This window comes from Mytilus californianus, unplaced genomic scaffold (genome assembly GCF_021869535.1).
Source record: "Mytilus californianus isolate M0D057914Y unplaced genomic scaffold, xbMytCali1.0.p SCAF_2, whole genome shotgun sequence".
NCBI classification, from domain to species: domain Eukaryota; kingdom Metazoa; phylum Mollusca; class Bivalvia; order Mytilida; family Mytilidae; genus Mytilus; species Mytilus californianus.
The window spans coordinates 108,672,496-108,816,674 of record NW_026262668.1 but is presented as its reverse complement, the minus strand read 5'-3'; the positions used below and the strand labels follow the sequence as shown (position 1 = coordinate 108,816,674).

The 144,179-nt window shown below is 32.3% G+C and overlaps 4 protein-coding genes across 4 annotated transcripts; 2 read left to right on the top strand and 2 right to left on the bottom strand.

Moving 5' to 3' along the window:
- The first annotated feature begins 3,816 nt into the window (after window positions 1–3,816).
- On the top strand, window positions 3,817–5,648 carry LOC127730727 (acetylcholine receptor subunit alpha-like). The gene has a single exon (XM_052239243.1). It carries the CDS (start codon window positions 3,979–3,981, stop codon window positions 5,023–5,025), a length of 1,047 nt encoding a protein of 348 aa, XP_052095203.1. The 5' UTR covers window positions 3,817–3,978; the 3' UTR covers window positions 5,026–5,648.
- A 48,230-nt stretch (window positions 5,649–53,878) lies between these two features.
- On the bottom strand, window positions 53,879–55,331 carry LOC127730726 (forkhead box protein D3-B-like). The gene has a single exon (XM_052239242.1). It carries the CDS (start codon window positions 55,230–55,232, stop codon window positions 54,102–54,104), a length of 1,131 nt encoding a protein of 376 aa, XP_052095202.1. The 5' UTR covers window positions 55,233–55,331; the 3' UTR covers window positions 53,879–54,101.
- Window positions 55,332–84,964: 29,633 nt separating this feature from the next.
- On the top strand, window positions 84,965–90,984 carry LOC127730723 (heat shock 70 kDa protein 12B-like). Its single transcript, XM_052239240.1, has 5 exons — window positions 84,965–85,007; window positions 86,083–86,460; window positions 86,902–87,135; window positions 89,342–89,498; window positions 89,769–90,984. Exons 2-5 carry the CDS (start codon window positions 86,134–86,136, stop codon window positions 90,839–90,841), a joined length of 1,791 nt encoding a protein of 596 aa, XP_052095200.1. The 5' UTR covers window positions 84,965–85,007; window positions 86,083–86,133; the 3' UTR covers window positions 90,842–90,984.
- A 7,524-nt stretch (window positions 90,985–98,508) lies between these two features.
- LOC127730721 (uncharacterized) lies at window positions 98,509–143,439 on the bottom strand. The gene is made up of 17 exons (XM_052239237.1): window positions 143,323–143,439; window positions 139,881–140,466; window positions 137,796–137,900; window positions 137,189–137,470; window positions 135,920–136,138; window positions 133,876–133,922; window positions 132,430–132,548; window positions 129,906–130,131; window positions 123,517–123,736; window positions 117,375–117,646; window positions 115,532–115,672; window positions 114,437–114,637; window positions 112,578–112,696; window positions 108,686–108,827; window positions 107,352–108,364; window positions 104,896–105,181; window positions 98,509–101,545 (listed from the first exon to the last, which is right to left on the bottom strand). Exons 2-17 carry the CDS (start codon window positions 140,458–140,460, stop codon window positions 101,120–101,122), a joined length of 4,398 nt encoding a protein of 1,465 aa, XP_052095197.1. The 5' UTR covers window positions 140,461–140,466; window positions 143,323–143,439; the 3' UTR covers window positions 98,509–101,119.
- Window positions 143,440–144,179: the final 740 nt, after the last annotated feature.

The window sequence follows — 144,179 nt, the reverse complement described above, 5'->3', positions numbered from 1 at the left end:
TCAATTAAGGGTATGCTAAAATGTAATTTAGTATATACTATAATCATTTTAGGATATTCTAAAATCATTTTAGGATATACTAAAATCGATATTTATGACCCTGATTCCGCGCCATACTCAAGCCATTCAACAGAAGAATTTCATATCAATTATATAAAATATATAAGTGTTCCGAAGAAGGTAATAAATGTTTTGCGACGATGCAAATACTAAACTTTAGAATATAAATAAATATCTTTAACTAATGAATTCATAATATCAATATCTATTCAATTTAACAAATATGTACTGAATAAGCTTCATGTAAATTATTAAATAAAGAAATATGAAATTTATAGTTTTAAACAAGGGAAATAACAATGACATAATAATCCTAACTGCCACAGTATAATCAACTTTTAATTGACAAGTGTTTTTTTTATAGGTAATAGGTTATTTTTGTGTGTGTATGAATTCTGTTTTTAATTAAAATAAATATGAAAGAAATGGAAACAGATATAAGTAAATTATTTTTTTTTCTTTTATAACACAAATTCAAAATCATACATTGTAGCACACACATTAGAAATTCACTGTATGTAAGTCTATTAAAGTTTAATAATCTATTGATTCAACGTGAAGAAGGTGGGAGGCTGCATCACCAAACTGTACTGCTATGACTTCCTGGTTGTGGTATCTAACCTTTAGCACTTCTAATCTGTTGTTGATTTCGACATATTTTCGTTTTTGGGCCACTCTCTTCCCACCGGCTGCATTCTGATCATGGTCAGGGCGTTGAAAGCTTCATGTTTCATTAGATTTGTATATGAGTTTAAAGATGTTTGAATGTGGGTCCTGGACATGTTTCTTCAGCGTGCTGTGCCATCCCTCTAGATGTGTAGTCCTCGGTCCCTGTGCTGTGTAATGGTCCCAAAGGTGACTGTTCTGTTCGACCCAGTATGTTGTTACATAGTCTGTAAAGGACGTGTAGTTGATGTTAGTATCAATCTGATCTGTGTCGGCTAGGGCATTAAACCACACATCTTCGACCTCAGCAGAAGGTACATGTGAAAGAACAGCGGTACGGCGTACTAGTTGATGAATGTTGTTGTCTTTCTTGTATGGAACCTGAACCCCTGTTTCTTGTGCTTTTCTCCAGATGCATTGTGTTTAGTGGAAAAAAAAACTTTTGCGTTGATGCTAGGAAATACAGAATATGCTGCATTTCGGATGGCGACTTCATAGTCCAGGAAGATAATGGTAGGCTGAAGTTGTAGTTGGTGTTAGTGCCATACATCTTTGAGTAAAGTCAGGAACCTTGTGTATACAAGTTCGCTCTTGACTGGAAGTAAACTGTGTACCAGTGGATACATTGCGCCGTCAACTATTGCGTGAAATGTGTAAAGTTGGAAGAATAGACTCGGACAGGAGTAAAATGTACCATCACCATATATGATATTTGCAGCTGCTAAGTGTGTTAGATTATTTTGAGTACTGAAGATTAACATACGCCCAACTGTGTTGTCGTCTGTTAGCAGGAATGGGTCACCTTTGGTAGTACGTGCCCAAATACCATCTATGTTGATTTCGTCAACAGTTTTTGGTAAAAGTATTAGGTTCAAGTGCGTTTGTTCTACATGGAAATCTTGCAAGATGGGAAAGTTTGTTATAAAATTATCTATCATCAATTTATTTGTACGGATGACAATTTTTTAAATTTACAAATTCAATGATTATTTAATCTTACTTCTATTTATCTGACTTATTCTTTATTTTTAAGTATTACAAATAAAAAGTGTATTAAATTATTATTTTTTTATTGTTTTCTTTTAAAAAAATACAGGTAAATCTTAAGTGAACTTTTAATTGACCTTGATTATTATAAAAACAAATTATTTATCAAAACATCTATTGTTATTTGAATGTGGGAATAGAAGGAATAGTGATTTTTAAAAAGTGGGAATAGGAGGAAGACACCATTTAAAGGTCATAAACCAAGGACCTCAAATCAAATGACCCTAAGTCTCCACTTTTTATATGGGAAATGAGTTCTATCCCAATACAGCTAATTTTAAGTATTAGAGGGGAGGAAACTCCCATTAAATGTCAACGCACCCTTTTAATAAGAATAAATATATGTTACGACATGTAACAGTTTAGTAAAAATATTTTGTCGATATCTTATTCGGTTTCTGAAAAGAAGCAATAATAAGCCAAAATCAAAATTTAGAACCTGACCATGACCTATGACCTCGACCTCATTTTCATTTTGGTGGACCAAGGACCTATAACTTATGGTCTCCGGAACGCTTCTGTCAAAATTATTCTTAAGATCCTGAGGATATAACAAGCAATAGTTTTGTCGTAATCTTTTACGGTTGCAAAGGAGATGCGCACACAAGAAAAAAACAGTGTTTGGGGAGATAACTCTTACAATAAAAAATGTTCGGTTGAACAGGGTCAGTTTCAAAAGCGCAATATCTGTTCGATATCATATGCAACAAATCTAAGCGACATCTTACAAAACCACTAAACACCGCAACAAAAAAATGTGGCAGAAGAAGAAGAAATAATAATCAGAACAAAATCAATATTTCCGTTTAAAATCATTACAAAACATGGAACATGATTTAAACTTTTTAAAAGCTATTTTATGTTTCAAATTATGATAAAAATGTATCTTATGCATAAAGATACGTCCTAAATTAGGAAAGGCGTAACAATAATTGAAACCGGAAATGAATATCTCGTGTTAGACCGGTCCGGAAAGCAATATTATCTCATGATTTATATCAACAGGGCGAAGTCATCAGTATTGCACTAGCCGATTTACTCGTATTAGGGATGATTTGTTCATATTATTTAATAACATTACTTAATTACAATAAATGTACTAACTGACCTTATTTAATGGTACAATGGAACATGATAACACCTCAAAACTTGGTAACCAACTTTTTTTCGCATACATTTTTAGCGCTAAGCGCTTGCGCTTTCTGGTCATCTTCGTGGCGATTTTTAAGATCCAAGTTTACATATTCGCTAAGATTTATAATAGTAGTCTATCTATTTTTCACTAATGAATGTCGATTGAATAAATCGCTTGCAAAAATGAGTTGTTAACAGTACAAGCATATGCTATACAATCATTCGAGCAAAACATTCATAGGTTTCAATTTATCTTACAGTTATAATACTGCATAAATGTGTGTTGTATTAAAAGAGTTAACCTATGAATTATATAGGATATTTTTTATTCATATAACAGAAGGAATACTGAATAAGATTGTCCTTAAATTCTCCGTTGATACCTTTTTAAATTTTTCCTAAATTAATGTTCATACTCCGTCGGCAAATTTGACTTCGTAGGATTTGGCTATTCTTTTTGTGTCCTTTTTGTCATAGAACTCCTCCAGTATTCTAATTTTATTGTAATACATCCTTTGTTACAATTTTTTGGATTTGAACGTTCCTGTTGAAGGCAATCCAGTAAAGTGCTTCGGACGCACCAAATTTTTAAAACCCCCTTATTAATCCCTCTACCTCTAATTCTCAAATGAATTTCCTGTAGTAAACTTAATCGTTAATCATAAGTTTATTAAAAATGATTACAAAATATTTGTATAAAGTATTGTATTGATAATTCCATCATTAGTTTAGGTCATTTAATAGGAACGATTAAATTGAGAGTCATAAAAAGTTGTTTTCATAGTCTTATTCATTTTAATAGAATAAACTCGTTATTACAAACATATCGTATAACAAAACAACCAGGATTGTAACATTTCAACTTTGAAGATCTGAATATCTGTATTTTTACCTTTTACAGATATAATGGGCATTGCTTGGCTGTTAGTATTTTCAGTACTACAAGCTCTTCAAATAAATGCATCGACATATTCAGACATCAGCTCTCTTTATCAGACATTGACGACTGGATACAATAAATATTTGCGACCTCAAGCGGACTATTCGAAAGCAGCACACCTCAACATATCAATGGATATACTAAATCTAAATGAAATAAATGCTGTTGATGGAACCGTTACAATATCTGTGTATTTCACTTTACAGTGGGAAGACATCAACATGAAATGGACGCCAAGCAGATACAACAACACAGAGTCTGTTGTGTTACCGGCAGATCAAGTCTGGAAACCATCACTTATTAATGCCAATACCGCTAAGGAATTCAGCTTGTTTGGCATAAAAGACTTATATGTTATAATACACAACAGTGGAACAGTGACGTGGCAGCCAGGACACCAGTTGGAATTTTCATGTAATATAGATACGACATATTTTCCTTTCGACACACAGAAATGTACACTGGAGGTAATATCATGGGGATACAATATGGGTGATATTTCTTTCACATCAACCAATTCATATATAAATACATTACAATATGTTGAGAACAGTGAATGGAAGCTGACATTTACTTCCGTTGCATCAGAGGATGGTCTGCCTCCAAATACAAAATTTCTAATGCATTTTCAGCGTCGTCCTTTATATTTGATCATTAATTTAATATTTCCAGTAATTCTATTAGCACTCCTTAATATAACAGTATTTCTTTTGCCACAAGACTCTGGAGAACGTGTTGGATTTGCAATCACTCTGCTGCTTTCAATTGTTGTATTTTTAACCATTGCACAAGGACTTCTTCCAGCAACTGCGCAACCAAGACTTTCCGGCATTTGCATCGTGTTAATCTTGAATATGGTAATGAGTGGTATGATAACTGTGTCTGTTATTGTAAGCGGATGGATTTATTACAAGTCAGAATATTATGATGTACCAAACTGGATGAAAAAAATTAAACACTTTAAACTCTACCGTCGACGCATTAATAAAAACCAGATACATGTGCAGACAGTTCAAAGTGAAACGACAATAGACAATCCACCAATTGACGGAGAGGAATCAAAAGTTACTTGGCAAATGGTCGCTAAATATTATGACCGGATTTCGCTGATATTTTATGTTATTTGTTTTATATGTGGCCATGTCTTTTACGCTATTGATGTTGTAAAAGGAGGATGATTTTATCTGTCGTTTTAAAACTAGATTTTTTTTTTGTGTAAATAATTTGAGGTATTACTTCAAAATATCAATTTACGAAAACTTTTACCTAAACTTTAGTTAACTTGGGCTGTATACTAAAACATGTTATTTTTTTGTTTGTATATTTTTTCAATCTGTAGTATAAATCATGTATTATATCATAATTAATATTTAAACAGTGAAGTGAGATCGGAAATAATAAAAAAAAAATGTGATCATAACCTTGAATATCATCTTAAAGCCACTGACAATATTTCGGAAAGAAAAGTATTTTGACTTTCACTTCAGGATAATGTATATAGTTGGAATTTCCTTAACTACCAGACACTGTGAATAACAGGTTATTTGAGTATACGTCAATCAAACAACAACACAAAAACACCACCATACTACAAAACATACATTTTTGTACTTTGACAGGTCACACTGATTTTCCATACTTTCTTTTGAAAAATCGTGTCCCCCAAACAAACATACTGTGTTGTAAATAAGAAAAATCCGGGATATTTTGTGTTTATGATTGACAACAAAATTATAACCTTTGGTGAAACATAGAGAACAGACAGCGCTTCGATTCCCATCGACTATTTTTTATTCGGACGAGGCAGACATCCTGCAGGGCTTATGAGAAGAATGAAAAGATGCTAGCATTATCATTAACTTCAAGTAAATAGATTTTCCATAGCCGTATATATTTATTGTTGTTATTTGCTGTTGATGTGAAAAGAAAAAATTCACATTATGAAATTTGAGCATTAGTGTTGTTGCCTAAACAACAGTTTGGAGCCATCAAGACAAAAAAAACTTCATATTGAATCATTTACGACTTCGAAATTAATGTTTACAATTGCTGAGGTAGATGCTTATTTAACTCTTTATGAAAAAGATGATGTAATATTTTTGAAGGAGTTCACTTTCACTTCTATGCATTGCTTTTAACATTTTTGAAAATACTTAATTTCAATATATGTTGATGTCGTTGCACCTTCAGATAGCACAAAAGAAAACTAAGGGCAAATATTTATAAGTATAATTTATTATCGTTCATCTCCTTGTTTAAATTGACCATTCTATATCCAATATTTCTTTCAAAATTTTATTACTGCAAGAATGAAAACATTAATTAACACCAGTAGGTAAAAGAACCGTTTCAAATATTCACGCCATAGGAGTAATTATACCAAACGATTGGTGATTTAATATGTTAAAAACAGTAATGAAAACATTGAAGAAATCATTAAGAAAAAAATTTTAACAGTTGGCCAAAGGGAAGTTATTCAATTGAAATATGTTATACTTTGACTACAAGAGTTATCCATCTTCTATTACTTAAAGCGAAACGTAGAGCTGAATTGACTTTTTTTTTTAATTTACCTTGAATAGAAAAATAGAAAATAAAAGGATATGGAGTGAATGTACATGGGACAAAATCGCACACAATACAAAGAAAACATAGAAAATTATCAATGAACCGGGCTTTTATTCCTGTTCGTTATCTTGACAGTTGATGTAGGGTCTTCAACAATGAACGAATCATTCATACTCTACAACAAGTTCAAGACGGCCCCTAGCGTCGACTTAAGCGGTACTATTGATAAAAATAAACCATAGTTCACCTTCTTGCTCCCCACCCGCCTCGGAGTGCCAACTTGTGCGATGCTTGTGTACGACGGTTCTCCAGTCGAAAGCACCAATGATACAAGAAAAGTGCAGTAATGTTGAAAGACATTGATTGCCGCTAAAATATGCTTTGAAGTTACACATGTGGGGAGCGGTCAATGAATTACACAATTTATAATTACGGGCGAGGTTTTTTAACATATATTTGTCATACATTGCCCAACAAAAGACCAATAATTTCGAAACAACAAATGATAGACAATACATATAAAACTAAACAACAAATGATAGACAGCACGGGGCACATCGAAATATATGTAAGAAAACCTAGCAGTTTAAAAAAGTATGAAAGGGCAATATACAAAACAAATGACCAGAAGATTTTGAAGAAACTAAGAAAATATTAAATAGCCAAACATGAAATTTTGACGGTGTATTAATATCAGAAATGCTCACATGAACAAGCACACCATAACTGTAAATATAATAAGAGCATACACCTCACGCACGGGGAAACGTTCTACATGAAGTTTTTTTTATCTCAGTTGATAATTTTTTTAATCACAATTTAATTGACCGTATGTGTCAAACCAGGACCATGTGTGCATTTGGGATAGGGTATGCGTCTTTCAATGAACACACATTAATTTTCCCAAAATCTGCACAGAAGTGCTCGGTTTTATCTTTTTTTGCAAGACCAAAAATATTGTCGCTGAGTACCTATTAGTGCTGGATGGTAAGACTTCATCTTTATGCATTTTCTCAAGTTCTTTATAAACTATTTCTTTTTGAGCTAACGATAATCTCCTTGATGGTACCTTCCTTAAAGGGCGGTTTTCCGTTTCAATCGAACGCATAGCCATATTTATTTGGCTTAATGGTTAAACTGAACCTCGAAAGATATATTTCTATTCTAGTATGATCTTTTTACTTTATCGCGTTTAGAATCAGTAAAATTATCCTGTGCGCTATTTAGAAGACGTGTCAAGTCCTCTAATACTGTATGAGTATCAATATGTTGAGAAATAGTTAAACCAACATCGGATTCCAAATCTACTTGTCTGCCATCAGTGTGGCTGTCAATTAACAATATTTGTTTTGCAGGAATGGTGGCGTCATCTGAAATTTTGCCCCTAACAAACATATTGATTTACCCTTTTTTTATTTAGACATTCTAATCTTTTATTTATAAAACCATTTTCCCTATTTGAATCTATCTGAACATCATGTTTGCCATATAGTCCATGCTTAGTATACCTATTTGCAACACATATAGCATTGTGTTCAAACGTTTCAGAGCCAAGTTTAACTTGAACTGTTACTTGACCATTTACTACTAACTGAGCGCCATCGGTTGTATACAAAGCTGGAATCGGATTTTTGAAGTTCACTCTAACCTCCGTCCAAAGCAAACGTTATGAATATATAACACAGACAAGTGATCCAGTATCAATTAACAATTGTGTTCTTTTAACTTCAGTCTTGACATAAAGACATGAGTTAAACTACTGATTCAAGTGAACCACAGATGTTGTGTGTGTTTTTTTGGGGGTTTTTTTTTTTTGCCTAATACACGTATATGATGTCATGTTTCTAAAAGTAAATCAGTTTGTTTTGGACGATTTTTGTAGATTGCACCAGCTGAAGTCACGTCCCCGATTTAAGCCCTAACTTTTAAGGGCTCTTTAGGTTTAAGTCACAGATCAAAATAATTTCATTTCATTTCCCTCTTTAAGTAAGGACATCTACTCTTACGAAAATTAAATTTAAACTTTATAAGTGTTATGTGTCCGAAGCGCTTCTCTGGATTTACCTTCATCAGGAACGCTCAAAGCCAAATATTTGAAAGCCAATGATGTAAAAGTACCGAAATACTTGATGAGTTAAACCTCTTTAACGAATAAAATAATATTTCAACACTTAAAGCAATAAAAATATTTTTAAAGTTATAAACTGACAAGCTTGCATCAAAGGTAATATTAGTTGATAAAAATATTTACTTATTTTCTACATTATTATAACAAATATCGGTATTCAATTCAAGGTCACTTTAACTTTTCTGTCTTGGTGGTGGGTAATAGCTCGGAGAAGAATAACCCAAGAGCTCTGTCATGAGCGAATGAACCATTATTTTCGGGTTTGCATTCTCATAATAAATCCAGCCCGTGCGAGAGCATTGTATATTTAAGCTATTGTCCAATACTCAGTCAAATTATCTTAAGGATAAAGTTACTTTTTCCATTCTAAATATTTCAGAAATGATTCTACTCATATTTTCCACAATTATATTTATGAACAATCAACAGGTTTAGGAAAGTTTAATAAATCTTAAAATATTATACATATTGATTATGCGATTATTTGGATGGTATATTCCGTCAAAGCTGTTAGACATATTAAATTACTAAGAACAAACGCAAATAATGGCTAAAGTAAAAAACACGTTTTGATTTAAAATATGAGAATTAATTGTAATTCAGCTCTTTTAGAAGGATTAATATGTTAATTTTCCGATATTTTATAAAATCGACGACAGTTGTGATCGTTATGATGGGTGGTCTCGAATGATATAACGATACATGCTATACGCACAGAAAGAGAGTTCAGATCTTACACATTCAGCCAAGGTCTTTTTACAAGTTTTTCAGTGCAAGATTATATATTGTTTTTATTATAGAATCCAAGTTAGCATTACATTTAATTTTTAAAACTCAGTTGTTGTCTCTTTGACTTATTTCACAATGCCGAGTCCTTTTATAGCTCAAATCACGATCTGGATTGCTATAGACACGTTCAAAGCAAGTTTTTACAATCCACGAATAAATAATTTCATTATCTTCATATAATTTATTACAAAATTCTATAATAATTTTACAATAAGCTATTTATTGTAGTCACCGAAATAGTTAAAAGGACGGATAGATAAGTTGTTGAACACTTACTTTAAGCCGAGATAAAAAAGTTAAACAAAAAATACCGAACTCCAAGACAAATTCAAAAAAGGGAACTGACAAAATCAAACGCTATCAATCAACGGAACATGTGAAACACAACTGCTATATTCCTGACTTGGTATAGGAATTTTCCAAGAAAATGGTGGGTTACACTTAGTTTTATAGCTAGCAAAACCTCCCACTTGTATGACAGTTGTATTCCTTTATATTGACAATATTGGGTGAGGAACCCAAACAGACGTAATAATTAAATGTGATAATAATTTGGATCCGGCAGCCATAACTGTGTAAACATACATCACAGCCATACAACAAAACTGACTAAAAAATTCAAACAAACATACAAATTAATATAACAAAGGCGCCAACAAAAAAGGTGAAGTAGATAGTAAATTTCAAATTCGACAAAGAGGTCAACAAAAAGATTTTGTCGTTGATATTACATACCGTATACTGGTATAGTATATACACATTCTCGATAAGGGAGCTACCATTTGATTTTTATGGGGGGGGGGGGGAGGCTAGGTTGAAATTTGAATAAATAGGCAGGACAGGAGTTTTGAGTAAAAAAAAAGGCAGGATGAGCAACTTGGTAAAAAAAAAGGCAGGATGACAATTTGTGTGTAAAAAAAATCAGGATAAACTAGTAAAAAAAAAAGGCAGGAACGAATAGAGTAAAAAATAAAAAGGCAGGACAGAGATTACAACTAAAAATAAAAGCAGGACAAAATGTTTCATCCTAGCCCCACATAAAAATCAAATGGTAGCTCCCTAAGCAAAAATTAAGTATATAAATACAAGGGTAAACAAAATCGAAACAACACTGTAAAAACCCTTTGTGTCTGAATCGTACGAAAGGAACCACCTGCACCATGCATACCCAAAGTTGAAATGTCAAAACCCGATGGCGGGATGTATATACGATATTTGACGGGTAATTTGTGTGTTATTTAGGTAGTCAATACATATTAGGAACTTTCAAATGTTCAGAGAAGACCTTATGCTGTGATGTGGTAGTAGTGGTATTATTATCTACTATTTGATTCTATTAGGAGCGCACGGCCTTGAATGTAGAAGACGTTATCATTTCTAAGATCATCCGTGTACATATACGTCATATCACCACCACCTTATTGGTTGTTTCATTGCACGGTACGAACAGCAAACGATTTGCGAAAAGTTTATTTCTAATTCTCGAAATGGGCGTATTACTAACCTTATATGAATTCTTAAATGGTCGTTTTTAAATGTGATATGCAAATATTAACATTTTCATACATTCAATCAAATAAAATCGAGTGACTTTTTATCAGATTTCAGCCGTTAAGTTGACACCAATTTTCACAATACAATGATGGAGTATCATAAGTGACCTGAAGACAATTTTTTCAATCCATTTTTTATGGAAGACAGTTTTTTTTTCAGAAAGTATATTGTTACGGCCAGAAATCATCTTTTAATTGTAGACAATAAAAGACAAAAATCAATAATAAATTTAACAAGATTTATTATACAATTTTACAAGAAATATTATATAAAAATGTCAACTTAACTGTTAAAATATCTGAATGTCCGATTCTAGTCTTTTCTTTATTCGGAATTCTTCTCTTAACTGTAACGGAATCCAACGGAATATATATGTCCAATAAGTTCACAAACTAGATTGATGTTGTTGACGTAAATAAAAACTCCAGGGATCTTCGGAGAATACTTATATATTTCTGTATCTTAGTCAAATTCAGCGTCTTTATATATAGTTACCACGGAAACTTCTAGAACACTATAGAATTTTAAATTAGGCATCGTAGATTATGATCATTCTGGAATCATTATGCAAGTCAAATAGAAAGTTCTAATCATTCCATCAGTACCTTCGATTGTTCCAGTGATTTCTAAACTGCACAATAACATTATTTTGCAAACAACTATAAACAGGTCACAACCCAATTATATAAACATCTTATAGGTCACACAAAACAAATTAGGCCAAGATAAATAATCATTATAATTACATTCTCATAACAATATACCCACTCTGTCTTTATCGATGTTGAGGTCTATAGTGATAACATGGACAAAGTGATCTAATCTAAACTTCGATGTTTCACATTATCATGTTAAGCCTACTTGTAAAGTGCATCAGCTTATTTGCCAATATACCCCTGTAATTCTTTTAAAATAATCCATATTTATGTATTTCTACATCCCCTCGTTGTTTATTGTCATACTACCAGACTATTTATTCGCAACTCCAAAATCTTCTCTCAAAGAACTTATAACAGCTGTTTTAAATCTGATACTCTATATCTGAGTGCTCTGACAACTTCCTTTCTATTTTCTTATAACACTTTCATAAAAGATATGGATAGCAGAAAACAGTCCAAAGCCACCAATGGCTCTTCAACGCAGCGAGAAAATCCCGCATCTGGAGGACGGCTTCAGCTGCCTCCTAAACAATAAATGTTTACTAGTTCAGCAAAACGGATGCCACACTAAAATCCGAAACATATAGATGAACCAAAATTTAAAAAAAAAACACACGCAAGACTAACAAAGGCTAGAGGTTCCTGACTAGGGACAGGCGCAAAAATGAGGCGGGGTTAAACATGTTTTGTGAGATCTCAACCCACCGCCTATACATCTAGCCAATATGTAATAAACAAACTCAGCAATACGCACAGTAAAACTCAGTTAAAAAGAAGTCCGAGTCCGATATTAGAATAGTTAACAGAAGAAACTAAGTAAAATGACAATGATCAACATAAATTAACAAAGGACTACTAGCAGTTACTGACATGCCAGCTTCAGACCTCAATTAAACCATAGATGTATACTGATCGAAAGATTATATCTCCATCATATGAAAATCAAGCACAATACCTCCCGTCAGGGATTTGGTATCATGCAATCATTAATTATACGAGACGAACATATGCCAACGACTGGTTTTAGAATAAGTGTGTTTATTTCCGATGCAAATACCCTATGAATGAATCGATATTTATTGTTTTAAAAAAGCCGTCTTTAATGACTTGACAACAATATTGTAACTATATCCCTTCTTGATAAGTCTGTTTAAAGGTTTGGTTAGCTTTTGAGATGAATGTTCTTTGTATAGAATATTACCATAAAAGATGGGATGTGAAATACCTGAACATATATGATGTCTGCACGTTGATTTATATTTACGAATGATGTCCTTGTATCGATGATAAAATTTAGTAAACGTTTTGGCAAGTTTGTGATATCGAATTCCCTGGTGTAATAATTTTCAGTAATGAAGATTTCTTTCGTTAAAATCAAATACATTGTAACATACACGATCGAATCGAACAAGTTTGGATATATTAAACACCATAAGACACCATCTAAAAATGGATAATTAACAATAGGACATGGAGAATTTTTGTGAAAAGAGGCCTTTGATGATAACGTTGTTTTACGTCCATCAATCCAATATAGTTCATTTGAAAAATGAACCCCGAAATACGTGTCCTTGGTGTTTTATGAAGAAAAACCAATGATTGATTTTATTACTGAGAAGTGGACAACTGTTTCCCAGTTATTGTAAATGAAAAAGCCAAACTGTTTCTCCGTTATTGTTAGTGAAGTACCCAATCATTTGGAGTAGAGAGGTACCAAGACTATACTTTACACAAATAACTTACACCAGCTGTCTAACCAAACATTGTATGTTATATACTTCAAGTACTTATACCCAGTGAAAAACCGTTCGTAATTCTATATTAGCCTTAATTTATACAATACAAATCATATTTTAGTTGATTGTCATTCATTGAGCTAAGCTTATTGTTCAATCTAAAGTTGTAAACGGCTGTGATTCAATGATCTTTATTTGATTGTGTTCATGTGGTAATTGAGTCATGTTTTCGAGTGCTTTGGTTTAAGTAATCATTTTGCTCTTCACATCGAACATTGATTTGATTTAGCTAATCCTTTCTATACATTGAGATGAGAAAAGAAAATTGTTTTGCCTACTAGCAGTTTAAAAAAGAAAACTAAATATGCGTTTATCCATTGACAATATCTTAATGTAATAGAAAGGAAAAAATTGAGATGACAAAGTTGTTCGAGTGAGATAGAGAGGGTGAATTTGTGATGCTGATTAGCGAGACTTCTTTAAGTGGCACAGTCATCCAAAAATCAATCTATTAGAAATTTCATAATAACATTTTTTTCATATTCTACTGTTGATTTATTCATGCATTTACAAAATCAGTTAACTTTACCGGCTTTGCAAAACAATGTGCTTGCTTGTTTTCTACTGTCACCGTAATTTTTAAATAAAAACATGAAAAGAAAAAAATGAAAGGGAACAAACTTTCTAGAATATTATTAAAAACAAGAAACTGATTGTAAAAGCTTATTCCCTGTTTTGGGCACAATGATATTCTCAACTCTTCATACATTTGTATCTGGCATGTTCACTCATACTGAAACAAGTATCTAAAACTCACAGAAAATGAGCATTTCACCAGTATATTTTATTCATCAAACAACTCCTACTCCCAGTGGGTATATTTTCAACACTGCATACAAAACATTGAAATTCATCATCATTAACTGCTCGAATGATCAGTCATCTCATTTGAATTTCAAATCTGATTAATACAAAACATTGTACTTCTGTAAGAACATCTTATTGAGAGCTGGTTAAACAATATTCTTTACGGCTAATACTGACTGTTAAAAATGTTATTAATGGAGCCGGGGCCAATTGAGTGACATGATATTTTACGCTGAAATGAACAATTGACAATTTTCTTCTGCCACGCGACAAGAAATACACAAGGGAAATTTGATTTTATTATAGTTTAAATGTTTTGCGCACAGACTTATGAATTTGTAAGCCGTCTGTTTCGAAATGTAATAATCATTGGGTGCAAGATTTATACCACAGGAGAATACTTATATAAAATATAGAGTAAATAAAACCAATTAATGATATCAGTTGTAACATAGATATCAATCATCATCTTACATACAGTATTCTTCTACATATTAATGTTAAAATTTCCATAGTTTAAAATAAGTTTGGCAACGGTGAAACTTGCATATAAACGATAGGATAACTACACAAGGAAATTCCTGTACAAAGTCAGGAATATGACAGTTGTTTTTCATTCGTTTGATGTGTTTGAGCTTTTGATTTTGCCATTTGATAAGGGACTTTCCGTTTTGAATTTTCCTTGGAGTTCGGTATTTTTGTTATTTTATTTATATAACTACAAACTGTAAAACAGACACTAGAAATAAATGGCCATGGTCATACCACTACACATAAATATGGATTGGGTTTTGTGCTCTTTTGAAACCATGGCTACCTCTTCCGATTTATACACAAAAAAATCACAAATATTAAATTGGTTAATTATATACTCGAAAAGAAACAAATTTATTCTCAACACGTTTTAAAACATGACATATGAAAAATTTGAAACATGTTTGTTTTACCTTTTGACAACTCTTTGGAGGGGCGAAATTTAGTATTTGTACCTATCTCGTTTCATTTCCTTTTGAAATATAAACGGTGTGTACATCTGACCCATATATGTTAAACTCAATGCTGTAATTTCAAATGAGGATAATGGCTTTACAGGTAGTGTAAGCACTACATTCAAAATTGGATTAAAAGTATTATATATGCTGTTTATGATTTGAAAGATGACTTTGTGAAAAAAGATGTATAGGCTTAAGGATTTTTACTCTCAAAAAGGAGATTAAGGGGGATTTTGGTTGGAAATATTTAAAACGAATTGAAGAAAATACAAGGAGCTGTTCTCACCCTGTGTTTATACATTTATCTGTCTCGAAAAAACGGGGTTGGATAAAGGTTGCTGTCGGGTTTTCCTCGACACAAATTATAAAAAAAATGTTCTATTTTTTAATTTTATAGTTCATGTAAAATATATATACAGAATTTTTCTGTTCGTTTAAATGAAGGACTGACAGTTGGATACCTGCAAGCTTTTCCCGTATAAAATAGCTTACTTTTGAGTTTCTACATGAAAGTGGAATTCAGTTTATATCTAATCCTACTTGGGAAGTTGAGATAAAAAATAAAGTGTATTATATTTTGAGAAACCAAGCAGAAAACTTTTAGCAAGGATATATGTATTATAAAGATCCTTGTATGAAGTAATATTTTCTTTAACCAAATCATTCAGCTCAATAGATTACTAAAGTGTTGTTCAACAATGCTTTTGTGTACGTCAAGTGTCACTCTTGTAAGAAAAATAATCGCTTTTAATTGATGTTTGTAACAATCTGTAGATTTTGATTTGAATGCTAATGACCGAAAATAAAATAAATGAAAGAAAGTAAACCTTGAATACAAAAGATAAACTTTGATCTGACCAGCAGTCAGTGTTATATCATATTTCATTTTTAGTTTGTTCATTTTGTAAATGTACAATGGTTGATCATGGTTAGTTTGACTTCTTTCAATATCTAAGTTACCGTAAAAAAAAAACTTTACGTCATTAGAATAAGTATTACGGAGTGAGCACGTGAACTATGTAAATGTTTCCAAGAAAACATTTTTTTTTTTCGTTTACTGATGTCAAAAGGACTGAAAATTACAAGAAATAAAAGACGATAGGAATATAGTTGTAGAATTGTAAATATTGTCACAGATGCGGATATGTATCCGAACGTTTGTCGCATTATAATCCAGTATGAACATCGTTAATGCACAATGTGCTTTATGCTGCACAAATTAATAATAGACAATCATTTTATACATCAAAATACACCAAGAACGAGTTAAAATATTTCAAGAGTCAAACGTTATTAGCTTCCGTATTGAATACACGTGTCGTATCCAGGATTGTGGCAGATTAGAAAAACTGTTTCATAGTTCGTGAATTTATAAAATATTCAATATGTTTATTTTTTACTCCCACGGGTAATCTGTCGCAGCTGTCACTCATTCCAATGAATATAAAGAATACAATATTGAAGAGTGTACAGCCACTGGATTATTTCTTCCGGTGTCATACGTTTCTCTTTTACTCAAATTTATACAGTCTCCTTCATTTAACTGGTGTATTGATGATTTAATTATCGTGACCATTTAAAAGGTTGATTGCCAATCTTTGCATATTTTAACAGTCTGAAGGCTAATTAAAACGAAACAATAGATACATAGAGGCTAAATAAAAACACTACCAGGCTAAAAGTTATAAAACTGTTTTCCGTTTTCCTGTCTGCCTATCAGTCTGTCTTTATAAAAATAAGATGTGGTATGATAGCCAATGAAACAACTCTCCACCAGACTAGGTAACCGTAAGACCTTCAACAATGAGCGAAATTCATACCATATAGTCAGCTATAAAAGGTCCCGACATGACCAAATGTAAAAAAAAATACAAAAAAAACCGAGAAAACCAACAGCCGCATTCATGATGAAAACACATATGAAACACAGCAACCAACGGAAATCACCGAGTCATAGTCTCCTGACTTGGGACAAGCATATAAAGAATGTGGTTGAGAGGTTAAACATGTTTGTAAGCTCCCAACCCTCCCCTAACCTGGGACTGTGATGTAACAGCCCAACATAAGAACAAACTGTACAAATCAGTGTGAAATGGCGTGATACGAAACACAAAAACATAAAGTACCGATCTAAGAGTACTCGCAGTTACTGAAAGCTAATTTAAAGCCAATTAGAGATAATAAATAATCTATGTTTTCCCAGTCCAAATTCATATTATTGCAGATATCCTACCAGATGAGATTTTCTGAATCCGCGGGAGCCCTGTCTTAATAAAAAATATCTTTCTTCTTTGCAGATGTTTCCATTGATGATTCAGTTGCAACATAAGATATTCCGAAGCTTTATTCTTCAGCTGTGAGAGTTTAAGGATTTTTTGGGGATATTATTCTTACTACATTTCTGGTAAAGTAGTGAAAACAGTATTTCAGAACACAGTAACATAAACACATTTTTATTGTGTGTGGTAAGATGACGGGAAAATCTGACGGAAAATCTGAAATAACTTTACTGCTTTGAATTGTACAAAAATTCAAAGGTATTATTCGAATTTCGCAATTCAAAATATCTGAAATAGCTTTAAAGTTATGATATTATTAAAGCTACTTAAATATATATATATATATATATATATACGTTATTCAGAAATGTCCTAAAACTAAACTAATATCAAATCATAGAGAGATAGGTGTTAATAAAAGAAATATTATGAACCAATCAGCAGAAAACTAAAATAAATCATCTAATGTTTAAAGGCTTTCCTTATTTGTGTTTCCTTGGTCAGTATAGTTTTATACAGAAAGTTCATTTACTTATAAATATTACTTTGTCTGCTCAGTCAAATTATGATAATACATTGTGTGTGTAACGTGGGGCCAATAAGTCAGTGAATGTCACAGGGATAAGTTAAGATGGATGTAGGGGCGGAAATGTCTCATTGACGTATATTTCTCATCATTTCATTACACAGTTCACCCGAAGTAAAATTCATGCTAATGTGAAAAAACATCCGTTTGCATATGCAGGATGTACAAATACGCAGCCACGCCCAGTTTACAGGAACGTTATATCCAATGCCTCGTGTTCGGAAAGTGTCACGTAATGCCAGAATATTTTTCAGAAAAGTTAAATTGAAATCATCTAAAGTATTTACTTTTTATGACCAGCTAGCATATAAAAAAGAAGTTGGCGGATTATATTTTATAAATGTACTAGATACAAAGATTCAAACTGTACCATGTGCACCTGTTGACATTATCGAAATATGATAGGTTATCCGTGAATACGATTTTTATTTTTAAATGACCTAATGATTCCAAGAGGTAGGACTTTATTTGCCGAACCTTTTTCAGGAGTAAGCAAAACACTCTTGTCTGGTTGAATCTTGCATTGGTATTTTTAGGTATTCATCTGCAATATTTACCTCATGTTTTCTTCCGAGTAAGATATGTTAGCTCGTGGAATGTTTGTCCCCGAAGGTATCGTGAATCCAGTAGCCAGTAATTCGGTACTGGCATGAAAAAGACAGAAATTGTTTTGTTGTTGCTGTTATAGAAATTTTGTTAATCATTTAAAATTAAGGAATGTATCTCCCTCATACAAAGCTTTGATTCCTTGTTGGAGGTATATACTCATATTGCACCTACAATGTATTTTGACAGTTTTTTCACCTACGTTTATTTATGATCCAGACAAAAGTTTCCATTCTATGTTTATTTTTGTAGATGTATCCTTATTTACCATATAATTCCATCAAGTTAATTTTGAATCCATATTGAATCATAGGAAAACGGGTTTGAACCGACCTGTAATGAGGAGTACCTTAATTGCATCCATGCTTAAATTCATCTACGTAAAAATCGAATAACTGATGTTTTGTTTTATTTCTCCAAATATTTAGAACAATTTGACAATAGTCCATGCTTTAACTATTCATTTTTTAAGAAATGGATGCATGTGACATATTTTAATTGTTCATTTAAAAAAGTTAACTTTTTGTGGACGTCTCCGTAGATTTTACTTTTTCCAGTGAATACTTCATCTGTTGTTATATACTGTGAACGTTTTGTGTAAATTCAAATATATTTAGCTATGTCGTGCATGATGACAAATCATTAAAAAAAATACAAATTATTTAGTCTTTAAGAAAACTTGTAAGATTTCCGCTGCTACTTTTGCTAAATATGTTCAATTTGGGCATTGTTACGTTATACTTTTGGTCTTCTTTGACGTAACAGCTCTTCAACGTTTGTATTTTAAAAGTTTAGGATTTTCAAAAAAATTAGATTCTATTAGTAACATCACTGAAGATACATTAATTGTCGAAATGCTCATCTGGTGCAGTAAAATTGGTACCGTTAATATCATTAAATATCTTTTGCACAGAATTGACAATCAGCGTAGTTTGTGCAGGTATAAACCCACTTCCGAGGCCTGCATTTGCTTCAGCAAGTCTTCAATGTATATATTTTAGTAATGGGTATAGACAAATCAACACCCTGACGTACTCCCACTTAAATTAGGAAGTTTGTAACGTATTGACATTTCTAATTTTTCAATTAGTATATATCTTAGACTTAACTCGACATCCAATCTGACGTCACATTAAAGAAACAACTGACACGGCTTCCTCTGCCTCATTTTTAGACTTATACCACGAATTTGATATAAGCGGTCATCTCAGTACCAGAATCTATGAAAAATGAGACGATTTTAATTTTTAAATTATAAATTTCCCCCACCTTAGCAGCAAATTACCAACTTCACCTGCATGTGGGATATACATTTCCCAACTCATTCGGTATTCAAGAGCTTGCAGCTGCTACTCAGACTTTATAAAACGTCACCAGTGTCTGAGCAGAAAGTTGATGAACCAAGGTTATGTCAAAGAACGTCTCGTCCTTTTCCTCAAAAAAAGTTCATCGGTAGATACAAAGATCTTGTTGATAAATATTCCGTATACACTTCACAAATAATACATGATGGTCTTGAAGTATAGATTCTTGTACTGACGTTGTTAATCATCTTAATTACGTGTTATGGTGTTCTTTTTATTTGCCCTTGTACATATTTAACCTTTACTGTTTATTCCATTTTTGGTAATATACTTTTGGCGTGGCTCGGTACTTAAACATCCCGCCATGGTCAATTTTGTATTCTTATCTTTTATTTTTGCTCATGTACTTGGGCGCATTGCATTTGCGCCAATGTTTACAAAATCCAATCATTCATTTGCACCACAAGGTTATATTTCATTTGCGCCAAAAAATAAAAACTGCATTTTCACAATTTTACAGGTAGCATATAACGGAAAAGTTTAAAATATTTTTTGCTACATCGTGAATAAGATTTTGTTTAGAGCATTTTCCCTGGATAAGTAAGTTCATGCTTATTTTGTACTGTTGCCTATAATTGCTTTCATCCCCTTCATTTGAACTTTGGTGGATAGTTGTCTCGTTGGCAATAATACCACATCTCCTTATTTTTATATATAGGAAATAAGTCTGTAACTTTTTATGACCACACATATAGGTTATCAAATGTATATGAGTACATCCGCGCCGTTGCTTACACGTCTTGTGTCAGAACTAACTATACATTTTACTCCAGTGTATAGTGCTTTCTTTTAGGTTTTATGATCACGTTAATTTATAACAGAACTGTGTTTTAACATTATTATGAAAAGTCTCTTATTTAGAACGTATCAGTGTATAGTGTTTCCATTATGGTTACGATGACTGATTTCGGGGGAATATGTTTTATAATGCAATCAAAAACTGTTAAAGTCTCTTTTGAATAAAACTATTTGTTATACTATTTACCTGTATTTAGATATAAGAAGATGTGGTATGAGTGCCAATGAGACAACTCTCCATCCAAGTCAAAATTTATAAAAGTAAACCATTATAGGTCACAGTACGGTCTTCAACACGGAGCCTTGGCTCACACCGAACAGTAAGTATAAAGGGCCCCAAAAAATTACTAGTGTAAAACCATTCAAACGGGAAAACCAACGGTCTAATCTATATAAAAAACGAGAAACGAGAAACACTTATGAACCACATCAACAAACGACAACTACTGAACATCAGATTCCTGACTTAGGACAGGTGCAAACAAATGCAGCGGGTTTAAACGTTTTAATGGTACCAAACCTTCACCCTTTTTCTGAAACAATAGTGTAACATCACAACATAGAAAGACACACTATAAAATATCAACTGAAATAGCTTTACTCAATCAAAGGACATATTAACACCATTGAACATACACTGAACAAATAAATTTGACCTATGACACAATGTAAATACAAAATAGATAAACTAAGGGAAGAATAATAAAAGTAACATATTATATCGGTAAGAAATGTTAAACAATTAAAGAAAAACAATATGCTTGAACAAAAATATCAGCCATTTGCAATAACTTTAAACACAGGTAAATGAAAATAATTTTGTTGTTAGGTATACGTGTACAGTACCAATAGAGAAAGGAAATATTTTTACAAAATAAATAATTTTGATGTTCATAGTACGAAGTGAAAATTTATAGTTATACCAAACACTTATCAAAGCTGGTATATAGACCAGATATAACCCTGAATAACATTAAATAACAAAAAAGCAATACAATTAGTATCAACAGGTCAAATAAACAAGAAAGTACGATTTGAGAGTACTCGCAGTTACTGACAGCTAGTTAAAAGCCAAAACAATTAATAATAAAAAATCATGCATCAGAGACTAAAATCAACTAAAACACATCCCAGGGATTTAGTATTTTAACGTCATGGACAGTCAAAGAAGACATGACTAGTGCAATGCCAAAAATAAATGTATCGACAGACAGTAGGGTAGTTAGGAGTTTAACCTCTTTATAGATCTAAACGAACGTGGCTGTGTCTTTATACATCCCACTTGAAAAAAATACAAATTTAGTTATGTTTTAATTTGCTGATGACAAAATCGATATTAGTGCCAATGTAAACTATATTCAAAGATCTAATATCAACATTGGTAAGATAACCTTTACTAATAAGTTTGTTTAAAGGTTCGATGAGTTTACACGGATCACATAATGATTTCCGCGCTTTAAGTACAATATAAAATTTAGGATGTGAAATACCGTTTTTAATCAGTTTTCTACAAGTACAGCCAAATTTACTAATCAAATCGTTGTATCTATGAAAGAACTTAGCAAAAGTTTTACGTAATTTATGGTAACGAAATCCTTGATTTAATAATTTACCAGTGATGCATTGATTACGTTCGTTAAAATCTATGACATCACTACACACACGGGCATAACGAACGAGTTGGGATATATATATACACCGTATGATGGAGCCAAAGGAACATCGCCGTCTAAAAAAGGAAAATTAACAATAGGGAATGAAAAATCGTCTCTTTTGTCGTAAATTTTCGTATGGAGTTTTCCTTTAGAGATTGAAATGTCCAAATCCAGAAAAGGACAACTACTGCTGTTTATGTTAGATTTAGTTAAAGTAAGTTCTATTGGGTAAATTTCGGTAGTATATTTAGTGAACTCTGGATTATTTAACGAAAAAATATCATCTAGATAACGGAAGGTATTGTTGAATGTATCAACCAAATGTAACAATGACGTGTCTTTACTGAGTTTGGTCATAAACTGAGATTCATAGCAATACAGGAATAAATCTGCTATTAAAGGGGCGCAGTTAGTGCCCATAGGGATACCTACTACTTGTCGATACACTCTATCGCCGAAACGTACATATATGTTGTCCAGGAGAAAATTTAAAGCTTCAATCATATCTTCACATTTCCAGTAAGTGTATCTAGCATACTTTCCTTTTTCGTTACAGAAAAAGGCTTTAAACGAGTTACAGCAAATAAATTTGTAATGAGATTTTTCAAAAGACCATTTAATTAAATATGAAAACTTTTTCTTGATAACATTGTGTGGAAGTGTAGTATAGAGAGTAGAAAAATCATAACTGTCAACAGAATTAAAAGGACCATCAAAAGCATGTATTTTATCTAAAACCTCTAAAGAATTTTTAACACTCCAAAAATAATTAATACCATTATTTTCATAAGCTTTATTACAAAAGTTAATAACAAGTTCTTTGATAGTAGTAAGGGAGGTATTTAGAAGCACTGATAGATTAGTAGTAGAACACTTACTAGATGCGGAGATGAAACGGAATTTAAATGGTTTTTTGTGCAATTTAGGTAACCAGTACATAGTAGGGACTTTCAAATGTTCGGAAGAGGCCTTAAGCTGGGTAGTGGCAGTGATATGCTTGTTTACAATTTGACTCTCTGTGGAGCGTACGGACCTGAATGTAGATGAATTTGTAATTTCGTTTTGGAGAACTTCCGTGTAGTATATGCGTCACACCACCACTACATTATTTGCTGCTTTGTCTGCCGGTACGAACACAAACCGCTTTGCGAGTACTTGGAGTTTATTTTTTATTCTGGAAATGGGAATATCATGGACCCTATTACTAATTTCAGAATTGTTTTCAAAATGAGATATACGAATATTAACAGTATTCATAATTTTATTCAAATAACTGTCTAGAGATTTTTTATCAGATTTTTCACGTTTACACCAATTTTTACAGTAGACAGACAGAGCGTCTTTATTGATCTGACGACACTGTTTCCAACCTATTTTAGATGGAGGACGATATTTCGGTCCTTTCTTAAGAGAAGTTATGACCTCACGGTCTTCGACGATGTTGAGGTCTCCTGTAAGGACATGACCATAGGGAACATATCTAAAACTAGATGTTTCACAATCTCAAGTGGAAGGAAAATTATTTTCTATATTGACGTCTGATGTAGCTGACGTATAATTAAAAATCAAACTTCTGCTGGTTTTTTTTATAAGAATACGAAATAATAGGTGGTTCTATATTATCAAAATATGGAGGTATTTGGCTTTGGATGGCAGAGTCATTGAATATACTAGATAAGTTAATAAAATCAATACCTCTATTTATATATTTTAATTTAAGAAAATGCCGTTTATGATTTTCAGGTTTATCGATACTAGGAAATAGCCTATGATGACAAAAGGCTGTAATAATACGGGTGTATACATACATTGGGCTAAAAAAAGAAATTGTATCACACTCCAGAAAAATAGCATATAATTTACTTATTGGTATCTGACCCAGTTTGCATAATACTAAATGTCTGCCATTATTTTTTATTATAGATAACAGATCAGCAAGTGTATAAATTATACGATGTTTAATACGTTGATTACGGTTTTTGCGTTTGCCATGAGACCTTTTATTTCTAAGTCGTTTATCGACAATATTAATGACATCGATTGAAGTTTTAGTTATGTTCCCCTGTCCTAATATTTTGTCATTGAGACCGAGAGGATAAGCTGTTTGAAGTCTTTTTATCCAAAATAATTCGCGAACTTCACGTGATTTTTCAAATTGCTTGTGTGATAATCCTGGTTGTTTCTGAACGGTTTCAAGTGGTTGGAATTTAATAAATTTTAGATTGTGATTATGCTTATCTAAATGTTGATATATCAAACTTTTGAATTTTTTAGGTCTACGAAAGCGGTAAAGGTGTTCTTGATTTCTTTTGTAATACGCTCGTCCCGTCTGTCCCACCTATTGAATACCACACTTAGGTTGGGTTCAAGTTACCACATATATAAGGTTTTGAGTTTTTCAGGTAATGTCACAGGAAAAGGAGAGCGAAAAAGCTCTCCCGTTCACTGTTGACCGTACAGTATTTTGTGAAGTTAATCTAAAACAGGTTAGTCACTTTTTGGCATTGCACGGGAAAATTTGTGGATATCCACGCGCATTTTTGTTAAACAATCTGGCTGTAGAGGCATTACAAATACGTTTGTTTAAGCACGTATTATTGGCGCAATTGAAATGTTTTATTTTGGCGCAAATGAAATATGGTTTGTGGCGCAAATGAAATGCCAATTGGCGCAAAAGCAAAATTTGTTGAAATTATAGTGATTAAGATTATATTACAATGTTGACGGCTGTACCCCAACTTTTGACATTATACCTATTATGTCTGTTTGTTTTGCTTACACATCGTTGTCAGTATAATGGAATTCTATGCGACTGTCATACAAGTGAGAGGTTTAGCTAGCTATAAAACCAGGTTAAATCCGCCATTTTCTACATCAGGAAAGGCCTGTACCAAGTAAGGAATATGACAGTTGTTTTCCATTCGTTTGATGTGTTTGAGCTTTTGATTTTGCCATTTTATAAAGGACTTTCCGTTTATCGATGTCCAATATGGTTTAATCTTTTATATACTCAGCTTGATCTCCAATTTTCTGGTACTGTAGTGATCGTTTTGTGTTCGTGTGATAATGCCTAAATAGATTGTTTATTTGTATACATTACACATCATAATGGCTTAGTTGACTAAGGAACAACAAAGAAAACAGCGTCCCTATATCTCTGCAAAGAATTTGAAAAGAGTGCCTCAATATCAAAGGAGTTCACAGAGTAACCAATCGGAATTAAAGAAATAGAATACCCAGGGTTGTAAATACCAAAGTAAATAGAAAATCAAAGTACTGTCATACTGTATACTCTATCAGAGTCAGTCAATAAGTCAATGCACGAACAAATATATACAAATACTATTTATTAAAACAAATACTAGTAATCAATTCAAGCTGTACTACATTTCCACAGAATCAACTAAAACAAAATGAAACATCGAAAACGAGTGAATGACAACAAGACAATCACCGAAACAGATTATATAAAAATTGATTTTTTGCGTGGAAGATGTTGATCAACTCGATCTAACGTTGTCTCAATACATTCATACTCACATGAAAAAGTAGATGTAGGTATATACGCTTATGAGACAGAAACCAAAGAAAAAAAGACAACCGAAAGACATCTAGAGTCATACTGTCGTCGATACTAGACAGCTATTCAATATGTCGAACTCAAGAAGAAGGGCCAATTTACCCCGATTTACTTAAAACCAAGCCAAAGGGCATTTTAAAGTTTTCTTTATCTATAAACTACAATTATCTCACAAAGCATGTTTAACCCCGTCGCATTTTTGGGTTTGTCCTAAGTCATGAACCCCTAGCCTTTGTTAGTCTTGTGTTTTTTTTAATTTTTTTTGGTTCATTTGTATGTTTAGGAGTTCAGTGTGGCGTCCATTTCGCTGAACTAGTGTACATTATTGTTTAGTGGCCAGCTGAAGCCCGCTTCCGGTTGCGTGATTTCCTCACTGCGTTGAAGACCTATTGGTAGCCTTGGGCTGTTTTATCAGTGCTCTTTTGTCTCTTTGACACATTCCCCGACGAAGTTCTAACTTGGGACATGAAAATATGTCTGTTAGCATAAATAACTGAAATCCCCAGTATAAGCAACAATATGTAGAGTATTGTCGAAGCAAATGATTTGAAATTGATGACATTACATGTTTACATCGATGATAAAATTATGAAAACAATTCTTTTTATAATTTTAATTAAAAAACATTTATTTTATTTGTTACAGTATTGATATTTTTTAAAAAGTCGTAAGGTCAGCCAAGAATTTAACGTCGATAATCGAGGCTTAGAATCAGACTTCGATAAGAGAGGCATAAAATCAGACGTCAATTAAGAAAGGCATAGACTCAGGCGTCGATAAGAAATTTAAATTGTTTTTTTTTTTTTTTTTACTGTCAAGTAAGATTTAACCAAAAATTATGTAAGAGTTGGTATGACCACTTTCCCAGCTAACTTTAAATGCTCAGCAAATATGCCATATTCATCACCAGCTACTCCTGAATTTAAATTTTGGATCGGTTATAAACTCGTCTGGCCCAAAGGAGTTATTGTTCATGCCCAAGGATCGACATGACAAGATGTAGTTACCCTGAAAATTGGATAAAATCTGTGGACCTGTTTTGGATTTATTGCCCCTGAAATAATATTTTTTGCAGTTTTTGGCTGTAGGAAAATAGAAGCTAGGTTAAAAGGGAAAATATCATAAAAATCTGTCATCCTGTTTTGAGTTGCACCTTAAATATACACGTATTGTCGTTATTCTAAAAACTATAGAAGCTAGGTTAAAATGTTAACTTCAAAAATGATTAGAAAGATCTACCTTTTGAAAATTTGAGAACCCGTTTTAAATTTATTGCCCTGAAATGTTGATTTTGAATCGTTGTTTTTTTGCAGTTTTTGCTAAAATTTAAAAAAAAAAAAACTTTAGGAGCTAGCTATAGGATAAATATGTAAATTGCAAAGATGATCAGATTTATCAGAGCCTTTTTATGGCCATTTAGGTCTCAGGTCCTATTTCTTTGTTTGCTGATATCATGTTTTCATATTTTATTAAACAAATTATTTCCCCAACTCTTTCAGTAGCACCTAGAAGCCCTAAGATCTTTCAGTCTTACCTGACTTAACTCAACCCCCATATATATAAGTCATACAATTGATTTTTAAGCTAAATTTTAACTTCACCATCTGGAATTTTATGAATATTCTTACTTAACGCCATGGCGTTGTCAGTTTCGCTATGACTTATAGAGTTTTGAATGTCCCTTGCTATATTCCGCCTATTTTTTACTTAACAGGTTAAATGATAATTGCTATACGTGCTCCTCTGCGTGGTACTTGAAATTTTAAAGCAAGTCATCATAAGACTGTTACAAGTATCATTTTACAAAAAGACTGTTACAAGTAGCATTTGACAAAAAGACTGTTACTAGTATATCATTTGACTGAAAGACTAATGTAAAGATTGTTGATTGGTTAGAGCCTATATGTTGTTAATGACTATACAGCTAAGTGGTTGTCAAAAGAACTGATTGATTGCGTGGTTGCGTTCTGTATGGAGATAACAATGCCGCCATACATAAGTATGGCGGCATTGTTATCTGGCTGAATTTGACCAATGGTTTGTTGTTGGATTTGTAAAGCTACTCATGATTTATCACTTAGTCATTTTTGTAAATATCGCATATTTTGTCCATTTTTTGTCCTGTAAACTTCTACAGTTTTCAAGCTAGAAATTTTATAGACAAGGGTTTCGTCATGTATCAAAGGTATGCGTATTGACCTGATTTTCATTTTCTTTGAGTTTTCTACAAATGACAATAATTTAACAAAAGTTCAGAAGACAGCAATAACACTTTATATAGAATGTGCGTCGGAAGAGCTTTTCTGAATTTACCGTCATCAGGAAAGCTTAAACCTAAACATTTGAAAGCCGGGGATGTAACAAAAACATAGAAGCGTTTGGAGCTATTTGACCAATAGAGACATAAAAAGTAAAATACCGACCTCCAAGGAAAATTCAAATCGGAAAGTCCCTTATCAAATTGCAAAATCAAAAACTCAAAAATAGCCAAAACTAAGATCAACATTGCGTGATGGAGTTGGAACCTTAGTTTCTTAATTTACCTATGCCATTACACCATAAAGTAAAAATGCTTTTATGTTCTGACATCAGACTCGGACTTCTCTTGAACTGAATTTTAATGTGCGTATTGTTATGCGTTTACTTTTCTACATTGGCTAGAGGTATAGGGGGAGGGTTGAGATCTCATAAACAGGTTTAACCCCGCCGCATTTTTGCGCCTGTCCCAAGTCAGGAGCCTCTAGCCTTTGTTAGTCTTGTATTATTTTTAATTTTAGTTTCTTGTGTACAATTTGGAGTTTAGTATGGCGTTCATTATCACTGAACTAGTATATATATTTGTTTAGGGGCCAGCTGAAGGACGCCTCCGGGTGCGGGAATTTCTCGCTGCATTGAAGACCTGTTGGTGGCCTTCTGCTGTTGTCTGTTCTGTGGTCGGGTTGTTGTCTCTTTGACACATTCCCCATTTCCATTCTCAATTTTATTTTATGATAATTGTTTTTGTATATGTGATGAATAGAAATTTAAGTAAATTTTTCTTTCTGTCAACTTTGCAAAACTCGAGTTGTGAAGGTTAGAAGGAACTATTGTCTTATACACAATGAAATAAATCATAGATGTCTTTCAGAGACAAATATTTCAATATGCTCTTCAACATCACGGTTTACTTAATTTAACAATTGTTGCTTTATATTCAATGTACATGTGGTATGATCAAGCCTATCGTTGGGGCATCATCTTGGTCTAGTTTTATCAAGGGCTATATCACGATTAAGCCTTCGATATTTTTCAATACTTTTGCGTTAGACTTTTTCCGCTATTTGCAGCTGAAGTAATGGCATAAAGATTCAGCACCTTTTAAAAATGAACGTGTTTGTTCTTCTAATGTACTTCTAATGTTGAATGGCAAGAGAACAAGTAACAAGGCGGACATTATTTCTTCGTCCAAATTCTTTGCGATAACCCGTACTCAAGATTTGTAATTGTGTATCCCTACTTGTTTTTGTGCTCTTATGAAGCAGAATTCACTCAAAACTTTCTCAAAGTCAAAAAGAAAAAAAAAAACATTTTGCAAAGTTCTTTAATTTTACTTTCAGTTATATTTCTGATGTCGTGTCACCCAATAACCCACATTTCAGTAAATATTAGAATCTAATATATTCGAGTGAACTTGAGATTAAGAATACTGCCAAAACTAGAAGGTCTGCTTCAAATCTGAAATTTTTTCTCTATATTGACACAGATGGACGACTTCAAACTGAATCCATGACAAACTTGATGATTTCAACATTCACATTGTCAACTTCCTACTTCTCAGCAGTAGCATAGCCTATGCCCCCATTGTAATTATAACGTTCATATATGTCAACTAATACGTTACGCTCGTGCATGTTCACACTACACGGCCCTTATTGACAGGAGAGTGTTCCTTGCATATAAAACTGCTTCAACAGAGTTATAAGGAAGAACGACTGAAATCGGAACTATTTAAGTTTTACTTGTTGACCGAAACGACATGTCTCTGTGTCAACTCACTAGCAACATGTTTTCTTTGATCTTTAGCTACCAGGATAGTCGTCTGATCTGTGACATTTTGATTGAGTGTTAATTCGTATAACTGAATTGAAACAAGATTCGTACCAACCAGCATACCATACAGCTTGAAATGATTTTATTGAAGATAGTATATATATATGCACTGGGGATAGCTTACGCTGTCGATGCATCAGGTCTCGCTCCTTTCTGAGATTCCCCCAGTTTTTGTTTTTATACCTTAATAGATTTAGGTGATTTGAACATCGGTAATCTACTGTACTCTTCTGAATTGATTTTTTGATTCACCATATTGTTTCACATTCCTATATGAATAAATGTAGATGTTTTTATGAGTTTCTTTAACCTGCAATGGCATTATTGTATGTAATGTAAAAACAATAGGGGTATGGGTTTTGATATCACCAAAGACAATCTATGGTTAACCTGGATTACTGACATGCGTGTCTTACCAATATTATTGTATGTATTTTGATAAAGACCAACTTCAATATTCAATGCAAGTGTACCGCTGCGTAATCTAGTTAACAAAGACACATTACAATAAAAATCTTAAGTATTTTTGAATACTAAATACTAATTCATATCGTCTATAGATACATAGTTTGTTACATTATCCAATTTTGTAAAACTTGGTCTATCATACGTGTTTTAACACAATCAAATGATCCTAATGTACCAGGACCATGTGAATTACTCTTCATTCAAAATAAGAGCATAATGAGTGTCAACAGATATGAGAAAAGATGACCGCTGAACAACAAACTGTTATCATAAACTAAGCGAAGAGGGCATCGCCAAGTTTGTAAGATTTTATCGCTTTAGGAGAATATTTTCATAACATTTACTGTGTTTGGTAGCAGAGGAATAAACTTGGTGATTTACAAAGGAAAGTTAATGGGGATTGTTATGTCTTTAAGGAGTTTTTATTCAAAAGTATGACTATCCTTTATTAAAGTGTTTTTATGATGCTGACATTCGCTAACAAACAGCTATACCAAGCAGAAAGTAATGATGTCTAATGACGTTATGATTGGTTTGAAAGATAAAACAGTTTATGTAACAAACTCGTATCAGCATACGTCATATATCCACGTCATTTGAACTCTTGTAGATAGCTGTCTCATTGGCAATCATACCACATCTCGTTTTTTTATATTGCATATATCTTCAGTGGCGGATCCGGAGGGGGGTTCCGGGGGTTGGAACCCCCCCCCTTTTTTTGGACAATCAATGCATTTGAATGGGGACATATAGTTGGAACCCCCCCCTTTATCCTGGGTTGGGAAACCCCCCCCCCCCCTTTTTTAAAATGGCTGGATCCGCCCCTGTATCTTCATGAGTAATACTGCTTGGAAAAATTCATCTAAACAAGCTCTAGTTTGTGCAAAATACTTCGAATTCAAGGTAAAGAAAGAAAGATAGATAGATGGATGGATGGTTGAAGTGTAAGTTGTATAATCACCAATGGTACAGTTAGGGTTTTTTGCTTGTGAGAGAGCTGTCTACATATTCAATTATATTAATGTTCTATTTCTTTTACTGTTATTTTGTCTCTGGTGGAGAGTTGTCTCATTGGCAATTATACCACATCTTCTTATTCTTATATTTACCACGACTTACACGATCTCAATACGAGTCTACTACGATCGAACCACGACTCCACTACGTTTCCACTACATTTAATTGTCACTCCGCTCTTCGTTTGCTCATGTGTGTCCATGGTGTTGAACTACAGGTAGAAGTTATTGCATCCGTCTTTTTATATCAACAGAATGAGGTCGTGCAATTATCGTGGCTAGGACGTGGTAGTATGGTAGTAACCACGTACTAAAGACGGCAAACGTGTAGAAGCAGCGTACTATTATCTTTCTCGTCGTAGTATAATCGTATCAATATAGTAGTAGAAGCGTAATAAAGACGTAGTGAAATCGGGATAGTCGCAGCGAAATCTTTTCCATTGGCTTCCCGTTTTGCACCACGTTTCCAATATGATGCTTCTACGCCCATCCCGATCTTAGTACGTCCTTACTACGACCTTCCTATGCTTCTAAGTTACGACTATTATTGGCCACGACTGCCCTACGAATGTTTTGAGCATGTTCAAAGTTGATCGTGGACCTCTATCTGATTGATTGATGGATCAATTGTTGGTTGCTTAACATCCAGTGGCAAATTAACAATATATACAATAGGTAGGTCCTGTAAAAGGGGCCGTCCGGAATGAGGGTCTGGGAATTTGGACTGCCACTGGAAAACGAGGGTATATTGGATAGGGACAGCAATTTTGCCTTGCAACAGGTCACCTACTGACCCCTCAAAGGGTTGTTGCAAGGGTTCCTAACGTGCAGATAGCGTGACACTCTCTCTACACGAGGCATCAGATTTAGCGTCCCCATTCTGACCGGACGTGGCTGCGTATTCATACACTATCTGATAGTAAGTTAAAACGTTCATTAAAACGAATAGCTTCATGTATCATAATTTTTCTTAAATCTGCATAGTTGTAACGGGCATTTTAAAATGACATGAAGTTCATCTTCTTTAATAGAATTGCAGTTAAAACATGTGCTCTGATGAACTTCTTTTATTTCATACCTTCCAGTTTCTATTTTAAGGGGAGCTACCCCACATCGTAAGCGTTCAAAAGCACTCCTATATCTAACTGATAGAATATGTTTTCAAAACAAATTCAGTACAATAACCATTTTAAAACAATTTTGAAGTCCTCCCCCCTTTCCTCTGCATAAGCCTTAAACTTATTTTAAGTACATCTTCCTCAATTTGTTTAATACTGTTGCTGTTTAATACATGCATTTAACTCTAAATCACAGTATTGCTCATAATTATATATTTTAATTATTTCTATAACTTTAAAGTGCAAATTATATTATTCTAGTATTACACTTTCGTATGGACCATTTCAAAATTTTAAAAAGTATTCTATGTCGGTCCACCGTGGAACACCTTATCTAATGTCTCAATATATTTGTCCATTGTTTAACGCATGGTGGTTTCCAGATCATGTCACTAGCTATGGCATCAATTGGCGTATATTTACCAACTTCCAATGAAAAATCTTATGAACCTGTTTTTGACTGCATTTACATTTATGCAGGAAAAGTCCCTGGTTCCCCAAATACATGCCCCGCCATAACTAATAACCGACTATACCGTACAGTTTCGAAAATAATTTTGTGCTGTAAAGCTTTACTCTTTACAATCCTTTAATGATCTACTGGCTGGTTTGGCTTTAGCCATTAAATGACAATTTAAAAATTCGATCAACAGTAAGCTTAAATATTGATAATTTTTTACACATTATATAACATTACCACCAATAGAAAAAATAAAATTGGTTTGCACAACAGCTGGATTTCTAAAATGCATGATCTTAGATTTATTAATATTGAAAGAATTTACTAAAAGATTTAAGTAATGTATGGTTACGAAATCCTTAATAATTTACCAGTTATACATAGATTACGTTCGTTGAAATCTTATACACTAAAGAGTTCAAAGGCAAATTTCGTTCTAAAAAGAGGGCTAAGGATACAAATTAAGCATTATACAATATATCCTAAACTTAGGACCATCTAAAGATTATCATAAGACACTTAAATTGGTGTCCTTAACTTAGAACATGTCCTATGCATTAACAGGGTCAAGGCCTCTGATTGATAAATATGTAAAAAAAACTATTTGGGGCACCTATATTTGAATACAGGGAACAATAAAATGCGGTACGTTTCAGATAAATTTAATTGTTAATAACTGAGAAATGAGTTCTGAAAATAAGAAATGAATATGATATGTGTATGATGAATAGATATAATGTATACATTTCAAATTACAATTGAGTATTTTACTTTCGACTTTTTTTAAGAAGGAGTTTTTTCACCTCATTCAGTTGCAATCATTTTGATACATTTTTTTCGCGAAATTAGTCAGTATACGTAATATGTTATATTAGTATACGTAATATGTTATATCAGTATACGTAATATGTTATATCAGTATACGTAATATGTTATATTAGTATACGTAATATGTTATATCAGTATACGTAATATGTTATATCAGTATACGTAATATGTTATAACAGTATACGTATTATGTTATATCAGTATACGTAATATGTTATATCAGTATACGTAATATGTTATATTAAGAAACCCTTGTTATTCGTTATTCCTTTACATTTCATATTAATTTAAAGAACATACCACATTAAAGAAAGTATATATCATAATTTAAGAAATATATCTTTAAAACTTGGCGTAGATTTAATAGCCAGAGACCAATATAATACGTTGTATTTTATATATCTCTGATTTGATAGCATTATGCTCGCCGTATGGTTTGTGAATTTGATATTTACTTGTTACTCAAGGAATTGTATAAACAATTCCATGATTTACTGTAATAAGCTCCTCAGATAAAGTATACCCCTATGGGTATAAAGTATTTATCATTTCCCTTTATAATATTTTACTTGGATAATGTTCCAAGAACTAGCTTTACATGCAATATAAGTACAGATTTACACAGAACTCTTGTATTGCGTAAATAAACTGATTAATATATTTAATCCACTACAAAATATATCTAATAAACAAATTATTACGTATGCAAGACTATGGTTGGTTGTCACTTTGATAAACATGTTATGATATGTGAAATATTATTGATTTACCACTCCATATTAAGTAATTTTAGTGAGGTTTATTGGCTTTTGACAGATTTATGGAGGACAGTAAGCTCATAAGAGGGTAGATGTGTAAACACTTATTGATAGGGTTCACGGAAACCAAAACGTTATTGATACTAATATCTCACGTTACATGCAAATATTCTCCACTCACTAAATGCAACCTTAGAAATTTATCAGTTAAACCGGGTAAATGAAAATTTGTAAGACTCAATTCGTACAACTTTTACGTATGATATGATATACTTATATGTTAATATTTTATTTATTAATATTTTAAAGTCTGTATACAGTTACATAATTATTTATTATTCATAAGTTACTGGTTGTAGGATTTGCTTTTATTTTCAAACTAGTGCTTTTTCAAATTCAATTTGAAATGATCACATACGACACTATACTAAATAAAAGTATAAGTGAAAACAGAGACTTATATCTCTGGTGAAAATAAGGCATTTTGTGATATTATAGGACTAGTCTTTGTATCTTGTCTTGTATATAATTAGGAATTTGTCTTTTTTTACAGATAATATCTATACAACAGAATTCTTTTTCAATATCTATTTTGATATGGAGCAAAGATTTCAAACGCATGTGAACATTGGAAAGGAAGAAGACAAAAAGGGGCGGGACTTTCGATGTACTCTCTCCGCCCATAGCAAACGCCTCCAATACAAAAGCAATTTATTTATTTATAATGAAATTTTCGGACAACAAAATGCAATAGATACAGATTTGAAAGTGGTTGTTTAAATAGTTTTACACTGATAAATTAATTTCACGCCTATTTACAGCCGGGGTTCTGATTTGAACAGTTCATAACATCTGTCCTGAACGTTATTTTGTCATGAAAATCGTAAATAATGGAATGAAAATATGTGTATTAGACAGCAACTATTTTTGTCAAGTTATCTTGAATAGAAAAATAATCAGATGTAAAACAAATCCCTTTACCGATCATTTACTTTGACAAATGGTCGTTCTGATCAAAAGTCTTTCTAATGAAAATCTCTTATAAACAAAATATTTTACATGCATTTATTTTGAGTAAACGGTTGTTATTGCTTTTGATAATGAAATTACATTACTAAAAGCAATACGGTTTATATGTGTTCCAGATAGCAACGAAGGTCGTCATCATCATCATATCCATCATGAATAACTTTCTTTGATATTTTCATTATATATCTGAATTAACACTTTCTATGATAATTATACGGTATTATTATTATATCATATGAAATCTATTACTTACTGTCCGCTTTGTAAAGTCTATTGTTTACTGTTGTTTATAAAAATAATTTCATTTTAGAGGCAACTATGTGACTTCAACACGCATTCGATTCATAAACAGTACTATCAAGATGAAAAAATTGCATCGTAAAATTAGGTTTTTTTTTAATTCCATTTTTTTTTAAACACAATACGTTGTTTTTTTTTTAAATCTTGAACAAATTTGTTGACAATTACAACTGCAGGATATTATAAGGTTAACTGTTCAGGATGTAATTTTCCTTGTTTTGAAGCAGAACAGAACACAACTGTGTCATAATTTACAAATTATCTACAGTTGCCATGACAATTAACCTTGTCACTTTAACTGAACAGCAGTTTTACTTCTAAGTTGAATTTTTAATTAAGCATGAAAATTTAATAGGCTCATTACTCAATTTCAACAATTTCTGCTTATCTGTGCATGTTGAATTAGTTTTTTAACAACACGAGACGAAATGGTCCAAAACATTATGTTTTAATTATTTTTTTTTTATTCTTGCATAACAATTTCGTATAACACTACAACTGCTGTTTTAGATTATATTTCAAAAGCTTTTTTCGTAATTTTAACTTGAGGTCTCTTGAATGCTGCTACAAGTCCCCCAATTTCGCATATACAGATTAAATTGATCGATTTTCATGTGCTTCTGCCTTAGAATAAAACGAATAAGAACAAATACGACTCTTAAATGGCATAATATTACGACAGCAGAGATTGAAAATTCAATGCCTCAATTCAACATTCGAAACCAAATGCCTTTATTTGAGATACTATGTAAAGTTATCTAAACCGCCTCGGTGGTCTCGTGATAGCGTACTCGCCTATATAGTACGAGAGTTCTTGCTTTCGATCTCCGATCGTGTCAAACCTTTGATTTTAAAAATGTATTTGCCGCATCTCCGCTACGCATGCAACAGTTAAGAAGTGTTAGTAAAGATGGGGCGGCTCGGAGTCAGAATAATGTGTCTGGATAAGGTCACATGTTTTCCTGCTGATTGTTACCTTTTGAACTTGCACATTAAAAGTCAGACTCAGCGTGTCCGTCTATATAGATAGTGCAGAGCAGGGTTCATATTCATATTACATTTTAAAACATTTTACTTGATATTCATGTAATGTTTGTTACTGAACATTAAACATCAACTTCTCCATATATCCATAGTGATCAGTCAGAAGGAGCTTGTGATGCTGTAAAGGGCACCACAGATTTCTGTAAGCAAAATAAAAGATTGATGTCCTAAAAGTTGTACCTACGGATAGCAAATGGTGTGAAAATAAAACAAATGACTTCTTACTAATGTTATAAAAGACTGATTTAGAAATATCAAGGATTTGTATAGTATATTACTATACAAATCCTTGGAAATATATATATTTTGACGATATTTGACCGGTTTGTATTTAAGAAATGGTGCTTCATGGCCATTCAATAGGAAACGGGGATTCCATTATTAATTAAGCCGATTTTTACGCGATTGAAAAAATAGAAAGTAGTAAATGACGATTAACGACTGCCGCACCAAGGATCCGCCACTGTAAGGTTTTATACGTGAGATTAACGACTGCCGCACCAAGGATCCGCCACTGTAAGGTTTTATACGTGAGATTAACGACTGCCGCACCAAGGATCCGCCACTGTAAGGTTTTATACGTGAGATTATTATTTTAACTAAGAGCCAAAGTGCTGTGACCGGTTTGCCTCAATTTAAATGATACATGTTGAATTGATTTTTTAGATGTAATCTCGTGTGTGATTAAAACTGTCAATATAATATACTTCATTAAAGAAACAAAAACATCAAATAATTCATTTAGTTGTCGGTTTCTAAGCTCTAAATGTAGATCATCGTTGTCTTTCCAAACGAGGATATAAGGTCACTATCTTGGCCGCTTGAATTCGAAAAGCGAAAGTATCATAAATCTAACAGGAAATCAGATGTTCATACGATGTGATCAGTCTGACAGGCATTACATTTGCGCTATTTTTTGAAAAACGCAGTGCCGTATATTATATCTGAGAAATACAACCATGTGGGTCAAATGAAACCGTTTCATTTGCCCACATGGTTGTATTTCACAGGTATAATATAATGGAAACGTTTTAATATAAGTTGTATCCTGAAAACGAGGCTCGTATTAGAAATGTTGTAGAGTATCCTCCCATTGGGTAAGTAAGTACGTTCATACTCATTTCTCATACAAAACTGAGAGTCACTTAAAGGTATAAAATTTTATAGTGTTCGCATGTTCGAGGTGACAAGATGAACATAATTCTTTCGAAGACAAACAACGGAAGAAATACGTGTGTAATTTTTAAAGACTTCACATTTAAGGGAGCTACCATTTGATTTTTTAAATTTTGTCCTGGTTTTTTTTTAGTTGTAATCTCTATCCTGCATTTTTATTTTTCACTCTATTCGGTCCTGCCTTTTTTTATTAGTTTATCCTGACTTTTTTTACATAAATTGTCATCCTGCCTTTTTTTTTTGCCAAGTTGCTCATCCTTCCTTTTTTTTTACTCAAAACTCCTGTCCTGCCTTTTTTCAAATTTCATCCTAGCCCCACCCCCACCCCATAAAAATCAAATGGTAGCTCCCTAAGATATCTTATGTATTGAAAAACGGAGACAAAACGTATAAATGTACCCAAAAGAGTTGCAAAACAAGAATCACAATAGATGTGGACAGCAAATCATTGTAAAAACATTGAATGATACAGTCAATTACGGTTTAGACCAGCAAAATGTAAAATTTAACCATTTAAAAAAAAGAACTAATCAGAGTTTTATGTATTGAATTTGGATTTTTGATCAAATGTGATTTATGATGAATATGTTATATCATGCTATCAACACTATGTTGTAACATTATTGTTTAAAGTCTCTTTTCGATATACATCTATTATATATACTATTTACCTGTACTATTGGAGCAAATGAAATGTATTATTTTGGTGCAAATGAAATATGGTTTGTGGCGTAAATGAAAGATTTATTTGGCGCAAATGAAATATGGTTTGTGGCACAAATGAAAGACTTTTTTGGCGCCAATGAAATGTCAATTGGCCCAATAGCAAATCAGACTTAACTATTAATTTTTTAATTTGTCATACCAAGGAGTTTACCAAGGAGGTTATATAACCTCTTTGGTCATACATACTCTGTATTAAAAATTCTTGCATTTAGTGCAAAACTGCAAAAACAGACAAATTAACATTTAGTCATTGATATTTAGATATGAGCCAATGCTTTACCTCAAAAAATATTTTGATACACGGTTTATTTTACAAAAAAAGAAGATGTACATGTGTTTATAATATCTTTTTGGATAAGAATTTGGCTCATATATCACATTAACTTTTCTCTGAATTTGTTTTTACCTATATACCTGTATACCTTCATATCTATATACCTTATATATATATATAACGGTATACTAGTATAGGTTTTATTTTTTTCCGAGACAAGAGCCTGCGTCAAAACATCGTCGTTAAATGACCATATTAGATCAACTAGTTAATGACATCACTTAGGTAACCTTTGTAAAGTGTCCAGACTATATCAACCTGTTCATATATGAATAAAATTAACATAATTTCGAAAGGTTAGAATAATTTCCTACTTTTACAATTTCAGGAGCATGAATCCGTTTCTGGGTTTTGGCGCACATTGAAGGTTGGCCAAGAACAAACGCTCTCAGGCAAAGCGGTGGAGTTCAACGAGTTATATAAAAACTATAATAATAAAAAATAAAAAACCCGAAATACCAACCAATTACGTTTACTTACCCAAGCATGCAGCAATTAAACGTTTTGTGTAGGTCACTATCTAGAGATTTTTTATTTTTATTTGTTTTCATTCAGTTTTATTCATGTTTTTCCTTGATATTGCCGGTGGTCGTTTTATAAAGCAGATTTGGCATTGTAAATATTCTAATACTTGTATTCAAATACGATTTTCAACTTAGAGATTCTATTTAGAATATAGCATTTAATATTATTTCAAATTAAATAATCGAAGCTCGCATTTCGAATGGTCGTTCTTGGTATTCGTCTGATAAGTTATCAAATTTATTTATTAAAGATAAACTTTTCAATTAATTATGAATATCATCACTCCCCTTCTCACACATGTAAAATACCGTAGCTAAAAGAAAACTATTTTCCATTTTTTTTGGATAAGTAAGATTCGACGTCCACTCAGTGTTATCATGCTTTTAAGTTTGAGAAGTATGTATGCTGTAAACACATTACCAATATGATTTTCTCATATAGTTGATTTTAATGAGGTTATACAATATTACACAAAGATTTCAATAAAAATGTAAAATTGTCTTTATAGTGCATTACGGTTGTATAAACATTGGTCTGTTTCACCGACCGCAATCGCCTCCTCTTAGCTCATTTACTCAGTATTAAGAGGGCGTTACATTGTGTTATGACAAACTGTTATGAGTAAATTCCATTTTATTATCCCTTTTTGTTGTTCAAGTTGTATATTTGTTCAGCAAAATTAAATGTTTATATAATCAGTTTAGTGAGCAAAACGGTTTTTTACGTTCCACTTGCTTTTGAAATAGTATTCTTTTAAATGATAATTTAGTTAAAAATGTTTCTTTAAAGAAAACACATTGTTAATGTTATAAAAAGTGAATATTCAAATTAACAATGTTACAGATCACACAAGCAAATGGTGATTGCTGCTATAATAATTATAAAGTGCAAGCTGGAATATTTGTAAAACATTGCAAATACTCTGAACTCTTTCATTTCCTTGTTAAGTATTTTTATTTTACTACACGAGTGATTGATAATTAAAATATGCGTGTTTTCTGCCAATCCTCAAAACTGTACATGGTTTGAAGAAGTCATAGCGCATTACAATTATATATACGTCACATATAACACATTCGAATCGTAGGGAGCTAAAAACAATTTAGGACCTGTGAAAATCTTCCTTTTTAGGGAATTTGGTATACTAAGTAACTGATTAAATATTTGATAACAAATTTTGAAATTAAAAATTGTTATAACAAATTAAACTCGTTAATGGACATACATTCCTTGTGACATTTATTACGAATACAATTTGAAAATTCAAAAAATCGTAAAATTAATTTATAAAATTTGTTTTCGTGGATTTCTAAACTCAGTAATAACGAATTTATACTATTTGTGATAACGAATTTAGAAATTCCTGGTTTTTTTTTTTTCAATACAGTGATCATGAATTTAAAAATTCCGTGAATACGAAGTTAGTAGATTTATAAAATCGAGATAACCAATTTGAAAATGATATATTAACAATACAATATATTTAGAGTAAAAAATGGTTTTCATCTTCAATTTTATTTTTACACACAAAGCAATATCTTTCATTTTCTGGATAATCTCATAGCTTCAAGTTCATGAACTTGTAAAACAATATTCGTAAGAAGCACGCTATTAAGACTAGCGTACAATATCAAATACTAATACACTTTCCTGGTAGTGTAATTTCAAGAGGCAAACTATGGAATCTTTAATAGCAAAACATGTAGATGTAAAAGTATACATAAACAATAGAAGGAATGATATTTATACTGTCGCACAATCCTCAAGGACTTCTTTAGATCGTTTCGTTTCTCCTTTGCAATACAAAAGTGACAGTTCACTTTATGTCACTATATATAAGATGTTTCACAGTGAAATTGTGCGCGGACAAAACATTTGTTAAATAACCATTTTCCCCATCTATAACTATAGTTTTAAGCTGCATACATTTTTTTCATATATGTAATTTGAAGAAAAAAAACAGTTTTTAAAGTTTTAGTTGTATTGGTACTCGGACAGACTGTCACTTTAGTCAGTTTCTTGATTTTTTCGTTTTCTTTGAAAACGATTTTCTGTTGTCTCGTTTTGACAATATTTCAGCCTGTGTCTAATCATTCATTTTTTTTTTTCATTTTCCTGTATTGGATTTAGATTTGTACGTAATAGTAGTTACATTTGATATTTATGATAACATTATTGTGCAAAGAATGGAGTACGTCATAAAGTAATAAATTTAGGCGTGCCAAAAAGGTAAACAATCGTTGACAAACTAATCTTTGAACAGTTGTCAAGTATACAAGCACCTAAATTTTAAAATTTCAAATATCTTGGTGGTAGTTACCGGCGAGACCATTTATACAATGTTTGACCTCTATTCACGAATGACATTTCAGTTCATCATCAGTAAAAAAAATCCATATGTATTTTAACAGCTCATTACAATATATTTCTGCAAAACCGATATGGTTATAAATTTAAGTAAAACAAATCATATCAAAGAAAATTAAAAATTCGTTCATCAGTAACAATTTTAGTCACGTCACATTATTTTACGTTCCAACAGTGCATCGATAATACAGATTCTTTATGTATTACAGGCGATCGCGCGTTTTTTTTAGGAAATCAAAGTTTGTATGCTACTAGAGCACGAGGAACATAAGATAAATATGGACTTTTCTACACAAATATATAGTTTGATCTACTTACCACCATGGAAAAAAACCCACCGAAACGACGAAAGTACGCGTGACTCCGTGACTGCGTTGTGCAACGAAATCTCATGTTTCTTTTTTTTTTCAGATACGAATCATATACTTGAATGGTTTATATATTAAAAGCGAATTCGTTTATTACCCTTTTTACAAATTTAATATCAATGAAATTTCATTGGCAATAACATTTCGTCTTAAAGAAAATTCCGGAAGGACAGGTTTCTTATTTTATTGTTATGTCATAAATCAGACAGTTGGTTTCTGTGTTTGAAATTTTTCACATTTTGTCATGACGGGGCCTTTTATAAATAACTTACATCTTTTTTTCTCATCGTTTAAGGCCGTAGGAAGACCTATATATATATAAGTGCTTACATCCACTCATTTGGACTGTGGTTAATAGTTGCCTCATTGGCAATCATACCACATCTCTGCATTTTTATAATGAGAAAAAATGCAATTGAAAGAAAGATTAATATACTTTTTTCCAAGAGTTACGTTTTTCTATAAATCTGTTAATTTGATTTTCGGACCGAAAATGACGTAAAGATATGGTGATTTTGATTAAAACAAAACCTAAGGAACTATAAAATATTGAAATTTCCACATACGTTAGTGAGGAAGATTTTTTGTCACTTTTGTTTATCTATCAAACGATCTGGAAAGTTCTTTACGGGAAATTTTTAAAAAATTGAAATTTTCATTGAAAGGGTTAATTTTGTTGGCTTATATGATGGCATAAAATATGAAGAATGTATGACACAGTCTCAAAAAGAAAAATAATATTATATCCGTGCACACGTGTGTTTCTAGCACTCATCGGCTTAGAACGCTCTGACGGTTACCAACAGTTTGGAAAGCCAAACATATAAACGTTAGAGATCATAAAAACCAAAAACCAAAATAGAACACTACCGTCTACGTTCAACTTTGCCGTGGGAGTTGCAACCATATAGTCTTAACTAAATTACGAACTTTTGAGGAGATGATAGCCATGAGAAATTTTAATATCAATGTCAAAAAGAACGATCACTATTAACATTGGATAAAGTGAAGGTGGATACATTTCATTTACATATATAACTATTTATGAAAACACTTCATTTTTGGCTTTACAATGTATTTGCCTCAGGAATTGCAATTAACCAAAACCAATATTTATAATAAAAAAGACAATATGAATAAGTCATAGACTTCCGTGATCATTAAGAGTACAAGAGATAAACCAATGACAACAACACGAGATCAAACTATTCCAGTATTCCTTTATTCAAGCAGTGCAAATTAATGAAAATTATCGTAAGCGTCTGTTAAAAAAAACGGAACTTTTGGTGTAATGGTGTTCTCAAATGTTAATGACCATGCTTAAATCTGCAACCTAACCCGTGATGCAAGTAACTAGAAAAATCGTCTTTCATATTGTTGTTTCTTTTAATATTACTGAAATTCATTAGCATGATTCAAATATGTCAACAATAAGAATTTGACTGATTTGAGCTAACAATATAATAACAGGTTACATAAGTTATGGCAAATATGATGTGAATATAGTAATATTGTTTAAAACAACGATTCTGTCTACGTCATTGTAGGTTTTTATCGTACTTTTTTTGGCTTATCAATAACTCGATTAATTTTGAGTTAGCAATAAATGGTTAATATGTATAATATATGTTTGCACTGAAGAACAGTCTGGCCACACAAAAGACCTTTCCTTAAGTATGTTACAAATTGTTAAAATATTTTATGACGTCATGTTAACAATTAAAATGATTATCGTAACATTAACATTTCCTAGTTCTGGTTGCCGTGAAATGCATTTATAGTTATCACCTCACAAGAATTTTAGTTTGAATTTTATTCAAATCAGAACTGTTATCGGTTCCAATGAACTATGTCTTCTTTTGACCGTCGAAAATCACTCGCATAATATCGGTTACTTGCACGCATTTTACAGGGGTTGGTTGGGGCAAGGGGGGTTCATTTCAAATATAGGAGTTTTCTGTCATTTGTATATGCACTACATATGTTAAAGCACGGCGCAAGGTACGTTAACGGATACATATTTGGTAGTGGGGAGGAACTTAGTGTACATGGGGTGCTTTATATACTTTTTTGTGAATTGGGTTGAACTCTCAGAAAAAAAATATACTCCATTTAGATCTATAGACTTCAGAAACATATCCCTCAAAGTACCAATCAAATGTCATGAGACCTGTTGATATATGAGGTGTCTTATAATAGGACTATGACATGTCTTTAAACCGTCTTAGGACATTTTCTTAGTCATGAGTGGATTTATCAAACGTGTCATAACTTAGGATATGTCTCAGAATTTGTCCTTAGTTTAGAACACACATTTAGGTGACTTATGACTTATGATGTGATAGGATGGAACATAGCGATTTCCATTTAATGCAAGAGAGTTTAGCTCAGCATTTGGAAGATAGGTCTCCGCCCCTTGTTCTCACGAACATTTTTTTTTACTGTACCGGTAAATAAATAGTTGCACATCTCCGTATTTATGTGATATATGCATACGATATTTGGTTTTGGACTTTGTAATGAACGATGCTGCTGTGACCTTTTTTTTTTAAATTCAACTCAATTTTTTATACCAATAATATTTTACTACCGTAATATACTGAATATGCATATTATAATGCCATCAAATCAATATTCCAGACATGATCATTTCTGTCTTTGTTATGACAGCATCAATTTTGTAACCTGGATATGTTATACATATAGTTGGACATAAAATGTTATCATTTGAAATGTATGTTATACAATTTTATGCAATCAGACTATCAAGTTACTGTCCAATAAGTCAAAGAGAAGCAACCTAATTAAATGTTATTTATGACTTAAAAAGCATGAAAGAAATTGAAAAGAAGAAACAATTCGGTTGAATGACTTCAAACGTCTTCTATCAGTATGTTGTATCCTTTAGTATTGGTTGCCAGTCCACGGGAAATGGTAAAAATCCAGGAACGTAACAATTAAACCGGGATCTTCAAAGTGTCTCGTTCTCACCTTCTAATCTTTCTAATCGTTAAAAGGTATCCGTTTCAAAATATTTTCTTTTCTGTGTTTATCTTATCACAGTTGTAAAGTAACAGTTTGATAATCCCCACCACTGAGTGTATAATCTGCTGGTATCACCTCCCAGAAAGGCGGGTAATATATTCGGAACGATATAAAGTGGAAAGTATAAAAGCTGATTCAAAATCTAAAGTTAAAAGAGCTTTATACTCCATAATACTTTCGATTAAACAATTACATATATGAAAAATATTTCAAAATATGCCTTTCGCAAACTTTTTTACATATTCAATTTTTCTCGTTTATCGTTTAAATTCACATTTGAAACTTACCATATGATTATATTGTGGTCATATTTTAAAGCGTTCATACATATCTTCTATTTTTTCTATTAAAAATATTATAATAAGAATCCTTTTAGCGGCATTTCTTTTCTGAATCAAGTGAAGACTTACTTTCAAAATTTATAGTATAAAAAACGAGCACATCCGTAAATATATTCTAACTATGATTACAACATCAAGACGAGTACAAAAATTATAAGATATGGTTTCTTTGCAATAATGTTTTGTACATTAACTTTACTAAAAAAGAGACAAAATGTCAAAATAAAGTGTGCTTAAAGATCAGATATGACATTTGTATGTTATCTTATTTTCTAAGTAGTAACGGTATTCGCTTAACTTAATGTATAAAGTATTAACAACAATATTTGAGTGTAAAGTTGAAAGGTTTCGGTTAATATCCAAAAGGAAATTAAAAGATAATGTGGTGCGCTGCTAATTGGAAGATAATATGTTTTCATAAACAGTAGAAAACATTCTTGTCAATTACCACAAACTTTTGACATGAAATCTGTGTAAAGTGCAGTTAAAGATGACCCGACAACTGTCAAAATATCTATTATCATGCTCCGTTGGTAATGTGTCTGTTCTCTTGGTTCTGTTTGGAATGTCAATAAACCAACACAGGATTAATAGACATAATGAGGGTATAATGTTTACTTGATCTTGTGTCTTGCAAATTTTTTGGATTAATTTTAATTTACTTATTAACCGGGTTTGAAATTCTGTACACGAGTTACATAAAGCATTGCTCAGGATTTCCCGAGATATAGCTTTGATTTCTTTATTAGCGTTTAAAGGAATGTGGTGTTGCTGAATGGTATTTGGTTAAATAGGTAGGGCTGATATCACTGTATCTGTTTCACTCAAAGGGGCCAAAACCAGAAAATTGTTCCAAACCAAGTCGAATTTGAATATATAAAAGTCAGTAAGATAAACTAACATCATTTTCAACTTTTTTGACATTTTTACGTTAAATAAAAAATAACATTTAGCGCTACATATATTGCTATTGAGGTTAGATTTATACAATGTTTCTTTTATTTTGCAACGAAGGACATCTTTAACCAAAACCAATGACTATTTAACTTATTATCAATAGAATTTGGGTTTGTCCTTCTTAAAAATCTCTGGCAACTATGTTCATGGTTTGAAATTTTTCTACAGTTTATCCCTCTCCCCTGCAACTGAAACTATGGCATCTATTTGTTACTTTTGTTGCTACACTTAGTGATGCTTTAAATTCTGCATTAAAACAAATGTGTAATACATTGAAAGAGAAAACAATGAATTGGAGACAGATAGCTTAGACTTATTTAGGCAAAAATGTTGGTTAAAACCAATCTGCATGATGAATACAAATACTAATACTTTATTAAACCAATAAGCGGCTCATAAAGGGCATGTTACATATAATGTTTAAAAGTAAACTTTTCTCGCTGTTGAAGACCCATTGGTGGCCATAGGCTGTTTTCTGCTCGTTGGTCGAGTTGTTGTCTCTTTGACACATTCCCCATTTCAATTCTCAATTTTATTGAGTGAAGAAACAATAATGATAATGCTTATGATGATATGGATTTAAAGTTGTTTTCTTATTGTAAAAACATTTGTAACAAATCAAAGCCACAGTGTTGTATATTTCTTCATGTTCACATGTAAAAAGCCAAATAAATCCGTTTTCTGTATTTAGATTTTTGAAATTATTACATATTTTTAAAGCAGAATCTAACACAACTTGTCGTTGTTGTTCGAATGCTAAACATTCCATCAGAAAATAAATTTCTTCTTCAATTAAACTTCAAGAACAAGATTAACAAACTCTTTTATCTTTGTCAATCTTTCTATAATTTATAAGATGTGTAACTGGAAAAAATGACCTGATTACTCAAATTTTCACGAAGTCAACGCAAAAGTAATGTTATTTTCATTGTATTTTTATATCTGGTCTTATTCATTCATAGAGATTAGAGACAGTATAAGATCTAGATTTTTTTTATACATATATATTATAAGTCAATTCGTCTTATGAAAAATGCGAATTTAAAATACAATATCAGTTTATTCATTTTCTTCTTTACTGGTTGCAATATGTATGAATAAAGGTTTTGGACAAACGCTAACATCGACAGCAACACCATTACACAAGTATATCAAAATGTTACCCTAGGTCTTCAACAATCGTCTACATAATGTGAAAGTTCACATTATCCTGAAATACGACAGTTCTTAATCAATTTTACACAATCAATAGTTCCTATATCCTTTTTGAAATAGTGTTTGGTAAAAAAATATGTTCATTAAGTGCTACTACAAACACGCGCATAATGAACCAACGCAGAACTATAAATTTTAAAAGATGGAGATAGCGGAACATCCCCGTCAAGGGTTAAGATGAATTAACGATAACGAAAGAAAATTCTATCTATAGTAAGAAGACTTCAGTTTAAGGATAAAAAAAAGGAGTAACGATTATCATAAACTTTGACAGTTCTGCGGCAATTTCATTCGTTTATCATTAGAGAATCATGATAATTAAAGGACACATTGTAAAAAAAAACGCATTTACAATTCTTTATTCAGTGTAAAGATTCTTCAGTTTTTATTTAATTTTTATAGTCTCATATAGTATGGTTACATGAAACACCATTATCGTTGGCTGCTTTGTCAGCTGGCATATATACCGGAAATGCATATTCATGCTTTAATTTGCCTTTACGTTTTGAAACGATAATTAGTAAAACAATTCTTCGAATCTTTAATTCGGTTATCAACAAGATTCGTGTTTTCAGAAAAAAAAAGATTTATATCGCTTTCACTCATTTACATATAAGATTTTCAGTTAGAAGAAAGAGTCGTTGATGACTTAACTATCTTTATTTGAACTTAAAATTACTAAAAGAAAATATTTATAGACACTTGTGTGTCAGGATGTTATAAAACAATAAATATTCCTTAGATTTAATTTAAAATATCTTTTCATTCCTTATATAAAAGCGTTGCTTATTACAACTTTGATGTGAAGTGGGAATGTCCACAAATCTGCAATAAAACAACTTCTTATCACAAACTAATCGCTATTTATTTTATTTAACACAACACTCAGATATAACTATTGGAAATTATTTTTCCTCACAAATCAACATCAAATACAGGACTGACAGCCAGTTATTAACAATCTCCAAGGTGTTCGGAACAATATTGCCGTATTAGCCTTCTTCAAAACAACATTTCAATGCTTATACAAACAGACAATAACCTTAGCTGTATTTTGTAGTGTCGTTTGAGGCAAATTACACCCTTGATTTATTCACTATGAAATCTGAAATAGCTATCATAAAAACTCATAAAACTTGCTAGGACAATGTTTGTTTAAGCTAGTGACAACGTTAGAACTTCAGGCTGATTGTTTTCCGATAGATAAGTTAGTCATATTACAGCAATATTACCACAACATGGTGTTACCAACTGTTAAAGTCACGACTAATAAAAAATAATCGTAAATAGGGTCAGTCTGGTACTTTATACAAAAACCTTAAAATTTTTAACCAGATATAGACGGTTAAAACTGGCCATAATCTAGACTTGGAAGCCTTGACAGATGGGGGTTTGTGAACCGTACTTCACTCGATGTCATACATTATGTTGAGGTATATCCAGTTGAGTAGAAAAACCTAAATCGAACTATTTTTCAAAGATTTGTGTTAATGTAGTTGACAAATAAATGTATATCTCCCTCAGTTTATTTATGTCCAGTCACACAGAACAAAGAATGCAGACAAAATCTAATATAACCTAAAATATGAGACAAAAGCGGCATTAACAGAAATTCAAAAGCCAGAATGCGGTATGGTACAAACTGTTGGATTATGCTTATAAAATTTTCAATTTGTTTCAAACTGAATGTACAAGTGCTAAGGAATCTAGAAACTTTGGTAAATCATATAACGAATTGTTTGTTGAATGAAGAAAATATATTACGTGGAATTTAAGGGTGCATGAATTTTCTGTATTGAGAAATGGTTTTATTAAATCATTGCTGGCTTTGGCTTTATTACTAGTATTAGCGTACTTAAAATTTTGATACTTTTAAGTTACAGCCTCATTCGTGTCATGAAATCTACACCGTTTATATCGGACTTAAATTCTGTTTACTGCATTTGATAAAGTCGAGCACTCCTTGAAGATTATTAAAGAGACCCATTTCAGCACTTATGACTATTAATTTTCACTTGCATTAGGGATAATAATGTATCAGTACATTGCTTCGCTTTGGCGTCAAGGTTGATCGCCAACTTTGAAATGAGTCACTATAATGCATGACCTATATTTCACGCTTAAGAGATTTTAAGATCAATTTTTCAATACACAGTTCCTATTGCACGATACCGCACTGTTCAACATAAATAACGTTGAAAGCTGTAACTAACATGTTCACCAAGTGTAATTCTGTTTGGATATTTATATATGTCTTTAAGACAACCGACTAATTGATAAAACAAATTATCTTGGTGAATATTTTTTTATCTCATTTTTGTTTAATTTAACTCGTGTTAATACGTTATTAGTCTTGTGTCTTTTTTTAAGAAATATGTAAAAATAAGAGGCTGTGGTATATGATTGCCAATTATAGACAACTCTCCGCCAAAGTCAAAATGACGTAGAAGTTAACAACTATAGGTCACCGCACGCGTACGCCTTCAAAAATGAGCAAAACCTATACCGCATAACAAGCTATAAAGGTCCCGAAATCACAAATGACAAATGTACATTTCAATCGAGAAAGCTAATTGCCTGAATTATATAAAAAACCGTGATAAACGAAAAATAAAAATGATATACAGCAACAAGCGACAACCATTGAATTACAGGCTCCTGGCATGCTTGGGACAGGAACATTAAAACTGTTTCGGGAATGCTGGATGTTCATTAAAGGGATAGAAAATTTCCCTCATTTGGTTTACATAGTGAATTTGGATAATAATGAAACTTAATTATATATATATACTTTAAGTATTTTCAACAATTTCACAGAAATGTATTGTACAGTACTGTAAAATCATGTATATCATTGGACTTCAGGAACCAATTCAAAACGAATGAGTTGTTAATGAAAGCTAACAATAGCTTTACATCCAATCGCTAAAAAACATTTGTATTAGGTTATTATAGGCAATCGGCGAATACCCAAAATCCTGACTGAATACAGACAACTCAGTTTAATTTTGTTGATGCAATGCAAATTATACGTGAACTTAAATTGCTATCACAGTCTGATGAAATAAGTTTTGTTTCAGTTGTAAGTGAATGGCAGTCACATACACATAAGTCGCTCGTTCGTCTCTCTTATATACAACTCCTTGTAAATGTAGAACCATGTTATACAAAGGAACATGTATGAAAATATATGTATATAGACATACTTGTCGTTGGTTGCTGTCTATCATAAGTTTTTTTTTGTTTATTATTTTGTACATAAATCGATTTTCTCACAATATGGTATTTGCTCATCATTGAAGGCCAGACGGTAATTATAGTTGCTAACATGTTTGTTATTTGGATAGTTGTCTCTGTGGCAATCATACATCATTTTCTTATTTGTATACGGTTTGCTATGTCAGTTTTTGTATGCCTCATTTTCTAATTATTGTTCTTTTTATATCGGTGCAAATTGTATTTTCATGGCATAAGAAAATCATGCCAAAGAAATCCAAAGAAATCCAAAGAAATAATATCTGTTCATGCTATATATACTTTAATACCTTGCTATTTCAGGAAGTCTGTAGGCTTTACCTTCTATTACAACGTAATTATACAAAAAGTTGTTTTGTGTTATTGTTTCCAGTTGTTGTTTTTTTAGGAAGAAGTTTCCTTGTAAAGTGGAATGAATGCTTCTTATAAATGCAATACAAGTTAAACACGCCTAGCAATTCAATGCCAATAAAAGATATATGTAGAACACGCCTAACAATTCAATGTCAATAAAAGATACATGATAAAAATGAGGCAACAAACCAATGATGAACATCTGATCCATATATCAGGTATTTTATGTATTATATCTATATAATGTTTTCTAGGTTTGCATGTTACACATGAGTATATAACCTAAGGCTTGAATCGATGATTTTTTATTGTGGTTGTTTTGTGTGCATTACTTTTCATGCCTTTCTCTCGCCCGCTGCTGAAATTTTGAAGTCTATAAACTTCTCGTTGCAGCAAAAATTACATTTTTGATTTTGGTATAATGTTACTTTCCAAATGATGAATTTGCTACCATTGGTTATGTTTTTGGTTTGTTTTTTTGTATTATTGTTGTTAAAATATTTGTTTTGTTTTGTTTTTTTTTGGTTTGTTATATTAAACCGCTTTCCTCAATCAAAATAAAAAAAATTATTAACTCAGTCTATACATATTGGTTATTCAAAATTCTCATGTTACCCAGATATATATATAATTATGTTTATATTATTATTATATCATGGATCTTCCAATTCAGTACATTAATCTTTCTAATGGAAAGACTTATTGGTAAATAATAAAGACTTATTAGTATAATAATTATCATGATAGAATTAAGCAATCAAAATTATTTATTCAACATATTCATAAAGAGATTAATTTTAACAAAAAGTTAAGCTTTAAATCTGGTTAATCCTTAAACGGATAATAATTGTGCAATAACGTGTTTAATTTAAATCTTCTTATAGTTTTTGTCTTTTTTACTTATCACGCTTCTTAACATTGCGTGTGGTTGGTGTTTGTACTTTACCGCACATATTCAGCGATAGAAAATTTGCATAATCATAAAACCGTTTAAACTCGTACAAAAAATGGCTTTCAAAAAGGATAAAACAATAAACACATCGACATTTATAGTTTTTCACTCGAAAAAAGCTGTACAAGTTAAACAATTTCATTTACTAACCATAATTTTTTTTAACAATTATTTGACAATTTTATCGTCTTTATCAAATCCAGCCAGTCTTTTTAAATACTTATAAAAAAAATAATAATTAATTTCATTTTCGGTTACAAAAAAAATATCTGATTTCTGATGTGTTGATGCTTTTATTTTTGATAATTTTACTTCATATTTTAAAAGATAATAGAAATCAAACAAGTAAATAAGATAAAATTAGGCTTAAAATATGATTTTCCTAAACGGATAATATTGAGCTGATTATGAAGAAAAGATTTACAATCGCTGACTATTTGTTTACTTATAATGACACCTTTCACAATAATTTTCAACTGAAAGAAACTTTAATACGATTGAATTTATGAATTTATCTAACAACGGGTTTAGATTTACTACAGCCGTATTCAAATCAAAATATTAAATCTGATGTTATAAACCACTTTTCCATACTAATTAGTACCTTTTCAAAATATTTTCATTGAGAAATTGTTCAAGTTTAACTTGGATTAATTTAACAAGACTTAAGAACCGTTAGATTTGGTAATGTAACATAATCCAAAATTTTACAGAAGACAAACTTTTTGTCCTTTTCTTGATGTATGCAGGAAATGTTCAGCGAAAATATTTTTTGTGTAAAAAAAAATGTTTTTTCCAGCATTTGTTTTTCATACTGACATTTCTTGTGTAAGATTTCATCCAACTTTCAATATTTACAAATCACTGAATAAATACTATATAATTTTAATAGTTACTATTGTCATCATCATCACCATCATATATAAAGATGATAGAACATGACATTTCGTATAAACATTTGTCTATTGTTAATGACGGTATCTTTCTTGACGTGTTTTGCGTGTATGTCGTTGAGTTGTTTCGTTTTCTTCATATTTTGAACAGTAAAATGTTTTATTTTCATAAGGAACTACCGAAACCTCGCATAACTTTGTAACAATCCTTAAACACTGACAGAGGACGAATACACGGTCAATAACAATATATAAAGAAGAAAACAAAGACGTTTATTTTCATTACCCTTTATAACATATAATTTCCAATAAAAGGTAATTACATGAAATATGTCCCTGAAAAAAGAAGTCTCTTTGGTCTTTAGCTGATAAACAACACATTCAAAAACGGAATGAAACACAACGATAAATAAACAGTACTTACATGAACTGATAATAAATAAATATATAACATAGATATAGAAGTATTATAACGTTATACGGGCCATCCATTTATACCATATATTTGTAGATATTTTCTATACTTTTCAATGTCTATTGAGTTCATTTGTGTAAGTGCAGCTTGAAGTTGAGCCAGGTATGTTGCGTTATTTAATTTAGAAATGTCATTGTCACCATGCCTTAACTGTGGTATCGAGGACATCTGGGCGAGTCCCGATAATGGTGGTCTAAATGATGATGTTGACGGCACTTTCTGTGCTTTCTGCGTTTCCGTATTACCAATTATTTTGTCAATCGAAAAGTCTGCTTTAGTTGCTGGCGGACTAGAGCTTATTACCTTGGGAGACGTTGAAGGTCCTCTCTCCCTTACTGGTAATGATATGGGGGGTAGCGGAGTTCTTGTGGCGACCTCCTGTTGTAAAAGGTGGTGATGTGGTGTCATCATTGGTGACAGATACGGATAAGGTAAACTCGTTCCAATTACTGACGGATGCGGTGCGTGTGGCGAGAATAATCCATGGTGGTGATGGTGAAAATACGGAGAATGAGCAAATGCTGTTGATTGTTGCATCATCTCTAATGACGGACGTTTAAACCGTTTTCGTCTCCTGAGAAAGCTTCCGTTATCAAACATATCTTCTGATCGAGGATCTAGGCTCCAGTAATTTCCTTTACCTGGATTTCCAGGTTCTCTTGGGATTTTTATAAAACAGTCATTTAAAGATAAATTATGGCGAATGCTATTTTGCCATGCTGGAAACTTTTCTCTGTAGTAAGGAAATCTTCCCATGATAAATTCACAAATCCCCGACAAGGTCAATCTTTTCCTAGGTGACTGAAGAACTGCCATAGTTATTAAAGCAATATATGAGTATGGTGGCTTTACAAGATTCGACCGTTTCTTATGTCCTGTACTACTTTTTTCTATCACACTTTCGGGATCTGTATGCTTTCCATTTTCGTTTATACTGTCTTCGTTAAACGTTTCAGAAGTCGAATGCTCAAAAGACGAATTGTGAGAAGAATCATATTCGGACTGGCCGGGAGATACAGGTATATCTTCAATGTCAATGTCTTCATCTTCACTTTCGTTTTCCCACAAATTTTTATTACTTTCAGGACACATTGACTGTTTATTGTCAGTAATTTCCCTGTTCATCAACATTTAGAACGGAAAATGTATAAGTTCAATAAAAATCAAAATAATTCCAATTTTAAATAATCTAATGCACTTTTCAAACGTTATTCAGTTACTGGTATACAGATATGATAGGATCAGCATGTATTATATCGTATAATGAAGTGCGATTAACTGGCCGGTATCATTTTATGGAATGTGTAAATAAATAATCATTAAGAACTATCACTTTTGACTACACGTGATTCTATGTCAACATATGGGAGGAGCTTGAGAATATTTGGTTAACGCCTATCATAATTATTTTATCCGCATACGAAATGATAATGTATTCTGCTTAAGCTATTTAAAACAGAATATTTAAGTATAAGAAGCATTAAAAACAAAGTACCAAACAATTATTGACTATTCAAAAATGTGTTCTAGAGCAATATCCCCTCGAAGACAATATATTTTTTTACAAATGTATCTAAGCCCAGTTTTATTACTCAGACAAAAAGGTGTGACAAATTTAATTAAAATTTACCAAAAAGAAAATAAAAAAAAAAACATTTAAGTAATTTTGGTCAATCTATTAAGAAATGCAACAGACCTTAATTAATATCTAACGTAAATTATTTTAAAAAAAGTTTTCCGTGTGAGAAAATTTTATTGTTATGAGTTTTGAACGCAAGCCCCTTGATTTTTTTCTTATCAAAGCCATTTTCAAAAAGTCTTTCAATCTATAACGAATTATAGCATCATTCTGTCTTATTTCTTAACCAGTCATAAATTTCATAACTGTAACTGAAACATTTTGGGTTTTGACTTTTCGTCAAAAAGATGACAAAGAAGATAACAAATCAGTCTGACCTGAAGCAATGCATATCTTTTCTGTTTTGGTACTGGATCGGATTTCCAAGTTGCGAAATTTTACAATAAGATGTAATCTACGATATTGTATCAAACTTGTCGTCAGCATCAATGTGTAGTTCTGAACAACATTTTGATTTACGAATAGATGTATATCTTTGAAATTTATTAAAGAACACAATTAAGACATATTCAAATCCTTAAAGGGGAATTTTTAATCCCGTAAGGGAACCGTTAGCAAATACAAATTGTTATGCAGCGTAAGGTAGCAATACACAGTTAGGAGTTTGGTTTCGCATTTTGGCCCCGGTGGATTTTTCAAATATGAAAGTTATTGTGTAATAAAATTCATTTTTAGAGAGCTGAGTACTAATTTAGCCTTCAAAGGTGGTTTATAAGAACATCAAGATTATTTTTTACATGTTTTATTGGCTATTTTCTGTTTGACTATCCGTATTTACATAGCTAGACCGGTCATCGGTCCAGAAATTAATGTAATGTTTACAAACACTTTTTTTCTACACGAAGTTTTTGACGCAATTTTACAAAAAAATGAGACGAAAGACATATGATTTTCATTGGATTTATTGAAAGATATATGTAAACAGTTTCAGATAAGGTATTACTTGAAGTGATTGAAATTCTACTTTTGGTCAAATGTTGGGAAAATATGTGACATCTTTTCCCCCCTTTTTGCTATATTTTATAACAAAAGAATGCAGATTGTTGCCATGGATACACCAAAAAGAAATTATATTTAACCATTTTATATACTGGATATGAAATCTATGGAAGATTCTGATTACATACATATGCACATATATGACACAAACAGTAAGCTTAATATTGCAAGAAGGCAATGAAAAGGGGATGGTAAAATTTATGAGGGAAAATTTTAACATTTTTTCCTAACTGTTTATTGCTACCTAAGAGCTTGAGTATTTCTTATGGGAATGATATATATATATATAATATGATAGTCCCGGCCTCGAATATCTCTTACCAATAAGAGCACTTAATACATATGAAGATTCTATATATTGTTTTCAAGATTTTGGTGATACATATAACAAAAATCAAAGTGTTCCATACATTTTTACCCGTGAAATTTGTTCATCGACTCGTGTGAAATATTGTATTTGTTTACATTTAGATTTGAAGTGTCCACCATGAATGAAATAATGTCTATTAAATAGTGGTATTCACAGTTTATTCCGAGGACATTATTTTGTTAAAAGTTATTGGTCATATTCTTGGGATTGTAGGGCAATAAGTTAAAAATGAAACTACATGTATTCTCTGCATATAGATTTCCATTATGTTTTATAATCACCACACCGCATAATTTTTCAATAACATATGTTCTTTGCCTGAATTTTGTATAGAAATGAACATTACATCTTTACCAAACAATCTGTCGGCGAAGGGCAGTATCTGGTGCCAGTCAATGAAAGCGTTTTAGGACTAAGACATGACTATATTGAAGAGTTTTTTATTGCGAAATATTTATTAAAAGAAGTAAGGATAACAGAATATGTTATCACACCCTTTTCCAATAATAAATGTAATATATTCCCAATTACCCCTTTATTTGCTGCACTCGCAGTGGCAAATTCTGAAAATTGTTTTGAAACGTACCGGAGTTTGAACATAACAGAGTCTCAATAATAATATTAAAAGATTTTCAATAATCATGTACTAGTATTTATTCTAAAACCAGTTGTTGGCATGACACGGGTTATGTTTTTCTCATATATTATATGACGGTATAATACTAAACCCCTAACAGGAGGGATTGTGCCTGATATTCATATGATGAAGACATAATCTTTCAATCAGTTTAATTGAGGTCTGGAGCTGGCATGTCAGTAACTGCTAGTTGTCTGTTGTTATTTATGTATTATTGTCATTTTGTTTATTTTCTTTTGTTTCCTATTCTGACATCGGACTCGGACTTCTCTTGAACTGAGTTTTACTGTGCGTACTGTTGTACGTTTGTTTTTTCTACATTGGCTAGAGGTATAGGGGGAGGGTTGAGATCTCAAAAAACATGTTTAACCCCGCCGCATTTTTGCGCCTGTCCCAAGTCAGGAGCCTCTGGCCTTTGTTAGTCTTGTATCATTTTTAATTTTAGTTTCTTGTGTATAATTTGGAGTTTAGTATGGCGTCCATTATCACTGAACTAGTATACATATTTGTTTAGGGGCCAGCCTCCGGGTGCGGGAGTTTCTCGCTGCATTGAAGACCCATTGGTGGCCTTCGGCTGTTGTCTGATCTATGGTCGGGTTGTTGTCTCTTTGACACATTCCCCATTTCCGTTCTCAATTTTAGTATGTATATTTATGTATATTCATGTGACACCAAAAATTTAATACTCGCTATACCTCTTGCTTTTGAAGACAATATTGCTAGCTTTGTTTTCTTCAATTTTCATGTTTTTGTATAAAAAAAATATCATCGAAGGACATCGTTAATCAACATGAATCAATTTGTATTTGCAAAACAATAATATGCTTTACTTTGAATAGCTGCATTGGTTTGCTTTTGGAAAAGAAAGTAATCGTTATTCCTTGTTTATGAAAAATGCTTAAAATTGTGTCCAAATTCACCTGTATTGAAATTTTTAGCCATCTTTATGTGTTCATAATTTTGTTAAATGCTAAGAAATATGGCATTGGGTTATTAAAATCTCAAATCAAAGACATCGTGTGTCGTACTCGTGAATAACGGTATATTTTATTTATCCAATCATAAAATAATGTCAGAATTTTTGTTTTTGCCATGGATTTTTTTTTTAATACATGTACTATCTTGGAATATAGTTCATTTGTTCTTTCCTGTTCAATCTTCATAATTTTATCCGTATATAAGTAAAAATATATTGATAAGGACTGTACACTTTTTTTTTTTAATTTTCACCTAGAAAGAATGCTATTACATGAACACTCGTATCTTCTGTTGTTGCTCATAGGTTTAGAGATATGTGCATAGTTGCATTTCAGAATGCATGTATATCAGTACCAATCTCCTTGCGTTAATTCAACATAAATTTCTAGGTCGTTTCCAAGAAACAAACAATTATTTGTTTGATGCTTAAAGCACACTCGAAGGCTTTAAACAACAACCCTTTTTAACCAAAAATGGTTTTCCGGCACATGATCGTTTTCAAAGCTTTCAAAGCATTCGTAATTCAAAGTTGCTAATGTTTTGAAATGCAGTTTTGCGTGAAGGAGGTTATATGAAACGTTATACTCTAAATAGCGATTTTTTTAAATTTTTATATACGGTGTAGAGTACACGTAGAAACAAGTCTTCTGTGTTGTTTCTTTGAAATGTTTTCTGTTTTTGCACAAGGATCAAAATATCTATTGAAATGTTTAATGGTCATTTACATACTAGATACATCTCTGAAATGTTTTTCTGTCATCTAACTGAGAGGGAAAACTACTCAATGAAACTCATTATATACCACTGTATTAGCCGCAGTTATAACAGTTTTGAGTAATGTTTGGTATACTCTAGGTTCTGCTTTACAGATGCGCAGGTCGCCTAAAACTACACTTGTATTGTGTTGTAAATTTTGATATTATTGGACAGAGCAAAGTTTATTCTTTTGTTTTGTTTTGGAAACTAATTTTCTGTTTGGTATACTCTAGGTTCTGCTTTACAGATGCGCAGGTCGCCTAAAACTACACTTGTAGTGTGTTGTAAATTTTGATTTTATTGGACAGAGCAAAGTTTATTCTTTTGTTTTGTTTTGGAAACTAATTTTCTGCACACCATATCAACTAAATCAGTATAACTTTTGAATTTAATGCTAAATGATTTGCTGAGTTTGCCCTAGATGTTAAACGTGCACTTAGTTGGTATGAATTCGTTAACAACTATCATACATTTCTAATCTCTAAGTTGTTTCGTAAACTGCATCCTTTAGAATGTACAATGAAAACAGGGGTTGTCATGGGTATACAAGGGGCGTACTTCCGTGTAAATATATATACAATTTGGAACATTGTTTTTGTTTTTAAATATACAAAAGTTTAAAGAATTTGTTTAACAATAATAGGCTATCAAAATATCGTTATGTGTGATTATTTGGCCACCATCTCCTTTGCTAAATATGAATGTTTGGTTCTAAACATCAGTATCGTATAAACTCTTTAAGTATACAGTGGTCACACTTTCACATTAGAGCTTGTTACTGGGTAAACAAACTTGGTTAAATTTCAGAATCTTTCCACAAAATTTGTCAACTGTTTAGCAAACACTCGACAATTGAGGTCATTTAATACTTTTTTCTCGTGACTAGGTTGTTAACGTTTTCCCATTTAGTATCGTACTGGAATATATCAATTATTGTAGAATTATTCAAATTCCTATTGCACCTTCTTGGCCGACTTGTTTCTTTATTCATATGAGGCTGACTTCATACAGGAACTTCTTAGGAAGAAAGAACGAAGTTAGCGGTATCCTTTAACTTCACTTTCCGCTATATATATATAGATGATGTTCGCTCACCAAATAATTCAAAATTTGGTGACTATGTTGGACGCATCTATCCCATCAAACTTGAGATAAAGGATACAACAGATACAGTTAAGTCTGCCTTATATCTTGACTTACATCTAGAAATTGACAATAAGGGTTGGTTGAAAACAAAACTTTACGACAAAAGAGATGATTTCAGCTTCCCAATTGTGAACTTTCCATTTCTATGTAGCAATATTCCAGTAGCGCCTGCATACGGAGTGTATATCTCCCTGTTGATACGGTATTCCATGGAGGGCTTGTATTTCCTATCAAGATTGCTGCTCACAAGGAAGCTATTAAACCAAGAGTTCCAAGTGGTGAAGTTGAAATCATCCCATCGTAAATTTTACGGACGCCATTACGAGTTAGTTGACAGTTATGGAATATCTGTTTCACAGATAACGACGGATGTGTTCTAATTGTCGTAACAACAATCCCGTCCCCTTTTCCCTGAATGTGACCTACCGAATTAGACTTATCACCGGGTTTGTACTAAATTGAGCAACACGACGGCTGCCACGTGTGGAGTAGGATCTGCTTACCTTTCCGGAGCACCTGAGATCACCCCCAGTTTTTGGTGGGGTTCGTGTTGCTCAGTCTTTATTTTCTATGTACTGTTTTGTGTACTGTTGTTTGTCTGTTTGTCTTTTTCTTTTTTAGCCATGGCGTTGTCAGTTTATTTTACGACTCATGAGTTTGGATGTGCCTTTGGTATCTTTCACCTCTCTAACAAAGGTCAATATTCATATATAGAAATAAGAAGATGTGGTATGAGTGCCAATGAGACAACTCTCCATCCAAGTCACAATGTGTAAAAAGTAAACAATTATAGGTCAAAATACGGCCTTCAACACGGAACCTTGGCTCACTTCGAACAGCAAGCTATAAAGGGCCCCGAAATGACCAGTGTAAAACAATTCAAACAGGAAAACCAACGGTCTAATCTATATAAAAAAAGACTGAAGAACCACATCAACAAACGACAACCACTGAAACAGGTTCCTGACTTAGGACATATAACACATATGAAATCATATTTGTAAATTCGCCACTATCTTTTTTATAAACGCGACTAAGACTCGAAAAAAATGACCGATAAATGATGTTGCATACGCACTTTTTTGTATGTTAACCGTATGATATTGAACAGAGGAAATATGGAATCATCCCACCATCTTGGATACCAAATAAACGCAAATGATCGGAGATTTGTAATTAATTCGCTAATTTTGGTGCGACAATGCAATTCAATTGTGAGCTTTTTTTATTCACATGAGAAATTAACATTTTATGGTAACAGAAATCAAATGCGGAATTTTTTTTTTATTGATTTCAAACTTTATTACAAACTACTTATGCGTGATCATTCAGATCATTCAGTTTGATTACTGTAAATCTATCTATATTGTATTGCAGCATAAACACGGATACAGTAACCCAATCTTCATTTTATTTCTGGTAACATTTTTAAGAGTTATTTTCAATTATTTTATTTTAAAAATTCTATCATCTAGTTTAATTCCAATCGAACGATAGTATGCTCTTTCCGAACAGTATTAAAAGTATGAAAATTTCGTACAATCAACATTTCAAAACCGCGCTTGGTGAACTAAATTGTTTTAAAGTTATATTTTTGAAAATAACTACATTTTGACAAAGTAGAAAATTAATTTAATTGTGTTATTCACCCACATACTACCTTTTACTAAATTAAAGTTAACTAATGACTTTGACCCGAACATACCATCGGACATCGACGTCATAATGAATGAACCGACGTTGATAAGTTTGACCACGTCATCTTCCGATTTGCTGATGAAACAAAGAATACACTAGTTTCTATCATGCAAAAACACAAATACAATCCGATAAATCGATTATCAGGTTGTCTGCATATTGATATTGTAAAATATCAGCTGCTCGACACAATATGAAGCCTTTTTGAATTCGTTCGCTGCGCTCACTCGACAAACAACTTCATATTGCGAGTCGCAGCTGATATTTTACAATATCAATACGCAGACTACCTTATAATCGGTACATATCAGCTGCGAGTCACTACATGAAGCTTTTTATCGAATGAGCACAGCGAATGAGTTCAAAAAGGTTTTCATATTGTGTCGAGCAGCTGATATTTTACAATGTCAATACGATAAAAATCTGATAGTATTTCTAAACAATTTGTTTATTTTTTTTACGATAGAAACAAGTGTTTTTCTTTGTTTCACCAGCAAACCGGAAGATGACTTGATTAGTTCGGGTCAAACTTATCAACGTCGGTTTCTTCATTTTGACATCGGTGATATGTCCGTGTCCAAGTTATTTAGGCCGGGTTAACGTCACAAAGCTATAGACGCCACAGCTGTCTTATGTGGAACTCTGATATTACTTTATGTTGTTATATTATTACTTGATATAGTTTTGTCTTTACTCAATATGGTTTTGTCATTACTCGATGTGGTTTCACCATTATTTAATGTGGTTGTGTCATTAGTGAATGTGGTTTTAACATTACTTGATGTGAATGTGACTTAACGTTATGTAGTTGTTTCATTACATGATGTGGTTTTGTTATTTTGTAATGATGATTTGCCTATTCTTTATATGGTTTTAACATTACGTAATGATGTTTCAAAATTTGACGATTTTACACTACATGATGTGTTTGTTTCATACGGAAGCCGATAAGGGCCATTCAAAAAAAAAATTTTATGTCGTAATTACGACATAACATGTCGTAATTACGACATAACATGTCGTAATAACGACATCACTATGTCGTAATTTCGACATAACATGTCGTAATAACGACATCACTATGTCGTAATTTCGACATAACATGTCGATAAAACGACATAACATGTCGTTTAAACGACATCGCTATGTCGTAATTTCGACATAACATGTCGTTATAACGACATCGCTATGTCGTAATTTCGACATAACAAGTCGTAATTACGACATCACTATAGCTATGTCGTAATTTCGACATAGCATGTCGTTATAACGACATCGCTATGTCGTAATTTCGACATAACATGTCGTTATAACGACATCGCTATGTCGTAATTTCGACATAACAAGTCGTAATTACGACATCACTATAGCTATGTCGTAATTTCGACATAGCATGTCGTTATAACGACATCGCTATGTCGTAATTTCGACATAACATGTCGTTATAACGACATCGCTATGTCGTAATTTCGACATAACAAGTCGTAATTACGACATCACTATAGCTATGTCGTAATTACGACATAGCTATGTCGTAAAAACGACATCGCTATATATATAAAAGAATATGTATTATGATTGCCAAGAGACTAAATGACACAGAAATAAGCAACTATAGGTCATCATAATGCCCTCAATAATGAGAAAAGCCCCCGCATAGTCAGCTATGAAAGAGGGACGAAAGATACCAGAGGGAGAGTCCCCGAAATGACAGCTGTTTAACAATTTAATTCAAACGAGTGAAAATAACGGTTTTAATAATGTACAAACAAAGACCGAAACACGAATATGTAACACAGCAACAAATGACAACCACTGAATTACAGACTCCTGACCGCTATCTGATAATAACGACAACCTTATAGTTTAACTTTTCACTTTTTGAAGCGATAGGAATTTCAAAATGGTCGCCAGTAAAGGCAAAGTTTGTATCGTAAACAAATTCATCTTTTTTTTTTTTAGAATATTGAACACTTTATGCAATCAAGCTTAATTAAAGTTATTCACTAGCACCTCAGACTTGCACATACTAGAACTTTATTTATAAATCAAGTCAAATGAGACCCAGTTGAATAGGGGAGCAATTCAAGCTCCCTGGATCCTCTAATTATGTTTGGCATTGCAGGTTCTGAATAAGATGAATTTTAAGCTTTTCCCAATAACGACTATGTTAAACTTTGGACTCATAGTGCTCAGACCCACTGATCTCTGTACCTTCATTTGTACACACTTGAATCTTAATGAACCTCTGAGGCTTGAAACAAATTATAACTGTATTGCTATTGTTGGTTCTTAATGAGATTCTTCAAGCGTCCTCCCCATTTAAGCCCTATTAAAACTTTGTACCCCAAGTTCTTTTAACCACTGTTCCCCAGGACAACTATTTCTACAAACTTAGAGGGAGGTTTGGGATCCCGCTAACATGTTTAACCCCACCACATTCTTAATGTATGTGTCTGTCCCAAGTCTTTAATTTACATATTTGTTTTTCGTTTATTTTTGTACATAGAATAGGCCGCTAGTTTTTCTCGTTTGAATTGTATTACATTTGTCATTTCGGGGCCTTTTATAGCTGACTATGCGGTATGGGCTGTGATCATTGTTGAAGGCCGTACGGTGACCTATAATTGTTAATTTCTGTGTCATTTGGTTTCTTGTTGAGAGTTGCGTTTTTGAACAAACCAGCGTATCCCAAAGCCTTGATAACCTCTGTAGGCCCCAAATAAGACGAAAAAACATCAAAATTGGAGAGAAAACAGAAAATAAATGGTTTCTAACCTCAGGGATATTAACCCTTGGCTATCTTAGATTTAATGCAATCAGTATGCATCAGCATCAGGGTACAGCTCATTTGCATATCATTTGCATATTTTTACAAATACTCGAAATTTAGACAATTTCTGATAACAATTCATACGGCCTTCAACAATGATCATAGCCCATACCGCATAGTCAGCCATAAAAGGCCCCGAAATGACAAATGTAATACAATTCAAACGAGAAAAACTAGCGGCCTATTTTATGTACAAAAATAAACGAAAAACAAATATGTAAATTAAAGACTTGGGACATACACATACATAAAGAATGTGGCGGGGTTAAACATGTTAGCGGAATCCTAACCCTCCCCTTAAGTTTGTAGGAATAGTTGCCCTAGGGAACAGTGGTTAAAAGAACTTGGGGTACAAAGTTTTAATAGGGCTTCAATGGGGAGGACGCTTGAAGAATCTCATTAAGAACCAACAATAGCAATGCAGTAATAATTTGCATCAAGCCTCAGTAGTTACTGTACATTAAGATTCAAGTGTGTACAAATGAAGGTACAGAGATCCGTGGGTCTGAGCACTATGAGTCCAAAGTTTAACATAGTCTTTATTGGGAAAAGCTTAAAATTCATCTTATTCAGAACCTGCAATGGAAATGCAGGACTTCATAATTTACACAAATCTGTACATGCCAAACATTATTAGAGGCTCCAAGGAGCTTGAATTGCTCCCCTATTCAACTGGGTCTCATTTGACTTGATTATAAATAAAGTTCTAGTATGTGCAAGTCTGAGGTGCAAGTGAATAACTTTAATTAAGCTTGATTGCATATAGTGTTCATTATTCTAAAAAAAAAGATGAATAGCGGTCAGGAGTCTGTAATTCAGTGGTTGTCATTTGTTTGCTGTGTTACATATTCGTTTTTCGGTCTTTGTTTGTACATTATTAAAACCGTTATTTTCATTCGTTTGAATTAAATTATTAAACAGCTGTCATGTCGGGGACTCTCCCTCTGGTATCTTTCGTCCCTCTTTCATAGCTGACTATGCGGGGGCTTTTCTCATTATTGAGGGCATTATGATGACCTATAGTTGCTTATTTCTGTGTCATTTAGTCTCTTGGCAATCATAATACATATTCTTTTATATATATAGCGATGTCGTTTTTACGACATAGCTATGTCGTAATTACGACATAGCTATAGTGATGTCGTAATTACGACTTGTTATGTCGAAATTACGACATAGCGATGTCGTTATAACGACATGTTATGTCGAAATTACGACATAGCGATGTCGTTATTACGACATGTTATGTCGTAATTACGACATAGCTATAGTGATGTCGTAATTACGACTTGTTATGTCGAAATTACGACATATCGATGTCGTTATAACGACATGTTATGTCGAAATTACGACATAGCGATGTCGTTATAACGACATGTTATGTCGAAATTACGACATAGCGATGTCGTTTAAACGACATGTTATGTCGTTTTAACGACATGTTATGTCGTAATTACGACATAGTGATGTCGTTATTACGACATGTTATGTCGTAATTACGACATAAATTTTTTTTTTTGAATGGCCCTTATCGGCTTCCGTAGTTTCATTATTTGATGTGGTCCTGTCATTCTTTGATGTGGTTATCCCATTACTTGATGAGGTAAAACCACGTGACCAATTCGAAAAAAATATGTTTTATTTTTAAACAGATTTCAATATATCGTTTGTTTAATGTGCTTTGGATGGGTATCGCTATCCATTGAGTTAAAGTTCAAATTAAAGTTCGAGTGGTTGTTCAGAGTTATTTGGTATGAAAAAGGGGAACGGCAGACAATAATAAGAAAAAAAGTATTAAAAAGTTTACAGTATTTCGGACATAATTGGGATATCCCCAAACCACTCAGTGGTCCTGTTGTTTTTATCCTAAGTTCTCAAACGGAAGCAGTATTTTTGTAATAAATTTGTAAAATACTCCACGAAACCCTGTGACTCGCCTGATATTGCTGCTGTAAGTGTAAAAGCGTCATGTTGATCGGCTGTACATTTATCTATAATACATTTATCGGTAAAAAAAAAAAAAAATTTTTTAAATGTTTTTCTGTAGATGTTTTTTCTTGAAATTGAGGAATAACTCCTATACAAATTTTAAAATACTTCATGGAGGTTTACAAATTTATCATGTCAAAACTGTTTAATTCGGTTTTATTCAACTAAAACAAAACTGTATGGTTTTCAACAATGAGCAAAACCCATACCCTATAGTAAGCTATAAAAGGTCACGAAATGAAAAATGTAAAAAACTTGAAACCTAACGATCTATAGATAGATAGATAGATAGATACTTTATTCTCTAAAAACTAAATACAAGTTTACAGAAAAAACATACAATATAAATACAGAAACAATAGTCGAGGTAAACAAATACAGTATGATATTCTAAAAGTACAAAATTATGATGGCATACATGTTTAGTAACATGTATAATGAAAGGTTAAAATCAATAGAAATAAAAAAATGGAGATGGAGACGCCGACGCCACTATCGACGACGAAATATAGGTTTGTTGTTTCTCACTGCCGTTACATTCATGTCGCAGGCTCGACACAAATCAAAAGACTTGAACTGTATTGTTAACAAATGAAACACTTCAAATCAACTCACACTAAAGTTACAGGGAAACGGGGGGAGGGGGGCTCGGACTAAGCGACAAAGCATCAATACTATAAAATAAGAATTCTCCGATTTTATTTTTAGCGTAAATGATCATTTGAACTTATACGAATATCAATCTTTTATTTGTAATCAATTGAATTCCCTGATCTACCTCGCACTAATTGAAAAAATAAACTTTTGGAATATCTGTTTCACATGTGACGACGGACATGTTCCAGTGGTCGTAACCATAATACCGTCATCTTTTCCTTGAATGTAAACTACCAAATAAAACCAAATCACTGGGTTTGTACTTTCTCGAATAACACGACGGGTGCCTTTCTGGAGCATCCGAGATCACCCCGATGGATTTATATTACCCAGTCATACTGATCTATTGAATCAGCCAAATGAATCTGTTTTGTATGCCACCGCAACTGAAAGTTGGGGGGCATATTGTTTTACCCCTGTCCGTCCGTCCGTCTGTCCGTCCCATTATGGGTATATAGTTATTCCGCATAACTCCTCCTACAGTTTGAATCCTAGGAAGTTTTCTCTTTAATATCTGTTTGTACATATATTGAAGGTGTGCATGTGGTCAGGGTTTTTATTTTTATTATCTTTTGCTCTTTTGGGAGATAATTGAACTTTTTTGTCATTTTGGGGGTATAAGCGGTTAAATGAGTTGAGTGTGGGGGCATCACTTTGTCTAGTTTACATTTTTTTCTCGTGTTGTGCTGTTACACAACTGTAACAGTCCGATGTTAGGTTAGGACTTAGCGCTCACATACATGTTAGACTCCGCCACGTGCACTTTCTTTATGTACCTGCCCCAAGTCAGGAGCATGAAGTTCAATTGTTGTCGTTGTATAAATGTGTGTCATTTTTTTTTTGTAGATTGTTTATTTATAAATAAGACCGTTTGTTTTTTTCGTTTGAATTTTTTCACATGGTGCATGGTGGCCTTTTGTAGCTGACTATACGATGTGTTGAAGGCTGTACGGATGCCTATATATATGATCTCTTACATCCACTGCATATAAACTCTGGTGGATAGTTGTCTCATTGTCAATCACGCCACATCTAACTTTATTTCAACTTCTATGTTGCGTTTTGTATACTGTAACATTGTTTATCTTTTGTACGCATACCCCGGAGCCCTCTTTTCGGAAGCCCGAGCAAAAGTCCTTGTTCCGCGATAGAAAATTTAATTACGAACTCATATAAGATAGCTCGAATTTCAACTCAAAATCTTAATTAATCTAAATGAGACTTAAATTCGATTCTTACTCAAACTCTACCTCAAAAAGTGACTCAAATTTAATGTTGTAACTAGAACTCTACCTTTAAATGTGACCCAAACTCGAAGTCCAACTCGAAATTCAATGCTAACTTAAACTTTACTTCTAATAATGACTTGAATTCGAAATCGAGACTAACTCAAAGTATAACTCAAACAGTAACCCGAACTTTAATTTGAACTCTAATTCGATGGATGGCCACACTCATCCAAGCAAAGCACATACAACATGGAAATCTATCTAAAAATAGAATAGGTTTTTTCCGAATTGGTCACGTGATTTTACCTCATCAAGTAATGGGATAACCACATCAAAGAATGACAGGACCACATCAAATAATGAAACAAACACATCATGTAGTGTAAAATCGTCAAATTTTGAAACATCATTACGTAATGTTAAAACCATATAAAGAATAGGCAAATCATCATTACAAAATAACAAAACCACATCATGTAATGAAACAACTACATAACGTTAAGTCACATTCACATCAAGTAATGTTCAAACCACATTGACTAATGACACAACCACATTAAATAATGGTGAAACCACATCGAGTAATGACAAAACCATATTGAGTAATGACAAAACTATATCAAGTCAATACGAAACCATATCGTGTAATATCGAAATATCATTAAGTAATGACTATTCCATATTGAGTTATATCAAAACATCATTACGTAATGTCAAAACCATATTAAGTAAAGACAAAATATCATCAAGTAATAATAAAACAAAATAAAGTAATATCAGAGTACCACATAAGACAGCTGTGGCGTTCATACAAAGCAATTTTATGAAAAGCCGAACACCGAGAATTAACATTATCTATCTAATAACGTCTATTAGTTGTTCGCAAAATTATAATTTACTCTGTCAGATATCATAAATAATACATGTCAATTTTGTCTTACAGATCTTCTTTGGGCAATCAGACCTCTTGTATTTAAGGAGAAAGTTAACAAAATGCTAAAATTAACTCATTTTGAGATCTTTCCATTAGTATTTGCTCTTCAACAGCCGTACGGGAAAAAGACAATTTGCCACAAGATGTAAGACAAAGATGTTAATTTGAGTAAAATATCAATTTAGGCAAGGTTGTTGCTCATATTTGATTTTACTAAATACCTTTACTTATAATGACCATTTTCGATCAAAATTGTTAATTTGACCCAAACTGCACAGTTAACGATTCTATCATCTTTTCATTTATTGGTAAAACAAAAAACCACAAAATTTCAAATAAGGGCAATAATATTGGTTCTTATCTTACCTCATCCCTCAAACACCCCTTTGAGTACAGACAAATCTAAAACTTTTTGTTCCATGATTTTCAAAGGAACGTTGTAAAATATGGAATCTGAAAATTATACTTTCCGTTACTTCAGTCATGTATATATAATGTATATTAAGTATCAATCATTATCAGATATTCATAATAAATGTCAATTTCATATATTAAGAAATAATACATCCGAAAATTTAGATTTCAAACCCATAATTGTTAAATGTTTAATTTCCCCCTTATCTTGCAATGTACTACTCGTGTAAATCTTGTGCTTTGAAATATGGAAAGACTTATTCAATATTAATGTCTTCATTATTAACGTTTGGCATTTAGTAAAGGTATTGCTTTGGTATTTGGTGTGGATATTTAGAAAATTATCAGCGGTATGTATAAGAAACATTTACTCTACCAGAATTAACAAAAACAAACGTTTGCCGTGATGTTTCCAATAGCATATTCTATTCTTTGATATTTCAACAACATAGAAATATTTCAGCGGAAGCTTAATTTAGTACCGACTAAAACAACAAGCATGAAATGGAAATTGTGTATTTAGTAATTCGGACACATGGATATCGTTGCACCTTGCTGCCCTCGTGATTACTTTGGGATTCTAAATAAACAAACAGTCGGCTTTTGAGCAGTGTTAATTAGAAAACCTAATGATTTACTTTAAGTCATTCAATACCATGTTGTAATTAATATGTATCGTATGTTTGTTAGTGTACTGAGTCAGTTGTAAATATTGGTGTAAGTAAAATATCTGACTTCTAAAGTTATAAAGAAATCAAAATTTCTACTAAATGGTCATTTTATTTCCTTTATCTTTATACGAAAGTTGCTTGTTTAGACATTTTTTAAAAATCTTTTAGCTATAACATTTTCTAAAGGTGTACTGTGACCTATTATTACAGAAAACAAATTCTCTAAAACGAATGATGGAGTTTTTGTTGTTTGCTTTGTGTCTATTGACAAATATTTCATGCATATTCAGGAAGAGAACACATATGGGTATGGGTTTTTCTCATTGTTGAAGGCCGTACGGTGACCTATAGTTGTTAATTTCTGTGTCATTTTGTCTCTTGTGGAGAGTTGTCTCGTTGGCAATTATACCACATCTTCTTATTTTTAAAGTTAAAATGCAATATATACGAGTTGTTGTGTTAGTCGACCGGGATAAAGGGCGGGAAATTTAGACTGCCACTAGCAAATATGTGTTGGATAAGTCGTTACAGTACACCTATGGACCTTCAAAGAATTGTTTCAATGATTCTTTAACGCGCATAGATCTCGGCACTCTCCACAAACACGATACCCCGGATTAAGCGTTCCTGTTATCCGACCGGACGTGTAATTATACATCCCGTATAGCCAGACACCCCTCTTTTGCATGGGTTTTAATGCCGGTTGGGATAATCCATGAAAGTACACATTTCTATATTTCAGTCAACCCTAGGTCTCAAACTACTGGGTCTGCATCATGCTTGATCATGCTCATGAGGTAATTTAAAGTTTGTCCAAAGATCGTAAAAATATGAATAAACGCGAATATATTACGTAAATAAATTATTTTTCTACAAAATAGTCTGACACTTGCGAACGCAGTGTAAAAATACTGGTAAACATGAATACAAATGGAGAACGCAGTTTGACAATATTGGTTATCCTGCATATCAATGTAGAACGCAGTGTAACAATACTGCGTGGTAACTATGCATATATACTACTGCAGAACTTATTTTTGAATTATACTTTTATTTACACTTCTAGCCAGTGTTCTACATAATGTAATGTAGGCGCTACAGACTCCCCGGAGTCTCTAGATTTTAACTCTTTTAATACAAAGAACTTTTTTGGACTGGAGTTCTCTTTATTAAATATAAATTACCCCGAACTAAAGTGCGTCGTTCTACTATAGAAACCTTTAATGTAGCTATTAAGAGTTTAACTGTTTGTTTATGATTCCTAGCAATTAGTTGTTTTAATTTACACAGTTCAGGATCATTACATACATGATAAACACCCTACAAGCACGAGTCTGTTTTACGCGTCATTTATATTTTCTTTTTGCTGCTGCATTTTTGTGCATTTGTCTGACTCCTTCGTTGATGTTTTTTTGTGACAAGTCTTTTAATCATGACTGAGAAAGACAAAGTTTCTAAAAATCAAAAGAAGGCAAGCGATTTGCACATGATCAAAGTAAAAAGTGACATGAACATTTATTTGATGGTTCTTATGGTACATTGTAGTCGTAGCCATATTCATGTTTTTAAAACAAATGTTAAACAACCATTTGATATTCTGGAAAAGGGGGACAGGAGGATTTTGGAAATAAATACTCCGTCCTGGTAAGAACTGAACAAAAATAACATTGCAAAAACATGATGAAAATGAATATTTTGCCTAAACAAAATGCAGGAACTAAATGTGTACAAAGGTGAAAAAGTTAGCTAGACGCGCAAAGGGAAAAATGAATATTCCATCAGAATCCCCCAATCCCCTCCCTTTTTCCCCCACCGAATAGCAAATGCTCGTAATCTTATCAGACAGCAACACACAAAACAAATACTATAATGTTTAAAATGCTATTCGAGAGATTCACCTCTTAGATCTTTGGAATAGATAATTTTTTGTGTTATTTAGAGTTCTTTTTTAAAAAATATCAAGGTTGATAGGCATTTTGTATAAAATATCTTTTGTTGTTATAGGCTGTTGCTCATATCTGAGTACTAATGACAAGATTTAAACGAGACTCTATGTCATTATTGCAGTTCTACATTCAAAGAAATTTGAAGCCATAAACAAAAAATCAAAAATTAAGATAGTGATATCTGACAGGTCTGATATCTGTCTTGTGAACTTGTCCTGATATCTGTTTTGTGAACTTGTCCTGATATATTCAGATATTTTCTGAATTTCAAATTCAAGATCCCAAAAAGTGATGTTTTCATACCTTCTTCTTAACGTATTTATTTATCAAAAAATAATTATCTTAAACACAGGAAGTGTCCATATATACTAGGTTTTACACTTAAAAAAACAAGTGACAAAACAAATGTGTTGGATGAGAAACCTAAAGAAGGAGAAACTAAAGTCATGTATAGTTTAAATTCTTTTTTGCCAGGATTACTTAATAAAATATTCATCTCGTCAAAAGTTAGACATAATCCATATTTTTCAATTTCATACTTGGAAGAAGGAAAATAGGCATTCATTTAATAATATGTTTTCATCGATTTCTTTACAAATTGCACGCCTGATTAATTTTTGGCAGAAAAAAAATCTAAATTTGGCTTAAAAAACGAATTTGATATTTCCCAAAATAATAAGTTTTATTTTCTTCTGATAGATTTATCAAGTTAACTATAATGATTGGTAAAAAGTGAAAATGTTGTCGCCTGGGAGAAAAAAAAGAAAATTTGTAAATGCCATATGGGTTTGCACTTGTTCGTTTCGTCCATAAAAAGTGTCGATGGTCGATAAAACATTTCAAATGATCGTTGCGAGACGAATTGCACAGCCAAATTCAGATACACATTTGACAGTTCGAATCGACACAAAAGTTTATCTTGGACATTGTTTGCTTACAAATAATAGTTTTCGCAACCATGCTAACTTCACTAACATACTATGGGTACGGCAAAATATTTTCAAATATTGACCGTTAAGCGGTTCTTACTTTCAAAATATTTTTTATTGCAAACATGTTTCATTATACTTTTAATGCTTTTTAAAGATGGAATCTCATTCTATCTACAAACAGATTAACTTGATCTAATTATCAGCAACGTGAGGTCGGCAGTGGTATGAAAACATTTACATTGCCAATTTTATAAACAAACTTTTTTAAACATATTTCTCCTCATCGTGCAAAAATTCTCTTTGATATTTTAACAGCCAAAGCATATTTGTAGAAGTTTAATTTACCACAGATTTAAAACAACAATCAAGAAATGGATATTTGTGTATTCTGTAAGTTGGACACGTGGATATCATTGCCCTTTGTAGATACTTGATTACACAGCAGGACTGAATAAACAAATAGTTGGCTTTAGATGCTAGTTAATTAGAAATTGTAATGATTTCTTTTAAAACATTCAATAATCTTTAGTAATTAATACCCATCGTATGTGTAAAACTTTAATAAATATTTATTCAGTGGTAGAGAGATTTGATTTCATTCCTAAAAAAGTATTAGTAGTAATCCTTTATTTTTCTCGAATACGTATGACAGTTAACATGGATTCAAATGTGAATGGAAACTTGACGAATTCGTGTACACTTACATACTGTAATATATACGTCTATACAGTGTACAACAAACAAAAATGAAATAAAAAAAAAATCAACATTCAACGAATACTTTGGATAATAAATATCCTTTTTCAGTTCAGTTGTAATAGCCAAAATGTAGAATGGAGACTAACAGTTAAAAATCCTGAACATCATACACATACTCGATTTTTTTCGGCTTGATCGTCAAACAAATTTACTTCCAATAAAATGATAGAAAAAAATCTGACCTCCAAGGGAACAAATCTGTACACAATGTGTATTTTGAAGTATACGCCTAAGAAGTCAGTGTTTCGATATCAATGTTGAAAAATTGAAAAAAAAATAACAGCTGAAAGATTTTGTAATTTTTACCCCTCAAAATATAGTTTCAGCTCACATTAGTAGGCATTGGAAGTTAAACGTTTTAGACAATTTTTTTTTCTTTCCTATCCATTTTGGCGATACAACTTTTCGTGTGTAACTTATTCAGCGATTGCTCTCCACTCAACTCTGTTAATTGTCACATTGAAAGCTCTTCGAACGAAACATAAGTCTGTAGCTGTTTACCTTTAATTCAGAAGATTAAAGTAACATCATCGAATACGACTTATTACCGTATGTCCACTTGTCTCTAGCAATCATAGGTGCTACTATAAGATGAGCTAGAGCCTTGAACTGCGTACCCTTCCGGAGCACCCCAGTTCTCCTCGGATTTTGGTTGGGTTCATAATGCTCAAGCCTTAGTATTCAGTGTAGTATTATGTAGAGAATTGTTTGTCTTTCAATTGCAAAAACAAACATGTCTATTACTTAATTTTTAATCAGTATGTTTCCCCTTATATTATACTTTCAATGCGATACTTTTGAAAACGGGATTAAAAGAAGTTACTAAGCACCGATACATGCAAAACCTCAAACTAAAAAAAAATCCGGAGATTAACCATGCAATGTTGATTTATACACGTTCGATCTCATAAATAAAAAAAATAATACTGTCGATGAAATACAGGCAGTTCTATGTCCGCAACTGGCACCTAATTTTGTTTCTTCTGTCTTTTATCTTCAGTGCATAACATATTGTATACAAATGTTATAACAGCAGTGCACACAAAGGTTGGTACTGGTTCAGAAAGAAATAATTGTTTCTTTACTGTGACAGACAAATCGTCTAATGTAAAGGGATATCTCTCAACACAGCCGATTGTTGTATTTGACAAATCATAATCGCTCTAATGTAAGCGTAAATAGTTGGCGGCACTTATTTCTAAAGAATGCCTGTTTCTGGCTTTAGATTTGCAAACATTAACTTTTTATGATGCATTCATAGAGTTTGTTAAAAAGGGCAATTAGCGTTCAGTGGTAAGTAAATTACATGCATATTCAGACGATAACATGTTAATAAGATATGATCATATACACTGCCTGTTCTATAAACGGACACGCTGAGTCGAGTTCATAAGGTTCGATGGAGATATGTCTTCTACCCGTACTCATTAATTCCGAGCCATCCGATTTTTGCACTTATCTCTAAATGTCGAAAACTTTCCTGCGGAGAAGCAGCAAATATGAATTGACAAACGTTGGTTTGTTCTGGCCGTGAATCAAAACTCTCATATGTCATTTTAGGGCCCTTTATAGCTTGCTATGCGGTATGGGTTTTGTTCATTGCTGAAGGCCACGTGTACGGTGTCCTTTAGCTGCTAACGTCAACGTCATTTGGTTACTGGGGGGGATTGACTCATTGGCAATCATACCACATCATCTTATTTTATATTGCCAAGAGGAGAAGTTGTTTCTAAGCATGATTTTATATGGCGTTGACTTGTCGACAACAAATTAAGAGTAAAAAGATTATCATCTACTTAAACTAACAAAAATCACACAACAAAGTTTTTCCAAAACACAGACCACTATTTATATATATTGTGAAAAGTTTAAACCAGTTAAAAGTTTAGAGAGTTAACCAAGTTTAGATGGATATTGCAGGACGTTGTATATTTTTGTCTGGCTTAACAAATAATTATCTAGTGCTCGTACAGACACGGATAATTAAGATACAGTAAATAATTACAGACGAAACAGCTGTTAAAAAGTCACGGTTAGTTACCACCACATATATCTGACATGGGGAAAAATAATTAATTTGTTAGCTGCAAAAATTTAACATCTTAATGTAAATAATTTTAAGCTATTCAAGGAATGCATACCTTTCAAAATTATAAAATTTTAAAAGAACATTGTTAAAACTTTTCTTAACACATATTTGCAATGATTCCCACTTTGATTATCTTTCCTGAATTTGACGTATTTGCACACGTGATCAACGAATTTCTTTATTAGACAATTGAAGTTTCAAGAATTTTTTTTAAATAATCAGTTTCATTGTTATATTATTATAAATTTGAAACATATCGGGTAATAAAATTAGCCATATACAATGTCTCCACTACATGTCCAATTTGACTGGGTATATCATTTTAACTAACGGCGTGTGCAAGACTGTTACTATGCATATGAATACTAAATTCAGTCCACTTTCCCGATTGTTTTTAAAATGTTAAGTGCTTTTTAGCTATCGTGTACGGCAGATTTTTGTCTGTGTTTCTGATTCCTTTGAAATACAATGGATTTTGTAATCGTGTACGGCAGATTTTTGTCTGTGCATGATTCTGATACCTTTGAAATACAATGGATCTTGTAATCGTGTACGGCAGATTTTTGTCCGTGCATGATTCCTTTGAAATACAATGGATCTTGTAATCGTGTACGGCAGATTTTTGTCTGTATTTCTGATTCCTTTGAAATACAATGGATCTTGTAATCGTGTACGGCAGATTTTGGTCTGTGTTTCTGATTCCTTTGAAATACAATGGATCTTGTAATCGTGTACGCCAGAAATAGGATGTGGTTAATGAGGGATTCATATATTAATCATCGTATATTTTTTTTCTTTATTTTCAGTCTATATTATCCAATTATTACCTTAACACCAAGATTTATATTTTTATTCAATTGTACGACAATACTGTCATTCCAGTGATTTTGCAATTGTATTTGAAGAAAAAACGATATTGTAATTATCTAGAGGACAATTATATGCTAACATGACAGGTAAATAAAAACAAAAACACACTGTGTATGAAAAAAGCATACTTAAAACTAAAGCTGTCAACAATACTCATAAGCCAGACATGACAAAATTGAAGTAGGAAAAGGGGAAAAAATATCACTCTTTGAGCAGACAAAGTACTAATGTGATGCTATCAGTACTGAACTGAACTTGGAACTGCTCTTCTGGATTAATCATTATCTGTAACGCTTGGATTTCAAAATAGGGGCAACTGTAATGGAGTGAATTTTAATCCATCAAATCCTATGAAATATTCATACTTTATATATGTTAGCGACAATAAGTGAAATTAGGCATTAAGCTTTTATCCTAGGCAATAAGCTTACGCCTAGGCGTTAAGATATTGTCTGAAATTTTCAGGCAGTATACCTTATTTCCTGAAATATGAAGAAAAGTTTTCAACCTATTGCCTAACATCATTTCAGGTAATAAATTATTTTTTTGATTTTTTTTTTACCTTCCAAATACATGTACATTCGGTGAAAATTCTTAAAAATATATATATATGTATACTTAATTTTGAAATGTTTACCATTACAAATTATTATAAGTGTTATTACACATGTAGTTTGTTTCTTATTTGAATACCCCAAGGGTTGACTGGGGTTTAGATATAGTTATCCCTAACGAACGGCAGTAAAACCCTTGCTAAAGTAGGGCCGTCCGTTGGTTGTGTGGGATTTATCAATATGCATCCACGTCCGATAGTTAAATTGGCTTTATTTTTTATCCAATGCCTCCTGTACTGAGAGTGCCACGCTCTCTGTTCGTAACAGATTCATTGCAAGAAATCTCTGAGGGGTCCGTAGGTGGCCTGTTTGGTGCAAGGCAAAATTTCCCTCTCTAAATCCCGGTCAGCAGAACCTAACTATTGCATTCATTGTCAACTTGTCCTAAATATGCCTGAAATATTTGCCACCGGACGTTAAGGGGGTACTCAACACTTTCATGAAAATAGATTTGGCTCGTTTAATTTTCATAAAATTTTGACAAAATATTTACTCTGACCTGTTGACAAAAATATAAAGAAATTTGAACCAAACAATTTACAGGAATAATTTCAATGGATATTTAGCAGTTTAACACACTAAATTGATCATTGAGAAGCTTGATTTCTCTTTACTAATAGTGTGTGATTGAAACGTTAAGCTGATTTTTTAAAGAGTTAACTCCTTAGGTGTTCTGTAACCCCTTAAGCAAACAACAACAATTTTTATATTCATTGATCATTATATGAATAAATATATAATTTTTATGACATTCGTGAGCCCTTTTATTTAACAAAATACAAGTGTTTCTACCAAAACTATAACAATAAAAAAACAACTGCATGTTATTATTTTGAAATATGTATATATATATATTTCGGTCAATTAGTTCAGTTGAAAGAAATGTCTTATGGACAACGATTAACTATTAAAGAATTACGACAAATGAAATATACAACCATACGTCAATCCAAGATTAAATTTTATACGTTTAAATATGAATAAAAATTGATGTTGGTCTCTGGTGAATAGTTGTCTCATCACATGGCAAGAATATCACATCTCCTTATTTTTTATACCCAATATATAATACTGCAAATCTCACTGTTACCTTTCTAATAGTAAGAACGGGACTTCTCATTAAAAAAATTACAATAAATATTATACAAAACACATGCCAATGAGATAGGAAATATACAACCATATACCCCAATCCAAGATTACATTTTAACTTCTTAAATATGAATGAATTAACATGTACTTTAAATATTAGCCGTAGATACATGTTTTTTATTAGTTGTTATTGGTTTTGAACTATTCAGCAACTGCGAGTACACTCATATATGTACAGTGTGTCTTTTTGTTTTTGTTTTTTAGGGATGTATAAATACCCTGCCTCGTCCGGGCCGTGTTCTTGTTAGATGTTTTTTTCTGCTTTGTATCGATCTGATGAGTTAAGGCCTTTTCAACTGATGTTTATAGTTTGTTCTTATGTTGTTCTGTTACAGGTTTAGGGGGGGAGCGGATGGCGCCTTTAAACATGTTTAACCCCGCCACATTCTATATGTGCCTGTCCCAAGTCAGGAACCTGTGTTTTAGTGGTATCTTTGGTTCATGCCGGTCATGTTTTTCGTAAATTACTTTGTTTTAAATTAGGCCGTTAGTTTTCTCAATTGAATTGTTTCATATTTTTCATGTCGGGGCCTTTTGTAGCCGACTATACGGTGTGGGTATTTCTCATTGTTGAAGGCCGTACGGTTGCCGATATTTGCTTACATCTACCTTATTTGAACATTGGTGGATATTTATCTCATTGGCAATCATATTATATACCACATCTCCTTATTTTTATATTTAACAATATAATACTCCAAATCCAACTGTTACCGTTCTAATACAGAAAGAACGGGCCTTCTCGAAGAAAATTTTACAATAAAAGTTATATGAAACACAAACAAATACCTCTGACTGGTAAATAATTAAATCCAAAAGAACCTTCCTTTACTTTTTAATGATACAAACCGTTTCAGCAAACGAAAAAGGGTTCGATCAACAACAAAAAGGGTTAGATTAACAACAAAAATTGAGAATGTCCAACCGAAGGAACTAAAAAGGGTTCGATCAACAACAAAATTGAGAATGTTCAACCGACGGAGCTAAAAAGGATTCGATCAACTACAAAAATTGCGAATGTTCAACCGACGGCGCTAAAAAGGGTTCGATGAACAACAAAAATTGAGAATGTCCAACCAACTGAGATAAAAAGGGTTCGATCAACAACAAAAATTGAGAATGTTCAACCGACGGAGCTAAAAAGGGTTCGATCAACAACAAAAAAGGATTCGATCAACAACAAAAATTGAGAATGTCCAACCGACGGAGCTTAAAAGGGTTCGATCAACAACAAAAAATGAGAATGTTCAACCGACGGCGCTAAAAAGGGTTCGATCAACAACAAAAATTGAGAATGTCCAACCGACGGAGATAAAAAGGGTTCGATCAACAACAAAAATTGAGAATGTTCAACCGACGGAGCTAAAAAGGGTTCGATCAACAACAAAATTGAGAATGTTCAACCGACGGAGCTAAAAAGGGTTCGATCAACAACAAAAATTAAGAATGTTCAACCGACGGAGCTAAAAAGGGTTCGATCAACAACAAAAATTGAGAATGTTCAACCGACGGAGCTAAAACGGGTTCGATCAACAACAAAAATTGAGAATATCCAACCGACGGAGCTATAATTTTGTGTTTTGGGAAATTTTGTCCACAAATTACAATATTCTGATTTCTTAAACCTGTTTTGAACTAGCATACCCTAAATTTCCAGTCAAAATGTCTCGCCCTTCATCTGGTTGGTCTACTTTGCAGATGCTACCTCTCGCCGGAATATGTTTGAAATATTTGTGACTTGACGTAAGGCAGACAACAATAAATAAACCAATCAATAAAGTTTTCTCCAATATACCCATTATTTTAAGAATCCAAACGGGAAAAGTTTTTAAAATAAACTGATGAGAAAAAAATTTTAAATATCAAACGTATCAAAAGCTCATTAAAATCTTCATGACAACAATTCAAAACTGGATATATATTTATATTTCTATATTTGCAACTAAAAGTTCTTATTCAAAGTTTGAATATAAAATAATGATATGTGGTATGATTGACAACTATCCAACAGTGTCCAAATGAAGCGGATTTAAGAAACCAAAGGTCACCGTACGGCCTCAAACAATGGGCAAATCCCATACCGTATAGTCAACAGGTCCCGACATGACAAAATATGAAACTGGAATTTTAATGTCAAAAAGTCTGATTATATAATACTTCAAGATTGATCAACAATGTAGGTACATCTATAAAACCACAAGCGATGCACATTGATGGAAGTTTGGAGATAATTTTGATACAATATTACGATTTTTAATAAAATCAACATATGTTACCAAAATGAATTAATTCGTATGTGAAAGTCAATGCACAATGGCTAAACTTCGATACAATTTGGTTTGAGCTTTTATCTATTATATCCCCCCTTTATAAATACTCAAAATTGCCAAAAAAATTTAAAACTGCTGATATGAAACACTTGCAATTACATGTAAATAATTAAACCATTATGTTGCTAGAAGCTTTTAAAAGCCTACACAAAAGAATCTGTGTTAGTGTGAATTTTAGTAAATTGAAAGATTCCTATATGTAAACTATATAAATTCATTTGATTTTGTCTAATTTTTCGACCAAAGAGAGACAAATCTAAACTTCTCCGTTTCATTTATTCAGTCTCATACAAAAACCTAATAAAAAAAACCCAAAAATTAAATCACGATTGCTTTTAAATGAGCTATACTTGTTCCATCATTTAAAGGGGCATTAGCTATGAAGTTGAAAAAAAAAATCATAAATCATATTTTTATTTTTTTGGTCAACTTTCGAAAATAATTTAGAAATAAATAAAATAGTAAGTAATATGCCCATTTCTAGGATTAAAAACAAAATTCAGGTACTCTCAGAGCGTTTTGTGGTGGTGGTATGACGTTAATACTACACGGAAGTCCTTAAGAATGAAATTATACATTCAACTACGCTCCATAGAGACTCATATAGTAAGTAATCATGTCACTACCACAATTCAACTTAAGGCCTCATTTGAACATTTGAAGGTCCCTACTACCTAAACTACACAAAAAACCCGTAAAATATCGTATCATCTCGGCCTCTAGTAAGTGTTCTATACTACTAATCTTTCAGTGCTTTTAACGAGTTCCTAAACTTCTATTAAAGAACTTATATTTTTTTTTGTAATAAAACATACGGAAATAGTGGAATTAACCATTTTGGAGTGTAAAAATTCTTTGGATGTTTTAGACAAATTACGTGCTTTGTTTGATGGCCCTTTTGATTCGGTTGACAGTTTTTACTTTTCCACTCTTTAAACTACACTTCCACACAATCTTATCAAACAAAAGTTTTGCTATTTAATTAAATGGTCGTTTGATAAATCTTATTGCAAATTTATTTGCTGCAACTCATATAAACCCTTTTTCTCAAATGAGAAATGTAAATATGCTAGATATACTTACTGGAGTTGTGATGAGATGAGTAAAGCCGTAAATGTTCTCCTTGACAATATTTATGTACGTTTCGGCAATAAAGTTTATCGACAAGTATTCCTATGGGCACAAATTGTGTCCCTTTAATATCAGACTTGTTCCTGTACTGTTATGCATCACAGTTTATGGCCAAACTCAGTAAAGACCGGTCTAAATCCCATTGAAAAGATAAATTTAACAACACTTACCATTATCTTGATGATATCTTTTTGTTAAATAATCAAGAATTCTCTATATGTACTGCCGAAATTTACCCAAAAGAACTTACTTTAAATAAATCAAATATTAACAGCATAACCGTCCTTTTCTAGATTTAGATATTTCAGTCTTATACCAGAAACTCTACGCAAAAATTTACGACAAAAGGGATGATCTTCTTTCCCTTTTATTAATTTTCCTTTTCTGGACGGTGACGTTCCTTTGGCACCGTCTTGCGGTGTTTATATATCGCAACTCCTTCGCTATGCTCGTGTCTGTAGTGACGTTTTGGATTTTAATGAGCTTAATTTATGTATTACTGGTATATTATTAAGTCAGGGATTTCGTTATCAAAAATGACTTAAAACCTTAAGTTTACTAAATGCTTCCATAGATACAAAGATTTGGTTTGGAGGTTTTGTAATAAATAAACACTACAGTATACATTTCAAAGACATGTTACTATATGCAGTTACATTTACAAATAAGAGCAGTAGCCAAAACATACTCCATTTAAAGTATAATAATACAGAAATGTTTTTATCATTAACCCAGGAGATGTTGGTATTTATGTCAATTAGACAGCAATCCAACAAACATAATGATAAAGCATTCAGCAACAGAAAAGGTACTTTTCCATAGGTCAAGTTTTAAAATGTTCTGAGGAGAAAAGTGGGCTTTTGGATTTTTAAATTTTTACGTCATATGCTATAAATCTTGAGATAAAAATATTATATTTTCTATTTCAGATCTAATACCATGTGCTGTTTGACAAGACACTATAAAGAATTGCAAAAACATTTTGCTGCTATATGAATTTTCGATTATTTGTAAGTATGCTGTTAGAAATATTTTTGTCAATACATGTATCAAATATTTACTATATTAAAAGCAAGTGCAAAAACATAAAACAATTAAAAGTATCCAAATTTGAATTATTCTGTTAAATGTGTGGTTTTATGTCATTGATTGATTGGTGTTGAACCCCACTTTCAGCATTATTGTGTTATTTTGTGGCGGTCAGTTTTTATTGGTGGACTAAGCAGAAGTGTTTGGAGAGAACCATGACCTTCGATTGGAAAACTGTCAATCCTAGTCCATTAGGATTGTAGTCGAGCGCACCTGCCATATGAGGTATTCGAAATTCACAACCTCAGTGTTGACAGGCTAGAAAAAACAGTAGTTCGACTACTTAGACCACTCGGCCACTGTCAATGAAACAGTAACACACCTCCTGTGGACATGTACATGAGAACACACACTTATGCACACAAAAACACATACATATCTTTGACTATCAATACAGTTGATACACATGAATTATTTTAATTGAATATTGTTACCTTTTTTTTCATGTAGCATGGAGAATTTTCCTTGCCCAGCAGTACTAGCTAGGCTTTACTGATACGACAGATACGCTGATGTCGAACTTGGAGATCTTGATTAGATTGGAACATGTATCAGGTAATTGGTTATTAATACATTTCATGAAATAAATATGTTATAAAGAACACATTGAAATTGGGCATATGTTAGTGAGACAGCAACCAAACAACACAGTCATATAATCAAATTAGAAAACCAAAAAAATAGTAATATTTAAATAAATAACTTCAAACTGGCCTAAACATTTACTCAGTAGATTTATTTAGTTATGTTGAGTTATGCTGAAACTTGATTTACTAGTGCAATATTTTACTAGTTCAATTGACTGGAAAAAACTCATCAAAAATACCAGCGCCTCTTTTTACAAAAAGTAAAAATACTCGTATGTCATACACATTTCAGTATAACTTACGATCAATTTCTTAAGTCAATTTCGTCTACCTCACAAAATCTTGTTAGGCACTTTTTATAATTTCAAATAATTTATATTAATAGAAGTTCATGGAATCATAAAAATAAACAGGGAAGTAAATTACAAACTAACACCTAACAATGACGCAAGTGCAGGTAAGCAAAGGGCATTATTCTCCTCAAAATATTTTGCTTTTTGACCAATTATTATTCATATTGCGAATACAGTTCATTGATTGTTGCTTGATTAACGACCAGTGACACTTATGTCATGTATATTCAGACCGAGAACAAATTATTAATCAATACAATAAGGAAGGCTCTGCAAGGGATGAAAAGTAAAAACCGGGTGGAAACTTTGACTGCCACTAGTAAATAAGGGTTCATTGGATAGGGAAAGACATTTTGCCTTGCAACGAAATACCTACGGATCGCTCAGAGAGTTGTTGCAAGGGTTCTTCGACATGAAGAGAGCGTGGCCCTCACTCTACAAGAGGTATCATATTTATCGTCCCCACTTCGACCGAACGTGGCTATGTATTTATACATCTCGCACAGCCAAACGAACACCACTCTTTAGTAAGTGGCCAAATGAGACAACTGTACATCGAGACCAATGAACAAGAATGTAAACAACTATAAGTCATTGCCAGCCCTTCAACAAGGAGAAAAAAACATACTGTTAAGTAAGCTATTATATCCCCAAAATGACAACAATTCAAAACAGAAAACCAACGATCTGCGTTATATTTATATTTGATTCTCAAGCAGCAAATGCATAAAAAAGATGCTGAGAAACTATTAAAAACAAATTACAATTGAATATGCATAATAAATTAGTATGATAAACGAGCAATGGTAAATAGAAAACAAATATGCAGAGTAGAAAGAGTATATGAAATGAAAGCCAGGAGAACAAACAATTAGGAAAGGGACAAGACTCAACAGATCGTTACTAAAACAAATAACGAACAAAAAGACAAAAGTCACAAAGTAATTGTAGTTATTGAATGCGATTTCATGGTCGATGCCTATTGGAAATAAAAGAATTAAGATGAGATTGTTTAGAGGAGAGGAGAAAATACTAGGAGTCGTAAGAGTTAATGTTACTGTGTCAACGTCCTATATCAACTGATAGATAAACTATCTATGTCTTCCCAGACTTTAATTTTAACCAGTACACCTCCAATGGGGATATCGATACTAATACAAACTTTGCAATATTTTACAGAAATGAGATTTTTGGGCTACAATTGTAAGAGGAATTGGCATGTAGATTATCATGGAGAAGAAAAGTAATGCGTTGGTCGTAGTTGCTATCGACTTTGGCACAACTTATTCCGGATATGCATATTCGTTCCGGGCCGAATATGAGAAAGACCACACTAAAGTGTATAGTAACACTGATTGGAGATCTGGAGACGGGCTCGTCACACCCAAAACACCAACAGTCATCCTTTTCACTGAAGATAAAAAGTTTTGTAAATTCGGATACGAAGCTGAGCTGAAGTACAATACTTTACTAGAAGACGAAGAGGCAGAAGGATGGAGATATTTCAGAAGGTTTAAGATGAGATTGTTTAGAGGAGAGGAGAAAATACTAGGACGTGTAAGAGTTAATAAATAATTAAAGAAAAAAGATTGAGAAATGTTGCTCTCATATATTTCAGTGAATATTTTTAAGTCTTTCTTTTATCAAGCTAAACTCCTTTACAAGTTTATAAAACTCTTTGATTGTCGTTCTAACTTGATAAAGTTTTGTTTTTATCAAGTTTAACGTCTTTTATGCAAATTAAAATGCTGAATGATGTTTAGATATGAAAAATAGGGTTTCTTAATATAAAAGCACTAATATATATATATTTGTATCCTTTCGTTTCATTATGTAAATTAAAACTCAGAATATTGAGCATAACTTGAAATTCAATGGAGAAATCAGTGATGTCTATTATTTAAACAAAAAAATAGTTTTTAAATATCAACTGTGCCTGTTTGGCTACATTTTATAAATTAGCATCGCGTATATTATGATCATTTGTCACCACCACAGACAAGAGCCGACAGAATAACAAAGAACTTGATGATAGAGGACGAACAAGGAAAACCGATGTCAGCTCTGAGTGTATTTGCTGAATCTATCCAGTATCTAAATAACCACTTCCTGGGGAATGCGCAGGTGCAAGGTTTAGATTTGGATCCAAATAAAGATATCCATTGGGTGTTAACAGTCCCAGCAATATGGACAGATAGGGCTAAACAGTTCATGAGAGAAGCTGCAAAAAAGGTCAGTTTCTTTATTTTCTTTTTGATGTCAATTCAACGTGTCGAACTGGGCTTTTGTATGTATTAAGTTATAATATGTAATTAAATCATTTTATAAAGGAGAATATTTTACTAGTTTGGAAAACATTTGTCTATAATTACGTGTGCAGTAGGAAATGTCTACTGTCTGCGCGACAACCTTGTTTCGTTTCAGATACATACATGTTATGAGCGATGATAAATCAGATTGTTCAAAACATACCGTTTGGGATTTGACGACTATTCTCGTATTTTAAGATCTAATACCGCGAAAACACATAGCTTGTGAGTTGAGACAGACAAATCGTATCGGTCAACCAATTCATAATTAATGGTGACAGTAAAATTATGTTGTGTTGATTTCAGTCTTTCTTCCACCTAAACCCGATAGACCAGTTTTTGTGCCGGGGTACACATATGTAAATGAAGTACGTATAATTTGAAAATGCACGCACGAATGAATCAAAAGAGATATGTAATTTAAACACCATATTATGATGGGACACGGAATTGTTACTGATAGCAAATTGGGAGTAGACAATCGGAAAAAGCTGAAATTGTCATGTGTTTATGTTTTTTTTTTCATATTGTCCCTTTGTGTCAATATCAAGAACTATATCCATACACGAAGTAGTTTCGGTAGTACCTTCAAATTCAAGTTCTCTCAAGTTGAGATACAAGCACTCACTGAAACTGAAATGTGGGTTATTGAGTTGTAAAACTAACGGTTTATAGAATTTTGAATTGAGTGACAGGACACCATTAATATATCTGAAAGTGAAATTAAATTAAATGATAGATGCCTTTTCTGTTTTTCTTTGAGTAATTTTGGTATGACTTTTGCTTCTAATGAGTACAAAAACAACTTAGCCAATAGAAAAACACAAAAAGGCTAGTCAGTGGTTGTCGTTTGTTGCTGTGTTACATATTTGTTTTTCGTTCATTATTCTGTGCATAAATCAGGCCGTTAGTTTTCTCTTTTGAATAGTTTTACATTTGTCATTTCGGGGCCTTTTATAGCTATGCGGTATGGGTTTTGCCGCCATTGTTGAAGGCCGTACGGTGACCTAAAGTTGTTAATTTCTGTGTCATTTTGTCTCTTGTGGAGAGGTGTCCCATTGGCAATCATACCACATCTTCTTTTTTATAGTACGCATACGAATACGACTTTTTGTTGAAATATCAATTCATATGAATTATGTTGACGATAAAAAAAAGTCCAGTATGTTGATGAAATCGCCTTCGGTTTATTTGTTGTTTGAATCAATGTGGTTCTTCAAAGAGTAAAACAAATCTTTATTTAAAACAAGAATGTTTTCCTACAATCACTATTTTTAAAAAACTTGGCTTTTAGACATCTTGAGATGTGAACATTTGTGGTATAAAGTTGCAACTCAAAGTCATTATTCAATTGATATGTCTTTATATGCAGCTGATATGTATATTATTCATTATACTCTTGATAGTTGTTTAAATGCCCTCAACAAAATATGAGCCACCAGGTAACATAGTGTTGTCGGGAATATGTGTTTCATTTTAGGCAAAATAACAAATTTAAACTTTTCCGATTCCCGACAACACTATGATATGTGGTTCGATTAACTATTTTCGGTACCGTACTCTCCTCTTCTTTATCTTTGTCAGTTGGATAACGAAAAGTGCAAAGAAAACATACTAAAAATAATTAACTGCCATGGTATTGATATCAAATTTCGACATTAACAAAGGCACAATTAAACGGTACGTAATATTATCCTAACAAATGGTGCTTACATGAGACATAATACTATTCCTACCTCTTACAGTTGACAAGATCGCTAATATAAAAATCATACTATGTACTATAGAAGATTTTTAAACAGCAACAGTGCAGAAAAACGCAATCTTAAAAAATCATATTTTTTTTTATATATATCTCGTAGCTAATGCCCCTTTAAACACTCTTTGGTCAAGATATAGAACTGTAATTCAACTTGAAACTTTAAAAAATCTTACATTTAAAGCACAAATGGTGGACATAGCTCTTTATAGCAAGTACAAACTCGATACCTAAAAGCACATAATTTTGTTGCAATAAACACCAAACTGCAATATTCATTGGACAATATAAGGCTATAAAACCTTCAAAAAAACAAACAAGGAAAAATGATGATATAGACAAGACGGTGTACATTTTGTTTACTTTGCAGGCTGGTATTCCAGATGAAATGTTGACCCTTGCTTATGAACCAGAGGCTGCTGCTATATACTGTAAAGAACTTACTGTACAGAAAAAGGAAGGTGCAGAATCAAGTTCATTATCATCATTCGAACCAGGACAACAATTCCTTGTACTAGATTGTGGAGGTATCAAAATATTTCATATAATCACACAAAGTAAACTAATTCTTTTTAAGTTTTTAAAGTTTTAAATTCACTAAATAAAAGCAAGGACATTCGATACTTCATATTTTAACCTTTTGAAAAAGAAACAACGCAAATGTATGGGAATAACAAAATCGGAGTACGTAAAGCAAGATGCTTATGATATTTATTCTGTCATCTTTATATACATAAATTATTACTGTCAAAACATTTTACATTTTTATTCTTATTTTGTTTAATGAATTTTGTCAGGTGGAACAGTAGATGTGACAGCCTACCAAGTTCAAAATGATGGCGATCTTAGGGAACTTCAGCGACCCACTGGCGGACCATGGGGTGGCACATACGTTGATAATCAATACACGACCTTCCTTAGGGAGCTTTTTGGAGATGATATATGGACCGAATATTCAAAAGAGAATCCTGAAGATGTTTTAGAAATTCTGCGAAAGTTTGAAGCAAAAAAGAAAAGTGTTCATGCCTCAGCTGATGATCAAACAACAATATCATTTCCAAATTCTCTTTTCGCGAAATATCAGATTGCTAAGAATAGTATATCTTTTGAAGAGACCCTTAAAAAATCAAGATTTGCAGGAACTGTAAAAGTGAAAAAGGACAAACTAAGGTTTGATCACCAGCTTGTTAAAACATTTTTCCGTAAGCCAATAGATTCCATAGTAACTCATGTTAAAGAATTAATTCATGAAAGTAAACAGAATGGAAGAGATATAAAGATTATTTTAATGGTTGGTGGCTTTTCAGATTCCTCTATATTAAGCCAACGAATTATATCCGAATTCAAACGGTTAACAGTGATATGCCCAAAAGAAGCTGTCAATGCAATCGTTAAAGGAGCAGTTATTTTTGGCCATAATCCAAATTTGATTTCCGAGCGCATTTCTCCTCTTACATATGGCATAAGTGTGAACACAGCATTTAACTATAAAATTCATCCAGAGAAACTGAAGGTTGTATACGATGGAAAGGAGATGTGCACTGACATTTTCCAGCCTATTGTACAAATTGGACATCCAATTAGGGTCGGAAAGGAAATTTTCAAGCATACCTGTTTGCCTACCCGTGCACTCGATACTGAAGCCACAATTGAAATTTATGAAAGTAGCAGTGAGTGTCCGGTATATACTATTGATAAAGGAGTTCGCCGACTTGGTGACTTAACTGTGTCCATTCCGGATACATCAAAAGGCAAAAACCGTCCTATCAAAGTTGAGGTTTCATTCGGGTATACTGAAATAATAGTATGTGCATTTGAAGAAGGAACTGAAACTCAGGCTAGAGCAATATTTGATTGTTTGCTCAATTGACACATCTTTTGCAGAATGTGCATGAAATGTTTGCTGTTGGATGTTCAGCGTACAACAATTAATCAAACAATTGAATCGACGGACATCACCATTGTAAACTGTGGTTGTTTAATGTGATGAATAAATTTAGGGTTTTATAATGAGTAGGGTTTGTTTCATGGAATACATTCAATAGAAGGGAAAGAAGGTATTAATTCATGGCAAAATATCATACACTCACTTGACAAGCACAAATGCAAAGTAATTTCACTTTTACTGATGTTCCTCATATTAAAGTCACAGTTAAGCGTTTAAGATGGTTTCCGCTAGATGTCGACAACGCTGCATCTGCATTGAAAATCCAATGTTAGGTAATAGCATCAAATTATAACCCCTAGGCTAAGAAATCTTTCTTGATTTAACTTCATCAAGATTGCTTAAAACGAAAAATTTAAAAGCAAAGGATATATAAATACTCGAATATGTAAGGAGCTATATGACCAGAATAGCCAAATCTTCCGAAGGTCAATTTTGCCTGCTTAGGAAGTTGGAACCTTTGTATTTTTATAATTTCTATAGATGGAAAATAAAAGGAAAGATTTGTTATAAATCGTGACAGCTATCTCGTGTGACTACTGAGCTAATGATCCCCGGCGACTAGCAGTCCACCAGCAGCGGTATCAACTCAGTTAAAGAAAATAACACTTTACAAATTTTGTCCATTTAAAACGCTTTCCTGGATTAACCTTCACCAGGTACTGTTCACCAGGTACAAACCGAACCAAACAAGTTGAAATCCAAAGATTTATCCATAGTATACTTCAGTACACGAGGAGATATATGACAAAAACGGACTTGCATGGTTTTCTCTAACTGTTAATGACGTCTTTATACTAAATCCATCGGATGCTGGATGTGTACTAATTGATATTTTAGTCTAAGATACAGGAGTTTTTTAGTAGTTCTCATTGGCTTTGAACACACTTTCAGTAACTGCGAGTACTCACAGATCTGTACTTTGTGTCTTTTGTGTGTTTCTTTTGGTTGTTTTTGTGCTTTGTATCGATCTGGTGATTTGATCCCTTTTCAACAGATTTTTATAGTTTGTTCTTATGTTGTGCCGTTGCACCGCTGTCCCATGTTGGGGAAGGTTGGACGCCCGCAGACATGTTTAACCCCACCCCGCCGCATTATTTGTGTGCCTGTCCCGGCCGGGTCGGTAGTCTGTAATTCAGTGGTTGTCGTTTGTTGCTGTATATCATATTTGTTTCTCGATTATTGTCTTATACACAAATAAGGCAGTTAGTTTTCTCGTTTGAAATGTTTTACATTTGTCCTTTCGGGGCCTTTTATAGCTTACCATACGGTATTGGTTTTTCTTATTGCTGAAGGCCGTACGGTGACATATAGTTGTTAACTTCGATGTCATTTGGTTTCTGGTGGAGAGTTGCCTCATTGGCAATCATACCACATCTTCTTATTTTTATATGCCACAAGTGGACAAAATGTGTGACCATACACCTAAAGCAATGGAAAGCATTCTATGGCAACCGCATTGGCAAACAAGATAGACTAACTTTGTCAATGGAATGGATTTTTTAAAATATTTTTAATTTTTTATGATCCATAATAATTGAAACAGACCAGGTTTGAACAAAAATGTTAACATGTACAATAACTGGAAAATGCTTGAACAATTTTTTTTGTAAAAAAAATCAAACCTTTGTCATCATTTTTGGTAACATTTCAGTATATCAGCTGATATATATATATATATATACAGTAAGAGACATTTAATACAATGTAATGTCTCTGATACAGTTGACAATATTTACTTTTTTTTAAAACTTGTTGCCACATGCATGAATATTCATGGTTTTCTCATAACATATGATGCCAAATAACCTTCAATCAATCATTTTCCGTGTTAAAGCAAATTGTATCAGTGTTCCTGCTTGACACTATCTACAAAATTTTATTTGATTTTAATGTTGACAAGGGCGGATCCAGCCATTTTTAGAAGGGGGTGGGGTGGTTCCAACTATATGTCCCCATTCAAATGTATTGATCGTCAAAAAAAGGGGGGTTCCAACCCCAGGAACCCCCCCCTGGATCCGCCACTGATGTTGATAATTTCTGTTAATCAAAACACTTGTAAGTTCTGAGGGATAAAGATTGCTTTCATTTCGCATGGTGGACTGCATCTGGAGCTATATTCCTTTGTCCATATAATTGTAGGTAGTACATAGAGCCATACTACGTTCTATTATTTTTATTAAAATAGTTTTCTTGGTCAAGTAGGGTTATACACATTCTCATGATTTTGTAACTTAAATGACTAAGTATATATCATTGATAAATTGCATTGCATGGGTATGGATAGAATCTAAAGAATGGCCACCTCACTATGTTAGGTAAGGTAGAGACGAGGCCTGGAATATAGCTAAATATACTGTGACCTATAATGGTTTACTTTTATAAATTTTGACTTGGATGGAGAGTTGTCTCATTGGCACTCATACCACATCTTCTTATATCTATGTACACGGATTTATAAAAGTTTTTCCAAACTTGTTTCCGAATCCAATATTTGAATTTCATGTAACATTGTAATACTTCATTGTTATAATTTTTCATTCATAAATACTGTTTAAACTAAATATACATGTTGCTGAAAAGTCGCTGGGAGTAGGGCTTTGATTGCAGTTACAAACTTTAACACAAAAATAACATAAATTAAATGTTTTGAGATATTTAATTAATATAAATTTCATAACATCACAAAATTTATAAAACTTATAAAATATATACAACTCAAGCTAATATGTAGCAAACTAGCATAAAAAATAGTTCCAATGCCCTTGATGAGCACCATTGCAGGATTTATTTCTTAACTGGTATTTACTTGACCACGTATTTACTTGGCCACTTTGAAATACAAAGGATATTGCATATAAATAAGGATTATGTTTACACTTTCATAGTAGCTGATATAACTAAGAGATATTTCATTTTAAGTGTATGATGTTTGTATACAACTTTTCTTGCTTAGCTGTTAACCTGTCTCATTACTGTTAATTTGTTCCCGTCATGTATAATAATATGTTTCTCTTGATTTTACATTGTTAATTCCCATTTATTTTGTTTTCACTTTACTAAAAAATAGATAATATGAAACAATACTGAGTTAAGTATAAAGGAGACCAAAATTGTTCACAAACTTGAACTTTTATATTTTTTTTTTTTTTTTTTTTGCAATTTGATATTCAAGAAATTGGTATTTTTTTATTTTATTCTTTAACTCAACCATATTTGGTTTTGTTTCATTTAATTTACATTTGTATATATAATTCTTTGTAATTAAGACTAACAGATTCAATACTAAACTTTCATGTTTACAACCAAGAAACACTTTCTCTTTTTCAAAAAAAATGTTTTACAATATTTGAAAAAGACTGCCACAATTGAAAAGTTATTGGACATTAAAAAAACAGGTGATCAATGGTTTCTCCGCCCAGTTTACAAAAAGTACATAACTTGGTATCTTTTAATTTAATTTTGTACAAAAAGGTATTAGTTGCTATGATTATATGCAAAAATCTGTATTGAAAGGTTCTAAAATAAACATCTCTACATGACTTTTTGGTTCTGACCATTCTGTTGTATCAATACCCAACAGTTCTTCTCATTTCAAAATTTTGACTGTTGGTAGCTGAATAACTTCATTTACTAAATTTTTATATACAAATTTGGCTTTCACATTACACATAATTCTCTTTATCAAAGAATCCTCAGTGTTAACTCTTTCTTGATTTGATTATGATTTCGGTGCATCCATTCTTTAAAAGAAAAAAAAAAACAGGTGATTTCTGATAGTTTCTTTACATGTAAAATGTAGCCATTTTGAATTTCTGATCAGCACCAAAAAAAAAAGGCACTTATTACGTATCTTCACAGAGAAATATTTTACCCGACAGAAACATGTCAAAGAATACATTAACTTTATATAAAAATAAAAGAAGAATGTGTCTGAGAACACGAACGCCCCTGCTCAAGCTTTGAAAAGAAAAAATGGGACGGACAGAAAGACGGAAGGAAGGATGGAAAGACGGAAGGACGGAAAGACCGAAGGACAGAGGTCAACAACGACTGCGTGGAAATACATTCCCAATAAACAGCACTGACCAATCCAAGCTAGTGCTGTTTATTGGGAATGTATTTCAACGCAATCGTTGTTGTAACATCTTAACTGTCGTCACCTTTGAAATTTTAGAGTTGTATCAGTTCATATCGCACATTACTATTTTTATTTGAAGCATATCTTTGCAGTCTCTGTTGTAAATAGCTACATAACCTACGTCATGTTTAAAAATTTTAGAATTGTACAAGCGTCTCTATGATGTTCAGTTTTTACTGTTTTATTGTATAAATTTCAAGATTGTTATAGTTTTTAATCAGACTAGATTGATATGATTCATTTTACATCGTGATCATCATGACTGATGAAAGATATCTGTTATCCAATATATTTAACATTTGTTCATTTTATTATTATTTTTTGGTGATGTTGTACCCTTTTAGACTTGTTATATATTATATTTTGTATCATAATTATATGATCCATCGCCCCGTAAGATTTATCGTCGGCTATTATTCAGTCATTTTATATATATATATATATATATATATATACATTTAAACATGTGACAACTTTATGACAGATATTCTCTATCAGATAACATGTGGTTATACAGGGCTAACACCATGATATCAATATATATAATTCATCTCAAATTTAGCCCAACAATGTTTGATCTACATATTTGCGTACATAAATACATACCTATAATTTGTCTCAACTTTAGCGCAGGTACAGTATAGACTGTCCCTGTTTAGCCCAACAATTTTATATATTGCAAATTTTCGTTCTTCCCTCAGCGGGATTCAAACCCTTGCCTTTGCAACATCACAACATCGCCTGCACTGTGTCCAGCACCCTAGACCACTCGACCAACTAGGCTATATAAAAATATAGCTTTTGGTAGTTTAGTAATGACTTTCCTTGTCGGCTTTATCTAGGGTTGTAACACAGTACATGATGTATATCTGTAGGACTCTAAAGTGCGATGGGGACGCTAAAGTACGATGGTCACGCTAAAGTGCGATGGTCTGCGCTAAAGTGCGATTCCTCCATACGCTAAAGTCCGATGGTCTGCGAAAGTATAGACGTAAGAAACGTAGTTGGATTATGACGTTAACAGTCGTTTATATAAACCAAAAATAAACATACCGGAAGATAAATTAAGAATATTTGATTAACAACTTTTAAATCAAATGTCCATGACTGAATTAATTTAAACGTAACCGTGCTTTGTCTGCTGAGGCACGGTGCTGGAAGAAGGACTTGTATCCTGCAGTCGAACATTTTACTATATAGATACAAAACAGTATACCTGTATCCTGCTTCTATTTGAGGCGAACGGATACATTTAAATCATTGTTTATGTAACTTGCAGTTTACTTTGCGGTCCCCGTTAAAATATTGTCGATTTTATTGAAAAGTAACGTCGGTAAAATTAAAGGTACATGTTTTCATGCGTAAATTATAAGTTGTCGGCTAAAACATTAGTTTGTACATTGCAGGAAAATATAACATGTGTTTGTACTGGCTACGAAAAAGGAGAAAGCTCGGAGAACATCGCCTTTCTCTCTCATTTAAAATCAAAATCAATGTTACATATTCCGACAATGAACGAATTTTGTATTTGTAATTTACAATGACGTCTGTAAGGGGAGGTGTTCACATTAGTGATAGACTTTGTGAACGGCAAGCTACACAAATTATCCAAATATTTGAAATGCCCGAATTGTTAAAAATTCATTTATAGGAAATATAGTATTTTGTGACATCTAAATTACCTTTTAAGCAATAAATAAGTGGTCTTCTAAATTTAGAAACAATCACTTGAGGCTACCGGTAAAGTATAAAGCCTATCACATGTTATACCTTACCATACTAGCTTATGCAAAAAGACTATTTTTTAACGTCCATGTACCTCAACGTTTTAAGCCCTCTAACCTTACCCTTTAGTCCATCGCACTTTAGCGTGATATACCATCGTACTTTAGCAAACAAACAACCATCGCACTTTAGCGTGAGACACCATCGTACTTTAGCGTAGACCATCACACTTTAGCGTGACCATCGCACTTTAGAGTACCATCGCACTTTAGAGTCCTACATATCTATATATATATACACGTCTAAACATGTGAAAACTTTACGACAGACATTATCCATCGAATAACACGTGGTTATACAGGCTAACACCATAATATATATATAATTCGTCTCAAATTTAGCCCAATAATGTTAGATCTTCAAATTTGCATTAGGAAATGTTTTTTCTTCCCTCAGCGGGATTCAACCCTTGCTTCTGTGACATCGTCGCAACACCGCCTGCACCGTGTCCAGCACCCTAGACAACTCGACACCTAGGTTACATAAAAATACAGCTTACAGTGGTCCATGTAATGCCTTTCCTCGTCAGCTTTATCTAGGGTTGTAACACGATGGTGTACCTTTCAGACCAGCTACTTTGTTTGTCGTAAAGGATGATAATATTAATTACCATGCTGCCACATCAAATTATATATTTTATTATACACGTCTAAACATGTGACAACTTTATGACAGACATTCTCCATCGGATAACATGGGGTTATACAGGGCTAACACCATAATTTAATATAATTTGTCTCAAATTTAGCCCAACAATGTTAGATCTTCAAATTTGCGTTAGCAAATTTTTCTTCCCCCAGGGGGTTTCGAACCCTTGCTTATATATATATATATACAGTATTAATTATACAGTAATTTCAAGATATTTAATATTAAAAATAAATGAATAAATAACTATCCTCCATAAAAGAAGGTGTATAAAAAAATGAACAGAATATTAAACTGTTTTTTCATAAAACATGAACAACATATATCTCTAGTCACTGAAATGAAAACTTCTTCTTATTTCAAAACAAGTGCTAATAAAGCTTGACACTGAGATATAAACATTTTCAGACTCACTAGACATCAACCAAATAAAGGCTGTTTGTACTTTGAAAATATAAGGGAAATTTTTTTTGTACTTGTATGATTAATCAGAAAATTTGTTCAAGAGCCTTACAAGCCTGATGTTTGAGATTTTCAAAAATGTAGGCCTTGAACATTACTGTAGAGACATTGATTGTCGAAATGTGCATCTGGTGCAGTAAAATTGGTACCATTATCACTGATACTTTAATACTAGAGGATATAAAGAGCCTGTGTCGCTCACCTAGGTCTATTTGCATCTTCAACAATGAACAATCTCCGACATTGTGGACTAGAATAGAATTCATGACAAAAATCTCTTTTTAGTTGATCTTGTATTACTGATGATTTTTTCTGTTTACAGTTTCTCTCAATCTTCTTTAGCTTTTGCCCAAAACACAAAAATGGGTAAAAAATCATCATTTAAGGTCAATCACCCCTATAAAGAGTTTACTGACGATTTCTGCAAAATTTGACTTATTTGTAGATCTTGTCTTCAATGCTGATCAGTTTTGCAATTTAAAGTGTCTATTAATCTTGCATTGTTTTCAAGATGTAACCTCCGAAAACGATAAACTGGCTTATGAAAGCACAAATATAAGTTTTATGAATTTATTGTATATTCATATATATATATATATATATATATATATATATATATAAAAATAATCACATTAATTGGCAACGATGAGTAGTTCAATATTTGTGGAAAAATAGAAAAACACAAAACATAATAAGTCTATTGAAATGCAGATCATAAACTCAATGAACTTTAACTTGGAATAAAGATTGCTTATCCAAATATCAATTAAATGCATCAGAAACATTTAGTCATACATAGATATATAAAGAGCTACAAGAACATCATTATCTCCCTTTTCTGAATATTACAATTCTTAAAGTATGAAATAAGAGAAAGTCTTCAAAGTAATCAACATTTGTTCATGGATAATCAATATTGTTTCAATTAGAAATATAAAAAATTAAGTAAACATAATCATAATATCAATCAAGGGTACACAAATAATATAATAATAATATTATAAAAATTATCTTTTCTTTTCTTTCAACTTTATTTAATTTCCAATTTCACTTCATTTACTGAACTCTACACAAAGAGAGATAACTCAAAAATAAATAATGTAATTTTTGACATGTTACACAGATAACAGGCAAAAAAACAAAACAAAAAATGGTAAAAATTGTCATTTAAGAGCAAGAACTCCAATAAGGAGTAGACTGATGATTTCTGCCATGTTGAATTATTTGTATATATACCTTGCTGATCATTTTTGCTATTCAAAGTTTCTATGAATCTATTATAGTTTCAAGATAATAGGCAAAAACACTAAAAATTGGTACAAATCGTCACTAAGGAGCAATAATTCCAATAAGGAGTTGTCTGACTATTTGGAATAATGTTGACTGTCTTGCTGATCATGTTTGCCGATTTAAGTTTTTATTTATCTATTACAGTTTTTAAGATATAAGCCAAAAACGCCAAAAAATGGTAAGTTTGGTTAAATTTGGCCCAGTAGTTTCAGAGGAGAAGATTTTAGTAAAACAGACATCGGACACCAAGTGATGAGGAAAGCTCATTTGGTCCTTGTGGCCATATTAAGTATTTCCAAACAGTAGATTTCAGAGGCATTTTAAACGACAATTTAACACAAACATACGAAACATATTTTAACTATGATCAATCAGTTGTTTCTATCTAATTCTCTGAGGGGCTTACAAAAAATAAACAGGAATTAACATTACTGACGTCTAAAATATACATTCTTGCATTAAAACTATTAGTCGAGTATCATTTTCTTATTCAATACTCAGTACCACTGAGAGATACATGAATACACGAGTACTTGTAGACATTCCTATTAGAAACAGCAGACTCTAACTCAGAGGACTTGCATTCACAAAGTGGCATTGTGTGACAAAAATTATATAAATGGTCACTGTCCAATAACTAAAAATTTTGTCAAATCAAACTGACCGTATTGTAAATATAGCCTATATCATTATCAGATTTGTAATTGAAGTAGAGCAGCTATGGTTGATATTATGCTTGATGCTGGTAGTTTCGAAAACTTTGATGTTTAAACTTATTAAAGTTGTTAATGTTTGTCTTTATTATACCCCACAAAACAAAGTTCCTTAGGGTACGTTTTTGGCCTGTCGGCCTGTCTGTCAGGCTGTCAGTCAGCCAGTCCATCAGTCCTGTTCTTGTTATCCTAACTCCTCTGAAACCACACAATAGAATTTTATGAAACTTTGTAGAATATAAGGACATACTATGTTGATGTGCATATCAACAGGAAATTATAATTTTTTTTTTTCTAGGAGATATGCCCCTTTGAAATTAGAATTTTGGCCCAAATATACTTCTGCAACAGTGTCATCGAGATTCCTCTGAAACCAAACAACAGAATTTCATGAAACTTTGTAGATAATAAGGACATACTACATGTACTATGTAGATATGCATATCGACAGGAAATTATGATTCAATTTATTTCTAGGAGTTATGCCCCTTTGAAATTAGAATTTGACCTAAATATACTACTGCAACAGTTTGTCATCGGAACTCCTCTGAAACCACACAACAGAATTTCATGAAACTTTAAAGATAACAAGGACATTATATTTTGATGTGCATATCCACAAGAAATTTTTATCAGTTGACTTTTGTAGGAGTTATGAGTCTTTGGGATTTTGTTTGCCTAGTAACAATACAGGGCCATGTGGTATGCGAGCGTGCTCACAAAGGATCTTTTAGGTTGTTTCTATTTTAGCTAGCTTGTAGACTAAGATAGTTTATCAGCTGACATAATAGAATAGAACTGCTTCCAAGCATCTGTGATGTGAGAGTCATTCTACAAGCAAAACAGAAGGCTTCAAGGGTTAAACACCCTCCATAACTAGCTCTTTGTGATTATTTTTTTTATCTTAATATTTGTTGTAATTTGGTTCTTGGGTTTGTAAAATAAAGCTTTGGTCATAGTGTCTACTAATTTTATGCTTATTTTATGAAAAATCACAGATCAGTAAAACAGGCTCTTTCAGCAGGAAAGTAGTAAAAGTTGACCTTTAACCCTTCTGCCTTCCTTATTGAACACACCAGATGTGTGGATGAGTTTCTATTCTGTACAAGATGTCATTTAACAGAATTGATTCAGAGCATTAATTTGTACATGCAACTGTCTTTATTATCTAAATTCCTTTGTCATCTCTACCAGTATATTATATATTTCTAAAGCTACTGGTCGACATTTGATATTATCATTCCAACATTTTTTCATCAGAGATTGCAATTTGTTAGGTGGACTATAACTATCTTCAAAATGTGGTCTGGCTCCTTGCATGATGATATTACTTAGCTCAATTAAGTGTTTTGTTATAAACTGCCAGTCTCCAGAATCTTCACTTACAAGATGTGTGTATCCTGGTCTCCCATACCAAATTTCCCATAAAATTATTCCTACACTATAAATGTCTGCCTCAGGTCCATAAAATTCTCCTTTAAGAACCTCAGGTGCCATTGTTGAAGGTAAACCTTGTGTGAATGTATCCAGAATATTGTCATCTTCTCTTGCAATTCCTAAACCTGCTATCTTGGCTTCACCATTTTTCACCTAAATAATTTTAAAAAGAATTAATTATGTGACCATTAATATGTGACATGACAACTTCTACTATAGAATATATTGAACCACTGAATCAAGTTAGTTTTCTAAAATAAGCATACAGAATAATTTAAAAAAAATATGTTTGTGATGAGTTTATATTTGTATTTTGTTAACATAAGTTATAAAGGAGGAGGAAATATTAAACATTTCCTGAAAAATATGTGAAAATCCAGTGATATTTGGAATGATGCATACTCATCTTTATTAAATAACTAATACAGTGAACCTATAAAAAACCATTAGAACAAGAGGCTCCAATGATCCTGTATTGGTCACCTGGGATTTAAGCATAAAACTGATACAATGCAATAAGAACATGTCTGATAGTTTCTGGCAAAAAAGCAAATCAAAAGCTGAAATGGGTAAAAATCATCATTCAAGGGCAATAACTCGTATAAATAGTTGACTGCGATTTCTGCCATCTTGACTTATTAGTAGATCTTGTCCTTCTGTTCATTTTTGCTTTGTACAGTTTCTGTCTATCTACTAGAGTTTCTGCAAAAGAAAACCCACAAATGAGTAGAAATCATCTTTCAAGGGTAATAACTCCTATAAGGAGTCTTGAAGATAATGACCATCCTAACTTATCTTTAAATCTTGTCCTGCTAATAATGTTGGCCTTTTAAAGTTTCTCTCTATCTACTAGTGTTTCCTCAAAAATAAAAATTGGTAAAATAGTCTTTCAACCATGTTGACTTATTTTTATATTTTGTCCTGCAGATCATTTTTTGCTATTACATTTTCTTTTTATCTATTACAAATTTAAAGATACATGTGCCGGTAATAACCAAAATCCCAAAAATTGGTAGAGAAGTTTACTGAAAAATTATTTGTAGAGCTTGACTTGATGATAATTTTTTCTGTTTATAGTTTCTCTCTATCTACTGTAGTCTCCACAAATAAAACCCCACAGAAATGGGTAAAAAATTGTCTTTCAAGTGCAATAACTCCAATTAGAAGTCAACTGACAATTTCAACCATGTGACTTATTTGTAAATTTTGTCCTGATGATCTTTTTTGCTACTTCATTTTTCTTTTTATCTACTTTAGATATAAAGGAAAAAACCAAAATTACAAAAATGTGTAAAATCATCTTTAAGGGGAATAACTTAAATAAGGAGTCATCTGACAGTTTGGACAAATTTTTATAGGCCAGAAGGTAGATCTTGACATCTAGGACCAAGTTTTGTCTGATTTTTCTCTATCTATAACAGTTAACAAGATTCTAGATCTATAACGGTTAACAAGATACAAGATGACACTTACATTTTACCCTATGTTCTATTTTTAGCCTTGGTGGCTATGTTGGTTGGTAGCCAGGATCATCAGATATAATTTTTAACCTAAATACTTTAACAATTGGGTTCCATTTGGCCCAGTAGTTTCGGTGAAAATTTTTGTAAAAGTTAATGGATGATGGATGAAGACAGAGGACAGACGATGGACAACAGAAATGGAAGGCCAAGTGATGGCTAAAGCTCACACTGGCCCCTTGGTTCAGAGGAGCTAAAATTGACACAAGCGCTAGGTGAATTTTACTGACAGGTGAGAGGTTACAAATGTTTTTACCATCATTTTTCATTTAATCTTTTTTTAATGTAGCCTGAAATATAAAATTGGATAGCCTCAAAAATAAGTTTTATTTACTACCCCTCATTTCAAAACATATTCACTTAATTTCTACTGTTCTTTTCAGATGAATATATTCCCACGCAAATCATTCTTTTGTACTCACTATCACATTAAGTTTCAAATAAAGCAATAATATGACTTTCCTTTATGGGTAACATTTCATGAAAAATAAAGATAATTGAGTATTTTTTTCCTAATGTCAAATAGCCATGGCAAATTCATGAAAATAGAAAAAAATAAATGGGGAATGTGTCCATGGGACACAGATGATGCCAGCTTGCATATAACGTTATAAAGGGACATAACTCAAGAACAGTAAAAGTGACGCTACCCAAATTTGTACTTGATCTGAGTTTTGTGGTAATAAGCATTGTGTTTCATAACATTTGGTTGAGGCAAACTTAAGTTAGAGAACAGAAACAAAAAATTCAGCAATTTTTCCATTTGTAAAGGGGCATAACTCTAGAAAGGTAAAAGTGACGCCACCAAAATTCAAACTTGATCTGTGTTATGCCATATAAAGCATTGTGTATAAGTTTCATAACATTTGGTTGAGGCAAACTAAAGTTAGAGAATGAAAACGAAAAAATCTACATTTTTTTTCCATTTGTAAAGGGCATACCTCTAGAACTGTAAAAGTAATCCCACCAAAATTCAAACTTAATCTGTGTTTTGTGGTAATAAACATTGTGTATAAGATTCGTAATATTTAGTTGAGGCGAACTAAAGTTAGAGAACGGAAACCAATATTGGGACGTACGGACGTACAGATGGACAAGGATAAAACTTAATGCCCCCCCTTCGCTATGGCGGGGGCGGGGGCATAATAAAATTAGAAAACTATGAACATAAATTAAAGCTTTTTTATAAATAAAATAAACAATATAAACATGTTTGTGAAAAGTTGTCAATACTTTTCTGTTTTCATGCAACATATATGTTACATGTACTGCATAAATTGTAAGGTGACTTTAACTGGTCACTGATAGCAAATGGTCCCTAGCCAGTAATGATCGATTATAATTGAGAAAGAACATGGCATGGGAGAACGATCACATGCTCTTTTGGATTATTTTTATTTAAGGTAGATCATAGGTATATATTTCTTGAGATAGAATTTTCTTATACTTTGCCAAAATGAAGATTTTACTATGCTTTTTTCAAAAATATAATAAAAAGTATGAGTCACCAAAAAAAAACATTTGTGTGCATAAAAAAAAATCTATGAGATAGCATTTTGAAATAAATTGTGAGAAGATAGGTTTTATAATATGTTTTAAGAAAATAAAAAGAAAAAATGGTGTCACCGAACTTGTTTTCTTGCTACAAGTAAAAATAAAAAATTTCCCTATCAGTCCAGTATATATTTTTTACTAAAAGAGTTATCTTCCCTGAAATGGCTTATTTGAAAAAAAATGATTCTAAAAACACAAAACTTGATATTTGTTTAAATATTTTGAGTTATACAATGAATCACCAATTTTTATTTACATAAATAAACAGTCAAACCAATAAATTGTAAATCTGTCTCCAAATTTGCAGATTTAGGCAAATAACTAGACCGATTTTGTACTGGGATTGTACAATCCAAAATGGCGGTATACCATGAATCTACCTTAAGCTGAACACATTATTATGAATGTATTTATTATCATAAGCCTTACCAAAACAGTAGCCAGTTGGAGATTTCTATGAACAAATCCCATGCTGTGGATATGGACTAGTCCTCTACAAATACCACATGCCATCTTTATATAGAACTCCCATGATTCTTTGCATAATGAAATGTCCTTGAACTTATGACAGGGTGGAGGATCTCTTTTCATTTGAACTATTTCTTCTAAACTATCATCACAGTATTCCATGTAAATCTGTAGAAACTTTTTACTCTGAGTTCCAAATTTATATGTGACACCATATAACATCACTATATTTGGGTGATGAAGTTTTCTGTAAATGAAAGACATAAATCAAAGGATCAAGTCTCATTAGCACACACAATGAACTATTTATTAACAGTTTACTTCTATTAGGATCACCTTTACATATCTGTATACCTATGCTTTCAAGTGCAATTTGGGTATTGATTCAAATCAAACTTATATGTGATTCAATATAACATTTCTACATTTATAAAAAAACTAAAAACTAGAGGCTCTAAAGAGCCTGCGTCACTCACCTAGCTATATATAGGTCTGTGTGCATCTTCAACAATTGACACTCTCCAACATTGCAGACTAGAATATAATTTTTTTTGTTGAACTTGTATAGCTGATCATTTTTAGCTCACCTGGCCCTTTAAGTCAGCTTTTCTCATCACTTGGCGTCCAACGTCCGTAGTCGTCCGTAAACTTTTACAAAAGTCTTCTCCTCTGAAACTATTTGACCAAATTTAACCAAACTTGGCCAATCATCATTGGGGTATCTGGTTTAAAAAATGTGCCCGATGACCCCACCTGCCAACCAAGATGATTGACATGGCTAAAAATAGAACATAGGGGTAAAATGCAAGTTTTGTCTATAATTTGAAAACCATTATAAACAGAGAAAATCTGACAGGAACACAAATGTTCAGAATGTTGAGCTCTACCAATTGTCCATATATGTCAAAACTGTCAGACTACTTCTTATAGTAAATATTGCCCTTAAATGACAAATTTACCATTGTTTTCATTTTTGCCTATTATCTTGAAAACTATAATAGATAGAGAGAAATTTTAATTGCAAAAAATGACCAGCAAGAAAAGATCTACAAATAAGTCTGCATGGTCGAAATCGTCAGTCAACTCCTTATTAGAGTTATTGCCCTTTGATGATTTTTTCAATTTTTTGCCTTTTTGCCTTAGATCTTAAAAATTATAATAGATAGAAAGAAACTGAAATAAGCAAAAATGATCAGCAAGACAAGATCTACAATTAAGACAATTGGAAGAAATCGTCCAACGTCTCCTTATTGGAGTTATTGTCCTTTAATGACGATTTTTACCATTTGTTTTGCGTTTTGCCTTATATAATTAAAATCATAATAGATAAATAGACACTTTACATCACAAAAATGATCAGCAAGGCAAGATCTACAAATAAGTCATTGTTAGAGTAATTGCCCTTTGATGATGATTTTTACCATAGTTTTTGCCTTAGATCTTAAAAATTATAATAGATAGATAGAAACTTAGACAAGCAAAAATGATCAGCAAGACAAGATCTACAATTAAGACAAATGGAAGAAATCGTCCGACATCTCCTTATTAGAGTTATTGTCCATTTTTTTTGCGCTTTGCCCTATATAATTAAAATTATAATAGATAAATAGATACTTTACGTCACAAAAATGATCAGCAAGGCAAGATCTACAAACAAGTCAAATTTTGCTGATACAGTTGTTAGACTGTCACTCTTTATAGGAGTGATTGCCCTTTTTTGTGTTTTGAGCAAAACTAAAGAAGATAGAGAGAAACTAAACAGACTAAATAATCAGCAATACTAGATCAACAAAACAGAGATTTTTTTCATGAATTCTAATCTTGTCTACAATGTTGGAGAGTGTCCTTTGATGAATATGCACATAGACCAAGGTGAGCGACACAGGCTCTTTAGAGCCTCTAGTTTCTGTTTGCAGTTTCTCTCTATGTTCTTTAGTCTTTGCCCCAAAACACAGAAAAGGGTAAAAAAAAAATCATCATTTAAGGGCAAAAAACACCTATAAGAAGACAACTGATATTATCATCTATGCTGACTTATTTGCAGATATTGTCTGACTGATCATTTTTACTTTTTAAAGTTTCTATCTATCTTTTATATTATTTCACATTTCCGCTTTTATAAATGTTTGAAAGAAAAAAAAAAATCATATTTTGATTTTTTACCAACTTCGTAGCTAATGCCCCAATAAGATCATTTTGGTCAAGTAATTGTAGAGAAGAAATTGCAGACCATTAGTCACCCAATGATGGAAATAGCTCTTCCACACTCACACAGGTAATATTCATGCAACACTAACTGCAGTTCCTGGCCTATCTGATATGTCAAAAAGACTTAGGTACAGGTTGATTATAATTAAAATGTCTTAAATATCATATACTTGAAGTGAGTATAAAATGAGTCAAATTTTAAGTATTACCTCAAGTTCTGAACTTCAGTGAGTTGAATATAAGACTCTGCCTTCTCTAAAGGTTTCCTTGATGTTTTCACAGCAGCTCTAACCCACTGACCCTTAATTAAAACTTCAGCTGCATGCATATGTGAAAACTGGCCGTCACCGATTTCCTCTGTACTGTCTCTGATACTTTTCTTTGATAGTTTATACCCTGAGAAATAATCCATTGTAACCAAAAGAAGTTTACCCATGATGCTCTTGCAGGATAACTCTAGTGGCTGGTATTGTTTCCTGATTTCAAGGGAACTTCTTATATCATTCTTTATATGGCTTACAAACTGCTCATCTGCTTTTATTTGTAATGGAAAAACATTCTCACAGACAAAGCTTACTTTGATATTAAAATCTTTAAGGTATGTCTCTTCCATTAGCCTGAATATAGCCTGTTTGTTAAAAGTTCTCAAAACATTTGTAGACCAGTCCATCATGTATTTTAATTTATTGGACTTATAATCATTTATTTTCTTTGTCTGTTCAATTGTATTTTTTATGGTCATTATAGGAATGGCAATTAAGCCTACAGCAAGTGCCAGTGGAAACCAAAGAGGAGCTGTAATAGCCAAGATGATTTTATTTTGAGTTGTGAACAATGTGCCATCATTCATTCTTTCAATACCCTCATCTTTGTCTGAAACTCCTTCTTCCAGTGGTGTATTGATATCAAGAAGTATCCTGTTAATCTCCTCACATTGTTCATCAATAAGTTTACACTCTGCTTTAAATAAATGACACAATTCTTGTGTTATATTGTTGACATTCTCTTTTGTACACCATTCTCTAGTCTCAGAGTTTATTCTATCTAATATCATTTTCTTTGCTTTGTATTCTATTATTTGAAAATCTGAATCTGTTGGTAAATCTGGTATAGACCAAAGAAAAATTCTAGCTGAGGTTTTCTTTGATGTCAGGTGTGCATATAACTCAGTGGAAATCTGCTGGCAATGAAATTCAGCCTCTTCAAGAACTCTGTGTTTTACCTACAAGAAAATAAATACTGAAAGGAGCTAAAATGGCAAGAAATAATAGTTGCATACTGTGGATTCATTAATATTCGTTGGATACCAATTTTCGTGGATTTCGTGGGTACAGGGGAACCATGAATTTAAATGTTTAACGAATAAAAAATTTTCTAAAGGAATATATGCAGACTTTGCCGAAACCACGAAATTAAATATCCACGAAAATTGGTACCCACGAAAATAAATGAATCCACAGTATGTTGTGTTTATTTTTTCAAAAAAGGATGATTTAGGTAACTTTTACCTTTTTTTTTAAATTTCAAACAAAATCAGTCCTACCTCTTTTATGTTATGTCTTAATTGTTGTATTCTTTCTTCGATGTTGATTTTCAATTTTTTCTTTTCATCTTCTGTTTTTCTCGATAGCTTTATCCTTCCCACAATTCTTTTCAATGCCTTCTCTAAAAACTGATTCTGCCACCTATGAAAATAAAGAACAAGAGGCTCTCAAGAGCCTGAATCGCTATCCTGTATTTCAGAGGAGAAGATTTTTAAATGTTAGCAAACTTGATGAACAAATTGTGTAAAATTGTCTTTAAAGGGCATTAACTCCTTAAGGGGTCAATTGACAATTATTGTCATATTAACTTTTTTGTAGATCTTACTTTGCTGAACATTATTGCTGCTTACAGTTTATATAAAATGTGAATATATACTCATCAGTGATCCTTTGAATAAATTTATTCTTAAAGGTTATCAATTTGACATTGTAGTAAGATCTTTGAATATTGTTTTTATCAGTACTAACATTGATTTTGTTAGTAATAAATCAAAACATAACTAACAAGAATGCACTTTTTGTCATGCTTAGCATGTAACCCCTACTCATAACTCATGGTACAAAAAAACAAGAAGAAGGTGTCTTAGAGACAAGAAAAACACTAACACTTTACAACTCATCATTGCCATTCCACTGACCAAAAATAAAGTCATTCTGTTCTGTAATAATGGAGAAATGTTTTCTATGTGACGTTTTGTGGACTGTTGTTTGTCTTTTTGTCTGATTTCTTATTTTGCCATGGATTTTACCAGTCTCTTTTAGACTAATGAGTTTTGATTGTCCCTCTGGTGTCTTCTGCCTTTTTTAACAACTCATCACTGTGAAGCTGTGATGAAAATGATGTAATTTTGTTAAGTAGTACTGGGGAAATGTTTGACGAAAATTTTTAGGTTCCTTCAACATATATTGAAAAGTATTGTTAAACAATAAGAAGGTGTTTGACAGATCTGAAAATAGGAAACACATTACAAATTATTACTGTCAAGGTACAGACCAAATATGAAGTCATTCTATTCAGTAGTACCTGAGAAACTAGAGGCTCCAAGGAGCCTGTTTCGCTCACCTGATATTTTTGTTTACAATTGATGCATAAAATAATGCAACCAATATACTTTTGCTTTAGTTTCAGAGATATAAGTCAAAAACTGCATTTCACCCCTATGTTCTATTTTTAGCCATATCGGCCATGTTCGTTGGCAGGCGGAGTCATCAGACACATTTTTTAAACTACATACCCTAATGATGATTGTGGCCAAGTTTGGTTAAATTTGTCTCAGTAGTTACAGAGGAGAAGATTTTTGTAAAAGATTACAAAAATTTACGAAAAATTGTTAAAAATTGACTTTTAAGGGCAATAACTCCTTAAGGGGTCAATTGACAATTTTGGTCATTTGACTTATTTGTAGATCTTACTTTGCTGAACATTATTGCTGTTTACAGTTTATCTCTATCTATAATAATATTCAAGATAATAACCTATAAACTGCTTCGCTGAACGCAACTTGATACGACCGCAGAGGTCCAACACTGAACAGTAAGGGCAAAAATGGACACAATATTCAAGCTTGATACAGGTCTGAATTTGGATTGTAATTAAATATTTGACACATTATAGGTTTCTGACACAGAATAAATGTAGTCAAAGAACTTAAAATTGGTTAAATGATTTGAATTATATTCAATTGAAGATTTCTTGCTTTTGTGCAATACACTTTGCTGTTGTGCAATACTTAGTAAATCTGTTTTCAGACTATATACAAAGAATTAAATAAATTGTGACCCCCAATTTTTCTTTGGAAAATTGATAATTTCTTAAATCTTGAAGAAAACGGTTTGGGTAATTACCCCCTAAAACTAGAAAAATGCTCGTTTTGGGCCCCTTTTGGTAGACGATGACATGATAGCATTATACGACCCCAAAATTCTTTTGCGGTCGTATAAAAATTGCAAAATTTCCTTAAAGTTACCAATTCGGGGGCAGTAACCCAACAAAGGGTTTTCTGATTTGTCTGAAAATTTCAGGGCAAATAGATCTTAATCTGCTGAACAATTTCACCCATTATCAGATTTGCTTTAAATGTTTCAGAGATATAAGCCAAAAACTGCATTTTACCCCTATGTTCTATTTTTAGCCATGGCAGCCATATTGGTTGGCAGGCTGGGTCATCAGACACATTTTTTAGACTAGATACCCTAATGACGATTGTGGCCAAGTTTGGTTGTTTCAGAGTAAAAGATTGAATATAATGGGCAATAACTCCTTAAATGGTCAATTGACCATTCTGGTCATGTTGACTTATTTGCTGAACATTATTGCTGCTTACAGTTTATCTCTATCTATAATAATATTCAAGATAATAACCAAAAACTGAAAAATATCCTTAAAATTACCAATTCAGGGGCAGCAACCCAACAACGGGTTGTCTGATTTGTCTGAAAATAATTCAGACAGATAGATCTTGACCTGATTAACAATTTAACCCCATGTCAGATTTGCTCTAAATGCTTTGGTTTCAGAGATATAAGCCAAAATCTATATTTTACCCCTATGTTCTATTTTAAGCCATGGTGGCCATCTTGGTTGGCGGGCCAGGTCATCGGAAACTAGATACCCCAATGATGATTGTGGCTAAGTTTGGTTAAATTTGGCCCAGTAGTTTCAGAGAAGTTTTTTTGTAAAAGTTAATGAACGATGAAAACGGACGACGGGCGACGGATGCCAAGTGATGAGAAAATCTCATTGGGCCAGGTGAGCTAAAAAGTGTGACGAATATATTTGTTGGCAGAACGAACAACAGACAAGTATAATATGTTCTGCTAAAAATTTATGAAAACTTATTGTCCTACATCCTATTAATACACTGTACCTATATTTTGGCATTGCACAAGATCATTGCTTTTCTTAGGCTGTTTATGACGTCTTAATACTAAATCCGTTGGATATGCACTGATCGATATTGTAGTCTGGGAGAACATGATTTATTTATTAGTTGCAATTGGCTTTGAACAAGCTTTCAGTAACTACTAGTTCTCTAAGATCAGTAATTTGTTATAATTTTATTGTGCCTTGTGCCATTCTGATGAGTCAAGCCTTTTCCAACTGATTGCTACAGTTTGTTCTTATGTTGTGTTGTTAAGCCACTGTCCTAGTTTATGGTAGGTTTTAGCACAAACAAAGTAAAATGAGGAGATGTGGCATGATTACCAATGAGTCAACTATCCACCAAAGACCAAATGACGTAGCAACTATATATCACCATACAGCCTTCAACAATGAGCAAAACCCATACCGCATAGCAAGCAACATGGTTACCCTGCCACATTCTTTATGTGCCAGTACCAAGTTAGCCTGATTCAGTGTTAATTGTCATTGGTTGCTGTCTGTCATATTTGTTTTTCAGTATTGTTTAGCATAAATTAGGTAGTTTGTTTTCTTTTTCTTGAATTGAATAACATTTTGTCATACCTTTTATAGCTGACTATAAGGTTTGGCTTTTGCTCATTGTTGAAGGCCGTATAGTGACCTACATGCACTTCTTACATCCATATCATTTTGACTTGATGGATTGTCTCATTGTCAATAACATATCGTCTTATTGTTATAGTGGTAGGGGAAAATCTCTAAGTAAGAAATGTAGACAGAATAAAAATCTTTTGCACTGAAGAATAATTCATAATGGTGGGTATCTTCAGTTTTCAATCTCTATATCACATTTAAGGGTTTGTTTCAGGAGTGGCAGCCATTTGATCAATTATATAGAATTCATCAAAAATATTTTTTTTTAAAGTTCAACAATCTGGAATCAATTTTTAGGTGAGATGAACAGTATATTTTTGAATGTTTCATTTGACTTTATTTTGACTGTTTCATTTGACTTTTTTTATACATACCTTGCATGTCTTGCTGCTTTCGCCTCTAGACTGGCTGGAATCATTTCATTAATAGCAGTCAGAAGCTTCTGGAAATTACTTGTGTATTCTAGTCCTTGTATAGAGGCTCTTCTAGTTTCCTTTAATTAAATATTCAAAAATCAAGCTTTTCATGACGCATATAACACAACTATATACAATGTATGTAAGATTGGATTATGTGAAAATTAGTTTTTGTAAAGTTTTGCAATTTATGACAATATTTGTAAGATTTCTACGGCAAATGTATTTTATTATTTGTTGCTGTTATAGGCAGCTGTGTTTTTCAATGCATAGGTGTAGAATGATTGACATCTAGAAACAAATTTTTCTCAAACCCATGCCAGGGGCTGTCTTTCACTTGCAGTGAGATGATTTTTTTTGCTCCATGTTGAAGCAATCTGTGATTTGATATGAAGAAAAGCCATTACAGTGACGTTCCTTTGCTTTTGATTTTTCTATGTGAGTGTAGGGCTTTTAAGTCAATAATTGATACAGTACACTGTATCTTTTCTTTTCCATTGTACATGATATTTAGAAATGCAAAGATATAAGGTTTGAAATGGGAAACCTCAATTTTGGGTGAAATCCCTTTGCGCCAAAAATGTTTACGGCTTAATCTAATTAAGCCATTTTTAGGTATTGTATAGAATACAATTGTTGGGAACTCTCTTCATTACAATTTCAATATTAATTGATTAATACCAAACAAATGATCCTAGATGGTCTCTCGAAAACCATTTATAGTGTCTTTGTTTTACATGCCACTCGAAGTAATAGGGGGTCTAACTTCCATGGTTGGTCCAGCATGATAGAAATCCATTTAACACACTAATGTACTGCTCATTTGTACACACAATCCCATTACTAAAATTTTTTTTGGTCATTCAATGTCCCCTTATTTCTCCATTCTTCTTACACAATAATAGTCATACATATTCCATATTTTAGTGCATTTAAGGTTTCATAATTTGTTTAGTATTTTATATCCTTAGTGTAAATATAGGTTTATTGACAAATATTCATTCAGGTAACTTGGTGCAATTGAATTCTGAATTCTGGAAGATACAATTCCTTTGATAAATAAAATTTTGTACAAATTATATATCTCAAAAATAGCAATTGTTGCAAAAGAACTGCAGCCACATGAGGACAATCAATGTTTGACACCTTTCTAAAAATAAATTAACAGGATAACTAGTGAATTGCTACCTTTTAATTCGTGGATGACATAATATTGTTTTTAAAGCTGATAAACAGTAAATTAAGATTTAAATTAAGATTAAAATTGTTGAACTTCTCCTTCTGGAAAATCATTAATTTTAGCAGTATTTCTAAAACATTTGACATCAAAAGTCTCAACAAGCAAGATGACAGGTGAAAAAGGGCCAGATACTGTTATCCTGTGATATTTAATGACCAGGGCAGGTCAAAGAAAAGTCTTGGGTGAGTTGGTAAATTCCTGGGTCCAGCAGATAATTTTTACAACCATATTCCCAAGAAGAACATGTTGATATAATATGACTATGAATGTGAAGTCTTCTTTGTACCATACTAGCATATTCAATTAGGTTTTTACATGCTACCTCAAAAGGTAACAGTCTGCAAGAAGACATGTTAATTTACCCAGATAAATTAGTTGGATTACAATCCAATTAGTCTGTGCTGATAATTCTGGATGCTGTGTGCTTAGCATTGAAGCAGCATATGAATTTCAAACTCATTAGTTTGACCTAAATTCAGACCTAACCCATCACTCACGTCAAGCAAATCACAAGACCACAGAGGATGTTTTACATCGGAATTTTATATAATTTTAACATACAGTACAATGTACAAACCATTTTTACACTCAATCTGAACATCTGAGTTTCTTTAAAGTTTGGCCAATTAATTTGAAGCTTTTTCAAAATATGATCCCAAACAAGTTTATCTTCACTGTCTGGAACTTGGTCCCATTTATTACACACAAAAATGGCAGTAGTAGGATCAAAGTTGTACATCTTTCCCTCTCTCTTCTGCATTTCAAATATTTGCAAAAGCTAGACAAAAAAAAATATTCAAAGGTACTTATGACATATATATTTTGAAAAAGAAACAAAAAAGTAAAAATTCATTAATAAAAATCTCAAGCTTTATATGGAACCTTGTCAAAAGGTTTTCATTGTCACTTCCAATTTTGTTTGTCCATTGATAATATGGTTGTAAATTGGTTGTTGGTGTCATATAATGATCCAGTCATCCCCTATTAATTCATTAACAACTGATCCTTTTTGGGTTTGATGCTCCAAAAGATCTAAGCACTTGACTTCCCAAACTTTACCACTTGAGAATACCTGATGATGGTTAATCGAGGAACACAGGTCATGTACAGTGAAACTGGTATCATAACATTATTGAACCATCACTGGGTTAGTGCCACTGCTGGATGACTTATAGCCCTGAAGGTATTATCCACAAGAATAATATAGGTATTATAAATAGCATCCTAACCTATATCTATTAACAAAACATTTTTTCATTAACTTATCAAATATACCTTAATTCAGAGGCATTTCAAATCAATGTCTCATTGTTGACATCACATCTGTGAACAAAACAAGAAGGAAATGTTTCCACATCTTTTGGACTTATATCTTACACTGTCACTCTGAACATCTCCAGGCTTACTAATGTTTATAATATATATTTTTTGAAAGGCTTACCCTGTCCCTCTGAACACCTCCAGATTTACTGCTGTTTATAACATATATAAGACTTACCCTGTCACTCTGAACACCTCCAGCGTTACTACTGTTTATCACTTAAATAAACACTTACCTTGTCACTTTGAACACCTCCAGCATTGCTACTGTTTATAATATAAATAAAGACTTACCCTGTCACTCAGAACACCTCCAGATTTACTACTGTTTATAACACAGATAAAGACTTACCCTGTCACTCTGAACACCTCCAGCGTTACTACTGTTTATCACATAAATAAAGGCTATAGCTTTTGGTAAATAGTCAAGTAATCTCTTGTTTAGCTCTTCACTTGATCCTATTCCTGGAGTATCTACTATAATAGCATGGCTCTGAAATGATAAACATTTTTACCCTTCATTCTCAAAATCAATTAGGTAGCCCTACATTATAACACTCTTTACAATTAATATTGTTTAATGTTTTGATTTTGTAAAATTTATCAACCCCCTAGATTTCATCAAGTATAATAAAATTTAAAACATTCAAACTAGAAATGACATACATGTTAGAAGGTTATAGTTATTTTTGTTTTACAATAGTTATGTATCAGACATGAATTTTTATAATTATTAAAAGGTAGCTTTTAAAATTCAAAACAAAAATATGAACCATACTTAATACCTGCAAACTTTTGAAAGTAAAACAAATGAATCAAAAATACCTTTCAACTCAAATTAATGTATGCATTTATTATTAGGAATTTTTGACGGTTGACTTTAATACAAGATTTATAATATGGTTCATCATGTAATAAAATCTTTTCCATCAAATTAGAACCAAGTGAGGATTCTAAGTAGAGGACCTTCCATATGTAATTCCTGTCAAGTCTTGTTAAAATTATTAATGTAGTTTCAGAGAAGATGATGTCAAAGTGATTTGCCGAATGGTTTCAAAGGGAACTAGCTATATGCCACCAATGTTTACCACGTTTGCGACTGATCAACATTAAAAGAGGATTGTAGGTAAAATAAAATTTTATGAGAATGGAAACAGGAAATGTGTCAAAGAGACAACAACCTGACCAAAGAGCAGAAAACAGCCCAAGGCCACTAATGGATCTTCAACACAGCGAGAAAATCCCGCACCGCCAAAGGAGGGCTTCAGCTAGCCCCTAAACAAAAATGTATACTTGTTCAGCGAAAATGGACTTCACACTAAACTCTAAAACATATAAATGTACCAAAATTAAAGAATATATCTTCCAATCATCATTCTCCAATAGTTTCGAAAATATTTCGCCGTATTATGTTTCTAATCCAATAAGAAAATATGGAAAATTTTCATAAAAGACTTTTCATACTATTCCTACAAATGGAGGACAATAGCTTTCATGGCCATATGAAAAAAATGCTAGTAATGGCAGGAAATTTAGATTTAAACAAGCATTCAGGGGGTATCGCATGGCAATACATAGTCGCCTACCAGTTAAAAATATTGTACTGGAACAAAATGCTAACTTGATCTATAACTTTTCATGGTGTAAACTATATAAGAAATATCAAGTCAATATCTTCAAGCATGACGAAAAAAAGTGTGGAAAACTGATTAACTTTAAGTGAATTTTCAAAGTCCAAGGACCATAACTCTGCACAAAATCATCAGACCGGAACAAAATTGGAACTTGATCTATAACTGGTCATGATAAAACTATATACCAATTATCAAATCAATATCTTCAAGCATGATGAAAAAAAGTGTGGAAAACTAATTATTTGAGTGAATTTTCTAAGTCCAAGGACCATAACTCTGCACAAAATCATCAGACTGGAACAAAATTCGAACTTGATCTGTAACTTGTCATGATAAAACAATATACTAAATATCAAATCAATGTCTTCAAGCACGGACTGACGGATGGACAGACAGACAGACAGACAGACAGACAGAGTGCAAACCTAAAGTCCCCTTTGACTTCGTCGGTAGGGGACTAATAACTGACAAAAAATTTAGTGTTCTTGGTCAAAGATACTAAAAACATCAAGCACAGTATACTAAATTTTTCTAACCCTCTAAAGAAATATGTACTGATACCTTTAGTATAGGAAATGGTAGATGTACATCAACATATTTATACTTGTTTCCCTCTACATTAACATAATTATGTAAGGTTTCCTTCATTAAGGCAGGATCTGATGGTAAATCTACTTTTGTTCTATCATCATACAAATCTGTCACATACACAGCTCTCTCTTCTTTGTTCCAAATTCGGCACACAGTATATGTACATGTCAGTAATGACTGGGGTAAAATATCACTACCCAGGAGGAGATTTATCAAACTACTTTTACCTGCTGCAGTCTCACCTGAAGAAAAAGATCATCAACATTACAGCACTATCTTATAAAAATAAACTGTTAACACAGAGATATGTCTCGCCTTTTTGTTATTTTGATAATAAAATGCAAATGTTGAAATTAAAATAACAATACTTTAACATGTAAGTTAGGAAAATTATTCAAAGTCAATGAACCATGACTGAAGGTACAGGACCAAACAATCTCCATAGAAATGAGATGTGCAAATGTTAATAGTAAATACAACTGATACCAAATATCATTGACCTACTTCTAGTGGTTCCCTATAAACTGACCTAATCACAAACTAATACATGTAAACTAATCAAAAGTTTCAAAGTCAATAGACCATGACTGAGGGGGTGGGGCCAAATAATTTCCATGGAAATGAGATGTTCCAACACTAATACATCTGCATACCAAATATCATTGACATACCTCTAGTGGTTCCCCATAAACTGACCGAATCAGAAACTAATACATGTAAACTAATCAAAAGTTTCAAAGTCAATAGACCATGACTGAGGGGGCATTGCCAAATAATTTCCATGGAAATGAGATGTTCCAACACTAATACAACTGCATACCAAATATCACTGACATACCTCTAGTGGTTCCCCATAAACTGACCGAATCAGAAACTAATACATGTAAACTAATCAAAAGTTTCAAAGTCAATAGACCATGACTGAGGGGGCATTGCCAAATAATTTCCTTGAAATGAGATGTTCCAACACTAATACAACTGCATACCAAATATCATTGACATACCTCTAGTGGTTCCCCATAAACTGACCGAATCACAGACTAATACATGAAAACTAATCAAAAATTTCAATGTCAATAGACCATGACTGAGGGGGCATTGCCAAATAATTTCCATGGAAATGAGATGTTCCAACACTAATACAACTGCATACCAAATATCATTGACATACCTCTAGTGGTTCCCCATAAACTGACCGAATCACAAACTAATACATGTAAACTAATCAAAAGTTTCAAAGTCAATAGACCATGACTGAGGGGGCAGGCCCAAATAATCTCCATGGAAATGAGATGAACTGCATACCAAATAACATTGACCTACCACTAGTGGATACCCATAAACTAACCAATCACAAACTAATACATTATTGACGCCGCTACCACCAGCACTCCCGGCGCCGTAAACAGCATACCTATATCTCGTTTTTTGACTCCATCAAGGTGAAACAATAACAAGATGTGGTATGATTGTCAATGAGACAACCCTCCACCAGAGACCAAATGACATAGAACTTAACAACTATATGTCTTATCTATTAATTTAGATCAAACATTCATCTCTTGATGGTTTCTTCCCAATTTATGTTGTCAGGTTGTTGTCTTATTGACTTACCATACAAAATCTTTTATTTCATGTTGACAAATAAGATTCTAGAATGATTGAGTCTTCCATAGAAGAGGTATTGCCACCGGTTGGTATGGGAAATGTAAAAGATACTTCAGATCAAAACTTGAAATAGCAGTTGCATAACTTCATGTCCTGTACAAAAACCAGTGCAAGTTTGGAGGATATTTGTGAAGCAGTTTTCATGGAATTACAGTTAAACAAACTGACATAAGCATAAATGGCTTACTGCATGTTTTGGTATTGGAAACCCCCAAAACAACTCAGATAAAGAATTTGAATAACAAGGTGCACAACTTCATATAAGTGTAGAGAATCTGTACAAGTTTGGTCGATTTCTCTCCAGCAGTTTTCATGGAATCGCTGATTGACTAAGTGTGACATAAACGACTCAGAAGATTATGACACAAGAAGACAGAAAAGATCCCAATGGTTGCTGCAGATGGATACTGTCAGGAAACTCAATAATGAACAAATAATTATGAATAAAAGAAGATTAGCATTTCAGATTTTTCCGCATCCAGGTTTTGAGGGCACAAGGCAAATGTAACTTAAATAAAGCTCAAGAACCCTCTTAGTAAGTGTAGCCCATTATACTTTAATTGAAAATGTTGAATTAGTTGCATTTTCATTTCATTTTTTTAATTAGTTAAATGCTTACTAGCTCCCTTTTAGCCATAAAGCTTACAAAAAGTACACTGATAGGACTCTAAAAGATAGCATCATTATCGTTCATTTTTTGGCTTCATATTATTTGTGTTTATCTTTAAAATCAAGTATAACAAAAAGTAACTAGTATTCTGTTCACAATTTTTTTCAGTAACTGTTATGAATTGCTGTTTCTGGCTAAGCATTATGTAAAAGAACCTAACAAATTTAATAACCACTTGATAGAGACATCAACACTTGCCACATATTAAACTTATTCTTTACTTGATTATCTCTCATACATAATCAAAATGATTGAAATAACTCTTGGAAAGATAGGAAGAGTAGTTTGAATAATTTCAATTATATTTAGGTATTGTGTGGACAAAAAAGAACATAAATATAGCACTAATGCAGACAATTTCATTAATGCTGTTTTTATTGTGTTTGTTTGATATGTATGTATTATATGTTTATTGTATTAATACATGTTGGTCACAAACTGTAAAGTTTATACGACAATAAAATATTTGATTTGATTTGATTTGAATTAACTGCAGGTCTTAATCAAAGTACTGAAGTACTGAACATCGGATGACCGCAGGTTCTTGTGGATGGTCAAAAGCACATGTCACAGAAACAGATCACATCTCTATACCTGAAACTGAGGTTAATTTACAGAGATTTTTTTTTCTTACACAAGTTCGTGCTTGGATGATGAATAAATGACAGGAAATTCAACCTCACCGTAATAACTATTATATTGTAGTGATACAAATCAGTATACCTTAGACTATTATACTAATATAATAATAGTTCCAGAGAATACACTGGTTTGTTGTTATATATTATATTAATATTACGGTTGCATGTATATATAATTTTCATCTATTTGTATATCATACTATTCTACTATTATTATAGTGTAATGCAAGTGCATGGTGGACACTCTTCTGTAAAAAAAAATCAAAGTCTTAAAGGCTGTAAAAGCAATTGCTGCCATGTTAATGCTTTGTGGACTTTTATTTTTCATCCATATATATAAGAATTAAACCTGACAGGACAGGAGTGTTGACTAGTGAGAAGCAAGACGGTTTTAACTTTATATCAATATAAGACTTTAGCAGGAAATCATTTTAAATATGTTTTATATTTTACAAGGAGACAACAAGTTTACCAGGCTAAAGTTGGGGTTAATTATACATGTGCTGAAACATATAACTGAAGAAAAAAAATCATTATGGATTATCCCCTGGTAGTGTTTGTAACTGGGCAATAATTTCCTTCATTGATTTAATTTTAACCATTTTCATAATTAATTTAAATTAACCATTCAGTTAAAACATTTCAACTTTCCAGACGCTAATGTTGAAAAACGGGACAGAAATAAAATATCTTACAAGACATAAACATGTAAAAAATAAATATATATTTCAGCTTACTAAAAATATTTTCATAATGTTACTTTGACATCATTTCTTAAAACTAAGTCCCAAACATAATTGCTCAGTTGACATGTGTCATCCTCATGCGATACGAGATAACTATAATTCTGATGCAATCCCGAAAAGGGGGGTCATCACAAACAAACATGACATTAAATTGTCATTATACGAACTAGAACAAACAGCTCTATGTTGCTTTGATATTTATCAATTTTCAGGAAACATGTGAAATAAATTTCAGGTCCATTTCTTTCATTATAGTGCCTAACAAGATTGTGTGAGGTAGACGAAATTGACCTTAAAACGATCGTATTGTCTTTTGATGTCCAAAAATAGGCAGATCGGACATATACAGACTTTATCTAATGACTACATAAATTTGGCATTTATTATTATTATAATATTCTAATGAAACTGAAAATTGTATTTTTTTTTTAGGATAAACAACAATTTTACCTGGCGTAGCCGTTCATAAATGTTTTTCTGCATTTATCTTCGAAAAATGGCGTATTTAATGGAATAGAACGTTAATACAGTAAACTTTCTCTTTTTTCTCCGCAATAGGCTATCAAAAATAATTTATCTAATGTGTATGTGGAAAATTATGTGAAAAGATAAAAAGTGGCAATTGTTACCTTTCATACCTTAAGTTTCGTTCATCTGATTCTGACCAATGCTTATATACTAAATATCTATTTATATGCCGCTATTATTGTTGTTGTTACCAATTATGTAAATCAATTGTATCTGATTTTATGCCCTTTATGGGCCCTGTAATTTGGGAATTAAAAAAAAATCTATTCATTGATAAAACGTAATATGGACTGGTCCAGTGTCCAGTTTGCAGGTCATTTAATTTTCTGTACACATTCATGCACGCTCTGATTTAATCAATATACTCGTACGAAAAAGCATGAACAGTTTGAAGGTAATCTAATAATAACTTAATCCAATCAAATTGCATAAGATTCAATAACAATGTCAAGTCCACATCATAATGAGTAATAGAGGTAAACTGGGTAGGGAGAAAATGACAGATATTTCAAGTTAATATTTATGCAATAACGAATTAAAATTTGTCAACCAAAAGTTTTGCTACAATTTCAAAAACATGTCGTTCTGTATGGGTATAGTTTTCGGATCTTTCATTAGCGTATTTAAGGCTATAAAAAGTTTTGGCTTCAAAAGTTCACACAATTATTGACTTTATACAGAAAATCCGTCCTTGTAAAACATTTAATAGTTCACAAATGATACGCGATTTTAAAGTAAAATTATTTCTTAAAACACTGCAAAAAATTTCATTCATATTGATAAAGTGCGTTGAAATGAACAGTGGTATAGCAAACATCGAATTCCCTCACAAAATGTTATCACACACTACAGTAAGGGGGGTCAGTTAAGTTTGTCTATTTTTAGATACTATACAGGTAATCTTTTGACACTACGTATACAACCTGTGTGACCTGTGTAGTGATTTTGATTTTACGATAAATTCATGAATGAACGATAATTTTATGAATGAACATGAGCACCTGACCTCTTTCTTAAACACCTATTAAACATATAAAACCGAGAAAAGGAGATAATTCAGTCAAATTTTCAGTACTAAATCAACAACTGAAATGATTCCATTTTTTTATGAAACATCGTACGAACGGAGAACGGAATCGCAGGTATAAAAATGCACTTTTTTCCCTTGTAATGACCGCGGATCTATAATTTTTATAGATCGGTTGAAATCCCAAAACTAATTTGCATAATGGAAATTTAGGCGATAGCAATACATCGGAGTGACCTCAAGGTCATCCTCTGTAAAAAGGATAAGCACTTTTCAGCAGCTAAAATGAGCTAAATGTGAATCAATTCAAGAGGGTTCCTTAATTTGCATAACAATTTTGTTTAAATTGTTGTTTTATATCTTAATCAAATAATGTTTCCTGTTCCATGTTTAACATTTTAAGTCTTATCTTAGAAACAGAAGAAATTACAAAATAAACATTCTTCTAATAAAGTTTATCCATTATCCTTGTAGGACATGGGACCAACAGATAGGGACTTGAAACTAAGATCATTATTGTCTCCAAAAACTAATCTAGAAAAGTTGTTTTGGGGGCATTTAGTAAGTTGAAACATATGTATACTATTTTTCTCCTCTAAGAATTGCTTATTGACTTTGAAAACATATATATGACACTGAAGATTAAAAGATGTAGGATGTATTTTATATTTTGTATTTTCCAGAAAGGGGCATAAAAAAAAAGACCAGTAAAACAATCTTTTAACAAGTAAAACCAATAATAAATATATTTAAAAAAAGACATACTCAGACACTTATTAAAAAGATTTGAAAGATACTGAGTATATAAGTTAATTTACATCAGAAAAAATACCTGCAACTACAATAGGACATTGTTCTTCAATCAGTTCATCTTTATAACTGGTTATTTCTGATAAAACATCACCAAATTCTGTTGTCATTTCTTCTTTGAGTGTATATTCAAACCTATCATCTGACATAAACTTCTCAATGTCACCATATAGGCCATACAGACTTTGCTTTCTTTTCACATCTGTTTCTAGAATTTTTTCTACAGCCTCAGCTCCTTGTTGCTATATTAATTTATTGACAAAAATTACAAATTCATCATCATCCATCAGTTCAACAGTGTTTACAAAAGTATTAAGAAGCAAAAGTCCTAAAATCAGCAATTTTCTTAATGGTGAATAAGACTTCTCACAAAATCACAAATCTGAGAATAATAGAAGAGCAGAATGCTAATGTCCCCTGCATTGCATATATTATATCTATACAAAGGCAATAACATATAAAACTTTTTATAAATATCTTATACCGGTAGAAGTGTAGGCTTTAAAGGGTTTACAATACAATTTTCTGTAAAATTAATATTCCCAAGGGGCAAAACTCTATTCAAATATTTGATAGGCACTGATTTTCCAACTTGTCCAAGACATTGCTGATATGAATCTTTGATACAAGTTTGATAAGAATCTGGCAAAAATTGTACACAAGAGAGCAACTACAATGCAATTTTCCATATAATTCATATCTCCAAGGGCCATAACTCTTTAAAAAAAGTTCATTGGCACTGATTTTCTAACTTATCTGAGACATTGCTAATATAAGCCTCTGATATAATTTTGATTAAAAGCTGGCAAGAATTGTACACATGAGAGCGCTTACAAGACCAGACGGACACTCAGATAGACGGACGGACAAACCCCAGGTATTTCTATTTCCCCCCGCAATACATCGCACGGGATAACAAGATTATCACTTTTTATTAAAATACAAATAATTAGTTTACTCTGCAATTTACAAAATACAAGGTTCAAAAACCAGTTAAACCCTATCGTTTGTATATGTGCATGCATGTCCCAAGTAAGAAAACTTCATAAGTGGTACTCTTTAGTTAGATTTTTCTTTCTTTTGAAAATCAGCTTTTTATGGCAATCTTTGATAGTCTCAATTAAAATCATGTACAACTTTGGGAAAATTCTGGTGAAATTTGACTTATTGCATAAACACTTCTCTCCTGCTGATTACCATATATTAATCTCTAGATGTTAATTTATCTTTTATGTCCTTGGATTGCTGTCTCATTAATGACTGCCATAATTTTCTTTTATTCCTTGATACATTCAATTACTTCTTACATTTCTCTTGAAATGTTAACTTAAGATGTAAAACTCAATATTATGATTGTCCCTTGCCTTGAAGAATGATGGGCAATACTATAGTGTTAGTAACTGGATGTTTCTGTATTGGCCCTTGTAAAAAGATATGAGGTTAGCTGTATTGGCCCTGAGACTGCAAGAGAAGAGGGCCAATACAGATGATCTAGAATCTATACCCTGGCCAACACAGAAAAAGGCAGTTCCTAACAGTTCTATTAAATGATTCTAATTCTGAGATTTAACTCATAAACTTACTATATATGAAGCAGGTACAGAAATCATATTTGAACTTTTCTTTACCCAGTCACAATGCATTTTTTTGTCAACATTGACAAGATTTCTGATTTCTCTTTTAATTACCTTACCTAATCTATATTAAAGGGAAACTCCGCAAAAAAATGAAAAATTGATATTTTGTTCTTTAAGCATAAAAAACCACATGTTCATTAATAAAAAACTTTTATTCTCTATGTAAAGAGATCAAAATCGAGTTTTAAAATTCACTATCAGTTCTCGACATATCGCCATCTTGTCGGCATGTTCGATCTAAAACGTCACGTGATATCTATAAACCACAAAGAACAAAAAGAATCGGGGATTTACCGACCGTGCGTTAAAAACTCCCATCATCAATTGGGGATTACCGTAGACGGTTATTCAGTGACAGAATGTCTTGTCAAGAGTACGGTTGTTCTGTCAGACAAGGTTATGACAAAAGTCTACATATTTTTCCCAATCCCACAAAAAAAGAAAGAATTGTATCAGACATGGTTGTACAATCTTAAACTAACAGCAAATAGTTGCATCTATAGCAAGCACAAGTTGGTGTGTGAAGACCATTTTGAACAATATTGTTTCGAGGGAGATTCGATGGTAATTATCCTTTTTTAATAACAAAATAACCTAGCAGTTCTGATAGCTATAGTTATCAAATCCTTATATGATAAGATCTCGTTGAATAAAAAAATATAGATTTGATGAGGGAGAACAGTTTCAATTAAAAGAAAGACAAATGCAGTGTTCTTGTAACAATCACTGATTTACAGAAGATTCATTAGTATGCCTCTTTTATATAAAGTGCATTGATTTGTATAAAGAATAGTTCCGTATTTAGACAAGATAATTTTTCAATTAATAAAGTTATACGATATAAAATAACATTTTTTTAATTATGAAATTTAACGGCTATTGACAAGGAGCAATGTTAGGAAGAGGTTTTAGCTGGAACATAATATGTTGATATAGTATAATATTCCCAGGTTATAGATATGTAAATATCGAAATTTCGGACATCTCAACTTTTTTATTAAAAGTGGGTTTTTTTTAACTAATCTTTAAATTATATCAAATTGATACGGGATCAATTCGGAACGGTCACTTATAAAGACACTTAGCTTTATAGTTAAATGTGTGACTCTATCTGGTATGTTCGGTGAAAAATTTATAGGTTTTTTTCTTTTTAGATTTTATTTACGTTATCTTATTATATATATATTTTGGCTTCCTCCCGAATTGATAATAGGTATGTCAGAATTATTGATAGATGTCGTGTCAGAGCGACTCATTCAGTTAGGTATTCCAAGGGCGTATATTAGATACACGTCCCTGGGTATTCCAGTGACATCCTGTCAACTAAAAATTCGTAATACACAATTATATAATACATGTTCATGCATGGCCTCTTTATTGAGGTACCCGGTGTGCACAGGTAACATTTATTGAACCATATATTTGTGTCTAACGTTGTTTATCTTGTATGTGTTTGAAATTATAATTCCACCTTTTAATGAATGATGTTCTGATAATAATATTATCCACTATTTTTGCTGATAATAAGTTTTAAAAAAATTATAAACATGACCTTTGAACATTTTTGTGAAATGAATATTGTTTTGTCATGATTCTGGACCATATTTTTGAAGAAAAAAAATTCTTCACGCAAATACAAGCTTTTGTCGATTGGCAAACATGCAGATATATAAAGTAATGCAGCACTTATAGTCACTATCAATATTAATTCATTGAAGATAAGAGAGCCCTTCTATGTCTAATGTCCCTATCTTTATAAGGATTAGGACGACAGGGGAAAAGGAGCGGAGATAGAGTGGCATAGTGAAAAAAAATAACCGAATAGAGAACAATATAGAGAATGATCGACGAAAAGCGAAATAGTTATTGTAAAGGAGCGGAGATAAAGAGAGGCATAGTGAAAAAAAATGTTTGCCTGACAAAGTTATTGCTCGCTTTGATATTTTTAGTTATAAAAAATCACACATCGTGTTCCTAATTGGTATTCACGTGCACTAACTTGATGCTGGGAACAGTATATTAATATATATGTTGCTGCTTGATGTGTTAAGTTTCTGCATAGCATGGTTAAAAATAATTAGTATCCCATTCGTTATATCGTAGTGTCACGGTGTTACTTTGTTAAATTTATTTAGTCCGTTAATGATTGTGTAAATAAGAATAAATCTGTATAAAAACTTCATACCATTTTAGTGATTGCCTATAGGCGTTTGATTATTGTTATATTTAAGATATATATATATATATTTAGAACATTTCATACATCTTAAAGTAAAAGATGTGTGTCTGAGTTAAACGACACAATAACCCTGTAATACTAGTACGAGAGTATAGCATGTAAAAATTCCTACTCAATATGGTTGTATTGGAAATCTTTTCATACAGATTGACAACTCATGGTCCGACATGCATGTAATATTTGCCACATGACGCTCATAGTTCTTTATACCATCATCATCTTATTCATTAAATATTGCTGTAAACATCGATGGTTCACACCCAAACAAAATGGGAGTAATATACCCTCAGATCTTCTCCGTGGTATACACTTGTGAAATATATAGACGACATTCGGTATTGAAGTGAATCTACATCTCACAAACACAATTTTTGAATTACGATTTTGAGTGAACACCCACCAAACCAATACAAACGTATGGCAAGATATAACCATGCAGGTATTTAGTTTTCGTCAGACACAAGATAAATAATCACTCTCATAAACGTATATATGCATGCAGTTTCAAATATCAAGAACAAGCGGTCGATGTCTATAGATCATTGTTAAGTCCGTTTACTAACTGTTCAGAGTCAGACATGTCAATAGTTCATTCTTGGAACCTTCATATACCCCATCCGACGATGGGAACTCTTTCTGATAGTGTTGACAACATAAGCTTGTTTATCTGTACAAGTGGTTGCATGGCCTCTCCTGCCCCAACAAACAAATACGCTTCTAGTCTGCTGTCTCTGGAGCTCATCCTCAATGGCGCATATATGTCAGGAAACTTACAAGTATACTAGTAAAGATTGTTTCAAGAACAACGAGGTTGGGACGAACTGTTCTAAAATCGTCAATATCAGTAATACATTACTAAGATATGCCTTTAATTACAACAACTGTATTACTAATTTGGATTAATGACGGCTATCCTAAAAAAAATCCTCAAACAAATTAATGTATTAGCTTAAATTTATAATGTATGTATATTCATTAATGAAAAAATCGATAATTGGTATTCTTTTCACAAATAATTTGTCTAAGTGATTGTCAAATGAATTCAATTATGTAAGAATGCAATGTTAATAAGAAAATTAAAAAAAATCATGCATGTTGTACTGTTGTATTTTTTCAATTAAAAACTTTAAATATGCGATAGTTTTAAGATTGTTAGCATTTAAACATCGCCAGATTTAAATACAAGTTAAAGAATTCCGGTAAAGTAAATTAAACAGATGTGCAATGATTATTAATTGGGAAATGTAAGTAAACATTTAATTTTTAAGATTAAAAGTACTATTCTTTTAACTTCATATCTTAACTTTATAATAATTGCATAGAACGTAACCGAAAATTGTTCCATTTTAATATTGTAACACTTCCGGAATTAAAAAGTTGAATGATAATTTTCAATTAACTTATACAATTTAATTATTGTTTCTCTATTGTCATCGGGTATTTCATCTGGGTATATTAAACACGCTATACTCTTTCTGTTAATCCATTCAAAATGACAATATTCACACCTGTGTACGCTTGAATTCACACCAGTGTACGCCTGAGGCTAAATTGCTGCAAGGTAAAGTTCAAACGAATTCTCCTCAAATCGATAAATAAACAATGACTTTACAAAATAATATACACACTCTGTTCACAAATATTTTGCATTGAAATGGTTATCAAAGTTATAACGGTAAATAAAACTTAAAATATTTTCAGTTCAATATCAGTAAAAATGTTCTATAGATATTTTATGAAAAAAACTCAATAATTTATGCAATTAATTCGAAAATATTTATATTTAGATAACTTCATATAGGAAGTTTTATTCAATCAATACAAAACGGTACACACATATTCATTTTCTTTCATTCTTATATTGTGGTTAATAACTACGACCAACGGTCATCTGTGCGCTTTTAATTACGTAAAATTCTGATAAGCAATTAAGACTTTAACATATTTTATTTTTACCCATGATTCAACAAATCGGGTTAAAACGTCACAACCCAGTGACGTAGGTCAACCAAAAAAGTTACAAATACTTGATTTTCTCTGTTATTAGAAAGAATATAAATTTAAAACTTTGTGAATGTGTTTTTTATGTTAAGATGAACATATTTAGATGATAAGTCAAAAATCGCGGACTTTCCCTTTAACACAATTAATTTTATATAGAAAAAAATAAAGAAGCTGGGAAGAATAAGTCAGACTTTTAACCATTCTTATTCTTTTAAATTGTCTGTGTTCTGGTGATGGAAATGAAACAGTGATACTAGTCCAAAGTTATACTAAGAAAGGCTGTCGAAGTTTTCTATTTCAAATCGTAACAAAACACAAAACATAATTTATTTAAAAACTTTTCTACGTCATTTTAAGTTTCAAAATATGATACAAATATATCTTATGCATCAAAATACATTCACAGTTTGGTGAGGCATAAACAAATTTACAAATGACTTCAGTGTTCTTTTTAAGAGACAAAATAGTGAAATAATACATCATTGCCATTAGAAATCTAAATACTTGTATAAATGTAAATACTTAACATACTGATGCGGCTGTTGAAAAAACCTTGTCCGTAGAGGTAGCCTCCATAACTTTTTCAATTGATTGGTTTCCTTTTCTCATATAAAATAAAATCAAGTCTTTCATCTCTGACTTAGTTTCCAGATTATCAAAAACTATTTTATTGTCAACTAATATTTCACTCAATTCCAATATTCCCATGTTGTTTAATTCATCTACAGTGTAGTTACATCTAAAATTTGGTCCGTTCCTGAAAGAACAAAAATCACTAAGTGAAATGATGTAAAGACAAGAAAAAGTTGTGTACTTGAAATAATCAACCAAAAGATGTACTATACAAATTACACCCCTTGCCCCTTAAACAAAACGATTATGTAATTTATCTACAGTTTCTACTTCTGAATGGATTATAATGAAATTTAAGAAGAATTTTTGGCATAAAAATATATCAGTTTAATCAAACTAAAGCTCTAAAGAGCCTGTGTCACTAACTGAGGTCTATAGTCATCTTCAAAGTTGGACACTCTCCAACATTGTAGACTAGAATAGAATTTATGACAAAAATCATTTTTTTGATGATTATGTATTGCTGATAAATTTTTCTGTTTACAGTTTCTATCTATCTTCTTTAGTCTTTGCTCAAACATAAAAAAGGGTAAAAAAATTCTCATTTCAGGGCCAATCACTCCTATAAAGAGTCTTCAAATAATTTCAGCCAAATTTGACATATTTGTAGATTTGTCTTGCTGATCATGTTTGCTATTCAATTAAAGTGTCTATCTATCACTATTAGTTTTCAAGATAATATGCACAAAATGTAAAATATTGGTAAAAATTATCCTGAAAGAGCAAGAACTCCAATAAGAAGTTGACTGACAATTTTGGCCATGTTGACTTGTTTGTAGATCCAATCTTGCTGATCATTTTTGCTAAAGTGGCTATCTATCTAAAATAGTTTTCAGGATATGATGCAGAACACTAAAAATGGGTAAAAATCAAAGAGCAACTCCAATAAGAAGTGAACTATCTATTAAAGTTTTTCAGATATTAGGCAAAATAGCAAAAAAATGGTAAAAATCATCATTAAAGGGTAACAACTTCAATTAGGGGTCATCAGACAATTTCAACCAAGTTGACTAATTTGAAGATCTTGTCTTGCTGATCAATTTTGCTTATTTAAGTTTCTATCTATCTAATATAGTTTTTCAGATATTAGAGAAAAAATGCAAAAAATGGTAAAAACTGTCATTAAAGTGCAAATAACTGCAATAAGTGATCGTCAGAGGATTTCAACAATGTATTTACTTGTAGCACTTGTCTTGCTGATCAGTTTTGCAGTTTAAAATTTCTCTCTATCTATTATAATTTTCAAGATAATAGGCAAAAATGAAAAAATGTGCAAAATTCTTCATTTAAGGGCAATAACTCCTATAAACAGTTGTCTGACAGTTTTGATTTTAATGGTCATTAAGTAGATTTCATCAATCTGAACATTTTTGCTCTTGCCAGATTTTCTTGATTTTTAGCGTTTTCAAGATAATAGACAAAACTTGCATTTTACCTCTATATCCTATTTTAAGCCATGTTGGCCATGTTGATTGGCAGGCCAGGTCATCATGGGACACATTTTTTAAACTAGATACCATAATGATGAGTGTGGCAAAGTTTGGTTAAATTTGGTACAGTAATTTCAGAGGAGAAGATTTTTGTAAAAGTTGACGATGATGGACGACGGACGCCAAGTGATGAGAAAAGCTCACTTGACCCCAAGTTGATCCCACCCCAAGTTGATTCAGCCCAAATCATTCCAGCCCCATAGTAAAATAATAAATAATTACTATAAAAATCAGTTTTGTAACATATGTGATTCACAGTAAGTGGAATTTTCACATGAAAATGATCTGAGAAATATTTTTAGGAAACAGTATTGTTGATTAATGACAGCAGGTAAGTGAAGATTATTATTGGAGCAATATTCAGGATTCATTTTAAATCGAAAAGGAGTATGATTGGTAATGTTTTGAAAGCAGCATCAGCATGTAAATATGAAGTAATTTTCATGATTATATATAGTTTTTACTTAATTCACAACTTATGAGATAAGGAGATAACTACAATCCAATGCAACATATACTATGTAATTACCGTAACGACTTATTTCAATGAAAATTAAGAACAAGACCTTTTTCCAGAAACTCATTCCCTAAAAATCTTTCCACTTTTCAATAGTTATTTTTGTCACTTTAGATCAATATTTTTCATTAAATATATTTCAAACCCACATTTCACTAACTTAATTCTATGTTCCAATTTCCCAACTTGAATAAAGCATATTCCTTAAACAAAAAATTGCACCTCACAGAATGGGATGTACATATTTGAAAAAAAATTAAGTACTTAATTCTTGGATAAGAATGGAAAAGACACTTAATATCAGACTAAAAGACATGTTTTGCTTCATTCCTCTACATTTGTTTTGTTTTGATTTCTCTTATGGGTAACAACGATTGGCATTAGATATAAAATTTAATATGAGACAAATATTTACCTTATCCATTCTTGACCTTGTTGAATAACTGTGATATTCTCATCTTTGTTTTCTTGGGATCTAAGTCTGTCATTTTCACTGGTCTCATTCAATTTTAAATCATTAGCATCATGTGAATGCTAAAAAATAACACTATAAGTCTGGCCATCGTTTATCATTAAAGTGTTAAAAGTCACTATAAATCATAATTCACAAGATTCCAGTAATAAGATTTTGTTATGTATACAGATATAAGAAATGAGTTAAAGGTAACAATTCCCATAAAAATCACTCAATGTGAAAGTACTTTACAGTGGATTCATTCAACATCACAACAATTCATACTGCTTAAAGGAAACCAATTTTCGGGTTATTATAATTCAGACTTTTTTTTAAAAATCAACCTGAAATATATATTTAACAAGTATTCAAAACCCTCTATAAAACAAGATACATGTATCTATGTGACAATTTTTCATGAAACAAAGTTTCACTTATTCTTTCAATCTGCCTTTAAGTTTAGAATGGGGATATTTCTGTAACAAGATGACAAGCCATATGGTTTATACAATTGCACACTGTGGACCTCTAACAGATCTTTGGTATTATTAGGTATCCACATCAGATTCAGAACTAAATAGGCCAAACCAGGATACACACTACAGCTACAAGTTTCATTGTATGATATCAGCCAACCCAAAAACCAATTGCAAGCATACATCAAGAGAGAGCCACATCAAATGCAACACACAGTGCTAATGGTTGCAACTTGTATCTAATTCACACCACCAAAGAGTAGTTAGTTTCAGGATAAATCTGATGCTTAGTTTTGATTGCTGATAAAATAGATGTTAATTATTTGGAAAGAGGTTTCATTGAGCATTTAGCAGACCCAGAAATATAACATTGTTTCTAGGGTTACTTACGTAATTTGGACTTTAAGTATAGTGCAAAATGATCTAGTTTTTCATCTTAGATTGAATTCCAAAGGAACACAACACAGAGCATTGATTGTTCATAATTTTCTCCTGAAGTAAGTGTTTCAAAATGGGTTGTGAATATAGTTTGACCTGCAAGACTGATTTAAAGGAATACTTATACCATCAATTCTGTTATCACAATGTAAGGGTGTCACAATTCCTGATATGTCTTCCTATTGTCTATTGACAAGTGTTCTAAGGTGAGGATTTTTAGTTTTGTGGTATATCTTTTTATGATGCAAACACGCAAATAAATGATTGAAGGATCAGGTTGATTTAAAAGTTGATCACCAATGTCATTTTTTTTTTGTGGTTGATGTCTGATTTGAGGCTGCATAATTATTTTGTTTAGCCTGCCTTTAATTTCACCAACATATACAAGCAAGAAAATCTTACATTCTAGTCTAATCAAGATGCATAGCTATGTCCATCTGTGTGTTTAGGGACAATCAAGACATGGCATCCATTCAATTAAAGTAAAACATACCTGATTCATTTCTCTGTCAGCATTTCTATTAAAATTTCCGTATGTTTCTGTAGGAAAAAAAAATTATGTAAACATTTCATTCATTTCAAGAAACATGCCAGGCCCGGCAAATGTGAAACCTGGGTTTCTCATTAGATGAAAGAAGTTGTTATAGATATAAAAAAAAATATATATAAAATCAATGACTTACCGGTATGTGACAGCACATTATCGATAAATTGATAACTAGAGGTACTGTGACCGTAATTCTAAAATGATACACCCCTACACCGGCCTTTTCCCTGTGCAAAGTCTATGATTTGCTAAACAAAACTTTAAAAATAATTCAGATAAAAAAACACAATAGATTAGGTGCTTAATTACATTATATGGTGAAGTTTCTGATAAAGTTTCTGATCAGGGCTTTCAGAGGATAAGCAGGAACAAATGAGTACTGTTATGTGCAGATTTGACAAAGTCCATGTCATGCAAATTATCTCAAAAACTAGTAGAATGAAGAAAGAAATGAAAAAGTAGGTGCAAAAATATGTCATGTGTGGAAGATTCTGAGAGAGCTTCACAAAACTCTGTGGAGTTGTTCAGGAAAGTAGTGGAAATGAAATAGATCATGACAAAGGAAGAGCGGACAAACAAACTGATGTACAAATTGACCCCGTCACTAAATACTGCCCGCTTAAAACTAAAAATGTAAGTAAACTCATGGAAGTATACCCCTGCCTAACAAAAATATCAGTATACTAAAATAGTATATCTGATTATCTCCCCTTCAGAATGTTGGACCAGGGTCTTGTTCTTTTAAGCACATCCTTAGGTAGTGTTTTTCAATTGTGTAAAGTTTCATCATTATCTGCTTAGCCATTTTTAAGGGTTGCTCTTTCGAGAATATTACTACATAATTCATTATAGAGTAAGGACATACAAAATTTTAAGCACATCATCAGGTAGTGTTCTACAACTTTGGAAAGTTTTATTAACATCATCTGCTAGGAGGAGTTGCACTTACAAGGCATTTGAATAGATGGACAAACAAACAAACAGACAAACACATTGGACAGACAAACAAACAGACAAACACATGGACAGACAAACAAACAGACAAATACATTGGACAGACAAACACATGGACAGACATACAAACAGACAAATACATTGGACAGACAAACAAACAGACAAACACATGGACAGACAAACAAACAGATAAACACATGGACAGACAGGGTGGTTCCTATATATCCCCTAAATGTTTATTTAAGGGTATGAAAATAGTGGGTATACAATGTATATCAATGGGACAATAATATAATGACACTGTTACACAATAAATGGAGAATTTGTCTATGGACCACAGACCGCTTGTAAATATGCATGAGTCAACTTCCACATACAAATGCAGGATTCACGTAGTTAAGACCGTTTTGTGATTTTAAGCATTGTGTATAAGTTTCATAACATTTGGTTGATACAAACTAAAGTTTGAGAACGGAAACGACAGATTTAGCAATTTTTCCATTTATAAAGGGGCATAACTCAAGAACAATAAAAATGGCGCCACCCAATTTCATACTTGATCTGTGTTTTGTGGTAATAAGCATTGTGTATAAGTTTTATAACATTTCGTTGAGGCAAACTAAAGTTACAGAACGGAAAGCAATTTTGGGGACGTTCTGGACAGACAAGGGTAACACTTAATGCACTGTTCGCTACGGCGGGGGCATAAAAAATTGAAATACACCTAGAGGACAACATAGAATCTTCAACAAAAGACAAGACTAAGTGTTTATACAATATATCAAGGTATAATTTTAGTCTGGGAAACATGATTTATTTAAGTTGTAATTGGCTTTGAACTAAAAAAAAACATTGACTGGGAGTACTCTAAAATTAGTACCTTGTCTTTATTCTTTTAAGTTACCAGTGGTTTTTTTTTTTAGCTTTGTGTTGGTCTGATGAGTAAAGCCTTTTTCAACTGCTTTCTACAGTTTGTTCTTATGTTGTTGTACACCACTGTCCCCGGTTAGTCTACTCTATTTTCTATTTATAATACCTGTTTCTTGTATTCCTATAACAGCTGTTATTTCTTGTTGTTGTGTTATTGGTTGACCATTCATCCCTGATACAACCTTCCCTAGGAAATGTTGAACACTTTGTGATAAGGATTCCTCAGATAAAAGAGCATCTTTCTTAATTTCAACATTTAAAACAAGATCTTTTAATGGTTCATCTTGACTTGAACTGTCTTCATCTGATGCAGACTCCCAATTTTCTGTAAATGTATGGAGTATATATTACTCTATTTTAGAAGTAAATTTAGTTTGGAAGTTTGGCTGTATCTTTAGAAACCATATTATAACCAGGATATTACAGCCTTATATTTAGAGTGTAATTTATAGAGCCCACAAATTTAGATGTAAACTCATCGATCCTATGTGCTAATTGATATTTTAGACGGGGAAGACAAGTTTTATTTATAAGTTGAAATTGGCTTTGAACTACCTTCAGTAACTGTGAATACTCTTAGATTTGTACTTTGTGTCTTTCGCCAATTTGTTAGGTTTTTTTTTGTGCATCCTGCAGTTCTGATGAGACTGTCAACGTATATTTGTTCCGCCTAACAGAAGTTCCACTGGAAACTTTGTTATAAACAATGTCATAATTTCTATTCCTGTTGGAACAAATATTCTATACCATTTATTCTGTTAGGAACATATACTGTAATATTTATTCCTGTGGAAATAGTATTCCAGAATATTTTTTCTTTTTGGAACTTATATTATGAAGGAACTTCTATTCCGTGACAAGACAAGCCAATTCAAACTGATTTTTAGTTTGTTCTTATGCTGTGCTGTTACACCACTGTGCCAGGCTTGGGGAGGGTTGAGCCCTATTTCTTTATGTGTCTGTAATTCAGTTAGTGTCGTTGTTTGCTTTCTGCTATATTTGTATTTTTTGTTTCTTGTAAGAATAAATCAGGCAGTTGGTTTTCCCATTTGAATCGTTTAACATTTTGTCATGCCAGGTTTAAGTAAAAACTGGGACCTAAATAATTAAAGGCTATGGACAACGATGATGAACATCAAGTGATTGCAATAGCTCACATGGACTTTCCTCCAGGGGGAGCTTCCTCCCACCGCAGCCCACCATACTTCACCATTTTTATAATCAAGAGTTTCCTTCTGAAAACCCTGTTAAATATTATCAGGACATGAAAGCAGTGTAAAACCCCTAAAACTGCAATTTGAATAAAAAGATATGTGTCAATCATGTCTTAATTTTGATTACTCTCTTTTAATGGCAATCAACAAATGAAGCATACCTTCAAGGATAGAGAAGAAAGCAATGCACTGTTCTGTTGAAAAGCATTGTAAATCAGCAACTTCAAATACATGCTGAATGAAACTTTCCATTTCTCTGTGCAGTAAACTATCATTCTGAAGCAAACCAATGGCAATTTCCACAAATAAAACTAAACTGCCTTCTTCAGCATACTTGAATTTAATTGACTCAGTGCTTATATCATTTCTTCGAGAATTTAGGAGATCAGCTTTTTCTTGGGCATCCTCTATACCAGTGAATGTTATTGTAGACTTCATTGATCCTGGAATTAAAATGTGTTTAAGCTATAAGTTCTTACTTTTACCCTTGCTAAATGTATTCTTAGTTTATATTGAGATATGTTCACATTTGCTCACATGGCTAAGTATTCAGGTCTTGTTTTCTCTAAACCTTGCCTTTTCAGATTACAAAATGTGTAGATTTTATGCTCTCCAAATGTGATTTACATGTATATTTAAATCCGATAAAACCATATAATGACATAAACATTTTCTGATGCAAATGTATCACAACAATTTGTCACATCACTTCTTAAATCAGAAATATGTTAGAATCAAAAAATCACTCTTTCTTATTAATATTTATACCTTCTGTTAGACCTTTAGCTTTCATGTCTTCAATAACTGTTTGAGTTGACTGGTCCATGTAAACTTTTAAAGGCAAATCAGTCTTGACTTGGGTTTCTAATAATTCTGAATGTCAAGAATATAGGAGATGCATTAAAATGTATGGTTGGTCACAGGAGAAATTTTAAATCACTTCAAAACATCTTTAAACTATCCATTCATTTCTTTAAACTGATAAAAATATGTAATATTTCAGCATTAAAATGCTGGACCTAGCACAGTCACTTTAAATAAAAATGTTGTGTGAATCCAACAAGTCTTTTTTTAAAGCAACAATTTTCAAGACATTAGATATTCACATCCTCTTATTTTCTTTGATCACAGCTGAGACATCTGGTACCACACACTTTTCATATATTTTGAATATCAAACAGATTTTTTTTTATTAATAATGTATCTGTAGTGATAAATAGGTTTGACAAATTCATGATGCATTTATGACAGTGGCTTTAATCGCAACTGTGGAAAAAATTGACATCTGATTTGTTTCAGATACTTATGATTTTTAATCAACAAGCTTGTCATATATTTCATCTTTAATAATATTAAGACCTTATCATATATCATGAAGCTGGAAACCTATTCCAGCGTCTTATCCCTACAACTCATTACAAAGTAAGGTTAAAATTCAAGGCCACATGACTCCAAAAGTGAAGCTTGTCCTTTTCTAAAACTCTCATATTTGATTTGATATATACTAAAATGTAATTCAAAACTACAGTATTCCATAGAAAACAACACAGAATGTCATTAATTGTTATAAAGTATCAACATTTTGTGTGTGCATTCCTGACAGGACACTATTTAAACCATGTACATGACCCACGAAAAATAAACCTGTCTTAGAATCACTTTTTCAGTTGACATTCTTTTCAATCACTGTATGTACATACTGAGCACATGCACAATCCATCTCCATAAAAGGTTAAATCAAAGGTCACATGAATACAGATTGAAATGAGACTGAATTATTGACATGCAAGCCAATAATCAGCCTTGTTTTGGACTTATTTTGACAAAATTTAACAAAACTGACTGCTTATACAGAAATATTATTTCAATATTCCACTTTTATAAATGTTTGAAACAAAATAAAATCATATTTTAATTGTTTGTCTAAATCATAGCAGATTGTAAATTTGGGACATTTGTGGAAGGAGGAATAAGCAGCTGTCACTGCTGTGCCAAGAGTACATGTGCATATTAATATTGTTGCAAGAACAAATAAAGTGTAATATCCTTAGGCATATAAATATTGTGTCAAATATACTGTTAAAAGTCCTATAACTCTCTGGAACAACCAGAAAAATTTCAAAAATCAAATGTGAGTCTACATTCACCAATCCCAAATACAGTTTAAAGTTCTTAGTAATTTGATCCAAGCGTACCTGAGCTAATTGCATGACAAGTAAAAAATCGCTTATTATTAATCTGATGGTTAAAGTCCCATAACTCTGGAATGAAAAACTGAAAAAAATGCAAAATCCAACAACTACATAAAGTCTCCAGTAAATCAATCCAAACATACCAGTACTCAAGCTATGGTACATACGAAAAATTTACCTAAAAGGAGCTTTCTATTATCAATTCAAACTAAAGCGAAAAATTTTGAGGAAATCAATCCAAGAATATTGTAATTAATGCACTATATATGAAAAATTAAAAGGGGGCTTTCACTTGTCAATCCTAATGTAGTGTTAAAATTTCATGAAATTGCAAATTTGAGTTATTGTTCGAAGTGTTGACAAATGGAGGGACCAACTAGGGTATACCATAATACATAACCTCTAAGACAAACGTAAGACAGGTGTATAAAAAATATATTTTAGAAGATATTTGATTTCAAATTTTTAACCATGATTACCAATTCTGAACACAAGTCTATAGAAAAATTTGCAGTCTTGGGAACATTTCAATTTTGTAATTTGCCTCTATCCATTAAATCCATGAAAGAGTATCCTACAAAGAATTATGAATCCACAGTGGATTTTTTAGAAATATTTTTTTTGTCAAGCTAAGACTTAATCATATCCTACAAACTCTTACTTTTTAAATCTTTTATCTGTTGTGTGTATTCTTCTTCCATCTTTGTGAACTTATCCTCCATTTCTTTGTCCAGAATACAATTTTGGTATTGCAGAATTTTATGTTCAAACTTTTTAGTTTGAAGATGTTGTTCTGCTCTTCGAGCTATGTCTATAAATTTTGAGAATAGATCATTGAAATAAACCTCTGGTAAAGATGGATCAGCCGTATGTGAGATATCATCTCTACATAACCTAATACGTTCCATGTTATCTCCAACTGTAGACTCATTTTGCTGGGGATTAGCTCCCCATCCTCGGGTTGGTTTGTCAGAAATCAGCAATGAAAAACTCTTATTTCTTGCTATTTTATACATAAGGCTAATGTCAAAATTTTTGAATCCTGCTGTTGGAAGGGTCTGTATAACACTCATCTCTTTTTGATTAAGACGGTCTCTGAAAGTTTTGTTTCCTAAAATGGAACGCTCTATTGAAGCTGGTTGTGTCCCAGACTGTTCCATGTACTCTCTCATTATTTGAGTAAGTACATCACCAAGTACAAGGCGACATCTTGCATATCTGGCCTGATCTGGATTAGCCATGATTACCTACATTATCAAGGCTATAAATTAACTAAAAAATACATTGAAACATTGAAACATCAATATATATCTACATTTCAGAGATTAGTGTCAGTCAGAATATTATGGAAACACTCATTAATAGTTTGATTCCAATCTTAATCAGGCTTTCAAATTTTTTTTTATACATTGAACATTATATAAAATCTGATAAGTTAACCTAAGGTATGATTTATACTAAATTGATGAAAGCAGTTAATTACATAATAACTCTTAATTTATTCAAATTTATATTTTTATGATGTTTTCTTGTAAGGTGTATCTGTTTTAGCCACTTTGTTTTATGTGTCAGGTATTAGGGATATTAGGTAAATGACACTGAGACAACAATGACAGCAGATTACATAAACATTATATAATATTTGCACATAGAAAACTTTGATACTGGCGACAGGTATTGTCTTGTTCAATTAAAGTTAACAGTTGTATTGCATTTATTTTTTGCTTTTCCATTTTTTGGTCACTGTTATCTGCACACATTTTTTAGTAATTCACTTGTGTTTATGATTTTTAAATTTTATACTGAATGTAGCCTATCAAATCTGTGTAGACATCTCATCCAAGTTAAGATTTTTCAATACTTAAACAAAAAATTAATGATATAGAAAGCAAGAGACCTCTTTTTGCACATGGTTGACGTCACAACTGAAATTGCAACGTCAGTTGTATTTTGAACAAAGCTGGATATCAAAATGGACATTTTTGTTGGTATTGCTTGCTAGAAAATAAATAAAATCAATCTTAAGTAAGTTTACATGTATCTGTTATTTTTTTTATCGTGAAACTTGATTTTCTGCAACGTTTTGGCTTCATCAAATCAAAATGGCTGCGTTTCAATTTCTTCAATTTCCTATTATAATCGAAATAATGATATCATGCTAATAATGCCTACCCATGTTAAAATGAGCATAGAGCATGGCATAAAGGAATTATTTCTTAAATATATACTGAACCAGTAAACTAAATTAGAACCCCTTTTTTATCTTGAATTTTGTACTTGATTCTTATGTGAACCAGCAATGTTTTTCTTTTTGTCTTATTTAAAAGTTCAATGATCATTCTATTTATCTGTTTTCATCAAGTACCTCTTAGATACATGACACATTCATAATAGTATGCAAAACTTGTTTGCTCTTCTTTATTTTCTCTATATATCGATTCCTTAAAGAGTGTTTGATATTTTAAAACTATTGATTCCATAAAAAAGCGTTTAATATATCCATTAATTCCTTAAAAGACGTTAAATATAAGATGCCTTTAATTTGACCAAAATTAGAAGTGCAATTGAATTCCATCAGGGACAGAAAAGGGATGTCAATTCGAAGAGAAGAGAAGGTCCATTTCAGAGAGCAAATAAGGACTTCAAACAAAACACTTTATTATGAAGTGAAATTAGTAGTGGATTTAAGAAAGAGACTAGATTTGAATCCAGACATGGATCCGAGTCCAACCTGTATATATAAATGTGAACAGGAAATTATTATTCAAACATTTCCAAAACAATGACACTTGTCTCTGAAAAAATTACATCTTTACCTTAATATAACAGTTATGTTATATAAAGGTATATAGGTGATTTTATTCAGAGTCAAGTGCCTGTGTATGGATAGTAAAATAATAAAGGGATTATATCAGAGTAGTCCGAGATTACTCTGACGTCCAACGGCTATTTTGCCAGACAAGCTGGGGCCGTGGGACGTCAGAGCTCGTCCCATATCAAAAAGTGGATATTTGCCCGTCCAAAATAGATGCGCTGCTTCGTCGCTTCTGGTGCCAACGGACGGCCTTGGAATTATATAAATCGGGTATCAATTTGTTCATTTTTCATTTATCTCTTCATTTATGTAAGTTTCACCTACCTTCCACCCTTTATTTTCTCATATTTAGACAGTTTTCACAGTGACCCATCGATTCAGACATTTTTACTTTTATTTTCAAATGTTACGAGAGATTTTGCGACCTCGAGACTCAAATATGCAAATATTTATACTTTTTTCACCTCCTTTATAGGAGATCGATATTTAACATTTAGTAGCCAACCACGATTTTTCACCTCCTTTACAGGAGATCGGTATTAAGCATTTAGTGCCAACCACGATAACATTCGGAAGCTCTCGGATATTTACATTGCTTGCATCGTAAATGAGCGAGGTGTTAGATTATATATTCATATTGACCTAGGGTCATATGCATACATAATTTCCCATAGTCCATTGTGCCTTACTTTTTTCTCGTGATCACATGACAATCTTTCAAAATGAAAGTCAAAATGCCAGAATCGGTGGGTCACTGTGAAAACTGTCTAAATATGAGAAAATAAAGGGTGGCAGGTAGGTGAAACTTACATAAATGAAGAGATAAATGAAAAATGAACAAATTGATACCCGATTTATATAATTCCAAGGCCGTCCGTTGGCACCAGAAGCGACGAAGCAGCGCATCTATTTTGGACGGGCAAATATCCACTTTTTGATATGGGACGAGCTCTGACGTCCCACGGCCCCAGCTTGTCTGGCAAAACAGCCGTTGGACGTCAGAGTAATCTCGGACTAATATCAGAGTTGATAAATTCACTCAACATTAAGTAAAACAAGCAAAATAGTGTTTATTTGTTTAATTCCTTTAACTTCCAATTTTCTTATTAGGCCGCCCCTTATGCACTCTTGAGTGCAGAAAATCAGAATCCCAAAAGAGATAAGTATGTGTCCAGCCACGCCCACACGTGTACAGCAATACTAACCTGTCAAAAGACACTAATGTATTATATGGGTTATATATGCTCATATATCGTTATATGTATGATGTCATTCTGTTTTAACCTACATTTTTTCTTTAGGTCTAAAATCTTTGTTTTCTTTTCTACATGTTTGCTGCGAATAATTAAGCTATGCAACGACATTCAAGAAAACATCAGAACACATTTTTGATTATATCCTACTTTCGCTTTGAATCGGAAGTAAGACAGACAAGTCGCCCCATACCTTTTTTCAACTCGCCCCGATCAAATATTTTTAATGAGTTTCCTTTGGAAATATTAAATATATCAGAATTTGCCCTCAAGTCTTCACTCTCTAGTAAGATAATTTAAAAAGGTTTTAAAGAACAAAACAATTTTTTTTTAGTTATTGTCCTTGGACAGAACAGATAAAATATGTGCAACGCGGGGTACATTGGTACTCTGTTTTCTTTTATTACAATGAAAGTGCGTCCATTTAATAGCTATGCCCCTTAAAAATTGAAAAAAACCTTTCACACAGTTTGGTTTTCAGACTTCTTTATTTTTTTTTCGAAGAAGTGTAAATATTTCATAAATTAAAGTAACACTCACGAAATAGTGTATACATTTCTTGAAGTTTTCAAGCTGTAAAAAAATCATTTAAAGAATAACTTATTCTTGCCTAAAAAAATATTTGAACAATCATATATTCAACAATATGATAAAAAAAAGATTTAAAACAGTTCCCAGTTAACCTCTTTATAAATGAATTAAGCTATGAACTATTGACCCATATTTCGAGGTTTAATGATCAAGTTATGAGTTTTTGTTTAATAAATTTTACCATGGAGTAGCGGTCACGGCAACTTGAAACTCAGGGAGCCTGTAAATCGGTGGTTGTAGTTTGTTGCGGTATATCACATCTCTGATCATCTGTTTTCCGTTCGTTGTATTGTACATATAT

Bases quoted from the DNA above. Each gene is read 5' to 3' on its own strand.
- LOC127730723 (XM_052239240.1), top strand. From the start codon at position 86,134: ATGGAGAAGAAAAGTAATGCGTTGGTCGTAGTTGCTATCGACTTTGGC. The intron at 87,136-89,341 runs GTCAGTTTCTTT...TTTACTTTGCAG, and splicing joins TGAGAGAAGCTGCAAAAAAG to GCTGGTATTCCAGATGAAAT. The intron at 89,499-89,768 runs GTATCAAAATAT...GAATTTTGTCAG, and splicing joins CCTTGTACTAGATTGTGGAG to GTGGAACAGTAGATGTGACA.
- LOC127730726 (XM_052239242.1), bottom strand. From the start codon at position 55,232: ATGTTGATGAACAGGGAAATTACTGACAATAAACAGTCAATGTGTCCT.
- LOC127730721 (XM_052239237.1), bottom strand. From the start codon at position 140,460: ATGGCTAATCCAGATCAGGCCAGATATGCAAGATGTCGCCTTGTACTT. The intron at 137,471-137,795 runs GTATAAATATTA...TTTTAATTCCAG, and splicing joins AGCTAAAGGTCTAACAGAAG to GATCAATGAAGTCTACAATA. The intron at 108,365-108,685 runs GTAGGACTGATT...ATTTTCTTGTAG, and splicing joins TAAGACATAACATAAAAGAG to GTAAAACACAGAGTTCTTGA.
- LOC127730727 (XM_052239243.1), top strand. From the start codon at position 3,979: ATGGATATACTAAATCTAAATGAAATAAATGCTGTTGATGGAACCGTT.